This window comes from Petromyzon marinus, chromosome 72 (genome assembly GCF_048934315.1).
Source record: "Petromyzon marinus isolate PM22_M1 ecotype Great Lakes invasive population chromosome 72, UKy_Petmar_22M1.pri1.0, whole genome shotgun sequence".
NCBI classification, from domain to species: Eukaryota; Metazoa; Chordata; class Hyperoartia; order Petromyzontiformes; family Petromyzontidae; genus Petromyzon; species Petromyzon marinus.
In genome coordinates, this window is record NC_133738.1 from 7,137,220 (window position 1) to 7,243,482 (window position 106,263).

Below are 106,263 nucleotides of genomic sequence, written 5' to 3' on the forward strand. Positions count from 1 at the left end.
TCTTGCTGTGGCTGTCCCACCTGATGACAGACGCTTGTGTTGCTTCCGAAACGTCGTGATTTAATTTATTTTGTTTTATACCTACCTAACTTTACCGAAATAACCAAAGAGTATGCATCCCTGCAGTCATGAAAACTTCAGATCTAGATTTAGCTGCAGCCAGTTTTGCTTCAGACAAGCATTCTGAAAGAGCAAATATCGCGGCGCCTGGATCTGACGTACATTGAAAACGAATTTCTTTAGAACTGAATGTTGTGTTTAGGTTGTTGTCCTCATCCAGCACCTCCGATTTGCATGGTTGGCTAAGTACGGTGTGAAAGAAGTTCCACATACATACATAGAATCTGAATCAACATCTTTGTTTATACTGGAGGAATCCAATGAGTTATGAAGCTCTTTTTTCAAAGATTTCCAGAAGAAAGTTACAATTACAAAAAGTACAACCAACTGATAGGAGTGTAAAATATATGAAAGGTGTGCAAATAACTGAAACTCGATAAATACTAATTAAACAAAGTATATACTCGTATATTACTTCCTACCTATTTTTCAACACTAAATGCAAGCGTGGGCAAGAGATAGCAACACAACAACAGTTCCAGATTACACCAAGACAACACGGCAGTCCCTGGACACAACTGCACATGAATATTAAACTATCGATACGTGGGCATGGATCAACGTTCCAATCCAATTTGCAAATGAGGCTGTGTACAGCATGAATCTTCTGAATTTTGACTTTAAACTTTCGTGACTGCAGGAAATTATATTCTATGGTTATTTCGGTAATGTCACGTAGATAGAAAAATAATAATAAAATAATAATACAATAATTAACTTGATTTTCATTTTTATTTGTATTATTTTATTGTTATAATTTTACTATCTATGTGACTTTACCAAAAGAACCATAGAATATTAATCTTCTGCTTCAGTACATTTATTGAAGGAATATTTATGATGTTAAGGGAAGAAACAAGGTTGTTTCAAAACGTTGATGCTGCAACGGCAAAAGCCTTGTCACCCATTCCAGTTCTCATTGTTGGGATAGTTCACAAGCAATTAGATGTACGTCTTAGGTTTCTTTGGTTTGACAGTGGGGTTTATGATTTAGCTAATGAAAGCACAGATTTGCCAATAAGGGTTTTATGGATGAACAGGGCCAAATGTAGATTTCGTTTTGCATCAAGTCATGTGAGATTGGATTTGAAGTCGAGGTCACATTAGTGGGTGATGTATGGTAGATCCAAATCAAATCGAAGATCAGAATGATGAATGGGGTTTAGTCTGTTAAGTGTTATATTAGTAGCTGATGTATATGCAGCGTCACCATATCCACCGTACTTTGTTATTTTAAATTTGTGGACGAGATGTTACCACGATGTACCTTTTTGATAACGGTCTGAGATGTATCTCTGAAAAAATTTAATCGTACTGTCTGACAATTCTAGTTGACTTTGTCTTGTGAGTAGAATATCATGGGCAAGAGTTTCAAAAGGTTTTTGACGAGGAAACAATGCCACGTTACAGACAGGAAATGCCGTTTTGTCGTTAATTTAAGCGGCACAGCCGATGGTAGTGTACCTCGACACATCTGTCACTTCTCCTGCTCAAAGGAGACAAACTGAACCCACGATTCATCAACGCATTTTACAATAACGCTGCCATACGCTGAAACAGCAGAATGGGGAAGATAAGGAGGCGTGTCAAGAGGAAAACACTCCACATATTCAAGGGCCTCTCCATGGACATGGATAGTTAGGGGGTGGTTAGCTGATCCAGTGGCGGTTGGTGGACGACCTTGGCTTTGGTGATGTTCAAGGGAGACAAAGGCGGCCACGTGTGGTACTGCCCACCCACCCTCTCGTGTGCCGTGCCGGCCTTCATTGGTGCTACTCGCTTCCAGCACTTGCCTCAGCAAAAATATGCTAAGGCTGTACGGGGATATTTGTGAACACCTTTACAGTCCTGTCATCTCCCACAGCTCCGAGATTACGTAGCCATCGCTGCAATCATATTTAGTCAGCTGGGAAGAGTAAGACGGAGTTCATTCCCAAATCAGTGGGGTATCTCTCAATGGATCACCCTGTATTTGGGTGATTTCTCAAGGTTGTGGTTCATATGTTAAAGGTGTTAACAGGTGTTGGTGGTTTGTGGTCATTGTAGGAATTAACTCTTTGTTACAATGTCGCTTTTTATTAAATAGTATATAGACAGCTACACGAGAAGGTTATTTTGTTTTAGCCAAATGAGAGTAAGTGGGTGTGTGAGATGGTGGGTAATTGAATCAGTGAGTGGATGAGTGTAAAAGTGACACAATGTGAGTGAGATGGTGCATGAGTGAGTGAGATGGTGAGTGAGTGAATGAGTGATATGGTCGGTGAGTGAATCGATGGGTGAATGAGATGGTGGGTGAGTGAATGAGTGAGATTATTCATGAGTGAATGAATGAGTCGGTGAATGAGTGAGATATGTTGTGGTGCGTTTAGGGCGAGCTAAGCGAGGTGAGTTAGCGTGAGGTATGTTGAGATAAGATGACGTGAATTGAAATGAGGTGAATTGAGGTGAGATGAGGTGTATGAGGATAAGACGAGTTGGCATGTTAGTTGAGATGGACTTTGACCAGCGACCCCTGGCACTCACACGTCAGCACTTTTCATACCCAAAGAACAGTGCAGTACTTTATGATCACAAACACGACAATTGCACGCATTACACCATGACCACGGGACTCCGGGAGGAGACCATCGACGAATGCCGGGCAGGCGGCTCCGAGACCTCAGACTGCAGCTGTGCCAAGCCGTTCAACGTGCGGTCGGAGGTGCCGGCCAAGTACAAACACCGTCTTTTTGAGTGCACACTTCTAGAGCGCAGTTGTCAGTGCAAAACAAGACACCCCCTGCTGGGTGCTGGGAATCCTTGAGGCTGCAAACGACTTCACTGCAGATTTCCCGGGTTTATGCTGCCTCAAGGCCGTAGCCATGGAGTCAACATTGGGGGGGGGGGACCAAATCTTCCAGGGGGTCTGGGGGTCCCCCCCAGAAAAAAATCTAAATTTAAAAACGAATTTTCTGCCTAAAATATAAAAAATTGACTAACACGTAAGATGGACTTTTTATTTATGTTTACAATAATGTCTAATAGTGTATTGTATTACATTGCTCTGTTTTCTTTTTTTTTACCTTTTCCTGTTTCATTTTATGCAATGGCAGAGATTAGGGCTTAATAAAGTTCAACCATAACCACAATCATATAAACAGAAATCTATTTTATAGCAATATATTGGGGGGGGGGGGTACATTTTGAGCATATTTGAATATTGCTGCGTAGCGTCAATTAGAGCACATTTACATATCGTGTTGGCTTGTAATCATACGCAAATGTACACATGAGTTTTTAGAATCATGTAAGCTACGTAACTACGATATTCTGAATGCTTAAATATACATATTAAATCTTTAACATGCTTTTATAGACTTTTATAGCTTTAAATACTGGATTTATTTACGTCAAAAATTTTAATAGAGCATTTTTACCTATCATAACTACTTTTGATTCAGGGTCACACTAACAAACGAGTTTTGAGAATAACCTAAGCTATAGAACTATGTTGCTATAAATGTTAATATTCGCAGCTTAAATCCAAAATACGTTATTAAAATATTTACCTCATAATGCTACAGAGTTAGTTGCGTTATATTTGTGGGGGCTACCGTCGCCCGCCATCACCGAATTGTCTGGGCCGTTGCCCCCCGACTCCCCCGTTCCATTCGTCCCACTACCCCCCGGCTGTTCTGTGGGGTCCGGGCTACTGGCCTCCACTTCCTCGCCCCCCTGTACCCCCGCGGACCGCGTCGGCATGTTTCAATCGGTGAGGCCGCCTGCTCTATGCTTACGACGCGCTACGGTGTTCAGTGGCGGCGTGCCGCGGTGAGCGCGCTCGCAAAGTAAAACCCCGTCCCGCACGTGAACAAACAGGTACGGCGCGCCGTCGCGTGATTCCCTCACACACACGCTCTACGCACTTAGGCAATAACAAACACGACGCTGCTACCTGCCGAGCCCCGTGCACCAATCACACGCGAGGGAGTGGGAAGTCGGGGGTGGGAGGCCAGGCGCGTCTGCCGTGTGCGTGCTGCTGATTGGAGGGGGTCACTTTGCTCTGATTTAAAGGGCCGTTTAAACAGCCGCGCAAATACGCGCACGCCAGGCGCTTAGCTCGCTACCTCGCTATAAACAATCGCGCAGGCACGCGACCGCAACAGTCACACAGGCACGCGAGCGCTAAACACCACCGAAAACAGTCGCGTAGGCACGCGCACGCTGAACACTCCGCCTCGTGGTAAACAACCGCGCATGCACGCGAACACCAAGCACGCTCTACCCTCCTCTTCACACTCCCAAAGACCACACGACACAGTTTATCCCCCTACTAGTTATTTTATTTACCGCGAGTAACCCGTTAAACTACGCGTGATTGTGTGAGTCAGCAGGCCCTCCTAGCCTATCCTTCGGGAATCCTAGGCTCAATTTATCCTGCCTATCGCTCCACTCTCTACCCTCGATTAAATCGTTCACACTCACCTCTCCCTTACTTCCACTTACTTCCACTCTGCTGCGCTGAAAGCTGTAAAGGGTTGAGCCTGGCTGCGCTGAAGCTCGTCACACGGACGTCTCGAACGGCTGACTCTCCTGCTCCGTGGACCTCGATGATTTGAAGAACACTGGTCCTCGCTACCCTAAGCCTCCGCTTTTTATCCACCCTATTGCAACAGGCATTCCGTGGTCCTCTCGTTCGTCCACCCGTGCCCTTTGTCCAATCGGAGGCCAAGTTATTTTCGTCCCCTTCACATTCGGGTCTATAATCTTACCTATAACAAAAAGGCATTCAGATGCTTCCATACCCGTGCCGCCCTGTCCAATCGGAGGCCGAGTTATTCTCGTCCCTTTCACATTCGGATCTGTAATCTTACCTATAACAAAAGCGTTCCGCTGTTCCCACACCCCGTGCTGCCCTGTCCATTCAGATTTCGGAATGCTCCTGTCCCGTTGTTATTGGGGTCCCTAATTCTACCTATAACAAAGGCGTACCGCTGTTCCCACGCCCCATGCCGTGTGTGTGATTTCATCCGCGGTGGCTTTACCGCCCCTGCCGTAACCATGCCATTATAATATCAGGTCACGGCGCCGCGGTGCGGGCCAGCCTCAGTGGTAGGTCGCCCAGTTTCCCGGCCGCAGGAAACCATGAAGCTTGATCCCATTAGGGGCTTCTGGATAAAAACCCGTCGGCCAGGTGACCTTCCCTCCCGGCTCTACGTGGGGTATGTGTGTGTTCGTGCGGGGGTGGGGGGGGAGGGGGCGGCGAGGGCGTGCCGCATCGGCGTTGTCACCCCCCGGTGGTGGTGTCACGGAGGTGGGTACGGCCCCTGACGGAGCTGCTCCGCTGCGGCGGCACCACACATTCTTAACCACGTAACTCTCTACCTGGACAAGTTGTAACCTTACAACACTGTTCCCTACCTCATAGCACAGTAAATGTAATCAGCCCAGTGACTTTACTTCACATGCCTGTAGGCAAGAAGTAAAACTTTTACCTCAGCCCTCGTCTCACCGCCTCGCTGCTTAGCAACATCACTGCCGCCAATCTCATGTTGGTTTCCCGCCAAAATCAGGGGTCAGAGGGCAGGTGGGCGGGGCCTGAGGGAGGGGGGCGGGGGGTATCCTGCGTGGGTCAGCGTTGAGCTCTGATGACGCCACCTTTGGGTGTGGATGCAGGTGGCAGTGTCATGGACCGCCTCGCTCCTCGGAAATGCAACGTGAACGTTCGTTACGATCACAGATCGCGGACGGTCGTCAAACTTCTCTCAATGGAACAACCAAACACAGCCACGGATTATTTTCTCTTTCTCTCTCTCTCGTGCGCGTTTGTGTCAACAGGGGCCGTCCATAAATGACGTCACGCGATTTTGGACGATTTTTTACCCTTCCCCCCCCCTCGTCACGCGGCGTCACAAAGAGTCAGACCCCCCCCCTCAACTATGACGTCACAAAGCTCTGCCCCCCACCCCAAAACCATATTTCCATTTTGAAAATAAAACATGCTTCAAATCGCTTTAAACTATTGTCATTGTAGTGCGTATTTAATGTGGCGCTGCACTCTGATGTTATAGGAATGTTGTTATAAGAATTAGCGTTGTTATAACAATTCTAGATTTATTTAACGTTGCGCATTTTGATGTGACGTCACATTTCTCAAACCGCCCCCCCCGTCATCACACATCACAAATGTCTGAACCCCCCCCCAGATGCGTGACGTAATTTATGGACGGCCCCACAACGAACTTGTGTCAATAATGCAATAGCAACACGGCCGCCTCTCTCTCATGTCTCTGTTTCTAACGATGCCCTCTGCCACTCCTCGCTTCTCTGCCTTATCCCACACACGCGGCCTGCACCCCTCCGCCGGAACTGTCTCCATTCCTACCCTGCCACGTCTCTTTCCCTACCACCACTCAATTCTCGGTCATTACAATAGCATCCTGATGAGTATTTTAATAGGAGGGGCTTTTTTCCCAGCTCTGACACCACGTGACACATGTACGACATGTGAGTGTGTGTGTGAGAAGCTCGTGTAGAGCCTAATGTGCAAGGTAAGTGTGTAGGTAAAGGTGTACTGCATGTTACATATGTAGTGGAGTATGAAGGTGTGTTGTGGAAACTGCGCAATTGCATGATCACACGGACAGTGTGGGTTATCTGGGGTCAGCCTGTGGAGAAGGCGAAAACAGTGTGGGTCGTGTTAGGACAGCCAGGTGCAAAGGCTGGGATGATGAGGTAACAGTTGGGCCAATTAAGCCAGAGGATCAGCAACGGCGGTGATTGGCTGTGGCTGTTGTCAAGGGCGAGGAGGCATCGAGATGTCTGGAGAAAGGCAGGTGTTTGAGGACGCGAAGCGTGCGAGGCACGCGGGCCAATTAATTAGCGATAATTAGAATGGGGATAAATTGGGGGAGACACACAAGAGAGCGGAGAGTTGGGAGTTTGGAGACAGAGTTTCGAGACAGAGTTTGGAGACAGACTTTGGAGCAAGACGAAGTAGTTAGCAGTGGAGTGAGCGTAGCGATAGCGAAGCTTAAGCAAGACAAAGTAGTTAGCAGTGGAGTGAGCGTAGCGATAGCGGAGTTGAAGACGCTGTGTGCGGAGTGTGCGAAGTCGCTGTGTGCGAAGACGCTGTGTGCGGAGGAGCTGAGGAGAATAGCCAGCAGTGGAGAGAGTGTAGCGATAGCGGAGCTGAAGACGCTGTGTGCGGAGTGTGCGAAGTCGCTGTGTGGGAAGACGCTGTGTGCGGAGGAGCTGAGGAGAATAGCCAGCAGTGGAGAGAGCGTAGCGATAGCGGAGCTGAAGACGCTGTGTGCGGAGTTGCTGGATGGGGAGTCGCTGAGTGCGAAGCAAGTGAAGTGATAGTGGGGAGACAAAGGTGGTGAGCGAGACGAGCGGAGCACGGTGAGCGAGCCGTGGTGACCAGGATACTGTGGAGTGTGGAGGACATGTTGAATGTTGTAAATAAAGCGGTGTTCGAAGAAAGACAAGTTGTCCGCGTAAAGTCGAACACTACATATAGCACTGTATACAGTGTGTATACTGCAATTTAGAGTATGAAGACGTGTAAGTTCGCGTGTATGAGTTTAATGTGTAGTAGTACATGCATGTCAGGAGAGGTGATGGTAGCAGCAGGCTGCAAGGCCAGGCAATGCTGCATCGTAAAAGGCAATAACTACAGCAGTGAAACATAACGATACTCAATGATATGAAAATAACAGTCAACTAATAGAAGGTAAAATTATGAAACGAATTTAAATAATTTAATACATTTAAGATTGATTATAAGATAAGAGATATCGGTAGCAACAGCATAGTGTGCCAGCCAATTCCAACAGTTCAAGCAGCATGGTGACATTTGTAAACTTATTTATTCACTGGGGTACCGAGGCATGGCTAATGTGCGCCCACTTGCAAAGTGAATTAAATGTTTTTAAACCCGCTCCTGTGTCTGTGTTTCTCTCTCTCTGACTCCACAATATTTGACCACGTTATTCCCTCCTATGTAAAACTGTCATCATTACACTCCCGACCATCGCTTATTGGCAACTCGGGGCTCAGCAGACTTCGTGCAGACCCAGAATTATGCTCCCTGCAACAGTACAGAAGATGGCCCTCTCCAGGCAAGGGGCAGGCTTCCACGTGACGTCAGGCCGCATCTTCTGTGCGCTGAAAGATAAAGAGGATAAAATTATTCTGATCAATGATGTTAATGGCGTCCACACAGCAGCCTGGCTGCCAGCGGTTCCTTGCTGGGCCACAACATCGCCGGCACCGCGTGGCTTCCTCTCCGCTCTTTACGATCGGCGCTGCTCCCCTCCTGCGTCTCTTGCCTGCCCCCCACGGCCACCACGCGTACTCTTGGTGGCCCGGCTGCCAGCAGTCGCCTGCCGGGCCACGCCAGCGCCGTGCGAATTCCTCACCATCCCACGTGGCCGGATGTGAGCTGGGCTGAGACCCTCTACCTCGTCGTGGCCCGGCTGGAATTGCGCTGCTGCACTGCAGACGTTGTGGACGTCGTCGGCGGTGCGGTGGACTCGACTGCAGTGGCCCCCTTCTCCCTCCTTGCTCCAGCCCATCGCCCACCCCCTTTATCTTCTCAATACAACGATGCCTCATTACTTTTTTCAGCCACCGAAGCTTTCATGCACCCCCCAGCTACGACCAGGCCTATCAAAAGTCCTCCTTATCCATTCCTCTTTTTTTACTGTCATCAAACGTACACGACCACTTTACAATAACCCAAATCTGCATTTCATCCATAATGCTATTTTCGATTTTAGAATTGCTGTAAAACACCTTTGTAAGTATGCTATATAAATCTCATTAAGATTAGATAAGAACCGTGATTGGACCAGATAAACATTCCCCAACTATGTCGATGGAGAGGCCCTTGAATATGGGGAGTATTTCCCTCTTGACAAAACTCATCTTATCCATCCTGCTGTGTGTGAGCGTATGCGAGCGTTATTGTTATGTGCATTGATGCATCGTGGGTTAAGTTTGTCTCCTTTTTGAGCAGATGTGTAGAGTAGGAGTGAGTGACGTCATGTCACGCTTGCCCTCTGGTACGATGACGTCACGGATGGTGACGTCATGCACAGGGGCGGGACGGTGACGTCATATCCCCCTGGGGGATTTAAGCTGGAACCCGTCACGGGTTCAGGGTCGTCTGGAGAGTCCGGGAATGTGAAGGGTGGAAGTCGGGACCCAGGGTAGGGGGAAATTGGCACCAGGCTAGGGTAGGCTGTGGCTGTGCTAGGGAATCCCCAGTACCTTTCCCCTGGGGTGTGGAGTGTAGGCAGTGAGTGTGCAGTACACGCAGTCGTGCGCGAAGAGAGGTCTTTAATAAAACAACTAGCGCAAGCCCCTACACGAAGATCTGCCTCCGAGACATCATTTACGCCTCAACAGATGTACTGTAAGGAAGAAGTGATAGATGTGTCCAGGTACATTACCATCAGCTGTGCCGCTTACATTAACGACAAATAGGCGTTTCCTGGTTCTATCGTAGTAATTTATCCTCAAGATAACGTGTTACTGATCATACATTTTGCAGTGCTAAGGACAATGCTGATGATTATGGACACGGATTGAATGATATAATTTGGAAAATGATGAAATTGATTGTCTCACATGTTTTAATCCAAGTCCACACCTTAGAGACCGAGTTGCACAACCAAATCACTCGAATTCCTGTGACTTAGTCGCCTGCAGCTGCGTTGGCAAAATCTGTGCGAGTCGTTGCACAACAAAAGACGTCTCAGTCACTAAATTGTCTGCCCCCTTTTCTGGTTACCACGACTCCTCACCAGCAATTGGATTGTATCTTTATCACAATTCGGAACTGTGCAGCGCGTGATGATGCGCTACGTTGCTATGATTCGCGAAGGAGATCGATGCTTGAAAGTAGTCTCGTTACATTGTGAGCAACCTGTTGCAGACACGTCCACGTAGAAGCGATTCAGTTGCATACACCCGTGTTGCCAAGTTGCACGCAAATGATTGCTTGGGTGCCGACGTAACTTAACTTACGTCAAGTTGTATTTTTCACAGAGCACATTCGTATCGATTTGAGCAGTTGACGACGTACAGTGTGAAACAAGTTCAACATACATACGTTAATTATTGATCCCATATCCTAACCACGATGCAATACACTGTCCGTGTACAGCCCTTTTGTTAACCCACTGCGGGATGAGGACTGCTGCACGCTGTGTGGGTCGTGGGGATTATTTGACCATGTTTCAGGCTACAGAATAGTCGTGTGGTATCGGTACGGATTTGAGATATTACCTCTGTGCTTAAAGATTGGAACAGTGATGCAAAGTTGTGACGAAATTTGATTTTTTTTTCTTTTTACAGTTCAACGTCGCATATCCGACTCGCTGGGGACTGAATCATTGGTTGTTCTGTGAAAAAGTCGGATGTTATAACGTTTATAGAAACTGCCAGTTGCATTTTTAGGAACAAATATGTTACTCGGCACCAATGAAGTGCAAACTTTTCAAAGTGGGGAAATGTTTTATTGTACTTCAGAGATAAGCAGCTGTATGCTAGACTAAGAAGATGTGACTGCATGTGATAAGGTAAGATTTACAAACACCTTTAGAATGTCATCGTTGCACCCTGCACAGTTACTGCTGAACTGGATGTGGGCAGTTTTGTTAAGGCAGACATTGTAAGAATTATTATAGACCAATTTTTATTCTTTCACAATTACAACAATATTTGAAAAAAATACTTAAAGCACGAATAGACGGCGACCTGTAACTCGCAATCTCCCGCGCAATAAAGAGTCTGGTTTCCATGAGGATTACTGTGCCACCACAGCTATGATGGATGGAAATTATTTTTTCTTCAGTAACCTGCATTAAGGTCACTACTGCTGTGCACTATTCATTGCCTGGTCAAAAGCCTTTGATACTGTTGACCACGATATTCTACTCACACGAAATAGTCAACTAACTTTTTTCAGACAGGAAATAAAATGGTTTCAGAGGTACCTCTCAGACCGTTCTCTATAAGGTACATCGTGGTAACATCTCGTCCAAAAATATTAAAATAACAAATGGCGTTCCACAAGGTTGGGTGGCTACTGTGACGCTGCATACAGATCAGCTACTAATGTAACACTGAACAGACTAAACCCCATTTGACCACCAATTTGACCTCGACGTAAAATCCCATCTTACGTCACCTGATGCAAGTCGAAATCTACATTGGGCCCTGTTCATAAGTAAAATCCTTATTGGCACATCTGTGCTACATTTTGCTAAATCATAAAGCCCGCTGTCAAACCAAAGAAACCTAAGACATCCATTTAATTGCCTGTTAACTATCCCAACAACGAGATTTGAAATACGTGAGAACGACTTTGCCGTTGCAGCACCAACGTTTTGGAAAAACCTTGTTTACTTATTTAACATCATAAATCTTCCTTCAATAAAAGTCCTGAAGCAGAAGAATGTACATTGAGCAGCTGTCGGGGCCGCTGCCCCCCAACTCCTCCGTCGTGATCGAGCTACTGCTTCCCGACTGCTCTGTCGGGTGTGGGCTACCGCCCCCCAATTCCTCGCTCCCCTGTACCCCCGACTTTGCTGCTGCCCGCGTATTCATGATTCAATCAGTAGAACTGACCCCTTTACGCCTACGACGCGCTACGCGGGCTCAGGGGCGGACGTGCTGCGGTGAGCGTGCCCGTGGAGTGAAACCCGGCTCGTGCGCAAACAAAGGAATCACAGCGTGCAGGCTCGCAACTCAACGGGCGCGACGAGTGCACACGCGCGAGTAAAATTACACACCCGTGCGTAAACACAGAAACCACAGCGCGCAGGCTCGCCACACCACGCACTACCCTTTGCACTCACAGAGACAACACGACACGGTTTATACTCTACGGACGATTTATTATCCACGAATAAACAAACTAGACTGTGCATGTCTGTACGGACCAGCAGGACAGGTCTAACCTATCTCTCTACTGCCTGATACTTAATCGGCCTGTCCGCTCTCTATTTTCTCTCAGAATTTCGCCCCTTAGTCTTACCTCTCTTCCTTGTACTTACGGTCCGACCTCGCAGCGATGGAGGTCACGGAAAGATGATGCTGTAAACGGAATCTGGCTGTGCTCTGCCCCGTCTCACGGACGTGCGAGTAACAGTGAGGTGACAGCTCCTCGATCCCTCCCTCCTGTTGATCCCCAGCGAAAACGGCCCCATGCTTCCCCAAAGCGTTCCTTTTTATGCTCCCTTCAAAGCCCTCGCACCACCATCCCGTTGGCCTCTTATCCAATTCGATCACCTCCCCTCTCTGACGCTTCACCCCCCCATTGTTTAACCAAGTGCACCGACTCAATAAGCGAGCCGGTGCCTGCATCATCGCCGCCAATCCGCGGTGCATCACGGGTAGAGACGTTAATCCGTGGTGCATCACGGGTAGAGACGCTAACCCGCGGTGCACCACGGGTAGAGACGCTTAACCCGTGCTGCCCCGCTCCCCACCTGTCTGCTGGTCTGCATGTGTCCTGGGCATCTCCTCACTGCGGTTCTCAGTGAGTTCGCCGTGGTCATTTAATTTTAAGTTAAACCACGGCCCCGCAGTGCCATTTGGCTTGGGGGGGGGGCCTGCCAATTCCCTGACCCTGAGAAACCGTGGAGCACCCCCACGAGGGGGCCTCTCGGGTAAAAACTCAGGGCAGGTGTCCCCCCTCCCCACGAGGCCCCACGTGAGTGTGTGTGTGTGCTTATGTGGGGGGGGGGGGATGGCGGGGAGAGCGCTGTGACGGGAGCCGGGTGGCTTCTCGGTCGCAGCAGCACAGCAACGGCCCCAGTTTCGATGGAGCGGCTTCGCTGTTGTGGCACCACATAGCCCCCCGAGGTGCCAATCCATGTCCTGGGTTGACTGGAGCACTTCGCCTGGGTTGCTCCCACGAGGTAGCGTCGCGGGGTCCGCGGGACTCGTCCAGTCCTCGTGGCCGGCCTCGGGGGGTGGTGGCTCCGTATCCCGGAGTTCCGGCGGCGGTCTCCTCCTCCACTCCAACGGTTTTCCTCAGTCCTTGGCACCTGCGGGCTGGGGAACAAACTCAGAGGCGGTAGGGTTTAAAGGCCGTCATCCCTGTCCCCCCCGGCCCGGGTCGGGGCCCCACGTGCGAGGCTTCCGGAATTTCGGGGTACTTGAACGGTGGGGTCCCCCCCCACTGGATCTGCTCTCCATGGTTTTAGTCGGCGGACGTTGACCACCATCTCCCGGCCCTTCTCCCCTCCCTAAATCAGCACCGTCCAGGGGGAGATCTGCCGTCCCACGGTCCAGGGTTCCCTCCAGTAGGTTGTCAATTTTCCGACCTGCCCGGCCCCGACGCGAGGAGTGTGCAGCCACACATTCGAGTCCGCCCAGAAGAAGGGGGGCTCCATTCGCGGTCGGGCGCTCTGCTCTTGCTGCTGGTGTGCGGCCTCTCCTTGTGGGTAGGCTTGGCTCCGGACCCTGGCAGGGCATAGGGGAGGTGTTTGTCCCAGTCCTGTTGATTGGCGGCCGCCATGCGTTTGAGCTTCGCGGCTAGAGTCTGGTTCATTCGCTCCACCATACCATTTGCCTGGGGGTGGTATGCCATGGTTCGGTCCTTCTGGATTCCGAACTCGTAGCACAGCACCTGGGATAGCTCCGCCTCAAACTCACTACCCTGGTCAGTAATGACTCGTTCGGGGATCCCATATTTAAGCACTTAGTGTTCTACGAATGCCTGGGCGACCACCAGGTCCGTTTTATCGGGGATGGCCACCGCCACGGGGTAGCGCGTGAAATACTCCACTGCCACGAGGATATAACGGTTGCCTCGGTGGGATCGTGGGAATGGTCCCTGTAGGTCGATCCCTACGAGCTGGTTCATCCGACTGACGCGGAACGGCCTAAAGGGTACCTGGTACCGCGCCGGTTTCTGCCCACACTGCTGACAGGCCCGGCAGCCCTGCACCCAGGCAGCCACATCTTGCGCCAATTTAGGCCAGAGATACTGGCGACACAGAGTCTCCCGAGTGCGATGTTCCCCATCATGGCCCCCGAGCGGGTGGTCATGCACCAGCCGTAGCAGCTGGGGCCGCACCTGGGCGGGGACACAGATGCACCCCGGCTGTCCAGCTTCGGTTTGTTCCCTCACCACTCCATTCTCTACACACAACCGAGCATACAAACCACTCCATGGCCCCGGTAGGGTGCCTTTTTTCTCCCGCAGGGCCGCCTCCACCGCCACCAGGTATGGGTCCCGCTGCTGGGTCTGTCTCAACTGCTCGTCATCGAGGCCTGGGAATGCACAGCCGATGTCCTCTTGGATCCGTTTGGTCGGGGTTGAGCGGGCCGTCGGGCCCCAGGGTTTGGGCTCCATGACCGCCGGGTGGTCCATCGGGCCCCTGGCTCCTCCTGCCGGGGTCTCTGTGGCACATACTGCACTTTCTCTCATCGGAGGAGGGTTAGTCTCAGCGTGCTCCTGGGGGCCCGCCACCTGCCGGCAACATCCCCCCGTGAAGCACGGGCAGGCTTCCTCCGTCCTTGTCTCGGCGAACACCGCGGGCCGCCTCGACAAGGCGTCCGCGTTTGCGTGCGTCCGCCCAGCTCGGTACTCAATTAGCAGGTTGTACTCCTGCAACTCCGCCAACCATCGGGCCATCTGCCCCCGCGGTTCCTTGAACGTAAGGAGGAACTGCAGGGCATAATGGTCGGTGCGTACCCGGCATTTCCTGCCGTACAAATACGGTCAGAACTGTTTACACGCGAAGATCACGGCTTACAGTTCTTGATGGGTCACGCAATAATTCAGCTCGGCCCCACTCAGGGTCCGACTGGCGTATGCGATAACCCGCTCCGTCGCACCCTGCACCTGTGACAGCACCGTGCCCAGCCCACTGCTGCAGGCGTCGGTGTCCTAAACAAAATCAGTGGTGAAATCTGGGAAAGCCAGGGTGGGGGTGTGGGTGAGGTGGTCTTTGACGGTGGTGAAGGCCGTCTGGAAGGCCTCCATCCACTGATAGGGGTTCTTAGGGAATGTGAGTTGGGTGAGGGGGTGTAAATCTCGCTGAATCCCTTTACAAATCGACGATAATAGGTGGCGAGCCCCAAGAATGATCTGATCTCCGTCAGGTTCCTTGGCCGTGACCAATCCACTACGGCGCGTACCTTCTCTGGATCGGTGTGCACCCCTGCCTCGCTGACTCAGTGTCCGAGGAATCCCACCTTGCGCTGTGCAAGGTAACACTTACGCGGTTTGAGCTTGAGATGGGCTGCTCGCAGTCGCTGGAATACCTCCCATAGCCTGGACCAGTGCTCAGACAGAGACCTACTGAACACTATCACATCGTCCAGGTAAATTAGGCACTGTTCCCACTGCAAGCCCCGCATCATCAACTCCATCAACCGCTGGAACGTCATGGGCGCGTTAGTGAGTCTGAACGGCAGCACCCGAAACTCACACAGTCCCATCGGGGTGGTAAATGCGGTTTTTGGCCGATTCTCCTCCGCCATCTCCACCTGCCAGTACTCGGACGCCAGATCAAGGGTGGAAAAATACCGCACCCCTGCGAGGCTGTCAAAGGTGTCATCAATGCGGGGTATGGGGAAGGCGTCGCCGAAGGTAACCGCATTTAACTTTCGATAATCGACGCAAAACCGGGTCGATCCATCCTTTTTCGTCACTAGTACAACTGGGGCAGACCAGGGGCTCGCTGAGGGCTGGATTATGTTATCACGGAGCATATCCGTGACTGCTTCTTTGATCTGGGCCCGTTCAGGTGTGCCCACTCGGTATTTGGGGAGTTTGATGGGTCGGGCTGCACCGGTGTCAATTTGGTGCTTAACAAGGTCAGTCCAGCCCACCGCTGAATCGTGCTCACTGAACACGTTGGCGTACTTCTGCAATAACCCGCACAGCTGATCGGCCTCCCCCTTAGGTAAATCTGCCCAAGGCACATGTAACGCCTTGTGCAAGGGGACGACCTCGGCTCGGGGAGTCGGGCCGACTCGCCAGGCCAGGTCCTGGTTGTCCTCGGGGCGACCAGGGTCCTCCGCCCAGAGTGCAAACACCGAGTCGTTAGAGTGGCGCGCGTGCAGGGGGTGTATGGTGGCTACCGTGGCGCGTCGCCATAGCATTGCTGGGGTACTGTGTGGGTTAAATACCCGCATGAACAGTCGGCCCCCGTCTGCGTTGACCAGCGTGGCCGATCCCACAACCCCGTACCGCGCCGCCAACTCCGGGTGAGGAGTTAGCATTACCTCGCCCGATGATCGGTGTGCGGGGTCAGTGGAGGGGGTTGCCACGGGTACCAGCATCTCGGCGAGCGGGCCGATGGTGACGGCCGACACCAGGGTAGCGGCCACGGGTGTGAAGCGAGGGCGATTCAGCTCTTGTCCCAGGAAAGGAATCCGCTCCCCGCTGCTTTCCACTATGGCGCATCGCTGGCGGGGCTGTACGTTGAGTCCTAGTTTCTCCAGGAGGTCCGTACCTGTGTAGTGATTGTAGAATCACTACTGTGTACACACGCACAAGCGTGACGTCACTATGTGGGGGAGCGTCATGACCACGCGGGTCTACACACACGCATGACGTCATCCCGGCTGGAGGCGGGAATGACGTCAGGGCCGGTTCTGGGCTCCGGGAGGCCACGAGGGTGGTGTGAGGCCGTGGCACTCTCTGTGAACCCGGCTGGACACGTGACTGGACCCCAGTGGGGGTTGGGGGCCTAGGGGGCACCTCGGAGGGCACGTGGACAGCAGGGGGGCTTCGAGAGGGTTCTCGAAGAGAGGCGTGGCCGGGGTGGGGCCCGGGCACGCCGAGGCCCATATAAGCAGCCTCCTCACGAGGTTCGAGGCTGCCCGTATCAAGAACGAAGATGCATCGTGAAGACGCCAAGAAGAGTCAAGCCTCCAGTCAGCGGACCTGGCAGTAGCCACCTGGCTGGGTCACGCTAGAGTATTTGAGAAGTATGTGTTAGCTAGAGTAGGTCGGTGGTCACCATCTTATGTGCAGTGTTATATTACTTACCGTTCTAATAAATCAGCGTTGCCTCCCAAGGAGTCGTGTGTGCACCTAATTCGAACTCACTACACCTGCAATACACTCATGGCACAACACACTTGAGATGTAGAATTCCTGGGTGCACGTCTGGTATCCGAGGCAGACCTCGAGGGAGATTCTTCCCAGCAGCCCCATCCCGGCTCCACTCGCCATGTGCAGCACGCGATCCGGGGCATGCAGGCGGCCCACGTCCACCCCGAGCACGCTGCAGTGCGCGGGGGCTCACGAGTGAGGCCACCGCCCCCGTGTCCAGTAGAATCCGGGTGTGCTGCCCATTCACCTGTCCTACCAGCGATGTGGCCCCCGTGATTCCCGCCACCAGCTCCCATAGCCAGTCGCCCGTCCTCACCGCGTCCTTGGGTGTTGTGGTAGGAATCTGTGTGGGGGTCACTCGCTCACCATTACTACTATCGTCGTTTTGTGTCGGGACCACGTCGATTGCACCCCTAGATGGTCCACTCTCTAGGGGGCGTTGGCGTTTAACCCTGGCGCGTTTCTAGCGCGGGCGATCTGAGGGCAGTCTCTCACGAGATGCCCCCAATGGTCGCACAGGTAGCATGCCCAGGGGGCGGTCCCATAGGAGGCCCCCTGCCCATCCCTTCTCCCTCTTCCCATACGCAGCTGCCCAAGGTCGGACTCTAACTGGGACACCCACCCGGCCAGCCCCCCTACTGTGGAGCGTAGCTCCTCCATCTCGGACTGGATGGTTTTCATATTTTTATTCGCTTCCTCATGTACGTGGGTCACCCTGTCACCTACTTGCGTCACCTGGCCGGCTATATCCCTTATGCCCGTCTGTATCCCTGCTACCCGTCCCGGGGTTGTCTCGCGGGGTCCTGGAGGCTCCCTTGCCCGACCCTTTACCGTACTGGCGCGCTCCTCCTCCTCCCTCCTCGTCCCCCCTCCTCCCCCCTCCTTCCTCCTCCCTCCTCCTCCCTCCTCCTCCTCCCTCCTCCTCTCCCCCCCCCCGGGAACAGGCTTGCGATGGCACGCTCTCGTCCCAGCCCTCGAAGATGCGCGCGCTCACTGGCCAGCTCCTCGCACTCGAGTGCGCGCTTGACGAGGCTATTAAAGGGGAGGCTCATACCACTCACTTTAGGCTGCCACCACGCGGTGCGGGCTAAATATCGGAGGATTTTGTCAGCGGCCAGCTCGCCAATCGCCTCTGTTACGAACTCTGGGCGGGCGATCCGTGTTAGCGATCACACGTCTTCAGCGTAATCGCGAAAATCCTCGCCGGGTTGGTGGTGGCGCGCCTCTAAGGCCGTCTTGGCCTGTCTCACATTACGCATGCCAAAACAGGTGGAGTTGGTGCATCAACTCTTCCAACTGGGTTTGGGTGCTTGCGGGTAGTGCCTCGACAAAATCAGCTGTCCGCCCGTCTAGATTAATAGTGAATTGTCGTAACGCCTGCGCGTCTGTCCAACCATTGAGCTCTTTAGCCCCTATGATGTTGCGGGAAAACGCTTTCCATGAAGGGGTCCCTGAGCCTGTAAACACATATCTTATTTTCGTGTGGAGTACCGCATTTCTCTCCCGTGGGGCTGTGGGGGTTTGTACCACGTCTGACACCAAATTGTCGGGGCCGCTGCCCCCCGACTCCTCCGTCGTGATCGAGCTACTGCTCCCCGACTGCTCTGTCGGGTGCGGGCTACCGCCCCCCAATTCCTCGCTCCCCTGTACCCCCGACTTTGCTGCTGCCCGCGTATTCATGATTCAATCAGTAGAACTGACCGCTTTACGCCTACGACGCGCTACGCGGGTTCAGGGGCGGACGTGCTGCGGTGAGCGCGCCCACGGAGTGAAACCCCATCTCGTGCGCAAACAAAGGAATCACAACGTGCAGGCTCGCAACTCAACAGGCGCGATGAGCGCACACGCACGAGTAAAATTACACACCCGTGCGTAAACACAGAAACCACAGCGTGCAGGCTCGCCACACCACGCACTACCCTTCGCACTCACAGAGACAACACGACACGGTTTATACTCTATGGACGATTTATTCTCCACGAATAAACAAACTAGACTGTGCGTGTCAGTACGGACCAGCAGAACAGGTCTAACCTATCTCTCTACTGCCTGATACTTAATCGGCCTGTCCGCTCTCTATTTTCTCTCAGAATTTCGCCCCTTAGTCTTACCTCTCTTCCTTGTACTTACGGTCCGACCTCGCAGCGATGGAGGTCGCGGAAAGATGATGCTCTAAACGGAATCTGGCTGTTCTCTGTCCCGTCTCACGGACGTGCGAGTAACAGTGAGGTGACGGCTCCTCGATCCCTCCCTCCTGTTGATCGCCAGAAAAAACGGCCCCGTGCTTCCCCAAAGCATCGCTTTTTATGCTCCCTTCAAAGCCCTCGCACCACCGTCCCGTTGGCCTCTTATCCAATTCGATCACCTCCCCTCTCTGACTCTCCGCCCCCCCATTGTTTAACCAAGTGCAACGACTCAAAAAGCGAGCCGGTGCCGCATCATCGCCGCCAATCCGCGGTGCATCACGGGTAGAGCCGTTAATCCGTGGTGCATCACGGGTAGAGACGTTAATCCACGGTGCATCATGGGTAGGGACGTTAATCCGCGGTGCATCACGGGTAGAGACGCTTAACCCGTGCTGCCCCTCTCTCCACCTGTCTGCTGGTCTGCGTGTGTCCTGGGCATGTCCTCACTGCAGTTCTCAGTGAGTTCGCCATGGTCATTTAATTTTAAGTTAAGCCACGGCGCCGCAGTGCCATTTGGCCTGGGGGGGGCTGCCAATTCCCTGACCCTGAGAAACCGTGGAGCACCCCCACGAGGGGGCCTCTCGGGTAAAAACTCAGGGCAGGTGTCCCCCCTCCCCACGAGGCCCCACGTGAGTGTGTGTGTGTGCTTATGTGGGGGGGGGGGGATGGCGGGGAGAGCGCTGTGACGGGAGCCGGGTGGCTTCTCGGTCGCAGCAGCACAGCAACGGCCCCAGTTTCGATGGAGCGGCTTCGCTGTTGTGGCACCACATAGCCCCCCGAGGTGCCAATCCATGTCCTGGGTTGACTGGAGCACTTCGCCTGGGTTGCTCCCACGAGGTAGCGTCGCGGGGTCCGCGGGACTCGTCCAGTCCTCGTGGCCGGCCTCGGGGGGTGGTGGCTCCGTATCCCGGAGTTCCGGCGGCGGTCTCCTCCTCCACTCCAACGGTTTTCCTCAGTCCTTGGCACCTGCGGGCTGGGGAACAAACTCAGAGGCGGTAGGGTTTAAAGGCCGTCATCCCTGTCCCCCCCGGCCCGGGTCGGGGCCCCACGTGCGAGGCTTCCGGAATTTCGGGGTACTTGAACGGTGGGGTCCCCCCCCACTGGATCTGCTCTCCATGGTTTTAGTCGGCGGACGTTGACCACCATCTCCCGGCCCTTCTCCCCTCCCTAAATCAGCACCGTCCAGGGGGAGATCTGCCGTCCCACGGTCCAGGGTTCCCTCCAGTAGGTTGTCAATTTTCCGACCTGCCCGGCCCCGACGCGAGGAGTGTGCAGCCACACATTCGAGTCCGCCCAGAAGAAGGGGGGCTCCATTCGCGGTCGGGCGCTCTGCTCTTGCTGCTGGTGTGCGGCCTCTCCTTGTGGGTAGGCTTGGCTCCGGACCCTGGCAGGGCATAGGGGAGGTGTTTGTCCCAGTCCTGTTGATTGGCGGCCGCCATGCGTTTGAGCTTCGCGGCTAGAGTCTGGTTCATTCGCTCCACCATACCATTTGCCTGGGGGTGGTATGCCATGGTTCGGTCCTTCTGGATTCCGAACTCGTAGCACAGCACCTGGGATAGCTCCGCCTCAAACTCACTACCCTGGTCAGTAATGACTCGTTCGGGGATCCCATATTTAAGCACTTAGTGTTCTACGAATGCCTGGGCGACCACCAGGTCCGTTTTATCGGGGATGGCCACCGCCACGGGGTAGCGCGTGAAATACTCCACTGCCACGAGGATATAACGGTTGCCTCGGTGGGATCGTGGGAATGGTCCCTGTAGGTCGATCCCTACGAGCTGGTTCATCCGACTGACGCGGAACGGCCTAAAGGGTACCTGGTACCGCGCCGGTTTCTGCCCACACTGCTGACAGGCCCGGCAGCCCTGCACCCAGGCAGCCACATCTTGCGCCAATTTAGGCCAGAGATACTGGCGACACAGAGTCTCCCGAGTGCGATGTTCCCCATCATGGCCCCCGAGCGGGTGGTCATGCACCAGCCGTAGCAGCTGGGGCCGCACCTGGGCGGGGACACAGATGCACCCCGGCTGTCCAGCTTCGGTTTGTTCCCTCACCACTCCATTCTCTACACACAACCGAGCATACAAACCACTCCATGGCCCCGGTAGGGTGCCTTTTTTCTCCCGCAGGGCCGCCTCCACCGCCACCAGGTATGGGTCCCGCTGCTGGGTCTGTCTCAACTGCTCGTCATCGAGGCCTGGGAATGCACAGCCGATGTCCTCTTGGATCCGTTTGGTCGGGGTTGAGCGGGCCGTCGGGCCCCAGGGTTTGGGCTCCATGACCGCCGGGTGGTCCATCGGGCCCCTGGCTCCTCCTGCCGGGGTCTCTGTGGCACATACTGCACTTTCTCTCATCGGAGGAGGGTTAGTCTCAGCGTGCTCCTGGGGGCCCGCCACCTGCCGGCAACATCCCCCCGTGAAGCACGGGCAGGCTTCCTCCGTCCTTGTCTCGGCGAACACCGCGGGCCGCCTCGACAAGGCGTCCGCGTTTGCGTGCGTCCGCCCAGCTCGGTACTCAATTAGCAGGTTGTACTCCTGCAACTCCGCCAACCATCGGGCCATCTGCCCCCGCGGTTCCTTGAACGTAAGGAGGAACTGCAGGGCATAATGGTCGGTGCGTACCCGGCATTTCCTGCCGTACAAATACGGTCAGAACTGTTTACACGCGAAGATCACGGCTTACAGTTCTTGATGGGTCACGCAATAATTCAGCTCGGCCCCACTCAGGGTCCGACTGGCGTATGCGATAACCCGCTCCGTCGCACCCTGCACCTGTGACAGCACCGTGCCCAGCCCACTGCTGCAGGCGTCGGTGTCCTAAACAAAATCAGTGGTGAAATCTGGGAAAGCCAGGGTGGGGGTGTGGGTGAGGTGGTCTTTGACGGTGGTGAAGGCCGTCTGGAAGGCCTCCATCCACTGATAGGGGTTCTTAGGGAATGTGAGTTGGGTGAGGGGGTGTAAATCTCGCTGAATCCCTTTACAAATCGACGATAATAGGTGGCGAGCCCCAAGAATGATCTGATCTCCGTCAGGTTCCTTGGCCGTGACCAATCCACTACGGCGCGTACCTTCTCTGGATCGGTGTGCACCCCTGCCTCGCTGACTCAGTGTCCGAGGAATCCCACCTTGCGCTGTGCAAGGTAACACTTACGCGGTTTGAGCTTGAGATGGGCTGCTCGCAGTCGCTGGAATACCTCCCATAGCCTGGACCAGTGCTCAGACAGAGACCTACTGAACACTATCACATCGTCCAGGTAAATTAGGCACTGTTCCCACTGCAAGCCCCGCATCATCAACTCCATCAACCGCTGGAACGTCATGGGCGCGTTAGTGAGTCTGAACGGCAGCACCCGAAACTCACACAGTCCCATCGGGGTGGTAAATGCGGTTTTTGGCCGATTCTCCTCCGCCATCTCCACCTGCCAGTACTCGGACGCCAGATCAAGGGTGGAAAAATACCGCACCCCTGCGAGGCTGTCAAAGGTGTCATCAATGCGGGGTATGGGGAAGGCGTCGCCGAAGGTAACCGCATTTAACTTTCGATAATCGACGCAAAACCGGGTCGATCCATCCTTTTTCGTCACTAGTACAACTGGGGCAGACCAGGGGCTCGCTGAGGGCTGGATTATGTTATCACGGAGCATATCCGTGACTGCTTCTTTGATCTGGGCCCGTTCAGGTGTGCCCACTCGGTATTTGGGGAGTTTGATGGGTCGGGCTGCACCGGTGTCAATTTGGTGCTTAACAAGGTCAGTCCAGCCCACCGCTGAATCGTGCTCACTGAACACGTTGGCGTACTTCTGCAATAACCCGCACAGCTGATCGGCCTCCCCCTTAGGTAAATCTGCCCAAGGCACATGTAACGCCTTGTGCAAGGGGACGACCTCGGCTCGGGGAGTCGGGCCGACTCGCCAGGCCAGGTCCTGGTTGTCCTCGGGGCGACCAGGGTCCTCCGCCCAGAGTGCAAACACCGAGTCGTTAGAGTGGCGCGCGTGCAGGGGGTGTATGGTGGCTACCGTGGCGCGTCGCCATAGCATTGCTGGGGTACTGTGTGGGTTAAATACCCGCATGAACAGTCGGCCCCCGTCTGCGTTGACCAGCGTGGCCGATCCCACAACCCCGTACCGCGCCGCCAACTCCGGGTGAGGAGTTAGCATTACCTCGCCCGATGATCGGTGTGCGGGGTCAGTGGAGGGGGTTGCCACGGGTACCAGCATCTCGGCGAGCGGGCCGATGGTGACGGCCGACACCAGGGTAGCGGCCACGGGTGTGAAGCGAGGGCGATTCAGCTCTTGTCCCAGGAAAGGAATCCGCTCCCCGCTGCTTTCCACTATGGCGCATCGCTGGCGGGGCTGTACGTTGAGTCCTAGTTTCTCCAGGAGGTCCGTACCTGTGTAGTGATTGTAGAATCACTACTGTGTACACACGCACAAGCGTGACGTCACTATGTGGGGGAGCGTCATGACCACGCGGGTCTACACACACGCATGACGTCATCCCGGCTGGAGGCGGGAATGACGTCAGGGCCGGTTCTGGGCTCCGGGAGGCCACGAGGGTGGTGTGAGGCCGTGGCACTCTCTGTGAACCCGGCTGGACACGTGACTGGACCCCAGTGGGGGTTGGGGGCCTAGGGGGCACCTCGGAGGGCACGTGGACAGCAGGGGGGCTTCGAGAGGGTTCTCGAAGAGAGGCGTGGCCGGGGTGGGGCCCGGGCACGCCGAGGCCCATATAAGCAGCCTCCTCACGAGGTTCGAGGCTGCCCGTATCAAGAACGAAGATGCATCGTGAAGACGCCAAGAAGAGTCAAGCCTCCAGTCAGCGGACCTGGCAGTAGCCACCTGGCTGGGTCACGCTAGAGTATTTGAGAAGTATGTGTTAGCTAGAGTAGGTCGGTGGTCACCATCTTATGTGCAGTGTTATATTACTTACCGTTCTAATAAATCAGCGTTGCCTCCCAAGGAGTCGTGTGTGCACCTAATTCGAACTCACTACACCTGCAATACACTCATGGCACAACACACTTGAGATGTAGAATTCCTGGGTGCACGTCTGGTATCCGAGGCAGACCTCGAGGGAGATTCTTCCCAGCAGCCCCATCCCGGCTCCACTCGCCATGTGCAGCACGCGATCCGGGGCATGCAGGCGGCCCACGTCCACCCCGAGCACGCTGCAGTGCGCGGGGGCTCACGAGTGAGGCCACCGCCCCCGTGTCCAGTAGAATCCGGGTGTGCTGCCCATTCACCTGTCCTACCAGCGATGTGGCCCCCGTGATTCCCGCCACCAGCTCCCATAGCCAGTCGCCCGTCCTCACCGCGTCCTTGGGTGTTGTGGTAGGAATCTGTGTGGGGGTCACTCGCTCACCATTACTACTATCGTCGTTTTGTGTCGGGACCACGTCGATTGCACCCCTAGATGGTCCACTCTCTAGGGGGCGTTGGCGTTTAACCCTGGCGCGTTTCTAGCGCGGGCGATCTGAGGGCAGTCTCTCACGAGATGCCCCCAATGGTCGCACAGGTAGCATGCCCAGGGGGCGGTCCCATAGGAGGCCCCCTGCCCATCCCTTCTCCCTCTTCCCATACGCAGCTGCCCAAGGTCGGACTCTAACTGGGACACCCACCCGGCCAGCCCCCCTACTGTGGAGCGTAGCTCCTCCATCTCGGACTGGATGGTTTTCATATTTTTATTCGCTTCCTCATGTACGTGGGTCACCCTGTCACCTACTTGCGTCACCTGGCCGGCTATATCCCTTATGCCCGTCTGTATCCCTGCTACCCGTCCCGGGGTTGTCTCGCGGGGTCCTGGAGGCTCCCTTGCCCGACCCTTTACCGTACTGGCGCGCTCCTCCTCCTCCCTCCTCGTCCCCCCTCCTCCCCCCTCCTTCCTCCTCCCTCCTCCTCCCTCCTCCTCCTCCCTCCTCCTCTCCCCCCCCCCGGGAACAGGCTTGCGATGGCACGCTCTCGTCCCAGCCCTCGAAGATGCGCGCGCTCACTGGCCAGCTCCTCGCACTCGAGTGCGCGCTTGACGAGGCTATTAAAGGGGAGGCTCATACCACTCACTTTAGGCTGCCACCACGCGGTGCGGGCTAAATATCGGAGGATTTTGTCAGCGGCCAGCTCGCCAATCGCCTCTGTTACGAACTCTGGGCGGGCGATCCGTGTTAGCGATCACACGTCTTCAGCGTAATCGCGAAAATCCTCGCCGGGTTGGTGGTGGCGCGCCTCTAAGGCCGTCTTGGCCTGTCTCACATTACGCATGCCAAAACAGGTGGAGTTGGTGCATCAACTCTTCCAACTGGGTTTGGGTGCTTGCGGGTAGTGCCTCGACAAAATCAGCTGTCCGCCCGTCTAGATTAATAGTGAATTGTCGTAACGCCTGCGCGTCTGTCCAACCATTGAGCTCTTTAGCCCCTATGATGTTGCGGGAAAACGCTTTCCATGAAGGGGTCCCTGAGCCTGTAAACACATATCTTATTTTCGTGTGGAGTACCGCATTTCTCTCCCGTGGGGCTGTGGGGGTTTGTACCACGTCTGACACCAAATTGTCGGGGCCGCTGCCCCCCGACTCCTCCGTCGTGATCGAGCTACTGCTCCCCGACTGCTCTGTCGGGTGCGGGCTACCGCCCCCCAATTCCTCGCTCCCCTGTACCCCCGACTTTGCTGCTGCCCGCGTATTCATGATTCAATCAGTAGAACTGACCGCTTTACGCCTACGACGCGCTACGCGGGTTCAGGGGCGGACGTGCTGCGGTGAGCGCGCCCACGGAGTGAAACCCCATCTCGTGCGCAAACAAAGGAATCACAACGTGCAGGCTCGCAACTCAACAGGCGCGATGAGCGCACACGCACGAGTAAAATTACACACCCGTGCGTAAACACAGAAACCACAGCGTGCAGGCTCGCCACACCACGCACTACCCTTCGCACTCACAGAGACAACACGACACGGTTTATACTCTATGGACGATTTATTCTCCACGAATAAACAAACTAGACTGTGCGTGTCAGTACGGACCAGCAGAACAGGTCTAACCTATCTCTCTACTGCCTGATACTTAATCGGCCTGTCCGCTCTCTATTTTCTCTCAGAATTTCGCCCCTTAGTCTTACCTCTCTTCCTTGTACTTACGGTCCGACCTCGCAGCGATGGAGGTCGCGGAAAGATGATGCTCTAAACGGAATCTGGCTGTTCTCTGTCCCGTCTCACGGACGTGCGAGTAACAGTGAGGTGACGGCTCCTCGATCCCTCCCTCCTGTTGATCGCCAGAAAAAACGGCCCCGTGCTTCCCCAAAGCATCGCTTTTTATGCTCCCTTCAAAGCCCTCGCACCACCGTCCCGTTGGCCTCTTATCCAATTCGATCACCTCCCCTCTCTGACTCTCCGCCCCCCCATTGTTTAACCAAGTGCAACGACTCAAAAAGCGAGCCGGTGCCGCATCATCGCCGCCAATCCGCGGTGCATCACGGGTAGAGCCGTTAATCCGTGGTGCATCACGGGTAGAGACGTTAATCCACGGTGCATCATGGGTAGGGACGTTAATCCGCGGTGCATCACGGGTAGAGACGCTTAACCCGTGCTGCCCCTCTCTCCACCTGTCTGCTGGTCTGCGTGTGTCCTGGGCATGTCCTCACTGCAGTTCTCAGTGAGTTCGCCATGGTCATTTAATTTTAAGTTAAGCCACGGCGCCGCAGTGCCATTTGGCCTGGGGGGGGCTGCCAATTCCCTGACCCTGAGAAACCGTGGAGCACCCCCACGAGGGGGCCTCTCGGGTAAAAACTCAGGGCAGGTGCCCCCCCTCCCCACGAGGCCCTACGTGAGTGTGTGTGTGTGCTTATGTGGGGGGGGGGGGGGGGATGGCGGGGAGAGCGCTGTGACGGGAGCCGGGTGGCTTCTCGGTCGCAGCAGCACAGCGACGGCCCCGGTTTCGACGGAGCGGCTTTGCCGTTGTGGCACCACACAGCACTACCCATAGGTTCAGCAGCACTGCCCATAGACTCAGCACTGCCCATAGACACAATGCTGCCCAAAGACTCAACACAGCCCATAGTCTCAACACTGTTCATAGACTCTACACTGCCCCTGTACATGAAGCAGCCTCACTTCTTACCCTCTTTCTTTCTCTATAGTAAAGCCTGACCTCTTCTCCATTACCCAATCTCGTTGTCACGGATACAATATTACGTGGTTCACAGTGATGTTCAATGATGGTACAGTATGTGAAGCTGTGTTGGGATGCTGGAGAGACGAGCCTACAAGTCTGACTCGACTGATTCTGGTTCATTTGAAACTGAAATTATCTGGATGTAGCTAGGGGCTGGATGGCCAAAACCCATTGGCACCTTCCAGTATGCAAGGGGGTTGACTGTTAGAGCAGCAACAGCAAAAGAAGCAGCACCAGCGGGAGAAGCAGCACCAATAGCAGTGAGCTGAGCGAGCAAGGCAGCTAGCTCACCCTGGGGTGGAAGCAAAGACCCCAATGCCTGGTGTGAGGATCACAAGGGAGAAAGCAGGACTCAAGATCCAGCATACTATAGGCCTCCTGGACTGATGCCAAAAACCGCGGTGCTGGTTTCCCACTCCCGTGGATTGATTGTGGTACGGTTATTCAGGGATGTCCGCGGATTGTCTACAGTGGATGTGGACAGTGGTGTTGTTTTTGGTGCTGTGTGTGAAATGGTGAAACGCATAACGTCCACCACTACTGAGGCTGTGCGTGTGTCGGGCTTACGCAAAGTCATAGGCGTGAGTGGGTTTAGATAGAACCGTGTGTCTGTGTTGAATTGTGTGTTCTGGGGGTGTCGGGCCGTGTTGGTGGGCCTACACACATCTCACCCTACTGTCTGTAACCTGGCCAAAGCACAGAAGTAAAATTGCTTCACCGCTTAAAATCCTGGTCCATGGGTGTCGCTGCTTATTCCGCATTGTGGAGCCGACCGGCCTGCAAAATAGTTCACCATGGTGGAGGTAATCATGTAGTGATGCTAGAGTTGGTTACACACCGTCACACTCTTCCTCTTCCCTACCCCTACCCTTTCGTGATCTCTAAGTATCCCCTATCGCAGTCACCAATTCCTCAGCCTTTAACACGTCTTTGCCATCCATATCATTGTATTATGTAACCTTTTTATTTAACTATGTTAAGCACATTGAGAAAAGGTATTGCTATAAATATAAAACAAGTTGTTGAGATTAGCACCGCTGTTGACAGACGCAGCGAGCCTCGCCGAGGCAGCACTCGAGCCACCGCTCGACTCGTGGATGGCGACGACACTGCCCTAGAGGTCGCAATCTTCTCATAATGTATCTGTAACTTTCAGCAAAGGGAAATCTGCGTAAATTGTCCTTCAACAAGTAAAGCCTCAATGAGTCACTTTTCAAATATTGTTTTGGGATGTTCAGCCAATTCCTCTTTAAGTTAGTGTTTTTGAATGTGCGAGAAACCCAACCACAATCCTGCAGCAGCTCTTTTCATTTCAGACTGTTGAGGACACCTGCGGTGCCCATGGAGGCCACCTGCTTTGAGTGGTGAGTCCCTGGCGGTGCACCGTGCCAGGCTCATTATTCGTGGCCAATGTTTTGGACAAACTTCATGAACCCTGTGGACCTGTTTTAGACTGAACTTAAGAGTAGAACTTAGACTGGAGGGACTTTTTCAACTGCAACTCCGACGTCCTTTCTGGACTGTCTGGAAAGGACGCACCAGGATTTGTTGGTGCGCAACTGTTCTGATATTCGCGTCTTTAAGGGTCACGATTATTTGGAGCTTGATAGGTGAATTCAACTTTGTTAGAGGACAACCTACGTCATCTCTGCGTGACGGTGGGGCTCATGAGTTTGTGTAATTGGAGGGTAGGTGTTGATTGTGAGAGCAGCTGTGTGGACAACAAGAGGGAATTTTGTTAGGTCCAAGAAGAACCAACCTTCACAGAAGTGTATTGACAATGAGATGAGTTGACAGATTAGTTGAGATGAGGTAAATTGAGATGAGGTGAGCTGAGTCTTTATTTAGCTACTTCTGGCACCGAGACGTCTCTGCCTGGTCAAAAGTCAACACATTACAGGGTGCGCCTCATTATATGCAAATCAAACTAAAAGAGTTTGTACTTTAACCTACCTCACATTTACGTAGCTTGTTCCTAGTCTAGTGTCTCAGATGTCGCCAGAGACTGCCGGAGCTACAGCCATTGACTGTCTGTGCTACAGCCAGCCTGCCTGAGCTACAGCCAGAGACTGCCTGAGCTACAGCCAGCACCTATCTCTGAGTGGAGCCACAGGATCATGGCGAGTGCGGCTTCCAGCGGTAGCGAGGCTCCAGGGGAGTTGACCTGCCCCATCTGCCTGGACGCCTTCAGCTGCCCCTGCACGCTCAGCTGCGGCCACTCGTTCTGCCTCAAGTGCGTGGAGGGCGCCTGGGATGCGGCTGAGTCCTTCTCCTGCCCACAGTGCCGAGTGACCTTCCCTCAGAGGCCCCAGCTGAACAAGAGCGTGACGCTCGCCAACCTGGTGGAGCAGCGCAGTGCTGCAGAGAAAATGGCCACCATGGTCTTGTGTGACTTCTGCAACGATGGCACGACCGCTGCCTCGAAGACCTGCCTCAGGTGTGACATGTCCTACTGTGTGACTCATGTAAAGCCTCATCAGGAGAACCCGAAGTTAAGGAGCCACATTCTGGTGGATCCAGACACGAATCCTGAAGACCGCAAATGCAAGCCACACAGAAAGAGGATCAAGTTTTACTGCCGACAGGACGAGAGCTTGGTCTGCACAACCTGCATCATCGCAGGAGACCACAAGGGTCACGATGTGGCTACGCTGGAGGACGAGCACAAGACGCGGGAGGTGAGACGGTCTGCGTGTGTGAGCAGGAGCCCCTCCTGCGTGAAGTCATCATGTCCCAGTACAAACTGAACAATAATATCCAAATAAATATTATATCATTCCTTTCTCAGCTTTCCATTGTTTCTTCAAATTTTAACAACCTTGATTTATTATAAAGTATGCTGAGGTTGTCAGTGCAGAAATAATACAAAAACATGTCATTATCAATCCTGTTATCTGACAAATGTATAAATGTGCTCTTAGTATATTTTATAAAACTGAAGGACTTTAATTTTCGATTTAAAGCTGTCGTGACTGCAAGGATTCATCTTCTTTGGTTCTTTCGGTAAAGTCACGTAGAATGAGAATAAAATAATAAATTGATAAAATAAAATAGTATAATAAAATAACACAATAATATTTTATTTTATCAATTAATAATTTTATTCTCATTCTACGTGACTTTACCGAAAGAACCAAAGAAGCTGAAGGACTTTAATGCGTACAATGTTTTCTCAAAATGGCGTGGGTACACAGACTGTGGTTTGTATACAAAAAAAGTGGTTTGTGGAATAGAAGAGCATTCCCCAAAATGTAAACGAAATGCGAAACGACTGGGACTGCGTGAGCCGCAGTGCTCACCGCTTGGTAGCCTCGTGCCGGTCTGTCTCAGTTTATCGCCGCACCCTACAGCAGCCACCGGGTCCCTGGACTTGGCGTTCCAGAAATGTCGCTTGATTTTTACGGACCAAGTTATTCGTGAATGCATTTATATTTTCATTAATATTCTCTCTACCGAATTTCTCTGACGCTCAACAGTCACATAGCAGCGGTTCCTTGTGCCATGTAAAACTAAACTAAAACTTTTTTTATTTCACCAAGTGAAGCTCACTGAGCTATGTAGCTCTTTTTCACAGGCAAACGTGGCCACAAATGACAGTGCAACGAAGTGGCTTATCAGATCTAAATATATAGCAGCCAAATGCTCTAAACGCACTTTCAAAAACGTGGACAGAAAAAACTGGAGGACCGAGAGGAAGATCCATGCGACCATGGAGAGAGACATGTAAACTGCATAAACAGGCATCAGGCACGGGTTCGAACCCACATCCTCCTGTATTGCAGGCAAGGCAGATAACATCTCGCCGCTGCGGTGCCCTGTCCACCCACTACTCATATAGCCCCGCCCACGACTCGGATAACCCCGCCCACCACTCGGGTAACTCCCGCTCATTACTCGGGTAGCCCGGCCCACTTCTCCTGTAGCCCCGTCCACTGCTTAGTTAGCCCTGCATACTGCTCAAGTAGCCCCACCCACTACTCAGGTAGCCCCACTCACTCTACAGGTAGCTCTGCCCACTGCTCAGATAGCTCCACTCACTGCTCAGGCAGCCCTACCCATTACTTAGGTAGACTTGCGCAGGTTTGAGCTCCTCGTGAAATCAGTTCCCTGCAGCGCTTGCTCCCCAAGCCTCCATCGCTGCACCGGGGCTCCTGTCCCCATCACTGTGGAGGGGTCTGTGTGGAGTGGGGGTGAGAGGGGATGCTCAGAGAGTGAGTGGAGTCTCCCCTGGTGACGTCTCTCACAGAAACAAGTGGGAGAGGAGACGTGGGCGGTGGAGCAGAAGAGGAGAGAGGCGGAGGAGTCCGTTAGGCGGATGGAGGCCGCTCGCAGGGACGTGCAGGTACCGTGTCTGGGCCAGACTCGGTGACCCCATGACTCCACCCTGAGTAGGGTTTGTGATGGAGGACAACTCTATTCATTCAAGTGGACTTCCATTGGTTCTAAACACATTGTGGGACTTAAAACACAACGGTTAATGCACCTCAATAATCAGGACGAGCAACGAGGTGGTTCTCGTCTCCACTGAGAAACTCAATCAGTGGTGGAAATTCCACATTCCCATATCTTCATACAACTTACCACTTCAACGTCTGTTATCTATATTGTTCAGATGAGGTGGTACGTACCTCTTATCCAATACTCTGGTGTCAGAGTTGGCGGATCACACGTAGAATATTGTACACTCTTTTAGTGAAACCAATTAGACATTAGAGTGGCCAGGTGCCAGTATGGCAAGTGGTTTCATGATCCCCTCTTTTCATCCATACATATGTGGTTTCTCTCACATTCAAAATATTCATTTGAAGAGGAATTGGCCTAACTTAAAAATTCCTTAGGGCTCTACTTGTTCTAGGCAAATTCCAGATTTATCTTCGCTTCATGGGAAGGCAAAGCATCATCCTGATAGCCTTGCGCAATGAGAATGGCACAGACCCTAAATGTACTCCTGATGGTATTTGATTATTCCAATGCCTCATAGCCCCCGAATCGTGTTGTACTGACAATGCACAGTAGCGCTATCACAGGAAGAAGGAGGCCTCAGTGCTGCAGACTCGTATCACTGTCCGGACACCTGAATGTAATTTCACAAAGGACCAGACATTTAATGAACAGAGGTGACATTTCTTTCTCTTTGCAGGGATCCATGACAGATGAAAAGGCTTCCATCTCGGTCAGATTCGCCAGCGCGAGAGCAGCGTTGGATGCGGAGGAGAAGGCGGCGTTAGAGCAACTGGAGCAGAAAGGACGCAAGCTGCTGTTCCAGATCGAGAAGAAAATCGCTCACTACCAGCGCGAGATCAGCGAGCTCCAGGCAGCAGCTACACGCCTGCAGGCCCTAGCGCAGGAGAGGGACTCGTTCGCGTTCCTGCAGGTGAGCGATGAGTCTCCAGTGTCGCTATTGGCACAGAGCCCTCTCACCAGCAGCAGCAGCAGAGGGAGGCTACTGAATGAGAGCTCGCATCCACTGGGCTTGAGAACACAGCTCCACTCATGGACTCGCATCGCAGCTCCAGTGGCTGCCATTTGGAAGCCCAGCTCATATTTTCTCAGTTAAATTAATTCTCTCTTCCGTCCTTTAACAGATTCCCATTAAGTTTGTTTCATTGTGAATATAAATAAATGTTATTGGAATTGCACTTTTTAAATCAACCATACAACAACAATGTACACGGTATTCATGATTGCCATCAGCGATAATCTATCCACTTATTGATGAAGGCCTCCCCAACCCATTGCCACATTTCATGATGCCGCGATGCAACAATCCACCAGCGCCTGCTCACAAGCTGATTTCATCTCTGCTTCTTACTTTGTGTAACTCCACTTGGATGCGCGACCTCCATTGTTCATATTAGGAATGCTCAAATAAATTCGGTCTCATACACTTATTGATGATATCATTGTGTCTTGAACATCACTTCTACAAGATCTGCACCATGTGCATTGGTAACTCCAGAAACTACTAGTCCTACGTTCCTCTCAACACAGATCAATATCAACCGGTCTCACTCTGAAATATTTGCCCTGCAAATTCATGTTGGTCCTCATAGGGGTGGCGAAATGTTAACTACCTCGCCTGGTATACCGAAGGTCCGGGATTTAATCCCAACCCTGACATCCATATATATTTTGAGTTTACATTTCTCCCCTCTACATTTGGAAACGTACGTTTAGAGTATTGGGCTGCTATAAATTTCCACGAGATGACCCACTTCGTTGAGCTATCATTTGTGGCCAGGTCGCTTCTGAAAACGAGCTACATAGCTCCGTCGGCCTTCCCTGGAAAAATAAAAATAGTAGTTTATAGTTGACTATCAACCAGCCTCACTCTGAAATATTTGCCCCATAAGTCAGTGTTGGTGATCATGGGGTCATAAGCCAAGACTTTGGGGTTTATTTTCCACCCACGGTGTTGCAGTGGGAACTCCACTGATCACAAGGGATTGGAGGTAGAGTCACAGTAATGCATCTCTCTCTCTCTCTCTGCCATAGGGGCACCTGGAGGAGACGTGCAGGTAAAAGACGACTTTCACTCACGACTCGACAAACGACAATATGGGACTGAGTGTGGGGTGCGGGCAGTGAGACATTGGCTGTGTGGAGATGCTGTGTGTGGTAATGCTGTGTGTGATGATGGTTTGTGTGGTTATGGTCTATGTGGTGATGGTTTGTGTGGTGATGGTGTGCGTGGTGATGCTGTGTGTGGTGATGGTGTTTGATGATGGTGTCTGTGATGATGCTGTGTGTGGTGATGCTGTGTGATGGTGCTGTATGTGATGATGCTATGTTTGGTGATAGTAAAGCTGCATGTGATAATGCTGTGTGTAATGATGGTGTATGTGGTGATGATGTGTGTGTTGATGCTGTCTGATGGTGCTGTATGTGATGATGCTAAGTGTGGTGATAGTAATGCTGTGTGGTGATGCTGTAATTGTGATGTGAGTGATGACGCTTTGTGTGATGAGTGTCTATGTAATGGAGCTGTGATGATCCTGTGAGTGACGATGCTCTGCGTGAGACTGTAGCCATGTCTGTTATGCTTTCACAGGACAGGGAGGTTTACAGCAGATCCACCCTCATGTCCTAGCCAAGAGGACATTGCCTCGCTTAAAGGCACCGAGAGAATGGTGGCCAAATTCCTGTGTGAGTTATTCACCGTGAAACATGGGTGATGGGGCCATCTTCACAATAAATGATCACCGTGTGTGTGTGTGTACGAGGTCGACTCAGCTTCAAATGCTTACCTAGTTTTGTGTTTAAACATCACCACTAGGGAGACAAAGGTGGCTAGGTGTAGTGCTGGCCACCCAGCCCCTCATGTGCTGTGCCAGCTTTCAAAGGTGCTGCTTTGCCCCGACAGTCTGTTAAGGCAACACGCGGAATATTTATCTAAATTTACATCATGGAACTTGATGCGGTGTTTCAACAAATTCGCCACTAGGGAGACAAAGGTGGTCGGGCGTGGTGCTGGCCACCCACCTTCTCGTGTGCCGTGCCGGTCTTCATAGACGCTCGCTAACAGCACTTGCCCCAATGGTCTGTTGAGGCTAAACAGGGGATCTTTGTCTTTGTTCACATCTCATTCCAGGACACGACTGAACAAAACCATGATACTCAGTGTGGTGTTCTTGTGTAAGTAATCAGCATGAGTCAGGGGTAATTGTGATGTTGAGATGTAGTGTGTGCCTGTGAATGTGTATGCGTGGGGGGAGCGGTAGCATAGTGGTTACCACACTACACTACGAACCCAGTTACCTGGGTTTGATTACTCGCCATGGCTAATATCAGTTGCAGGTGATATTCTATCCAGTCCAGGGTGTCTACTGGGCAGTTTCAACCTCAAATGAGTTCCTGATGCTGGTAATGGTCAAAATGATGGTGATAGTGGTCGTAATGAGGATAGTGGTGCATTGGCCAGTCATCTCAGTCGACCCATGGCACCTGGGTCTGCCCCATGACCTCCTGCCAGTGGGTGTTCTACACTTCACGTGGCCTCAACGTGCACATAGCCTGGCACATGCGTCGTGGTGATGTCACCGCCACTTAGTGGCGAATGGCTGTTGTTGGTAATGATGCTGATGTTGGTGATGTGAGTGATGGGAACGGTCATGGCATTGGTGAATGATGGTGTTGGTTGTGGTGATAGCAGTGATGGTCGTGGTGATGGTCATAATGGTGACATTGGTGATAATATAGGTGGTGATGGTTGTGATGGTTTTGCTGATGGCGCTGCTGGAAATAGTGATGATGATTTTGGTTATGGTGATAATGGTATTGATGGTCGTGACAATGATTTTGATGGTCGTTATGATGGTTATAATGATGCTGGTTGCGTTGGTGATGATGATGAAGATGGTGATGAGTTGGGGTGATGGGGATAGTGGTGATGGTCGAGGTGATGGTAGTGATGGTGATTATTTGTGATAGTGCTAGTGGTGGTGATGATGATGGTTGTGATGTTGTTGATAGTGATGATGTTGATGTTCATAGTGTTGATGATGATGGTGGTGATGGTTATGTATATGTTGTTGTCATCGATGATATTTATGGCAAGGTTGGTTGCTGATGGTGATGTTTGTAATGCTATTGTTGATGGTGAACATGATGGTTGGTGATGGTAATGTTGATGGTGGTGATGGTGGTGTTGGTGGATGATGGTGATGACGGTGTTCTGTAGTGATGTTGTCATCGCTGTTGTCACAGACGGACGCACACCGACTCTGGACACAAACTCAGCTCATGACCAACTCCATATCTCCTCGGATCTCAGGACGATGACACGGACTCGTGCCTCCCAGGGTCGCCCCGATCACCCACACCGGTTTGATTACTGGCCACAAGCCCTGTGCTGTGAGAGCTTCTCGTCAAGCCACCACTACTGGGAGATGGACGTGGGGGATGTGCGGTGGTGGCGGGTTGGAGTCGCGTACGGGACGATCCCGCGGAAAGGGGGTGGTGTTGCACAGCTGCTGGGAGGGAGCGACGTGTCTTGGTGTTTAGAGAAATGTGACGACAACTTCTCAGTGTTTCATGATGGAGTGAAGACTGCACTGTCGGTGAAAGGGGGCCCTACCCCCCACAGAATCGGGCTTCACCTGCACTGGGAGGGGGGGCTCCTGGCGTTTTACCGCGCTGACTCCATGGAGGTGATCCACGAGGTTCGGCAGAGATTCTTGCAGCCTCTCTACCCTGGGATGTGTGTGTGGTGTTTGAATGAACCATTGAAGATCGTGGATCTGAGTCTTGCATCCTGAGGATGGGGAGAGACAGAAACCCAAGAAACAGAGGAGAGGGGGGATGTTGAGATGGTGAAGTGAGGGTGAGGGGAAATTGGAGGGGAAGGTGGCGGGTGAGCGTGGAGGGTGATGGTGAGGGTGAAGGGTGAGGAGAGGGTTAGGAGAGGAGAGGATGGGAAGGAGTGGGTATATTGTTGGGGATGCTGACCCCCGGCTCCTCACTCGTGTGAGAGCTGCCGCTCCCCGACACCTCATCTGGGGGAGGGCTGCTGCTCTCCGACCCCTCTCCTCGCGCCGCGGCCCCTCGAGTCTGCGACCCCACCCCCTCCATATCCTCCCTGTGTGGCATAACTCGGGGCTGGCGCTCGGCCACCTGGAATTAATCCCTCGCCTTGCTCCTCGGCGCAATTAATCCCTCGCCTCCCCGCGTCCACTCCTACAAACGTTATTAGGAGACTCCCCGCACGTTGTTGCTCACACTCGCGCACATGCAGCCACTCAAATCCGGCGTCGCCGCTTTCACGGCGCCGCGCACCAATCGTATGCGCGGAACGGGGGGGTCAGGGGTCAAAGGGCAGTGACGTGACTCGCGCATGCGTTTCCACTGCAAGAATGTAATAGAGATGATTTAAAGGGCGGTGGGGAGAGTATTCGGGATTGGTTTTAGAACGAGTATTGCTGCACACTGGGGAATTAAAGAAATGCTTCAATTGCCCTCCGGCTCCTCTGCGCAATGATGAATACTGGCGACAGGATTCGCGCGCAAACTCGACACAACGGCGGATGAACGTTGGCCAGATTCGCACGACGAAACCCGGGTACAACGACGGAGGAACGTCAGCCGAATTTGCACACAATGGTCGCCCCGATATAGTTTTTCGCGCGACAATCTCCGTGTTACGACGAGCGGACTCACGCCATCATGCGCTCTCCCCACACTCGCAGAAACCACACGAGACTGTTATTGATCACTAACGGTTTATTCTCAGCGTGTCTGAGGCTAAATATTACGTAGGCCGGAGCCAATATTAGTTAGACTGGGTTGCTCGCTGACTGGAGGAGAACTGGCTTAACCGTTTCTCTTTCCCTCCCTCATTACCTCCCTCTTAAATTATTTCTGGCCAAGTTCTGTTACCCTCCCAGCAAATCGAATGCCTCTCCGTGCCCCCCATCATCGCCCCTAATACGCGCAGCCAATCAGGCGGTTACCCGTAGCTTAATCCCCTCACTTCAAAGGCCCAGGGTGGCATTGTACTGTGCAGCCAATCGGGCTATTACCCGTGCCCCCCATAGAGAGCCACTGCGTCTACTGCTGCTCCTCACCCTTTGACTACGCGCTCGTGCAGGAATTTCCCTCCTACTTGCGCATTGCCGTTGCTTTGCCATTTTAGCTCTAGCCCACTCGATAGGTGTTTTTGGCTCTCCCTACTGCCCTATTCCCCTGCGTTCAGTGTGTGCTCATCGCGGTTGCTCAGTCAGCTCGACGTGGCCATACAATTTTAAGTTAATCCACGGGGCCACAATGCAATTCGGCCTGGGGGGGTAGGCCAATCTCCTGGCACTGGGAAACCGTGGGACATCCCCACGAGGGGGCCCTCGGGTGAAAACCCAGGGAGCCAGGTGACTCCCCCACGAGGCCCTATGTGGAGGTACGTGTGTGTGTTCGTGTGGGGGGTTGCGAGGGGATAGCAGCTCCGGCAGAGTTGCTCTGTTGCTGCGGCACCACAGCTGCCCTGAGCCAACTATCATGTACTCTGTCTTGCCCAGGTTTAGCTGCATACGGTTTTGCTACATTCAAACAGCGACTTCAAACAAGCATTCTGAAATAACAGATATAGCAGCGTCCGGATATGACGTACGTTAAAACATATTTATTTAAAACTGATTTTTGTGTTTGGTTTCTTGTCCTCACCCCGCACCTCCGATTAGCACGGTTGGTTATGTACGGTGCGAAAGAAGTTCAACATACATACATATAATCTGAATCAGCATCTTTATTTATACTGCAGGAATCCAATGAGTTATGAAGCACTTTTTCAAAGATTTACAGTAGGGGCGGGTCAGAAAGTTCCAATAACAAACAGTCCAGACAACTGATCAGGGTGTAAAATATAGGAAAGGTGTGCAAATCACTGAAACTAGATCAATACTAATTAAACAAAGTATATAACTACTATTTGCAATCGTATATTACTTTATACCGATTTTTCAACACTAAATGCAAGCGTGGCCAAGGCAGCAACACAACAACAGTTCCAGATCACACCAAGACAACATGGCATTCCCTGGATACAACTGTACATGAATATTGATTTTCTGCCTTAGGGCAGGAGAGGGGGTGTGTGTACACAGGCATTTCCTGTTTGTGATGCTGAGTTTGGTCACGTGACCAGGAAGTTACGATTTGACAGCCTCTCAGCCACGAGGCAGGGGCCAGCCATTACACAGAGTTCAAAATGGTGGCACAAATAGCGTCTCCGTGAAGACAACTGTAACTGTTCATTGTGGGACTTTAAGAAGCATTGTCTGTAAGTCCGTTTATGTTCTTATAATATTGTAAATGCTGTTAGAATGTTAGAATTACCGTTGTAATGCTGTAAATGCCTTTAGAATGCTGTTAAATTGTTATAATAAATATGAGGCCTAGTTAACAACGAAGCCTGCAACTTGCCTTGTAAATGTTACTTCTAATTGAATAAGTCGATTCAGACTCGTACCCATGTAACCTTATTGCGATCTTGAGAGCACGGATGACGAAATATCTCATCCACAGTCAGTGTTATGTGCAGTGCTGTACATTTGGGGTGCATCATGGTGATCACACAATGTGCCCTTAACACACTAGCTTATTCTCTTGTATAGCTATTCAGTACTAATGTAGGTGCCTGGTCCATCCAGGATCTATTGATGAGTTTCATGTTATCTAAGACAATGTTATGATGCTGTAGTGTTCATTCATTGTATTGCTATTTCCAAATATTAACAGATGCCGTATTTGTGAAGTGTTTTTCCATCAGTTTTACCTCGTTCAATTCATTAAATACGTTTGGAGTCGGATGTTCACCCTGGCTCTGAAGGTTTATTGGATGCGAGGTTATCTACTCGGGTAGCGGTGCAACGCAGCGCACAGCAAGGCCGAGACAGTAAAAAGACACTCTTCTTGGTGCTCCCAGCCAGCTCCTCACACGTGGAGCTCTCAATCAACCAGCTCCTCAGGCTTGGAGCTCTCAAGCAGCCAGCTCCTCACACGTGGAGCTCTCAAGCAGCCAGCTTCTCAGGCTTGGAGCTCTCAAGCAGCCAGCTCAGCAACGAGTCTACATTAAATTTGTGTTGCAAGCATCGCAGCATGGAAAGCCACAGTTCAGCAGGGAGAGATGCTGAAGCAGGTGATGTAAGTAATCCAGGACCTCCCATCCTGCCTCAAAAGGACAAAGGGAGTCCAAGGCCCCAAAGAGAGGTCAGGCTGACACAGCGGGCCTTGGAAAGCTATGATGCTTAGAAGCAGGACCTTGATGCCAGGATACAAAGGGCATGGGACCGGGTTTAAGCAGACATCTGAAGCTCAAAACGCCCGAGACACAGTGGTCTCAATTCAGCGGGTCATACAGCGAGTGAAGGTGAGCAGCTCAAGCTACAAGCTGCTGGCAAATAAATACATCTCCCTCCTGAAGAAGGTGAAAACAGACGAGGGCATCGAGGGAGTGCGCATGCAAGAGCACTTCGTTGAACTGCTCGATGATAATGTGAAGGCAGTGATTCAATACGCAATGGACCATGTGGAGGGCTTAACAGAGACACGATCTCAGCACTCTGTCTCATCCAAGTCCACCACAAGATCTAAAGGCTCAGCATACTCACAGATATCATCTACCAGTATGGCAGCAGCTCAGGCACGTGCGGCAGCAGCTCAGGTACATGCAGCAGCAGAAGCAGCAAACGCCCGTATCCCCTACATGGCTGAAGAGGAAGCCATGCTAATTGAAAAGGCCCGTATACAAGAAGAAGCAAGTATAGCAACAGTTGCCGCTCTTCGTAAGAAAGCAGAGCTTGAAGAGCAAGAGAGTACATTAGTGTCTACTGCCGCACATAAGAAAATTGAGCTGGATGCTAAGCTAAGTACCCTACAACTCAAAATAGAAGCGGCTGCTGCAAGGGCCCAAGCAGAGGTGCTCGAAGCAGCAGCCAATCTGGATAATGAAGATAATTGGAGTGAGTTTGGCACTCAGATACCTGTCAAGGACCATGATCAACTTACCAGAAATAATATTTTGGACTGATCTGAACAATTCACCAATGCTCCTCCACCAAATGATACTGAACAAAGGGTGGTCGTTGAGGCATTGCCATCTCCATACTGAGTGAACATGAATGCTGTCTACGGGAATGGTGGAAATGCATATCCTGCCCTGGCAGTTAGTCGCCGACTCAGCATCGCACACGTGGGGTTAGACATGGATGCACCAAGTCAGACCCACATTCCAGACAGTCACATTGAGGGATCAAACCAACGAGATCGAAACCTTTTAGGCCCACAATCCAACGCAAGCGCGAATGACGGCATGCAAGGCAATACAGCCAATAATGGCACCTCACAAGCACCAGTATGGACACACCCTGGATCAGCAGGCTTAGGGGACTTTGCTAGGTACCTGGCTCACCAGGAACTAATCAACACAGGACTCGTTCAGTTTGATGACCACTCTGAGAACTATCGAGCCTGGAGATCTACCTTCAGGAATGCAATCCGAAATGCAGACATCTCTGCAAGTGAAGAACTCGACCTGTTGGTGAAATGGTTAGGAAACGATTCTGCAGAGTATGCAAAGAGGATCCGGTCGGCAAACAGACGACCCTGTCTCAAGCCTGCATGCAGTGTGGGAGAGGCTCGAGGAGTGCGATGGTAGCCCGGAAACCATTGAGAAGGCTCTCTTCAAGAAGTTGCAGAACTTTCCAAAAATCTCTGGTCGAGACAATAAAAGGTTTCGAGAGCTTGGAGATCTTTTGATGGAGCTTGAATCAGCCCAGGCTGACCCCCACTTACCAGGACTAATTTTCTTGAATACCTACCATGGCGTGAACCCCATCGTAGAGAAATTGCCATTTGACGTGCAAATGGCAATTTCAGTAGGTTCAAGATACAAGTCAGAGCATCGAGTTGCATTCCCCGCCATTCTCTTTTTTCTCAAAGTTTATCCGCAACCTGGCAAGGACCAGAAATGACCCGAGTTTCATGTTTGACACCACGGGGATTTCCAGTCCAGATCTCCCAAAAATGGAAAGAGCAACGGCGAAATGAGGAACAGCGAGAGTGCCAATTTCTGTACACAAGACTGAGGTCTCTCCTACGATATTCGCAAACTCTGTCTTGGCAACCATCACAAAGAAGAAGATAGAGGATCCACGAAAGCAATGCCCATTGCATGATGTACCTCACTCCCTCCAGAAATGCCGTGAGTTCAGGAGGAAACCGTTGGAAGAGCGGAAGAACATGCTGAAATAATTTGGAGTGTGCTTCAAATGCTGTGCTTCTACAAACTACCTTGCAAGGAATTGCAAGGCAGATGTCAAGTGTGAGGAATGTGGCAGCGACAAACACGCAACTGCTCTGCATGCATTTTACTCCAAACCCAGTGGCACTAAGGCTTCTGATCCCGAAGCAGAGCACGGCGGGGAGCAAGGCGAGACCGCCGCACTCACTTCGTCAATCACAACCAAATGCACAGAAGTCTGGAGAAGGCTTCAAAGGAAAATCTTGCTCAAAGATACGCCTCTTCCGAGTGTATCCCAAAGGACATCCTGAAAGGGCAGTAAGGATGTACGCCATAATGGACGACCAGAGCAACAAGTCTTTGGCAAGATCAGAGTTCTTTGATCAGCTAAGCGTATGTGGGAATTCCTTTCCATACACACTCAGAACATGCTCAGGACTGATGGAGACAGCGGGTAGAAGAGCGAGCTGCCTCATGGTGGAAACCATGGATAGCACCATGAAGCTAGCCCTTCCTATGGTGATAGAGTGCAATGAGATACCGGACGACAGGAGTGAGATTCCCATGCCCGAAGTCGCACGTCACCACCCACACCTGAAACCCATATCAGAGTTCATCCCGCCATTGGATCACGCGGCACAGATTTTACTTCTGCTTGGCAGGGACATGCTGAGAGTCCACAAGGTTCGCGATCAACGCAATGGACCTCACGACGCTCCCTATGCCCAGAGACTCGACCTAGGATGGGTCATCGTCGGTGATGTCTGTCTCGATGGAACACACAAAGCAACCCTCATTAGCACATTCAGAACAAGTGTGCTCACGATTGGACGCACGTCGCTCTTCAAATCGTGCCCCAACCACTTCACGCTGAAAGAGAAATTCGAAGAGAGAAGTCAAGGCTGTACCATGCAGACTTACGAAGAGACCTCCATGCTGAAAGATGATGTTGGACATACGGTGTTCGTGACAAGGAAGGACGACGACAAACCTGCTCCATCGCTAGAGGATAAAGAATTCTTGAAAATAATGGACAGAGTTCTTCCAAGATGAGTCAAACAGTTGGGTTGCCCCTCTGCCATTTCATAATCCCAGATGCCGGCTACCCAACAATAGAGAGCAAGCCCTCTCACGGCTCAACTCATTGCGCCATACCTTGGACAAGAAAGCAGAGATGAAGAAGCATTTTGTGTCCTTCATGAAAAACATATTTGACAGTGGAGTGGTCACGCTGAAGCAGCCCCTCCTCTAGAAAAAGGACAGGAATGCTGGTACTTACCAAACTTTGGCGTGTATCACCCAAAGAAGCTGGATCAGATCAGATTGGTGTTCAATTCCAGTACTCAATTTAAGGGTATTTCCTTGAACAACGTAATGCTCACCGGACCGGACTTGACCAACAGTCTCCTAGGGTTACTCACCTGTTTCAGAAACGAGTCAATCGCCGTAACAGCCGACATTCAACAAATGTTCCACTGCTTCATTGTCCGAGAAGACAACAGAAATTACCTCAGATTTCTGTGGAACCGCAAAACAACGTCGATGATTGAATTGTTGAATACAGAATGAAGGTGCATGTCTTCGGCAACAGCCCATCCCCAGCGGTAGCCACCTATGGTCTTAGGAGGACCTCGCAAGCAGGAGAACGGATATTTGGGGAAGACGCCAAGAGATTTGTAGAGCGAGATTTCTACGTTGACTTAAGTCAATGCCCACGGCCTCAGAAGCCATCGATCTGCTCCAAAGGACGCAAGGAATGTTAGCAACTGCTAACCTGAGACTTCATAAGATAGCATCCAGCAGCGCAGAAGTGAAAAAAGCGTTTCCTTCAGACGATCGTTCAAAAGAGTTGAAAGACTTGGACCTTAATGTCGACACACCACCAATCAAACGCACCCTTGGACTGAGTTGGGACCTGAAAGCAGACACATTCACATTCCGAGTATCAATTGGAGAGAAACCTTACATGCGACGTGGCATCTTGTCGATGGTAAACAGCCTGTACGATCCACTAGGATTTGTAGCGCCGGTCACCATTCAAGGCCGTTGGATACTCAGAGACCTTTGTGCTGATACACAAGACTGAGATAGCCCATTGCCGGAGGAATTGCAACAAGAATGGGAAACTTGGAGAAATTCCTTACAGGCACTTGAGCAGCTGCAGATTCCACATTCCTACATGCCCACATCCTTTTCCGTAACCCAACGGAAGGAGTTACATGTGTTTGCAGATGCTTCTATGATGGCCGTAGCAGCCGTAGCTTACCTAAAAACCACAAGCACAGAACGGATCCAGCATGTTGGGTTCATATTGCTCCAACGGTTGTGGTTTATATGTTAAAGGTGGTTACAGGTGTTAGTGGTTTGTGGTCATTGTAGGAATGAACTCTTTGTTACAATGTCGTTATTTATTAAATGGTATATGGGCAGCTACACGAGGAGGTTATTTTGTTTTAGCCAAATGAGAGTGAGTAAGTGGGTGTGTGAGATGGTAATTGAATCAGTGAGTGTATGAGTGTAAAGTGACCATGTGAGATGGTGCATGAGTTAGTGAGATGGTGAGTGAGTTAATGAGTGATATGGTACCCCAGTCGCCTCCCTCTGCTGTGAGAGCTGTAAAAATGGGCAGCCACTGCTGGAACGTCTGCTCCGTTCCCGGCCGCCGATGTTCCCGTACAGCACCGTTGTACAGTGCAATGGCGGCTCCCTCTGTAGGTCGCAGAACTTCTGGCGCGGAGATTGCTGGTTAGCTTCGGCTGCGCCCGTCGCTTGGGGATGACATGGCGAGCAGTGGTTGGACTCCGCCTCACACGTGGTGCGCCTGGCCCCCGCCACTCCCGGAGCTTGTTGCAGAAATGGCGGAAATTTTAAGTTGCGGCGTGGTGTCGGGAACAGCCCTCCGCTCTCCCGCGACCGCTCCTCCCGCCCGAGTAATCTCTTCCAGTATGGAGGCAGCGGCGAGCAGCAATTCAGCGAGGCAGGAGTAAGCATCCTGGAGCCCATCCCCCGACTGTGGCGGTGCGTCTGGCGGCTGCGGCGGCTGTTGAAGCACTGGCATCGCCCAGGACTCAGTCTCCGAATCCAGCGGACCCGCGTCTACAGAGTCGTCAAGTTGGCCTGGTTCGTGCGCATGAACTGTCATCCTCGTATCCATCTCGTGCAGGTAAAACCACTCCTGACCCCAGCTGTAGTGGCCTTTATGACGACGGAGTCTGTTGTCTTGAGGCAACACGTATTTATTACAAATTCTTCAACAGTAGCGACCTTGACACTTGAAGAGGTAACGGTCTCTTCACCCGTTCTATATAGAGGGAAGTGTTCCCCGAGTTAATGCCCCACGTTAACTCCCTACCTCCCTCTATTCTAGTCCTCCTCGCCGGAGGCTACCTGACCTGGCCCAGCTTTGGCGCAGGTCTCGACCACCAGCCACACGACTCTGGCCCTTAGAAGGACATCGGCTCTCGCGGCTCTGGGGTCGGACATTTACTTGCTCTGTCCGGCCCTGTAAAGGGCAGCGAGTCAGAGGAGTTCCAGGGTCTGGCTAGTCAGTCTTCTCTCTTCACTGGCTCTTCATCTTGGCTTGGTTGAACTGCCCTCTCTGGGTCCCACCTTTTATACAATTTCTCACCGAGGGGCGGGTTTCTGTGGGATCCTAACAACCCCCCAGTCCACTCACCTCAGGAGGCCCTGGACCCACATCACACACAACTGCCCACAACAGGTTTGTACCACTTCCCAGAGGAGCGGGGTCCTGTGGGATCCTACAGACCCCACAGCCCCCTCCCCTCAGGAAGCCTGATCCGAGATGACACACTCACCCGCACCGGTAAGTATTGTAAGTCGCCCGGTTTTGTGTGTGCGTGCTCCAACACCACCACCTCATTTATACATGGCCGGCACCTCCGACCGCACGTTGGACGGCTTGGGGCAGCTGCAGTCTGAGGTCTCAGAGCCGCCTGCCCGGCAGTCGTCCATGGTCTCTTCCCGGAGTCCCATGGTCATGGTGTAATGCATGCATTTGTCGTATTTGTGATCTTAAAATACTGCACTATTCTTTGGTTCTTTTGGTATGAAAAGTGCTGACGTGTGAGCGTCAGGGGCGGCTGGTCAAAGTCCATCTCAACTAACATGTCAACTCATCTCATCCTCATACACCTCATCTCACCTCAATTCACCTCATCTCAATTCACGTCATCTTATCTCAACATACCTCATGCTAACTCACCTCACCTCATTCACCGACTCATTCATTCACTCGTGCATCATCTCACTCATTCACTCACCCACCATCCTACTCACCCACCATCTCACACACCCATCGATTCACTCACCGACCATATCACTCATTCACTCACTCACCATCTCACTCACTCATGAACCATCTCAGAATTGTGTCACTTTTTCACTCATCCACTCACTGATTCAATTACCCACCATCTCACACACCCACTTACAGACTCTCATTTGGCTAAAACAAAATAACCTCGTGTAGCTGCCCATATACCATTTAATAAAAAAGCGACATTGTAACAAAGCGTTCATTCCTACAATGACCACAAACCACCAACACCTGTAACCACCTTTAACATATAAACCACAACCTTGAGAAATCACCCAAATACAGGGCGATCCATTGAGAGATACCCCACTGATTTGCGAATGAACTCTGTCTTACTCTTCCCAGCTGACTAAATATGATTGCATTGATGGCTACGTAATCTTGGAGCTGTGGGAGATAAGACTGTAGAGGTATTCACAAATATCCCCGTACACCCTTAGCAGACTTCTGCTGAGGCAAATGCTGGAAACGAGTAGCACCTATGAAGGCCGGCATGGCACACAAGGAGTGGGGGTGGGTGGGCAGTACCACGCGTGGTCACCTTTGTCTCCCTTGAACATCACCAAAGCCAAGGTCGTCCACCAACCGCCACTGGATCAGCAAACCACCCCCCGACTATCCATGTCCATGGAGAGTGTTGTATATGCAGGTTATGAAAATTTGATGAAAATAATGAAAATTAAATGAAGTTTGAAATTTGCATAATGTATCCAAAATTATGTTAATTTGTGTAATTATGTATATAAATTATGCTAATTCGAGAGATAATCGTATTAATTTATGCGAGCGGGTGTGGTTATGATAATGCAGGTCGTTATGATAATCGGGCCCAGCCTCACTGACGAGGATTGGGTTATCAATCGGGATGAGACAATTAATCGTATGAAGTTATGCAGGTGTGAGCGTGAATGAGGGAGTCAACTCGGCTCCGTATTATCAATAAGGATACGATTATTCTCGCTTTAGCATGCACTGAATGTATCATGTGTGTTAGAGTACTTATGATAGGTCCCCCAAGATTCAGATCTCAATCGCAGAACAATTCTTATGCAGAATCACGGAAAGAATCACACACAACCCTTCTACTTGAATCAATTTTATTTTCTAGTTAAACTTTATTTTTTGGATAATATGAGAACTCTCAATCTCGGAATTTCATCACAGCATTAACACGGTAACCATCACAATTGCGTTGTTTCACTTCGATAACGGCATCTGTGGTTAATTCCCGACGCGTAACGCAATTAATCGGTTGTTGAGAGAGAGATTAAAACACGCAGAACTATTCTACCCAAACCTTAACTCTATCATATGCAGTTTCGTATACTTGAATTGTTACACAACACGGCACTCGGTCATTGATCATACGCGACCCTTAATGCAAATTCTTGTCACGTTAACAGTAGGACGATTGATTATTTTGCAACGCTGTTCATGTTAAAATACACGCAAACCATTATTATTCCTAAAGGCACATATGTGTTCACAGATTCGTCATGTTCATTCATGGATACGTCAGCAAGCTTATGCAATTAAAAACGAACGACTCAAACACTCCCAAGTGACCGTATCCACGATTCAATGGCCGCAATGTTTTCCTTTGGGATTCTTATCTTGGACCAATCTTTTAATTAATTGTGGCCAGATCCCTGACAGGGAAACCGGTTGAACACGCTATTCACCCCCGTGAGCGGCGCTCCGTGGAGAGGTGCCAAGAATGAATCCGTATTGATGGATCAGTTGGTAACTTATGCGATTATAAGTACAGCCCCAACAAAAAATTTTAACGAGGAAAATTATGAACACTCTTATAAACGATGGACTGTTCACTCGGTCGTTGCGATGCTCTCACAGTCACGGATGGTTTACTGACTTGAGGTTTTAGGCTTTTGTTAATGACCCGTGTGTGTGTTGAGTGATATGAATTGTTGAGTAGTCAGTGTTCGGAATTGATTCTTTGCGTCAAGCAGACGTCTGGTTTGTCGTGTAGTGGGGGGCAGTGTATCATAGATATTAGGTGATTCTCCTTTCAGTAGTTGGTTCGGACTCGGCTGACATCGGTTGACGAGTTGACCAGTTGATACGTTGTTGTGGTTGCGATGACCGTCAGTAGATGGCGCTACAAGCTCGCCCGCTCGCAGCGGCGTGGTTGTTGGTGAAGTTGCTTGCCGTGGGCGCCCCCTCCGTCGGTAGATGATGCTCGCAGTACATCTGCGACCAGCTGGCACGCTGGTGCGCCGTCGGCGGCGCGGTTGTAGATTCCAGGCTCACGATTCGCTCGTAGTTGTGCTGGCCACGAACAGCGGGCAGCATGTCGCCAATTGGCGACACTCGCCAATGTGGCGAGTTTGTAGAGGCTTCTTCTGCGTCGGTGGTGGCTGGTCTTCTGTTGAGATGAGTTGCTGGTCTTCTGGTGAGATGAGTCTTCTTCTGTTGAGCTGGCCCCGCGGGCTGATGAGTTGAATTCAATGCTGAAATGCTGTCTTTTTATGCCAAAATCTCTCCTCGTAGCTCCTCCTCACCAGGCGGAGCTACCTTTGATCTGGTTGTGTGTCAGTGGTGAGGGTTCGTGTGTCAGTGTGTATGTTTGTGTGTGTGTCATTTACGACATGGTTCTGTTCGGGTCTTCCTCAAACCATAAACCATCAAGGGAAACAGACGCTTCAATTCATCTCGAAGGCGTCTGTCTACGCTATCCATCCGGAGGGAGGGGCGGGTTTCCCCCCCCCCCCCCCTTTTTGTACAAGTTTCCGACGCACAAAGAAATGGTTAAGATTTTTAAAGTTTAACATTTCTCATCACAGTTGGTATCGTACCATTCGCATATATGATTCTGTTTGTGATTCAGGGTATTTGATTTTATTTCCAAGTGAAGATGCTCTTTCGAGCGTATGCATATTTTTATCACGTGCTGCGGGGAGAGACAACGGTGGCCGGGGTCTTTATATCTCTCTATACCTTGAGTTAACATCGCTCAAATATCTATGATCCACCCCGTTATCTTGGCTCTTATTCAGTTTTATTAATTTTCGTCATTCTGTGTCTTATCATCATATAGATGTATTGCGATTTTCTTTAACTTAAAGTTTGCTCGCCTGGCTTTGCTGGCGTGGTTGTGGGGTGGGGCCATTATTAAGCCCTGCGTCGGGTGTTCAAATGGCCCTTGCGATAATAATCTCCTTGCTCTGGCGTGAAATTCCTTTCTCGCGCTCTGCGGGAGAGACAAAGGCGGACGGGAGTACCTCTCTCTCTGGCTGCTTTCGGTTTAATGTTTCTCAAATACCATTTGGTCTTATGTTCACCAAGGCTCGTGATTTGTAACTCTGTCCTCCCGACACACCTCTCAGGTTACCGAGATTCGCATTGTTATGATGGAGTTATAAGGAAAAATAATTTTTATCCTGAGTTTAAGAGGTCCGTTTCTTGATTGTCTGTGAGATATCCCTTGGTTCTGTAAGGTTCTATAATTGAATATCGTTTAAGGTGAACACGTTATTATTAATGTTATATGTGATTTGTGTATTGCAATTTTCTTGAACTTAAAACCTGCTCGCCTGGTTGCCGCCAGTGGTTGTGGGGTGGGACCATTATTAAGCCCTGCGTCGGGTGTGCAGATGGCCCTTGCGATAAGGTGTAATTCCTGGTTCTCCGCGCTGCGAGAGAGACAAAAACGGTCGGGATCTTTTGGAATATTGTTTAATTTGTTTCGTAAGTTTGCCCGTTCGCATCATTCCTTCTCGAAAACCTTTGACGTAACTCGGTATTTCTGTCCCCAAGCTTGTGATTTAACCGTAAAAGTATTAAAGGTGAAAATCATTTGATATCGAATTAATAATTGGGTAATGATTCACTGATGTATCTGGTGGCCTGGTCTTAATTGGAGTGAGCGTGAGGACTGCTAATTTTATCTTTTTCTTGTTGCCTTTTAAATTTAGAGTTGTTTCAATAGCAAATAAGAGGGAAATGTGTTTAACTCGTTGGCGTCGATGTGTCTACCCGCCTGGCGGATCTGACCTCTGAGAGACCCTTCCTAAGGGGCACATCAAACACTTGTTCATCTGGAGATCCTCGCACATAGTTGTTAACATCCTCCCCTCGAGGATGTTTTTTATTTCTTTATTTATTCATGGCTTTGTTTATGATCGACATCTGGTTTCCTGTGTGCCTGGCTTACGTGTTTTATTAATCATTTTTGTCACAAATTAATTTTTTGTTACATGTATATATCGGTAAATATTCTTATGGATATTAATTGTGGAAAAAGGGCCGTATACAACATTCCGCCCTTTTAAAAATGATCAGTGGTCAATTGGCCACGGGTTATTTTTAAAATAAAAGAAAAATGCCTTTTCCATCATGAACCATCGATTGTCCTCAAGTTTCGGCTGATATTTCCTTACAACACGCGCGTATGTGTCATATCTTAGCATGATTATATTTGAATTAATAAGGGAAGTACTTTTGATTTATTTTATGTTTTGTAATAAGAAAAAGGAAATTGTCCTACTGACTACATGTTATAGGGGAAGTTGTTACTTTTTTTTGGGGGGGGGGGATTGTCAGGCCTTGACTCTACCTTTGTTCCTGGGCTCGAATGGTATGTGGCTTGTACCTGCGATTAGTCTTTTAAGTTGGGCATTCATTTTGGCCATATGGTATGCTAGGGTTAGGATAGCCGTAGCTAGTATGATCATTCCTGTTGCTCCTGTTATCCTCAGTCCCATCTGTTGATTCCGCTGATATCCGGCCTCTTCGGTTGCCCAAGTGAGATCTGTTATGTTGATCTCTGACTCGCTGATGGCTAATTTCACCGTATGAAATTCCTTGCTGTTCAACAGGTTAGACAGAGTGCTGCTTATTTCGAACTTGTGGCTTCGGAATGTGTTTACTATTTCTACCTCTGCTTGATGTAGGCTTTTGTCTAAATTATATAATACCTTGTCCCCTATGTCTACGAATGTTCCTCTTGGTACTGTGACCAGTGCGACGTGGCTTGGAATCAGCACTTTCATGGTTACGGAGTGTTGATCTGTGGAAACGATTGCCGTATCTAGAGGGGTGCTTATTAACCACTGAGCATCGGCTATCATGGCCACTGTTTCGGTTCTTTCTTTGGGTTTAATTAGCTTGAACTTGCAAGTCTCCCTGGAGCTTAGGGTTGACAGACCGCACATTATTTCTGCTGTATTGATTAGGAATGGTTCCCCTGGGCAGAGCCAATGAACCGCTTTCATTATTTGGCACATGTTTAGGTCAGGCACTAGGTGGTGGTAGGCCACCACTAAGGGGGTTTCCATCTTGGAGTAAATGTCATTATTCCACGTACCCACGTTCAATACTGCCCGCAATCGAAATACATTTCCGGGTTTGACCAGTGGTAAATTTAGCAAAAATGCCAGCTGTCTGGTTTAGGGGTTCACATGTATGGGTGTGGCTGTACCCATGTTAAAGGCAATTTGTACTTGTGTTGGACTGATCGTTTCTGGGGATGCTCCTTGCAGCACATTTTTATTTATCAGTGTTGGAATTACCAGATATGAAGGGATTTGTCCTTGGATAAGATCACTGATGCTGCTGCTGGTGCTACGCAACAAGTCTTGGATCAACCATTGAATTGGCTGTCGAGTATTCTCTTCTTCGTATAGATCTCGGATTGCGAAGCCCAATTCTTGGATTGTTAAGTTAATTATGGCGGAATGCAGGTTAACGAGAACCACGGTGTCTCTGAGGGTAGATCCCATTTCGATCAGATTCTTTTGTTGGTGTTGGATTTGCTGACGGATTTGACGCATATCGAGCTGTAAATTATCGATGCCTTGTGTGAGGTGTACAATCTTCACGGCGTTGGATATGGATACTCCTAGTGTGATTAAGGAGCTAAAGCCGGATAGTATTCCGAAGGCCCCTCCCATGCCGATCGATCTCTTGGAGCGTATTGTGTTGACAGTGGTGGGGGGAAGTATCATAGTTTTTTGTAATTGCTTCAGGATCGTTCCGACATTCAGCTCACTGTATCTTAGGAAGTCATGGTACCAGTTTCGGGTTGCTCTGGTAGTTGAGGGTGGTATCTTTCCGAAGTGTTTCTCTACTACCACGGCAGGTTCCAAGGAAACATAGACTTGTTGGGTTACTATTTTCGTTTCGGTCACTAGGAAGCCGGAAGAGTCTCTCAGCATCACCCCGGATTCTGGTCCTGGCTTGAGTAGGTCTTGGCTGCCCTCTAGCTTGGCAATGCAAGTTAGCAGGAGCGTGAGCAGGAGGGCTGCCATTTCCTGGAAAATATTTTATACATTATCTTAGTGTGACATGCCCAATTTAGTTTAGTCTCCCCCCCCCCTTTTTCCTTTATTCCTTCTCTTGTTCCTCCAGCACAGAGTATGGTTTGATTTGATTGATGTGTACCCACTTGTACTGCTGCTATCTTCCTGTCTTTGTGATTTTTAGCTGATATACGACTGGGGACATTTTGTCAACAATCTCGTGTGGTCCTGTCCAGGAAGGGAGGAATTTCCTGCACTTCTGCTTTCTTTTCTCGTAATTGAGGTACAATACCTGGTCTCCTAGCTGGTATTCTGCGTGGCTGGCTTTTTGGTCATAGTATGCTTTGCTCCCCTGAGCCTCTGCTTGCAACTGGTCTCTGACCATAGCGAATGTGCTCTGTAGGTGACTGTTCAGTCCAATTAGGTATTCAGTGGGCGTCATTGCCGTCGGGGTCTCGTCCTCCGTTGGGACATACAGTAGGTGCACTGGGAGGGTCATTAGTCTCCCTGTCATGATCTCGAATAGTGTCCTGCCTGTAGCTCGGTTTGGTGTGGCCCGCATGGCCATCAAGACTAGGGGTAGTTTTGTATCCCAGTCGCGTCCCGTGGTGGACACATTTCTTTAGGAGGCTCACGATGGTCATGTTGGCTCTTTCCACCTGTCCTGAGGATTGTGGATGGTATGCGACATGTAGTTGTCTTTTTACTCCCAACATCTTCCACACTTCTGTGATGACTTTGGCTGTCAAGTGGCTTCCTTTGTCTGAATTGATTGTTGACGGTAGGCCCCACCTACTGAATATTTGGTTGATCAGTAGGATGGCTGTCATTTCCGCGATGTTGTTGGGTGCTGGTAAACACTCTATCCATTTGGAGAATGCACAGGTCACAGTCAGCATGTACTTATTTCCTTTGGTTGATCGGTTGACAGGTCCTATCCAGTCGATTTGTAGGTTGGACCAAGGAGAGTCTGTTCTCCTCTTCTGTAGGGGTGCCCTATGCTGTGAGGTCGTTGGCTGGTACTTGCAACACACGAGGCAGTTGGACACATGTTTGTGTATGTCTTCACCCATTTTAGGCCAGTAGGCCACCTGCTGCAACATCTGTCCTGTGTTCATCTCGCATCGGTGGCCGTTGCGTGGTTCATCGTGGGCGTGTTGTAACATTATTTCTCGATATTGTGAGGGGACTACCCATCTAGTTTTACCGTCTCGTTCGTATATACCAGTAGCCCTTTTCGCATTGAGAACCTTTTGATTTGGTTATGCATGATCTCGAGCTCTTTGTTGTCGTTCAAGTTGTCGGTAGTGATTGGTTTTCCTGCTGGATCCTGGATATGATCAGCTTGTGTCTTTAGTGTTTTGTCCTCTTGTTGCATTCTGATTAGGTCTTCGGAAGGCTGTGTACTGTTCAATTGGGATCTGGCTCCAGCTTCTGCCGGGTTCTTCCCGCTTCTGGTGATCAGTCTTATCACGGTGGGGTCTTGGTTCGTCGACTCTTGTTGTCCGTCTCTTTCGGTTTGGCTTTCTAGCTTCCACGGTGTGCCTTCCAGGCTTCCCCCTTTTGCTAGGGCGTCTGCCTGGTCATTCCCAGTTTTCTCTTGGCCAGGTATCTTGGAGTGCCTTTTGACCTTCTTCCAAAATATCTTCATATCTTTGTTCTGAACCATCGTGTCTATGGCCTCGAACAGTTTTTGATGGTGAATTGGTTTATTTCTATGGTTCTTCATACCGTTTTTTTCCCATATTGGTAAGTGGTGCAGGAAGCTGTGCTGTACGTAGTTGTAATCAGTGCACACCACCATGGTCTGTATTTGGTTATTGGATGCCATTTGGACGGCGATGTGTACCCCGGCCAATTCTGCATACTGGTTGGACTTTGGTCCCAGTTGAAACCCCTCTTGAATCCCTGTGAGTGGGCCAGTTTCCCAAACGATTCCTGATCCGGCGTGGAGTTTGTTCTCCTTCATTTTGGAGCATCCATCGATGTACACCATTGGTAGGTCGGCACATGTTTCCTTTTTGAAGGGCAGGTGCCTGTTGTCCTCCGGAGGTACCTTTGCGGCACATGCTTTTACGCTGTTTAGGGTGCAATCATGTAAGTCAGCAAGTCCTTGGGCCATTGGACTTTTCTTGTTTTTTGCGTATTTTACTGTGATTGGTAGGCCTTGGAGTGTCAGTGCCCAATTGTCTATTCGGCTGCTGGTTACGCGGCCCTCTCAAATCTTCTTACTGTTGAGGTACGCCAAGGATTCATGATTCGTTTCAAGGATGATTTTCTCTCCGTTCAACAAGTTTCGAAAATGTTGTATAGCTCAGATGTTTCCGAATATTGCCTTCTCACACTTGGAGAAGTTTGTCTCTACACCCCGGAGGGCTTTGCTGGCGTAGGCAATAATTCGTTTCCATGCTTCCTGTATGGTACAGTACCGAGCTGATACTATGATCTGAGTATGCGGTCTCTAGGTCGTATTCTTTTCCTTTCTGTAGGTACGCTAGGCAGGATGCCCCTGTGATCTGTCGTTTTAATTCCTCCACTGCGGATTCCTGTTCTTGTCCCCATTCCCATGGTTCATCTATTTGTAGTAGTTTGACTAAGGGTCGAGCGATCCCTGCATAGTTGTCCACGAACTGTCGAAGGTAGTTGCAGATCCATAAGAAGCTCCGAAGGGTCGTGACTGTGGTGGGCGGTTTGAGCGCGAGGAGGGCTTCAAGTCTTTTCGTTTGGGGTAACATTCCCTCAGTGCCGATCTGGAACCCGAGGTAGTCCACCCTTTTGCGTGCCCACTGTCCCTTGTGTATTGATATCTTTGCACCTGCTTCCTTTAACTGCTCGAGGGTATGCTGGAGGCTCTCGAGGTCTTCTTCCCATGAGGAGTCCTTGACCAGTATGTCATCGACATAGACGATGGTACCTCGCTCTTTTGCGTCGCCCATTGCCTTGTGTAGGAATATGTTGAAGTCCGCAGGTGAGTTTCAGTATCCAAATGGGCATCGGTTCCAAGTATACTGTATCCCGTTGAATGTGAAGGCTAACTTGTATTGATCTGCTTCTTTCATGGGCATGGTCCAAAAACCATTTGATAGGTCCATTGTGGTGAGTATTTTTGCACCTTTTATTTGGTTGAGATTTTGGTCGATTTCTGCCATTGGCCATCGAGATAGGGGAACCGTTTTGTTGAGTTGCCTATAGTCGATGGTGAGTCGCCACTTGCCCATGGGTTTTAGTACAGGCCAAATCAGTGAGTTGTAGGTTGAGTTGCATTTCCGAATTATATTCTTCTTGAGTAGGTTTTCCAAGGTTTCTTGGATTGATTCGTAGGCGGCCAGTGGAATCTTGTATTGTTTCACGTATACTGCTGGTGCTCCCTCCAGTGTGGGGATAGATACCACATGTAGGTCGGTTTTGCCGCAATCATAGGAGTCTTCTGGGAACAGGAAGTGGTATTTCTGGAGCAGTTGTCGGAGCTTGTTTCGTTGAGTGTCATTCTCAAGGGCGTCTGCTGCTTCGATTTGTTCAATTTGTTCTTCTATTGTGGGGACTCTTTTTCCTTGGTCTGGGTCTAAGGCTTCTGTGATTCCTGGTTGCTCAGTTTGTTGTTTCCTTTGCGTTATTATCGGTTGAATTGCCTTTGCTTCACTGAAGGGGAATATGCTCTTGGTCTTGTGTTGTCCTTCAAAAGTCCCCTGTTCACCTGTTTGGCCACTAGTGGGCGGTATATACCCCACGAGGGGACAGTCCTTGGGAACTACTGGTCGTAGGTCGGCTTCCTCAAGGTCCTTTCCCAGTCTATTTGTCAGTAGTTGAGTGGTCCATATTTCTGCTGGGTGCTTGGTTTCGTTCTTGGTTGTCTGTGATAGGTCGTTGAGTTCTTGTGTGATCACTTGAATTCCCGTAGTGTCTTTTACGACTTCTTCCTCTTCTGGAACCTTATGCTGCTCCGGCATTGAGTGTGCCCATATTTGTCGGGATTCAAGGTTCATAATGGGTTTAAGGCGATTCAGTAGTTCGATCCCTATGATCAGCTCTTTTCCTGGGTTCTGTACGAGATATAGTGGATGGCTCATGTTGATTTCGTTGAACGTGAGCTTCATCATGACCTTGTCCAATGGTCGCATGTGGGTCCCTTCGCATCCTGAGTAGGTAAGTTTACTTGGCATCATCTGTAGTGTTTCATTCTTCCTCTGGAGGGCAATCTGGAGTTCGTCAAATAGGTCTCTGGATATCATGAATATTTCTGCTCCAGTATCACAAAGGCCCTGGCTGGTCAGTGTGTCTTGCAGTATTACTTCCATGTGGACTCGTCCGACCGGTCCTGCGGGAATTAATTCTCCCAGATGGTACCCTTTGCCCTCTGGTATCACTTCGGTAACTGCTTTGGTGTTTCTTGAGTTTCCTATGTTTACTTGGGCTACCTTTGCGTTGGATGTGTCCTCTTTCTGTGTGTGTTCTGTTGGTATTCTTGTCTTTGGTGTTTGTATCGGAGTCTTCATCTCTCTTGGTGTTCTCTTTCCATCCGAATGTGGTGGGCATATCGACTCCTGTTGCCTGACTGTGGTCGATGCTCTATTGCTAGTGGAGGCGGCAGTGGGAGACGATATGGTGATTGGTTCGGTGGGCGTCGGCCTCCGCGGGGTAGGTATGATACATCACTCGCTCTCCCTCCTCCATAGTTCCAGGATCCGCCTCCTTCTGTATTCCATGGCTGTGTTGTCCGTGGATGCCAAGTTCCTCTTGCCTCGCTCCTTTCCCCACGTGGAGTGTTAATCAGCGTGCTGTTGATGGGTGTTGATTCTAGTGGATTTGGCGCCCTCTCCTGGGGGGTTTCATGTCCGTCCCACGTGGTGCTGTAATTGTTTCCTGGACATTCGCTTCCCTCCAGATCAAGGCGTTCTTTATCTTTGGTGACGATGTGTGTTTTGGCTATGTTCGTGGTCCTTCGGCCGTTCACCCAGGCCGTGTGAGCCTTGCTTTCGATCTGGTGCAGGGAGGCAGTCTCGGGGTCTAGCATCATTCCTACTATTCTCATTATTTCAGGTCTTAGTGACTGGAAGAACATTACTTTTAATAATTTCCCTTCTTCTTGGGCATTATCCACGTCACCTGCGTAATATGCTCTCTTGAGGCATAGGAGGTAATCTCGTGGGTCTTCGTCTGCACGCTGAGTCATCATTTTTGCCGCGTTCAATCCTTCAGATAGTGTGGAGAGTGACATCCTTCAGATAGTGTGGAGAGTTCTAAACAAACACAAGATCCAGGTCCGGTTCAATACAGTTCACAAAATTTGTGATCTGATCCCATCCGTGAAGGATGTCATTCCTGACTTACAGTACCCCGGGGTTTACAAATTGAGTTGTACCTGCGGTGATTGCTATATCGGGGAGACAAAGCGACATGTCTCTGACCGAATTCGCGAGCACAAATCAGATTTGAAACATGGCAGAACGAATTATTCTGCCGTAGCTGATCATTGTTACAACGCTGTGGGTGATCACGATATAATTTTCTCCGATACCAAGGTTCTTTGCAAACCCACGGGTTTTTATTAGAGATTTGTTCACGAGGCAATTCAGATCTACAAACACAGACACAATTTCAACCGAGAAGATGGTTTCAAATTAAGCAACCATTGGAAAGATGTTCTAAATCGAACCAAACATTAAACTAATTTTCAATGGTACAGTATATTTTTCAAGTAGTGGTACTTAAAACTTTCGCAGCTCTTAAAAATTCCCTTTTCACACCATCAATAGGTAAACTCCCCCTCCCCCCCGTGCCAACCGGCATGTTCACCCGCATGTACACCACCTCTACACCGTTCATCATGCTAAGTCGGCCAATCAAATGCTAATTTGTTTATGCTAATTCCTTTGTCAAGGCACCTTGTTTCCTCGCACACAGCTTAAAGGTCGCGGTCTGAGCGTGGCTCTGTTTCACTCCAGCGCTGTCATCGAGACAGCCTGATCCCTTCACCTGATAAAGGCCGCTTGTGTTGTGGCCGAAACGTCGTGATTTTTGTTTTATTTTTTACCTACGTGACTTTACCGAATAGAACCAAAGAGTATGGATCCTTGCAGTCACGAAAGCTTTAAATCTAGAAGTGTGGAGTATTCCCCAAATCTTTTAACTACTGCTTGGCTTAATTGCTTGAAATCGCTCTTGACCCTATTTGGCAGGGAGGTTACCCATGGTCTGGCGGATTCATGCAAGCTCCTTGATAATAAACATGCTTTTTCTGCTGATTTGCCCAGACTCCGGATCTTAGCCTCTTGTCCTACTGTAGCTATGTGAGTGTGTATATCCCTGTTCTTGTTGTGTGGATCGAAGTAGGGAATTCTCACGAGCGCTTAGTCCATTAGTTTGAGGGTTTTACTGTTAAAAGTGTGTTGTTCGTCATCGGTGGTGTCTGTTCCTGAGGAGTGCTCACTCGAGCTGTCCCTGTCTTCCCTATCACTGCTGTCATGTTTCCCTTGTCTGTGTCGTGGTCTCCCTCTGTCCGAGGATTTGCATCTGTCTCGTGACTTGTGTCCTTTGTTTTTCTTATGTGGGCCTTGTGATTCGTGCTTGTGGGTTGGTGTGCGTGATCTCCTTGAGCTGTGTCTATGTGGTGAGTGTTTTTGTTCTTGACCTTCATGCCGTTTACCACGTGCGTGATGTCTGCTAGGTGATGTGCTGTATTTACGTTGGTCTCGTGCTTTGTGACTGTCAGGATTCCTGTGTCTGTCATCTGTGGTGCGGGTTGTTTTGCATTGGTGAGTTTTATGTGTCGCGCGTCTTTCTGGGGAGCTGTCCCTGGTACCCGTGTCATGTTGGTCATGTTTGCGTGAGGTGCGCTTCTCTGGTGAGCTGTCTGTGTCTGATTGGTCATATTTGTGTGATGTACGTCTCTCTGGCGAGCGGTCCCTGCTGTAGGTTCCACGTCGGTCGTGCTAGTGTGAAATGTGTCTTCCTAGTGAGCTGTCTCTGTCATCTGCATCATATCGGTCATATTTGCATAACGTGCGTCTTTCTGGCGAACTATGTACCGCTCGTTCCGCCCTGGCTCCGCCCCTTTTGGTGCTATTGCCAGGATACTGCGTATCCTGGCAATTTTGCCTTGGGTTTTTGTCTCTCTCTAACCTCGAGGTCGTCAGCCCCATGTTTTCCTGTTTCCATCCATATTTCTCCTTCCTTTCTCTCGAATTGCGAGGGAGTTTCTTTGTCAAAATTGATTTGATTGGTACGCATGGCTCGGAGTGTGGTAAAATGTTACTCCCGTATGTGTTATGTGTATCAACGTCTGGGGGTTTCGCTGGTGCAGCTAGCGCCGATTCTTTCTCTCCCACGAGGGCGCGCAGATGTTCTACTTCCCCCATCAGGGACAGTTTCTTCTCTCTTTCCCTTTCAAAATTTTCCGCATTCCATGCCCTTTCTCTGTCTGTCTGTGTGAGGAAATATGAGGCTAACCTTGCTATTTCCGCAATTTTTACATCACGTTCGGCTTTGTTACATTTTATGACGTCCTTAAGAAGTTTCCTCCGATGTTCCTTAATGTCCTCGATATGTGTCCCCTTCCATATGTCCCTCTGCTCTGTCTGCTCTTTAGCAGTTCGGCCAGTACGTTTTAACACAATTTCACGATATTGTTTTTCCATAGATTCCATCTCCTCCGGGGAGGTACCCTCTGTGTCAGTGGTATGCATTGGGGTGTCAACCTCCGAATGTTGCAGATCCTGTGCTATTTATCTTACGTAGTGTAGTTAATAGACTTAAGAGTGTATCTTAATTCTTACATCTCATGTGCGGTGTGAGTTACTCTGGAATTCCCCTTCAGAGCACGTATAAAAACAATTGCATCACAGGATGTATCAGTTCAGCTCGAGCAGATAATCTTAATCCAACTGTCTTTGTTATACTCTGCTTGCTCTGGAATTTCCTTCAGAGTGCGTTTTTTGTTTGTTTTACACCCATTACAGTCACAGGGCAATGCTATTTCACAATACCTTGGTTAATACAACAGTGATTCGTTCCTTAATTCAAGCATAGACTGTCTGCGAGAGATCCCGGACGACGCCCACAATTATGTTGTATATGTAGGTTATGAAAATTTGATGAAACTAATGAAAATTAAATGACGTTTGGAATTTGCAAAATTTATCCGAAATTATGTTAATTTGTGTAATTATGCATATAAATTATGCTAATTCGAGAGATAATCGTATTAATTTATGCGAGCGGGTGTGGTTATGATAATGCAGGTCGTTATGATAATCGGGCCCAGCCTCGCTGACGAGGGTTGGGTTATCAATCGGGATGAGACAATCGTATGCAGTTATGCAGGTGTTGTGAGCGTGAATGAGGGAGTCAACTCGGCTCCGTATTATCAATAAGGATACGATTATTCTCGCTTTAGCATGCACTGAATGTATCATGTGTGTTAGAGTACTTATAGGTCCCCCAAGATTCAGATCTCAATCGCAGAACAATTCTTATGCAGAATCACGGAAAGAATCACACACACCCCTTCTACTTGAATCAATTTTATTTTCTAGCTAAACTTAAATTTTTGGATAATATGAGAACTCTCAATCTCGGAATTTCAACACAGCATTAACACGGTAACCATCACGATTGCGTTGTTTCACTTCGATAACGGCACCTGTGGTTAATTCCCGACGCGTAACGCAATTAATCGGTTGTTGAGAGAGATTAAAACATGCAGAACTATTCTAACAAAACCTTAACTCTATCATATGCAAATTCGTATACTTGAATTGTTACACAACACGGCACTCGGTCATTGATCATACGCGACCCTTAATGCAAATTCTTGTCACGTTGTTAACAGTAGGACAATTGATTATTTTGCAACGCTGTTCATATGAAAGACACTCAAACCATTATTATTCCTAAAGGCACATATGCGTTCACAGATTCGTCATGTTCATTCATGGATACCTCAGCAAGATTATGCAATTAAAAACAAACGACTCAAACACTCCCAAGTATCCACGATTCAATGGCCGCAATGTTTTCCTTTGGAATTCTTATCTTGGACCAATCTTTTAATTAATTGTGGCCAGATCCCTGACAGGGAAACCGGTTGAACACGCTATTCACCCCCGTGAGCGGCGCTCCGTGGTGAGGTGCCAAGAATGAATCCGTATTGATGGCTCAGTTGGTAAATTATGTGATTAAAAGTACAGCCCCAACAAAATATTAACGAGGAAAATTACGAACACTCTTATAAACGATGGATTGTTCACTCGGTCGTTGCGGTGCTTCCTTCTCGAAAACCTTTGACGTGACTCGGTATTTCTGTCCCCAAGCTTGTGATTTAACCGTAAAAGTATTAAAGGTGAAAATCATTTGATATCGAATTAATAATTGGGTAATGATTCACTGATGTATCTGGTGGCCTGGTCTGAATTGGAGTGAGCGTGAGGACCGCTAATTTTATCTTTTTCTTGTTGTTGCCTTTTAAATTTTAACCGTTGTTTCAATAGCAAATAAGACGGAAATGTGTTTAACTCATTGGCGCCGATGTGTCTACCCGCCTGGCGGATCTGACCTGAGAGACCCTTCCTAAGGGGCACATAAAACACTTGTTCATCTGGAGATCTTCGCAGATAGCTGTTAGCATCCTCGCCTCGAGGACGTTTATAATTTCTTACGTGTTTTATTAATAAATTTTTGTCACAAAAGAAAAAAATACATGTATATATCGGTAAATATTCTTATTTACAGATATATACATATATACAACAAGAGGCCCTTGAATATGTGAAGTGTTTCCCTCTTGACACGCCTCCTGAGCTTCCAAATTCTGCTGTGTGAGCATATTCAAGGGTTAGTGTTAAATGCGTTCATGAATCGTGGGTTAAGTTTGTCTCCTTTGAGCAGGAGACGTGACAGATGTGTCGAGGTAGACCACCATCGGCTGTGCCGCTTAAATTAACAACAAATTGGCATTTGCTGTCTGTAACGTGGCATTGTATCATTGTCAAAAGCCTTTTGAAACTCTTGCCCATGATATTCTACTCATAAGACACAGTCAACTAGAATTGTCAGACAGTATGATAAATGATTTCAGAGATACATCTCAGACTGTTATCAAAAGGGTACATCTTGGTAACATCTCGTCCGCAATTTTTTTAATAAGGTACGGTGGCTACGGTGACGCTGCATATACATCAGCTACTAATCTAACACTTAAAAGACTAAACGCCATTCATCATTCTGATCTTCGATTTGTATTGGACTAGCTGTACTACCCGGCTTCGCCTGGGACTTGGATTCACCACGCCCGGCTGCCTTTGTCCCCCCAGTGGCGATATTCACACACCACACCAGTTACTCGTTTGAGGCTGAGTCGACCTAGGGGAGGCCCAAGACCGGTTCAAATAATCGTCACCGGTGGAGGCCGTGAGCGGGAATCGAACTCGGGTCGCCGGGTTCATAGCGTAGCGCGCTAACCGCTAAACTACAATGAGTTACACTTCCACATGCGCGGGTCACATGACAGATTTGATGTCACAGCTCACTTGCCGTGCAAAAAATATATGCATTATTGAGCTCCCCCCCCCCCCAAAAAGTGTATTTTTTATAAATTTTGCATGGTGTACAAGTTTGGAAAGTACCCACATGGCAAATTTCAAGTTTGTTGCATGTCGGAAAAAAACGCTAAACATTTTGAACAGACACGCATAATCACAACTTTGCCTTTTATATAAATGTAGTGGAGTAGGAAGGTGCGTAGCACAAATAGAGTTATTACATGATCACACAGACAGTACGGGTTATCTTGGGTCAGTCTGTAGTGAAGGCGAATACAGTGCAGGTTATGTTGGGGCAATTAAGCTGGGGTAGCCGTGGACGGCTGTGATTGGTTGGTGCTGTTGCCGGGGCTGGAGAGGCGTCTGGAAGTCTGGCGAGAAACAGGTGCGACGGTCACGCGGAGTGCCGTTGGGACGCGGGTTAATTAATTGGGGGTGTAATGAGAGCGAGTATAAGAGCGGGAGTTGGAGTCAACAGAGGGGAGTTGAGTTGAAGGGAGTTGAGCTTGGAGATGGGTTGAAGTTGGGGAGCTTGGAGTGAACAGGAGTTGGAGTTAAGAGTTGAAGGGTGGAGTTGCTAAGTGCAAAGATGCTGTGTGCGAATGTGCGAAGTCGCTGTGTGCGAAGTCGTTGTGTGCAAAGACGCTGTGTGCGAAGACGCTGTGTGCGAAGATGCTGTGTGTGAAGAAGAGAATAGCCAGCAGTGGAGAGAGCGTAGAGAATAGCAAGCAGTGGAGAGAGTGTAGTGAGGAGGAAGCAAAGTAATCGTGGGGAGTGGAGAGACAGGTGGCCAGCGAGTCGAGTGAAGCACGGCGAGAGAGCCGTGGCGCCCAGGATACTGTGGAATGTGTAGGACATGCTGAGAGTTGTAAATAAAGTGGTGTTCGAAGAAAGACAGAAGTTGTCCAAGTGAAATCGAACACTACATATATATGGAGATGTAACCATGCAGCATCCACTGTGACCTCGACTTAAAATCCAATTTCATATCACTTGATGCAAAACGAAATCTACATTGGGCCCTGTTCATCCATAAAACCATTATTGTCACCAAGGTACAGACCGTATGGAACTTTGATCGTTATTGTTGCCAAGGTATAGACTGTATATGCTGCGTGTACTGTATTACCTCATTCGGCAATTCGTGGGATTGTGTATAGTTGTTTTGCTCTCAACTCGGTTGGTACAGCTGTGTGCTGCAATGCGAGTATCTGACATAATGGGTCCTGATGCGGGATGTGAAGCGTATTGTGGTGACCGTTGGGTATTTGAGATCATCGCAGATTGTGCGTGCCTGTTCGACATTGGCGATGGTGACATGCCATTGATTTGGTATTGTGCTGGCTGTCAAATCTCTTGGGGTGCAGATCCTGACCAGGATGGCCCAGTAAGTGTTGAGTGTCTATAACGAGAGTGTGTTCCCGTCATGCTATGAATGATGGTTTGACCTGACGGCCCGGAGGTTGAGGCCCTCCGTGGTGCGTCTGAAGCTATACGATGGAGCTATAGGCTCGCCCTGGCGGCCCAGAGTTCGAGACACTCCGTGTTGTCTTGGTGTGATCTGGGACTGTTGTGTTGCTGCCTTGCCCACGCTTGCATTTAGTGTTGAAAATTCGATAGGAAGTAATATACGATTGTAAATTGTAGTTATATACTTTGTTTAATTAGTATTGATCTAGCTTCAGTGATTTGCAAACCTTTCCTATATTTTATCCTCTGTTCGGTTGTCTGGACTGTTATTGTAACTTTCTGACCCGCCCCTACTGGACATCTTTGAAAAAGAGCTTCATAACTCATTGCATTCCACCTCCAGTGTAAAGATACTGATTCAGATTCTATGTATGTATGTTGAACTTCTTTCGCATCGTACATAGCCAACCATGCTAATCGGAGGTGCTGTATGAGGACAACAACCTAAACACAACAATATGTTCTAAAGAAATTCGTTTTCATTGTACGTCAGATCCAGGCGCTGCGATCTCTACTCTTTCAGAATGCTTGTCTGAAGCAAAACTGTCTGTAGCTAAACTTGGACAAGACAGAGTACATGATAGTTGGCTCAGAGCAGCGTCTGCGAGCGTGGCAGGGCCACATCGATCCTCCACTAATGATGTTTACACACAACACCAGGTAATAATTTGAGGCTGATTCGACCTCATGCACACACACACACGGTGATCATTTATTGTGAAGAGTGCCCCAACACCCATGTTGCACACTGAAGAACTCACGCAGGAGTTTGACTGCAGTTGTCTGCAGGACTTTAAGCGAGGCAATGTCCTCTTGGCTGGGAGCTGAGGGTGGAGCTGCTGTAACCCTCCCTGTCCTGTGAAAGTAGAACAGACATGGCCACTGTCTCACATAGAGCATCGCCACTCACAGGATCATCACAGCTCCATTACATAGACACTCATCACAGCATCATCACACGTGGGATCATCACAGCTCCATCATATCGAGACTCATCACGCAAAGCATCATCACTCACATTACAATTACAGCATCAACACATGGCATTACTATCATGACACATTGCACATAACACACAGCACCATCACACGCAGCATCCCCATACACAGCCAATGTCTCACTGTCCGCACCCCACACTCAGTCCTATGTTGTCGTGTGTCGAGTCGTGAGTGATAGTCGTCTTTTACCTGCACGTCTCCTCCAGGTACCCCTGTGGGAGAGAGAGAGATGTGTTACTGTGACTACCTCCATTGCCTTGTGATCAGTGGAGTTCCCACTGCAACACAATGGGTGAAATATGAACCCCAAAGTATTGGGTTATGACCCTATGATCACCAACACTGACTTACGGGGCAAATATTTCAGAGTGAGACCAGTTTATAGTCAACTATAAAGGCCGACGGAGTGATAGAGCTATTTTTGAGAAGCAACCTGGCCACAAATGATAGCTCAACGAAATGGTTCATCACGTGGAAATTTATAGCAGCCCAATACTCTAAACACACGTTTTCAAATGTGGAGTGAAAAACTGGAGGACCCAGAGAAATATCCATGCAACCATGGAAAGAGACATTAAAACTCCAAATATATAAGGATGTCAGGGTTGGGTTCAAATCCCCAACGTCCGGTATACCAGGCGAGGTAGTTAACATCTCGCCACCCCCAACACTGAGTTGCAGGACAAATATTTCAGAGTGAGACCGGTTGATATTGATCTGTGTTGAGAGTCTGGTGTTACCAATGCACATGGTGCAGGTCTTGTAGAAGTGATGTTCAAGACACAATGATATAATTAATAAGTGTATGACACCGTATTTATTTTAGCATCCCTGATATGAACAATGAAGGTCGCGCATCCAAGTGGAGGTTCACAAAGTAAGAAGCAGAGATGACATCGGCTCGTGAGCAGGCGCTTGTGGATTGTTGCATCGCGGCATCATGAGATATGGCAATGGCTTGGGGAAGCCTTCCTCAATAAGTGGATAGATTATGGCTGATGATAATCATGAATACCGTGTACATTTTTGTTGTATGGTTGATTTAAAAAGTGAAATTCCAATAACATTTAGTTTAAATTCACAATGAAACAAACTTAATGGGAATCGGTTAAAGGACGGGAGAGAGAATTCATTTAACTGAGAAAATATGAGCTGGCCTTCCAAATGGCAGCTACTGGAGCTGCGATGCGAGTCCATGAGTGGAGCTGTGTTCTCAAGCCCAGTGGATGCGAGCTCTCATTCTGGAGCCTTCCCTCTGCTGCTGCTGATGAGAGGAGTCTGTGCCAAAAGTGACACTGGAGACTCATCGCTCACCTGCAGGAACGCGAGCGAGTCCCTCTCCTGTGCTAGGGCCTGCAGGCGAGTGGCTGCTGCCTGGAGCTCGCTGATCTCGTGCTGGTAGTGAGCGATTTTCTTCTCAATCTGGGACAGCAGCTCGCGCCCTTTTTGCTCTGCTTGCTCTAAAGCCGCCTTCTCCGCATCCAACGCTGCTCTCGTGCGGGCGAATCTGATTGAGATTGAGGCCTTTTCATCTGTCATGGATCCCTGCAAAGAGAAAGAAATGCCACCTCTGTTCATTGAATGTCTGGTCCTTTGTGAAATGACATTCAGGTCGGTGTGACCCGAGTCCAACTCTGTAGGTATCCAGACAGTGATACGAGTCTGCAGCACTGAGGCATCCTTCTTCCTCTGATAGCGCTGCTGTGCATTTTCAGTACAACATGATTCGGGGGCTGTGAGGCATTGAAATCATCAAATACCATCCGGAGTACATTTAGGGTCTGTGCCATTCTCATTGCACACGGCTATCTGGACGATGCTCTGTTTGCCTTCACATGAAGCGACGATAAATCTGGAATTTGCCTTCAACAAGTAGAGCCCTAAGGAATTGGGAAGTTAGGCCAATTCCTCTTAAAATGAATGTTTTGAATGTGAGAGAAAACCACATGTATGGATGAAGAGAGGGGATCATGAAATCACTTGCCAAACTGGCACCTGGCCACTCTAACACCTGATTGGTTTCACTAAAATGGTTTACAACATTTCGATTTAAAGCTTTCGTGACTGCAGGGATTCATATTCTTGGTTCTTTCGGTAAAGTCACGTAGAAGGGAAATAATAAAATAATACAAAAATAAAACAATAAAATTATCACGACGTTTCAGCCACAACACAAGCAGCCGTCCTCAGGTGAAGAACAGAGCTGTCTGAAAGACAGCGTCCTAATGAACACCGCTAAGCTTGGCAGCGTATTTTTACATGCTGGGTGGGAGGAGCAGAGGGCCTTTACAAAGGAGTTTACATATCAACAGAGGAATTTAGCATATTGACGCTAAAGAACTGCAACTACCCTACTACCATACAATAAACCGATGTGAAAAAAATAAACATAAACTACATCAATATAATCAATATACTCAATATACTCTCCAATAAGCTGAGTTTACATATCAACAGAAGAATTGAGCATATTGACGCTAAGGAATTGCAACTACCCTACTACCATACATCAATATACTCAATATACTCTCCAATAAGCTGAGCTACTAACAAAAAGTCATTATACATTACACTTCTATGTCGCAAAAATATAATATGCCTCCAAATAAACTTTTTTCTCTACTATACACTGCCATAGACAAATCCCAACATTGAATTGTACACTGCGTTACTATACACTACCCTATACCTTAGACTATACATTGTAATATTACACTATGTATTATTCTGCAAACCCTACTGTAAACCAGACTGCTGTATATTCACTATACAATTACGATACTATATATTACCCCATTCATTATATTAAACATCACACTCATACTATTTATTATTATACAATCTGCTATACACCATACCATTGACCATCGCGTGAAAGGTACTAAGAGGAAGCAAAGAAATATGTAATGGGAGAGTGGTAGCAGGAGACTTGCAGCGGAGCAAAGACTCCGATCCGTGAGGAGAATACTAAATATTTCTAGTCAATGCCAGCGAATGGACTGCGGTCTGAAATTCACCGTAAACGTGAACACAATCAATCAAGTCCCGAAATGGTTTATCACGTCCTTCCAATAATTGCTGAGCCAGAATCTATCTTCTCGGTTGAAATTGTCTCTGTGTTTGTATATGTGGATGGCCTCATGAACGAATCTCTCATGGTAGTCAGATGGCTTGCAAAGAACCTCTGTCTTGGAGAAGTCAATGTCATGTGAGCCCACTGAGTTATAACAATGGTCTGCCACGTATTTCTTTGCTTCCTCTTAGTACCTTCCACGCGACGGTCAATGGTATGGTGTATAGCAGATTATATAAAAATGAATAGTATAAGAGTGTAATGTTTAATATAATGCATGGGGTAATATATAGTATCGTAATTGTATAGTGAATATACAGCAGTGTGGTTTACAGTAGGGTTTGCAGAATAATACATAGTGTAATATTACAATGTATAGTCTAAGGTATAGGGTAGTGTATAGTAACGCAGTGTATAATTCAATGTTGGGATTTGTCTATGGCAGTGTATAGTACGGTGTATAGTCGTGTGATGTAGAAAAAAAAAGTTTATTTGGATGCATATATTTTTGCGACATAGAAGTGTAATGTATAATGACTTTTTGTTAGTAGCTCAGCTTATTGGAGAGTATATTGAGTATATTGATGTATGGTAGTAGGGTAGTTGCAATTCTTTAGCGTCAATATGCTCAATTCTTCTGTTCATATGTAAACTCAGCTTATTTGAGAGTATTTTGAGTATATTGATTATGTTGACGTAGTTTATGTTTATTTTTCGGTTTATTGTATGGTAGTAGGGTAGTTGCAGTTCTTTAGCATCAATATGCTAAATTCCTCTGTTGATATGTAAACTCCTTTGTAAAGGCCCTCTGCTCCTCCCACCCAGCATGTAAAAATACGCTGCCAAGCTTAGCGGTGTTCATTAGGACGCTGTCTTTCAGACAGCTCTGTTCTTCACCTGAGGACGGCCGCTTGTGTTGTGGCTGAAACGTCGTGATAATTTTATTATGTTTTATTTTTATTATTTTATTATTTCCCTTCTACGTGACTTTACCGAAAGAACCAAGAATATGGTGTACAACATTCTGTGTGTGTTTGATACGAGGTACGTACCACCTCATCTGACCAATATAGATAACAGACGTTGAAGTAGTAAGTTGTATGGATTCTAGATTTGAAGCTTTCGTGACTGCAAGGATCCATACTCTTTGGTTCTATTCGGTAAAGTCACGTAGGTAATAATAAAATAACAAAAAATCACGACGTTTCAGCCACAACACAAGTGGCCTTCATCAGGTGAAGGGACCGTGATGTCATGAGGACAGCGTTGGACTGAAAACAGCCAAGCCCAGGTCGCGTCCTTTAAGCTGTGTGGGAGGAAGCAAAACGCTTGACAAAGGAATTAGCATAAAAATGAGCACGATGTACGTAGGAGGTGCATGGGCCATGATGGACCAGGAGCGTGTGGGGACCATGACGGACCAGCAGCGGGGGGGGGGGGGGCGGAGTAGAGTGAGTGAGTGGAGTGAGTGAGTGGAGTGAGTGGAGTGAGTGAGTGGAGTGAGTGAGTGGAGTGAGTGGAGTGAGTGAGTGGAGTGAGTGAGTGGAGTGAGTGAGTGGGTGGAGTTAGTGAGTGGAGTGAGTGAGTGGAGTGAGTGGAGTGAGTGAGTGAGTGGAGTGAGTGAGTGGAGTGAGTGAGTGGAGTGAGTGAGTGAGTGGAGTGAGTGGAGTGAGTGAGTGGAGTGAGTAGAGTGAGTGAGTAGAGTGAGTGAGTAGAGTGAGTGAGTGGAGTGAGTGAGTAGAGTGAGTAGAGTGGGTGGAGTGAGTGGAGTGAGTGGAGTGAGTGGAGTGGAGTGAGTGGAGTGAGTGAGTGGAGTGAGTGGAGTGAGTGAGTGAGTGGAGTGAGTAGAGTGAGTGGGTGGAGTGAGTGAGTGAGTGGAGTGAGTGGAGTGAGTGGAGTGAGTGAGTGAGTGGAGTGAGTAGAGTGAGTGAGTAGAGTGAGTGGAGTGAGTGAGTGAGTAGAGTGAGTGGGTGGAGTGAGTGAGTGAGTGGAGTGAGTGAGTGGAGAGAAATAAGCAGCTGTGAAAGTTTGGGATAGCACTACTTGAATAAAAATTACTGTACCATTGAAAATTAGTTAAATTTTTGGTTTGATTTAGAACATCTTTCCAATGATTGCTTAATTTGAAACCATCCTCTCGGTTGAAATTGTGTCCGTGTTTGTAAATCTGAATTGCCTCGTGGACAAATCTCTGATAAAAACCCGTGGGTTTGCAGAGAACCTTGTTATCGGAGAAAACTATATCGTGATCACCCACAGCGTTGTAACAGTGGTCAGCTACGGCAGAATAATTCGTTCTGCTGTGTTTCAAATCTGATTTGTGCTCGCGAATTCGGTTAGAGACATGTCGCTTAGTCTCCCCGATATAGCAATCACCACAAGTGCAGCTCAATTTGTAAACCCCGGGGTACTGTAAGTCAGGAACGACATCCTTCACGGATGGGATCAGGTCACGGATTTTGTGAACTGTATTGAACTGGACCAGGATCTTGTGTTTGTTTAGAATTTTGGAGATCTTTTTAGTAACGCCTGCTATATATGGTAGTGTGATGGTTTTGACCGGAGTATCAAGTGGTTGTTTCTGTATGGAGGGAGAAACAGCTTGGCGGATGGTACGGTCAGAGTATCCGTTTCTCTTGAGGGCCAGGTGTACATGTTTTAATTCACTGGTCAGGTGGTGTTGGTCCAAAATGCAATGTGCCCTGTGGTATAATGTTTTGATGAGATAATTCTTTTGAGCTGAGTGGTGGTGGGAATCAGGTTTCAAGTAGGAATCTGTGTGGGTGGGTTTCCTGTAGACAGAATGCACCAGTGAGCCATCAGGTCTCCTCTCAAACAGAACATCCAAGAATGGTAGCTTGCCATCTTTCTCCACTTCCATGGTGAATTTGATGGCGGGATGTCTAGAATTGATGTGGTGTAGGAAAAGGTTCAAAGCTGGGAGGCCATGTGGCCAAATGACGAAAGTATCATCCTCATATCTCTTCCACAGGGAAGGTCTGAGGGTGGAAGTCTGGATGGCGTCTGATTCAAATTTCTCCATGAAAACATTGGCTATCACTAGTGATAAGGGAGAACCCATGGGGGTACCCTCATTTTGTTTGTAGAAGGTGCCATTCCAAGTAAAGTAGGTATTGGTGAGGCAGTGTCTAATCAGCGCAGGTGTATCGGGGTCTAGTCCATGTTGTACCAAATTTTCAATTTCAATGGTATCAGGTACCGGGACCTTGGTGAACAGGGAGACCACATCGAAGCTGACAAGGATATCGTCAGGGGACAGTACAACGTCTTTGACCATAGAGACCAAATGAGCTGAGTTAAGTACTGCTGAGGAGGTCTTGCCAGTGAAAGGTAGCAAGGTATCTGACAGAAAACGTGCTAGCTTATAGGTAGGGGAGTTGATCGTGGATACGATGGGTCGTAGTGAAGGAGTCGGGGGGGGGGGGCGACGGAGCAAGGGGGGGGCGACGGAGCCGGGGGGGGGGGGGGGGGGCGACGGAGCCGGGGGGGGCGACGGCGCAAGCAGAGGGAGCCGACACTGACCCACTCACACATCATGCACTGACTCACTCACACCATGCACTGACTCACTCACACATCATACACTGACTCACACATCATGCACTGACTCACTCACACCATGCACTAACTCACTCACACATCATACACTGACTCACTCACACATCATACACTGACTCACCCACACATCATACACTGACTCACTCACACATCATACACTGACTCACTCACACATCATGCACTGACTCACTCACACATCATACACTGGCTCACTCACACATCATACACTGACTCACTCACACCATGCACTGACTCACTCACACATCATACACTGACTCACTCACACATCATACACTGACTCACTCACACATCATACACTGACTCACTCACACATCATACACTGACTCAATCACACCATGCACTGACTCACTCACACATCATACACTGACTCACTCACACATCATACACTGACTTACTCACACATCATGCACTGACTCACTGACACATCATACACTGACTCACTCACACCATGCACTGACTCACTCACACATCATACACTGACTCACACATCATACACTGACTCACTCACACATCATGCACTGACTCACTCACACATCATACACTGACTCACTCACACATCATACACTGACTCACTCACACATCATACACTGACTCACTCACACATCATGCACTGACTCACTCACACATCATACACTGACTCACTCACACATCATACACTGACTCACTCACACATCATACACTTACACACACATCATACACTGACTCACTCATCATGCGCTTACTCACTCACACATCATACACTCGCACATCCACTGACCCATTCACTCATCATACACAGGTTCACTCATCGTGTGCTGGCTCACTCGCACATCATACACTGACTCACTCATCATGCACTGACTCACTCACACATCATACACTCACACTGCCGCTGACTCGCTCACACATCATACACTGGGAGTGTCGTGCTGCCAGCTATGGCTGCAGTTTTTTGTCGTCCGTGTTATGTATGTCGTTTATTGTTAAATTTAAAATCACAGTTCCTATGATTACTGTTGTTACATTGTTTTCTTAGCTTTATTTTGGTGATTCGAAAACATATGGTTAATCCAAATTGTCTTATGGTTGTTGTTGGCTTGCACCACATTGATTTTTGCACACAGCGTTTTAAGACGTTTTTTTGTGTGGAATATTTGCTGGTTTATTCCAGAATGTTTCTGTTACGCGTTGTCGCTTTAAGATGTTCTGTGTTCAAATTTTGTTTGTTGCGGTTGCATCCGACTTAAGAGCCGCATGGCTCACAGGGCTATACCTAATAAATGAAACTTGAAACTACTCACATGGGAATGTAAACTTTTCTATCAGTTTCACATCCAAACTCACGTCAAATTAGTCAACGTCGCTGTACGTGAATTGCTTTTCATAGACTGTAGGTTAAAGTCACTTGTATAAAGAGTAATACTCAAGACAATAACACGTGCTGTGTTTTTTTTTACCTTTGATTTTTTTAAAACATTTTCTTTCAGGATAGCATAATGACACTTGCATCCAGAGGTGGAGCCAGGATTTTTAGGAAGGGTGGGCAACCCCTCCAGCAATGAAAAATGATAGAGGAGTTAGTAAGGACTTGTCCCCGGGCGCTTCTGCAGCCATCGATCAAGGGTCAAATTCGAACCGTGTGTGATCAACATTGCGCTCGCTGAAGGTGTTTGCCTTCAGGAAAGTCGTGTACTGTATACGCAACTACGCACAATTCTAAGTCACTTATAACTGCTTTGCCGTTACTTATTGACAATTATGGACTCAGACTATTGTCCTATCATCTCATAGGGTTCCTGGCACGTAATAATATGCTAGACAGTGGCAGTGGGGGTCGCAAAATGCTGATTTATTACTAATAAACCCCAATGATCCGATCGAAATTAGGGATTTAGATCGAATCGAAATTAGGGATTTCGATCAGATCATTGGGGGGGCACGTGCCACCCCCCCCCCCCCACTGGCTCCACCACTTCTTGCATCCCACTCATTTGTACGCGATGCATGCCCAGGGGTGATTGGTGGATTGGGAGGAAGAAGGGGAGGGATGGTTGTGACGTCAGCAGCACGCAGGAATCCGACTCAACGCTGTGGGGTGTGGTGGTGACGTCATCCCCCAGATGCGCCCCGTGACGTCACAACTTGCCCGCCAACCCGCCAGGATGCCAGCCAGGCAGGCAGCTAGAAATCCAGTCAGCAAAACATTTTCGTACAGTAATGGTTATAATCACATTGCAGGATCGAACAGACGGTCACCGTATTGTATGGCGCTGTTAGAGATGCTGCTTCTGCGGCCGTCTGGAACGCTTTTCCTTACGTTATTATGAAGCGACTGAAGCTCTTCACTTTTAAATCATATAAATATTTCAACTAACTTCTTTAGAACAGCTATTTGTGTTTAGTTTGTCCTTCCCCCGTACCTCCGATTAGCACGGTTGGCTACATACGTGGCAAAATAATTTCAACATACATACAGTACATACAGGCAGGCAGCCAGGAATCCAGTCGGCAAAACTGATAAATACATACACACAGTGGGATTATAGTCACATTGTAGGATCGTGGGTGCACACTGTTGATATAGATTACACACAGCCGTCTACTGTCGGCAATACTATCTAGCTAGTACAGTTGGTAGGCTGTCTAGCTAGCGGCGCCCAGTGATGATGAAGACAGCGGCAACGATTGTGACGAACAGCAGCACGGCGATGGGATCCGCTTTCAGCAACAGCCCCGAGCTCCCGCTCAGGGGCTCCCTCTTATGCTCCTGGCGTGGCCTTGCTCAGCCCTGGCCACGCCCCCCTTCTGGAACCTACTAGCAGGTTCCCAGGGCTTCCAGATGGACCCCTCCCTGAGCTTTCCCTTGGTTGTCTTTCTCCCCATATATACTGTTGCCTGCTGACGTGTACTAACATACGCTGTCAGTACCACTTTTCGTCACTCTACAAATTACTCTACAAATGTGATTTACAAAAATGTGCGGGTTAATAAATATTGCGATTAATAAAAATAATGTATATGATTATAAGGAGTGGTTACGGATTAAAGTTATCACAAGTTATTTTAATTATTATTTGCAATCACGTTGTCTCAGGCTATGTATTATCAATCGTAATAATATAAATGATTTTTGCTTCATCAATTGTGTAATTGCCAGGTCTCAGAATTTAGATCTCACCACAGGATACAGGTCTCGTTATTGAAAAAATGATTCATGAGTTAGGAAAGAAGTATTTGGACCATGCTTGATCTAAGCAACTTTAATATCAACTTTCTCTAGTATCCAAAAACACTAATCAGAATAGCAACAACAGTACCCATGCAAATATACGTACTCATAAATCCATACTAAATTATTATAAAGGAAACAAGATTATGCAAGAAAAGAAAACACCCAGGCTCACACCTCACAATACAGTATTCATGGTTATAGTATGTAGTGTCGAGTGACTTGATTCACTTATTTCATTTCATTTATTTGGTGTAGAGCCCTGTGAGCCATTCGGCTCTTGAATCGGGTGCAACCGCAACAAACAAAAAACAAAAACATGAACAAGAAAACATGTTAAAGTGACTATGTGACTGTGCAAACAGAAAATCCAGGAAAAGCAGCAAAATATTCATGAAATAGCACCATACACCAACGCTGTGTGCAAAAATCCCAGTGGGATGCAAGTCAAACAACAACCACAAGACAACTTTGATTAAGGCCATCAGTCTAACTCCATACTACAACAAACAAACATGGCCAAACCAAAAAACTTTTCGAAATCACCAAAAAATAAAGCCATAATTGCAATGTAACAGTGATCAGTGATCACTTGTGGTCCACGTACTAGGTTAGTGAGCGAGTCAGTGTTCGTCTTCTCTTTCTACCCGAAAATACCTGCAGCCCCACAAAGGTGTGTTGATCAATAGGCTTGGTCCACTGCCGGAGTGTGCTGCGACCTCGCTGCTCGTTGCCCGCTGCCCACTCAGGGGCTGCGTGTGTGATGCTTAGCTTCGTTGTCTAGGGGTGTATTCCCAATCATGCTAATACAATGATTCTCGCTTTCACTTTTATTTATTACGCTATGTAACACAATTTTTGTTCCTGGGTAGTAAGTGTTATTTCGTAATTGCTTATGCCTAAAAAGTATAGAAAATTGCTTTTATTCCCCACAAACTTTGCTTTTGTGACCAGGACAGTGATATTTTGAAATTTACCTTTTTTCCAGAACATTCCAGATAGATTCAGTGCTGAGTAAACTTGGAGTAACTTCTAGAACATCCTATAACTTTCCAGTAATATAAATAGTAGTATAAATACAAAGGCCTTAAGTCCACCAGTTCAGTTTAGTTCCAGCTGCCTAAGTGGATACATATCTGCATTTTTCTGAGATGGCATCAAGAGGCTGCAAGCATCCGGCAGATGCATTTTGCTATGTCTGCGGCCAATGTATCAAGACAAGAGCGAAAAAGTACTCTGTGGAAACATCTTCAAAGATGTGTGAGACCTACAAGGCATTCTAGATTTGACGTTTTCGTGAATGCAGGGATCCATACTCTTTGGTTCTTTTGGTAAAGTCAAGTCAAGTGACTTTACCAAAAAAAACAGAGAGTACCTACAAGGCATATTTCGGCATGCCTGTCGGGGATCAAGACAAACCCTGGGCACCTCATTTCACCTGCGAGCAATGCAAAAAAACTCTGGAAGGTAAGATGGACAATTGTTGCTTGGAATTTTACGTCATGAAATTTGTTAACATTTTTAAAATTGTAAAAGTTTTTAATTTTAAAATGGTTAACAATTTTCAATTCCAGAACAAAAAAAATGCTAAAGTGTTATGATTCTCGATTAAACACTTTCTGATTATGATCTGTGTAATTATGTCCGGTCTCAGGATTGAGATCTCGCCGCAATATACAGTTCTTATAATTAAGATAATTACGCGTGAACTTAGGTATGAACCACTCAGATTCTTCCGTGTTAAGAAACTTAATATCTAAAAACACTCTAATATGGGAACACACTTGTCATCAGAATTACCACAACAGTACTCATGCAAATATCACTCATTGATCCGTACAAATAAAAATATAGATGATCAAGTCTTATGGTAACGTTAAACAGGGCAATATAATAATAGGCTAAACTCTCATGGTAACGCGACTATACACAACGATAGGAAAGTCCTTAAAAATGGTAATATTCATACGGAAATATGTTAAAGAAATGTGTGCCCAATGGCAAAAAGGCATCAACGACATAAATTGGTAAGATTATGCAATTAAAATACATCTCAAAACAATAGTATTCATGCGAGTGTATAAGTTTGAAAAGTAGATACTAATCAAATGCCTAGTAGGACATCAATGATTTCATTGCCAAGATGATTAAAAGAAAACGACGAAAATATTTCTAACGACCGTATTCATGCAACTTAAGGGACAGAACAATGCGACTCCACGACCAGTTAATACTTAAACACCACCTTGGAATGGCAACTCTATGCGAAACAAAACACCGCGGAACCTTATTCGTACCGATATGCGCAATGTGTGTGTGTGTGTTAGATGGCAGTCACCACGAGGTCCAATACTTATAGCGGGTAGTATGGTTTGAGATTGTCCATGTACGATCTCTATACACACACGGATCCTGTTACCAGCTGTGGCTCTGAGGTCCAGAGAGCAGCGAGCAGCTTGTGTAGCGTGTTTCCTTGTACCGAAAATACTTCAGGTTCCCAGTAGGGGGAGGTGGGTCGGCGGGTGCGTGTTGACATACGGCACGCCCGTCGGGTTCAATCCACAGCTGGAGTGGCTGTCGAGTCGGCAAGCTGACAGCTCACACTGGCTGCGGCGCCCATGCTGGCAGGGGTCGATGGGTCAGGCTAAGTTTAATACGTACACTTTCGCGACCAATATCCATAAGAGGTTTTATTTTTAGTTAGATCGCGTAATTTGTGATAATGGTGAGGCGCTTGTGGTACACGATCCTAAACAGCATGGCACCTTCCACTTAGCCAGGTGGAAACGAGACTATTCACCGGACCTCTGTTGTCTCCCACAATGATGCACAAATCGACAGGGCATTGAATGCCAAAACCAAATAAAATAACACGAGCATTGAAACAGAATGCACATGCATAATGTGCGTTTGCTCATTAATCTCCCCCCCCCCCCCCCCCCACTTTGCTTAAGAGCGCAGAAGTGTGGTCACCACGTATATGCCTCTATATAAGGAACGAAACAGGTTGACTTCTCCACAAATCTGGCTGTTGCCTGATGAAGCTAGTTGTAATTATTGGCAGAACATTGTACTCAAGATTGTAAATGTTGTGGCTTGGTCTCCACCACACCGGTGTACTGTACTCGTGACGAATTGGCATGTCCTGTTTACGTGACATCCCTTACTAGTTGGCTGTGTCGATCGAACCCAAAAAAACGCTATTATGGAGTGTTTGTGTTGTATGCTGCGCATTCGTGCTGAGCCTTTGTGCTGGTTGTCGTGTCTTGTACTGCATTTCTTGCTGAATCTTTGTAATATCTGCGGCTGCGCATTGGGTATATCCAGGTTGGTGTGTGGGTGCACCGCTGGGGAATGAACCCATTGGTCGAGGCGGACATAGGTTTTAGAAGAGGCACGATTGCCAGTCCACTCAAGAAAGAAGGGGGGGACCCCATCAGCGGGGGGCCAGGCAACGATAAGGTGCGTGTTTACCGGGCAAGAGATACCATCGTGGAGTGGGAAATATGCAGCTACATCCTCGTTGTCTACCACAAGTACCCAGTCATGTTAGCCAAATCGTCATGATCCCGGCCGACATGTGACTATAGTCGCACCAGTTACACCCAGGTTTCAGTATCCAGGTTTGAGCATCCTGCAATATACATTGGAGAATTTAACAGCCACCATACAGTGGAGACATGCCGTGTCTGGTGATAATGGTGAGGCGCTTGTGGTACACGATCCTAAACAGCATGGCACCTTCCACTTAGCCAGGTGGAAACGAGACTATTCACCAGACCTCTGTTGGGTCAGTGAAGCTCATGGCCATCACATGCCAGCGTCATTCACTGTTCTTAAGACCTCCACCATCTCACGACAGGCTGCTTGAAGCGTGGCCCTCCACTCCGGCGGTATCACCTTGAAAATGGCAAGGGCCTCGTCATTCAAGGCTGTCGGCAAGGCCTTTAGTGCCTCATTCTCAGACTAGTCCAAGGCTTGATACTCAGCCTAAAACCGTCGAAGGCCCCCCAATTTGCCGCCCGCCTCCGCAACCTCCTTCACTGGCCCCAGCCGTCAAGGTCAGTCGGCCGCTCTCTGTTGGTGCCGAACCTTTCTCCGGTGATGGTGTCTCAGCCGCCACCACTGCTCCAGACGCCTCTTGCTCCCCCGTCTCTGCCGCTGTTGATCAGACAGCTCCGGCCGCTGGCTCTCCCATAGCCATCACCGTCGCTCCCACCCTCTCCCGTCTCCCAGCGAGCTGCAGTACGAGCTGGGAGACTGCGTCGGTCAGGCGGTCGATCTGTCTCTCCAGCCGCTCCCAGCTCCTGATCACCAGAAGCATCTGAGTGAGCAGGCTCTCAGGCCGCTACAGCTGCTGGAGCTGTCGCTCTGCCAGCGCCATCATCACCTCTCCCGTATACATGAGGTTGGTCTTCGGGTCCTCCTCTCTAAGGATGTTCTGAAGAATGACCTCGTCGTCGGTGGGTTTCTTCATCGGCTTGGGCGCAACATTATTGACCCCGCTTCTGACACCAGTTGTAAGAACACTGACACACGTCAGTGTCCTTACAACAGCACCAACACTAGGCCCTGCACTTGCTTGACTCTTGAAGATCCTACTCTCTCCGAATGTTCCATCTCCTTTTATCCCTTTCCGAGCCCCTTTGCTCGAAAATTCTCTCACTGCAGTCCCTTTAAGCCAATCCCTGTCCTTCTCCCTCAAATGGTTCTCATCCATCACTCAATGCTCAACCTTCACTTCCCGCCTTTTTCAGTTTGAACCTCTCCTCCAATCTCTTAAAACCCTTGCCTCCCGACCAATCACTATGGAGGCCTCTCTGCACTAATAGGAGGCCTTGGCCTACTTACTGGTGATTTTGTTGGCTGCACGTTTGCTTCGGGTGAGTGGTCTACAATTTCGGTCATGACAAATGTAACTGGTGTTTTGACTGTGGGAAGTCGCGTGAAATAGCATTGCCCAAATACATAAATACCACCATGGAAGTCCTTTTCCCGGAACATATGCGAGGGAGATTAATGGCTGGACAGACATGCAATTGGACAGGCTGGCAGCCGATTTTGTGGAGGCACTACACGCAACCGTCCAAGTGCATTGCGGTTAGGCAACGCTTTGTCCCGTGTGACGTGGAAGAGGTGGAAGCAGCATTGAATGCTTGCCGTTGCCAGTTCCGGCGATGACCTCCGATGAGGATGTGCACTCGCTAACGCAGAGCGCGCCCCCAGGGTACGACGCCAAGGTAATTTATGATCTGGCTGCCAGTACTTGACCAGCACGGCATAGTGGCAGCCAGATGCGAACTACCCACAGCCCCCATTTAACACCCTGGTCGAGCGAGCGCGCGGGTGCGAGAGATTCTGTCATGAGCGCATGAAGGTCCAAGGGACAGGATGGGAGTAGGCCATCGCAAGCATCTTTCTCGAGGAGGAGGAGGAAGCGGAGGAGCCCTCCTGGGCCGTAAGAAGGGAGCGAAGGGAGCCCCATAGATGGGTGTCAGGTTTGCAGACCAGGATAGGAGAATTTTGGGCGGAGGTCGCGGGCGGTATGACCCGATTACACGGGACTGTGACCAATTCCAGTCCGAGGTGAGAGGACTACACCTCAAGGTGGGGGGTGGTAACCGGGCGAGTGTCTCAATTGCACACAGAGCTCGAATGGATGCACATTTCGAGGGGAAAGTGGAATGAGCAAGGAGTTCCATATGAAGCTACCACGCCTGGGTACAGGGCTGCCACGCATGCCAGCAGAGTGGCCAGAGACCATCGCAGTGCCAGATACCCCTTAGACTGTTCTGGTAAGATATACAATAGTTTTATTTTTATATGTAAGTGAATTGTTTACCTTTCCTATTCTTTGTGTAGTAACATAAATGGAGCCACTGTGGTGTGTTGCGCCAGCTACTGTCAAAAGAGTGTAACTGTACGCCTTGAGCCTCTGTCTGGCACCAGAGTAGGTATGGCATGCAAGCGGGCCCTAGGGGGCATAGTCCTGGTGACGGTCTGAGAGAGGGCAAGTGAGGACGTGACAGTCTGGGTGAACCCGGGAGGGCACGTGACCGGGACAGGGTAGCGAGGGGGCCCAGAAGGGGGCTCGAGGGACACGTGATGCTTGTCGAGAATCTTCTGGTAAGAGCAAGAAGGGGGCGTGGCCAAAGGCGTAGTGAGGCCACGCTCAGGAGCATCAAAGTTCTAGTGTCTCCATGAAGAACACTACATTTGGCATCAGAAGTGAAAGCTAATAGCTAGGTGATATCCCTAGTGTAGTGTGATGTTCACACAAAGAAAGCAACTTACCAAGGCGTCTTCGGATGAATAAGATGATGTAGAAGTAGTTCCACAGACAGCCCCGGGGGTGGCAGCCCCAGAGGGAGAGCACGAAGTGGCTCTGCCGCCAGAGCAGCGGGGAGAAGCCATCCTTGCTGCGCCGTCGTCGTCGGAGTGCCGATCATGCAGCAACCGCCTTGGGAACTTACTGTCCGCTGTGGTGGCGTTGATCACCGAGCTGCAGCTGGAGGAGCAGATGGGAGAGGTCGGCGTGTCGGGGCTGCAGGGAGACAACGCCGCCACGGCAGTTTCCCACGTGTGGGAAGCCGCGGAGAGGCAGCTCGTGCACGCGGCCGCCATTGTGTGTGACAGGCGGGACGCGGCTCCCGCCAAAATTGACCTCACGCCAAAATCGTGATCAGAGGTTCCGACGCGCACAAAACGACTTCCCTTTGTAAAAATAATTTACTGCTGCGGGTGGTGTCTGGGCGGTGTTTCGCCAGCGCTTTACTGCCACCTGCAACCTGGCTGGATGGTCGGAGGGGGAGGTGCTGCGGGCGTTTCCCACCACCCTGGACGTTGAAGCCTTGGCGGCATTCTACGTAATTTCACCGGATGACAGGAGGACGCTGCCACAAGCTCTCGCTCAGATGACGGCGGTCTTCAATCCACCGTCCGACATGCGACACAAGTTCGCTGTGCGAGGGTGGGGGGAGTCCGAGACGCCTCTCGCCTTCTGCAGCGTGCTCATGTCACTGGCGCAGGCGGCATATCCCAAGATGGACCAGGAGGGGCTTGACTCCTTGGTCCTGGAATGCATGTTGGTGCTGGTGCAGGAACACATCCTCATCCTGCCTGCCACAGACGTTGAAGACTTGTCATCTTTAGAAGATTGCGCGGTGCCTCCAAGTGCACTTTAATTTGAAGCGGCGTGCGAAGGTGGTTGCGTGCGCCGGACCCTCCGAGGTGGTCCGAGCAACCAAAGACACGAAGTCTCCACAAGCCTGCGCTTCGATCGACAGCAACATGTGTAGGAAGGATGTGGCAGGTCGACGGGAAGGACGAGACCAGCTGAAGAGGACCTTCCTTCGCCCAAGGACTGACCCCATAGTCTGCTTCCGGAGCGGCCTGCTGGGTTACATCATCAAGGGATGCCATGCCAAACAAGAGGGACTCCCTGTGGCGCCACCATCCTCTACCCGGACGCCCTCCGCTCTGCTGGGTCCTCAGGCAAGTCACGACACGCCACACACACGGCCCTTGCATTCACCTCAGGCATCGGGTTTGGATTTGTGTTCGGGGGCGCGTGTCGATGATTCATGTCAGGTTGCGGAGCATGAGAGTCGGGGTTTAGTGGGCGACGGGTGGCCGTGGCATCCTGGTCAGTGGTCGGCGTTGGGCCATTGTATTTTCGCCAAGGCAGCGGGATCGTCAGCCATTGTTGGTACCGTGCAGGGTGTAGAGGTCCACATACTTCTTGACACCGGGACATTTGCTGCCATCATCTCGGAAATTATTTTCAATAAGAACGTGTGTTTTTCGCGCCATCGAAAGTCCGTGTTTTGCCGTATTTGGGGATTATTGGGCATGTATCGGATACCGTCTGCATTGGCGACATCCAGATGACAGGACCAGTGATGTGCCCTGTCTATTGGGAACCGAATTTTTGGGGAGGATGCCCCTCAAGATCCTTGTGGATCAGGGGTGCATAGAGTTACCATCAGGCCGCCGAATGGCGTTTTTGTCTTCCCTGACACGGTTGCGCACAGTGAACACCACGGTCCAAGCATTAGCGCTACAGTCTGTAAAAATCCCCCCCGGGGCGCAAATGCGGCTGCGGAAACAGCTTAATCGGACAGTTCCCGAGGAGGGAATCCTCTTAACACCTTCTAATAAGGCGGTTCAGGGACTTACATTAGTGGAAGCTCAAAGAGTGGTCTGAAATGACCAACAACCTTTTATTCAAGTTCTAAATGTTGGTTTGGTCATCACTGTAGGACAGGCGGGTACTGTTTTGGGGAGTTGATACTCAGCTTGTCAGAGTCGCGGCTGCCGTGGTGCAGGGGGAGAGTTGTGATGACTCATGGTTTAATACACTGCTCAGCGAGCTCTGACTTGTCTGAGGCACAGAGGGCCAAGTTGCGTGCACTTATTAGGGAATTTTCGGATATTTCAGCATATTGATACGGATAGTGCCGCCCCCATTCACCAAAACCCATACAGATTAAGTGCCAAGGAAAAGGACCATGTGCGACAGGCGGTCGACAAGATGTTAGCCGCTGACATTATTTTCCCATCGAACAGTCCTTGGGGGGCTCCCATTGCCCTTGTTATAAAGCAGGACAGGAGTTTAATAATTTGCATCGACTTCCGCAAACTCAATAAGGTGTCCGTGGCAGATGCGTACCCGATTCCCTTGACGCCCTATCGGGGGCGCAGTTATTCTCCACCCTTGACTTATTGTCTGGATTCTGGAAATTGCCCTTAGATGACAGCTCAAAACTAAAGACTGCTTTTCGTACTTCCCAAGGGTTGTTTGAATTCAACTGCCTGCCGATGGGGCTCCATTCCAGTCCAGCCACATTCCAGAGACTCATGGAGTTGGTGTTGGCAGGACTTCAATGGGACTCATGTCTAATTTATTTGGATGATGTCATTGTATTTGGGCGCACGTTTGAGGCACAGCTCCTGCTGCAGCTCCATAGCCCCACTTTCTGCCCCGCCCCCTCTCTCCCCCCTCTTCTCTCTACCCCCCCCCACCGCCAATACCTATATAACCACGTGTCACAGCAGCTCTCTCGCCTACTTCAGCAGTTTTCTTACTGTAGTTGTCTCACCTGATGACGATTGCTCGTGTTGCGATGGAAACGTCATGCTCTATTATCTTTTTCTATCTACGTGACCGAAAGAACCAAAAAGTATAGTGTGTTTGTTGTTGTAACGTTCTGTGCCCCGACTGCATATCTGTGATAAAAGAGCTTTATAGCTCATCAGATTCTGCCAGTATAAATACATATTCTGATTTATGTTACCTCCCGCTCTGCCCCACGAGATTTTATATTCGTCTTTTAGCTTCACTTTTTTTACTTAAATTGATAAAATACTTGATTAAACATTAGGTTTGTTTTTGTTTTCAAGTAGTTCTCGAGTTGTGAGACACCTGTGGAGTTACTCACGCTGAACTAAGTCACGGGGCCGCGGCTCAGCCCAGTGTGGTACAGAGTCAGTTCCCCCGTGTAGCCCACACAGACTGTTAGGGGGCAAGTACTGTTAGTGAGCAGCAGCACCACGCCCGTCCGGTCGCCTGTCTCCCTAGTGCCGCTTTCTACTATATACACCGCACCAGATAATAATTTGAGGCTGAGTCGACCTCGGGGAGGCCCAGGACTGGTTCAGATAATCGTTACTCTCACTGGTGTTGGTGATGGTGGCCGTCAGTGGCAAAAAGAAACTCGGGTCTCTGCTCGGTCGTAGCACAGCCCGCCGCGCTAACCACTGCGCCACCGCTCCCCACCTCACAGTACTGTACACACAGGCAGCTGCTAAAGAAGAGCATTCGCCGAGGCTTCCGAAAAGAATGCACTTCCTGCTGGACAAAAAAAGAGCCAGAACCTGCTCTGACAGTACAACCAGTCAGACAGCCCCACAGGTTGGACAGACCCTGCTAGTCTTTAGACTCAACCAGACACCAGCGGTGGATTGAGTGCATTGAAAGCCTGGACTTCATGCACTCCAGCCACCGTGCCTGGCCCTACTACGATGCTTGGGTGCTGATAATCCTACAGAATATAAGAAGGCAAGAGTTTTAGCCAACCCTATATATAGCCATATTAAAGGACCGCTCGACAAAATATTCAAGTGAGTGAAGAAAGGCAAGGCTGCCGCCAGAGATGGTAACCCCCAGAATTCCTCAATCACTTAGGCCCCAGGCAACTCCAATGGCTGGTAATACTGTACACAAAATCCATGAAAACCAGATGCATCCCAAAAGCATGGTGGGAGGCGATGGTCATTGCCATATCCAAACCGGGCAAGCCAACCAAAGACCCAAAGCTATAGGCTAATATCACATGACGTATAAACTCCTGGAACACATCTTCCAGAGAATCAGCTCCCTCATCGATTCAGTGATCCCTGAAGAATAAGCGGGATTCCAGCCTGGACGCAGCTTGCGTGACCAAGTTTTGGCCCTTGCGGCGCACATTGAGGCCGGATACCAGATTCCATGCAAGACCAGCGCAGCCTTTGTGAACTTGTCATTGGCCTACGACACAGTCTGGATTAAGGACTTGATGTTGAAGCTCGCAAGGATAATTTCCTGCCTAAAAACAATATACCTGATATGGACAATGCTGAGCAATAGCCGACTGCGTGTCTATATATATGTGACAAATCCAGCTCACCCTGGTTCCTCAACAATGGATTGCCACAAGGTTCAGTACTCGCGCAAACTCTCTTCAAAGTCTATACGAGCAACATGCCACCCACGGGGTCACACACATTTATATATGCGGATGACCTTGCCCTAGCAACGCAAGCAGCCACCTTCAATGATATCGATTCCACTCTGAACCTAAAGACCTAAACGCCATGGGGGAATATTTCAGGAAATGGAAGCTCAAGCCAAATCCCCACAAAACAGCCACTGCATTTCCTCCTAATAACAGGAGCACGAAGGACACTCTGAAGGTGACCTGCGGCAACACTACGCGACACCATTCCCAGCTTTCTCAGAGTGAAGCTGGACCGTAAGCTAACCTTCCATGACCACCTGAAAAAGGTGGCGGCCAAGACCAGAACAAGGTTCATCCTGGTCCAGAAAACTGGCAAGCACAAGCTGGGGAGAATCAGCACCCAGTGATATGGACATAAACGATGGTCCTTGTGTAATCTGTAGCTAAGGACTGTGCACCAGTATTGACTAGTAGTCAGACTCGACTTGTTGATGTCGACCTGAACCGTGCAATGTGGTGTATCACTGGAACCCCTCAAGTCGACCCCAAAACCCTGTCTGCCTGTGCTGTCACCACATCTCTCCACCACCTATCCGCCACAACGCTGCAACCCTCTGGGAAGTCCTGCAAAACGATGAAAACAGTCGCCTCCCCATTCATCAGAACCTAAGTAACGTCCCTTGTCATCACTTGAAGTTACTGTTATCGAGTAGCACCAATGAAGGCCGGGGGGATCTTTGTGTATTTTGTATGTTTCAGTAGAGGTGAGGCTGAAGTGCGTACACATGTCTGTGTGTGCGAACGTATCTAGATAAAAGTGTGCAAGGGGCTGGTAATCCCCTCCACCTAATACTATGATGCCTTCTGAGCAAAAATCCGACTTGTCCCCTCGGTAGGATTCACGACAGGAGAGGGACAGGGCAGACTGGCGACATTAACAAAATAATGAAGGGGACGTGGGAGTGTGGTTTAGAGGTGTGGAAAGCCATGAGTCCCAAGCTATTGTGGGCTTGCCTCCCCATTAACGGAAGGCAAGGAATGGTGGTGGTGTATTACACCCCCACCGAAAATGAACATCGGTGGAGGGATACAGACGACGCAGATGAGTCGGATACCTTCTATAACCTCCTGTCCCAGGTTAAAGTTGCCCCTGTTGGGTGACTTCAATGCCTGAGTGAGTCATGAAACAGACACCTGGGCCGGAGTGATTTGAAGGCATGGGCCGGATCAGCTCAATAATAATGGTACAATGCTTTTAGTAAGAGTATGGATTCCTGCAGTCACGAAAGCTTCAAATCAAGATTGATGCTTCTAGACTTCTCTGCAGTCCGTGACCTTGTATTCACCAACATGCTGTTCCCACATCAACGCATCCAGTCGACACCATGGATGGCATGCCAGGTGCAAGCAAGAACGTAATAGTGATGAAACAGCAGATGCGGGCCGATGTCCTTGACACCAGGACCTACCGTAGGGCTTCACCTGTTCACTGGCCATTGTATCAGAATCAGAAGTGCATTATCCGAATAAATTATCAATTGAAGTATAAAGCTCTTTTTCATGGGTGACTCGCCCAGGAGATAAAATGAAACCAAATGATCTTACAAAACAATTACGTACATTCACAACTTACTTTTGTTGTTATGGTAAAAGGGGTGGAGCCATTTTCTTTCCAGAGTTTTGGACGGCGAGGGCGGTGTGAGTTGCAGTATAGCCGTGTTTTGTGGGGTTTTTTCTCGTTTTTCATTAGTATGGCCATCTTTGACTGCACAAGTTAGTAGGTTGCAGAATAAAGACGACACCAGTGGCTTGCCATCGGTAAGATCGACCGGCTATTATCCTACTGCGATGGTAGGCGTCCACCTATGAACCCATTCACACCCACAATGGTCCTGTCTCAGCTTGCTAATTAAAGTTGCGAGCGAGTATTTTATCATCGTTTGGAGCTGCTAGAACTGGCATCGTCCCTTCCTCCTGATGCCGAGGAGATAATGGGTGAGGTTCAGAACGTGTGGCTCATGCAGCTGCAATGGCTGCATTGGGCTATGCAGTTCAGACCTATTCCAGAGATCCCTGGCTAGTGGAGGAGCTGTTTTCTGGCAAGCTGAAAGAAAGCAACACGCCCAGTCCCACACGTCCAAAAGGGACAACCGCCATTTGCCACTAATTGATGGTGACTTTACCACGGTGCTTGTGCCATGCTAGATTCACTTTGAGGCTGTCACGTGAAATGTTGAAGGCTCATGCTGATGGCAGGAGGTAAAGGAACAGACCCTGCATGTGCCATGGGTTGATTTACTTAGATAACTGGCAGGTGCACGACCTGTGCTTCCCACTGTGCCAGACTAGGTGCAGGAGGTCACGGGACAGACCCTGCAGGTGCCATGGGTTGACCGACTGTGATGAGTGGCCGATGCACCACCTGTGCCCCTCTACCGTGCCAGGCTAGGTGCAGCAGGTGTCAAGAATTTTCTCAGTGAAAGACCCTGAGATGACATGTGGCGAGGTCACTAACATCATCTGTAAATGTTATGGAGCTATACACTCCCAGCAAAAATTATCATAAAAAAGCCCGGAGATAAGGCATGGTTTGAAGAGATGTGCGGGAGAGCTACAAAGGAAGACACGACGCCTCTTCTGCCAGCTGAAGAAAACCAACACTGCCGTCAACAAGCTGAATTTTTCCCAAGCAAGACACTCCTACAACCAGGCTGAGAAGCAGGCTGGAATTAACTACAACATCAAACGCATGAAGGAGCTTACTGATAGGACCTTAACCAGTAAGAAATGGTGGAGGCTCGTCAACTGCCTGTCTGGAAGATCTGCAAACTCTGACATCCCTGTCATTGTGCACAACGATGTTGCCCATATCACAGCCTGGGATAAAGCAGAAGTTTTCTGAGACTTTTGCAAAGAAACGCCATCTCCAAGATGCAAAATATCCAGCACCATATATCCAGCCAAGCACTACCTGCTCAATTGAGAGCATCACCTTCAAATCCAAAGACATCAACAGGCTCCTAAAGCGACTCAAGCCCAACAAAGCCACTGGCCCAGATCTAATCCCCACCAAAGTTCTCAAGGAATGCAGTAGTGGACTTGCAAGCCCCCCTGTGTCGCCTCTTCAACTGTTGCTTCTCAAGTGGAGTATTCCCAAAGCAATGGAAGCTGATCTCAGTAACCCCAATACACAAGGACTCCAAAGCTGACCCATCAAAGCATCACCCAATATCCCTGCTCAGCATCATTAGCAAGGTGATGGAGGCAGCAGTGAACAACCAACGTCACAGGTACATGCTCAATAGCAACCTGATCTCCTGCAAGATATTTGGATTCAGACCAGGTCACAACACAGCGGGCCTTCTAAACATCCTCTCTCAAAGGTGGAAAACCTCACTCGACAAGGGGGAAGAAGTTCGTTTCATAACTCTGGGCATAAAAGGAGCCTTTGACAAAGTGTGGCACAATGGCCTATTGTGCCAAACTCTGCTCCAAGGGGGCATCTTGACAGCTTCTGACATGGCTGCAGAGCTACCTCTCCAACAGACCCATCAGAGTTGTATTATCCCGCCAGGCCTCAGCACCTCCCATTAATGCCTCTATACCACAAGGATCAATTCTCGGTCCACTTCTCTTCTCCATCTTCATTGACGACCTGGTTGATGCGTGGGAGAACCAGCTGTACCCTCTAAGCTGACGACTCAACCCTCTATGCTCCAATAAAATCACCTGCTGAAAGCAATGCAGTGGCAGCGAGCCTGAACGGGGATCTTCATCAAATGAACATCTGGTCATATAAATAAAAGAACGCCTTCGAACCATCAAAGTGCCAGACCACGACACTATCTCAGAAGAGAATTCCATCCAAGCCGGATCTGCATTTGGTGACTGTCAGCTAGGATCAACCAACAAGCTCCAGTCTCCTTGGTGTTATCATTGATGGCAAACTGAAATGGGCAAAAACATCTCACCAACATCTCCATCAGAGCAGGACAGAAACTGTGGGTGTATTGAGAAAGGTGGCCAACAAACTTGGCACAGAAGGCCGAGCCACAGCCTAAAAAGCTCAAGTCCGCAGTGTCATGGAGTACGCCTCTTTATGCTGGATGAACACCCCATCAACTCACCTCAACCTTCTCGACAACATTCAGAGGAAGGCGCTGAAAATAAGTGGTATTTATGAAGCCACCGGCAGCACCACAACTCACCATCTGCAGCCTGCATCGCGGTCGACAAGTTTTTTCTGTCCAAGTCTTGGACAAAATGCACACCAACCACTGCCCCCCAGACCTTCAGGCCATGCTTCCACCCCCATATGAAAAATGCCGTGCCACCCGATTAAGCAGAACCCTGCCAAGCCACGCCCTTACCCCCCCCCCCGCCCCTCAGTTGCCAGAACATTCTCCCTGGACAGAAGCTCCCTTCACTCTGCTGTACGGATATGTGACCTGCCTCCCTGAGCACATTGTCGGTGAAATCACCGATTCTGGTCTCCAGGCCTTCAAATGCCGAGCACATGGACATCTCCTATCTTCACCGCACGCCCTGTAGGAGTGAGTCTTTGAGCTGCAGTGAACCAATGATTATGCCGAATAGATGTGCTAATATCTGATATGGTTCTTGTTCACAATTGCACAGAATATTTAAAAAAATGGGCCATGGGTTGACTGAGATGACTGGCCGATGAACCACGTGTGCCCCCCTATTATGCCAGGCGAGGTGCAAGAGGTCGCGGGAAATACCCTGCAGGCGCCATGGATTGATTGATATGACTGGCCGATGAACCACCTGTGCCCCCCCTACTGTGCCAGGCTAGATGCAGGTCACAGGACAGACTCTGAAGGCGCCATCGGTTGACAGACTGAGATGGCTGGCCGATGCACCAACGTGTGCCCCCCCCTCCCCCCGATCCCTTTAACTGTGCCAACTTGCTGTGTTTAGCCTCAATCTGGGGCCTGACATTCACGCTCGCCAGCCACCCATTTTATCCTGGACATTCTCGCCACAAATTCTGCCACCAGACAACGCGTTCTCACCCCCAACACTTTCACTGGCCACTCACTCTCAACACACGCACACTCACCACCTACTCTCGCTCAAGAGAGTGAAACCCACTGAGTGAGGGAGACGAGGGCCGGATTAAAGTTCTTGTAGGCCGTAGGCACTTCTGTATCATAGGCTTTCAGTGGTAACATTTGGCACTGCTGCCCCATGTCACTGCTACCGCCACTGTCACTTCGCTTGCTTCATGCGGTGCTTCATCCAGCCGCTGGACAAATGTCACTCCTAATACGGTTCATGATTTAGTCTGTGCCCTCATTCGATGTGAGCGCGCTGTGTGCCGCAGATCAGCAAATTTAATTTGAAATTATTGAGAAAAAATAGAAGGTAAGCTTAAAAATACAAGCGAAAGATTTACTGTGATTATCATATTGGATGACGTACCTTTAAAAGGATGCCGTTAATTTTCAATGATAACAAATTAAATGTTCTGACAGGACTACAACATGGCAAGCACCATATTGCTTTAGTTTCGTTTAAGCCTAAAGATACAACAGCTATTTGAGGTGTAATATGCCTCACCAGTGAACGACTTGTTAATACTGTAAAGAAATTGCAATGAGCAGCCAATAATGATTAAAGTGGCAAAAAATAGATTGTGCAAAAAACACCATTTGGAGATGTTTATTTTTGCTAACTTTGCAATAAACATTTTCGAAAAGTAAATCACCGGTGTTGATGTCTCTCACCTAATGAAAAAAACTATTGACATGACTGCCTTTTCGTATAACCACTGTTGCCTATCCTTGCTATATATAAAAGTGTATTCAAGAAGATATCTTGGTTAAATGTTTTCATTATACAAACAAAAAACATGGCGGATTTTTTTTTCGTAGGCCCTAGGCACAGTGCCTGCTCCTGTGGCTTATTGGATAATACGGTCCTGGTGGGTAAATGAGTAGCTGGGTGAGTGAGGAGGCCCGAGGCAGTGCCTACTAGTGTCGCCTCTTGGATAATACGGCCCTGGTGGGTAAATGAGTCAGTGGCTGCGTGAGTGAGTAGGCCCCAGGCAGTGCCTACTAGTGTCGCCTCTTGGATAATACGGCCCTAATGGGTGAATGAGTGGCTGGGTGAGTGAGTAGGCCCGAGGCAGTTCCTACTGTGGCCTATTGGATAATACGGCAAAGGAGGTCTCAATGTAAGTGCTTACCCCGAGCTCTCAATACTCTGATGGTGCGCTGTTTGTGATTTGTATGCCTTTTTGGCGTCTTCTGGTCCAACACCAGTGGAGACTGGGCTCTAATAAAAGCCGTCTCGGGTGTGGACCAATCAAATTCAAGGACAGTGTCAATATTATTATCAGAGTTGTCTTTTTTGTTTGCATTTTGACTACTTGTGTTGTGGTTATTGCAAACATGATCCTTTGTATAAAGGTGTCAGTTTTTGTGCCAGATAAAAGGGTAAAAACCTATTACTGTATGATTTATATTGTTAATGGTACATTTAAAAATAAAATATACATTGTACTCACCAGTGCATGGTGCGACCTGATATTGTGAACTTGGCAGCTCTGGGAGACAGGGTGGGAGCGATAGTTTGCGCCTGGTGGTTGAGTCCAATCTCTGACTAGACACCCCCATCTCCCCGTGTGTGAGTGGTGCAGTCCGATCTTTGGCTTAAATTCCCCTACCCGTCTGCCCGTGTAGTGCAGTCCAATTTGTGACTTGACTTCCCCCTCTCCCCTTCTGAGTGGTGCAGTCGAATCTGTGATTTGATTCCCTCCTCTCCCCGTGTGAGTGCTGCAGACCAATCTGTGACTTGACTCCCTCCTCTCCCCGTGTGAATGGTATAACCCAATCATTGCCTTGACTACCCCCCCCCTCTCCCAGTGTGAGTGTTGTAGTCCAATCTGACTTGACTCCCTCCTCTCCCAGTGTTAATGGTATAACCCAATCATTGCCTTGACTACCCCCCCCCTCTCCCAGTGTGAGTGGTGCAGTCCAATCTGTGACTCACTTCCCCCTCTCCCCGTATTTGAATGGTACAATCCAATAATTTACTTGACTCCCCCCCTCCCCCGTGTTCGAGGAAAGTATTCATTGGACAACTCGAGTACAATAGCACTCGCTCATTGGCTGAGGACGGAGAGAGTAAAAGGGCACGAGTTTAACAAGTAGGAGGCTTTCGCGACCAATATCCATTAGAGGTTTTTTTGGTTAGATCGCGTAAATATATAAATGTGTCGTTAAAACCTGCCGCCACCCGGCACAGCCAACTAGTAAGAGTTGTCACGTAAACAGAACGTGGCCAATTCGTTGGATAGCCAAGCCACAACATTTACAATCTGAGTACGACATTTCTCCAGTAATTCCAAATTAGCTTCATTATGTGACAGCCAGATTTGTGGAGAAGTCCACCTGTTTCATTCCTTATATAGAGGCGTAGATGTGATGACCAACCTTCTGCGCTCTTGCGTAACGTGGAGTTGGGGGGGATTAACGAGGCAATGTACATCAAGCATTGTGAGCCCTTTCAAGTGTCTAAAGAACTTATTTTGGCAAGGTGACTTCTATAAACAAAAGGAAGGACAGCAATGGGCTCTCCTTTGTCTCGTGTGATAGCGAATTTGCACATGGAAGATTTTGAAACAAAAGCAATAGCTTCAAGCACACTAAAACCATCTGCTTGGTTTAGATATGTGGATGACACATTGGTGGTCTGGCCACACGGCAAAGATACACTAAACGCATTTCTAAATAATCTCAACTCGCAAAACCCATCCAACCAGTTCACCTTTGTACCAGTTATTAAAAGAACAGATAAATATTAAAGTCTCCCAAATACACTGTCAGCAGTAGCAAAACACGCGTGCCAACAAGGACACTCAATTGATTTTGATAATGTTGAAGTTATGTGCAAAACTAGCGACTACTAGTCAAGACTAATTAGAGAAACTATCGAAATTGAAATAAAAATAACTTTAAGCGTTCAGATAGCTACCGCCTTAGTGCTGCGTGGAAGCGAATCATCAAATAATACATTATTTAAATGCATGCCTATAAAGGGCAGCATACTTCAATAGGGATTACCATTGGTACGGCTATTTTAATACACACAACAGACAGGATGGACAAGTTCAAAGGGCTCGCATAATGCACATGCATAATGTAAGTTGCCTCAGTAATCACCCCCCACCCTCACTTTGCGCAAGAGTGCAGAAGCGTGGTCACCACATCAACGCTTCTATATAAGGAACGAAACAGGTGGACTTCTCCACAGATCTGGCTGTCGCCTGATGAAGCTAGTTGTAATTACTGGCGAAACGTCGTACTCAGTTTGTAAATGTTGTGGCTTGGCTCTTCAACACACCGGTGTGATGTACTAGTGAAGAACTGCCATGTTCTGTTGACGTGACAACCCTTACTAGTTGGCTGTGTCGGGGTGTCGGGTGGTGCCGAGTTTTAATGACACATTTATATATTTATGCAATCAAATCCAAAAAAACCTCTATTATAAAAGGGCGCGATACTACATTATTTCGATGAGATCATACACCCCACTAACTCAAGTACGGATTTTCACCCTCGTATTAATTTTGTTAGATATACTGTACTGTATAAAAAAATATTTTTTTACGTAACAAAAAATAGCCCGAGAACAAACATCTCAATAATAAACCAGCGCTGTACGGGGTAGCGCTCAAAGGGGTATACTACCCACTACACACTACACTATACTATACACACACTATACACTAAACTATACACACCACACCATATTATTTGGTTCTTTCGATAAAGTCACGTAGATATAAACAAATTAAATCCAATCACGTTTCGGGCGCAACACAAGCGTCCGTCATCAGGCGGGACAATCAGCAATAAACTAAGGCGGGCAAAAGAGCTGCTTGTAACAAGGGGGCTATATAGTTGAGAGGGGGGGGAGGAGCCAGGGAGGGGGGTTGGAGAGGGTGGGGGTGTTGGGTATGGAAGGTGGTGTTCCGCAAGCACGGACAGTAAGACAGAATGCCGGGGCTGAGAAGTGAGCGGGGCTAGGAGCAGGAAGGCTAAAGAACACTGGAGATGCGGATATGAACACAAACTAGAAAGCAGTTAAGGTGGTACCTGGTTAATAACATCCTACCAATGATTGCTCAATTTGTATCCATTTTCTAGGTTTAAGTTATGTCTGTTTATTTAACTGGATGGCTTCATGAACAAACCTTTGATCGTAGCCCGAAGGTTTGCAGAGCACCTTGGTCTCAGAGAAAACAATATCACGAGAGCCCACAGCGTTATAGCAATGGTCAGCCACTGCCGAGGTATTGGTTCTGCCGTGTTTCAGATCTGCCTTGTGCTTGCGAACCCAGTCCGAGGCATGACGTTTCGTTTCCCCAATGTAACAATCACCACAGGTGCAACTTAGTTTGTAGACTCCAGGATATTGCATGTCAGGAACGACATCCTTCACAGATGGGATTAGATCACGGATTTTGTGTCCTGTACTGAATCAGACCTGGATCTTGTGTTTAAGATTTTGGAAATCTTTTTGGTAACGCCTGCTATGTATGGTAACATGATGGTTTTGGTCGCTGTCTCAGGGGGTTGTTTCTCCATCGTTGGAGAAACAGCTTTGCGGATAATGCGGTCCGAATATCCATTCATCTTAAGGGCCTGGTGTACGTGTTCCAGTTCACTGGCTAGGTGGTGTTGGTCGGAGAGGCAGTGGGCCCTATGGTGTAGTGTTTTTAATGAGGGAATTCTTCTGTGCCGGATGGTGGTGGGAATCAGGTTTCAGATAGGAATCTGTGGGTGGCTATCCTGTAGACAGTGTCCCAGAGAGCCACCAGGTCTCTTTTCAAACAAAACATCCAGGAACGGAAGCGTACCATCCTTCTCCACTTCCATGGTGAATTTGATGGATGGGTGTATGGAATTAATGTGGTTGAGAAATTGGTCCAGTGCTGGACGGCCATGTGGCCAAATTACTAAAGTGTCATCCACATATCTCTTCCACAAGGAAGGACGTAGGGTGGATGTCTTGATGGCATCTGTTTCAAATTTATCCATGAAAACATTCGCTATCACTGGTGATAAGGGGGATCCCATGGGGGTACCTTCATTGTTTGTAGAAAGTGCCATTCCAGGTAAAGTTTTGGTAAGGCAGTGCCTAGCCAGAATAGGAACATCAGGGTTCAGTCCGTGTTGGACTAAATAATTAATTATTGCTAACGTGTCAGGCACAGGAACCTTGGTGCACAGAGAAACCACATCAAAGCTGACGAGCAAATCATCTGGGGACAGTGAAATGCCCTTGATTAGAGAGACCAAGTGAGCTGAGTTATGTACTGCTGAGGGAGTCTTGCCAGCGAATGGAAGCAAGGTATCAGACAGAAAACGGGCCAGTTTGTAGGTCGGTGAGTTGATAGTGGAGACGATGGGCCGAAGTGGAGTACCATCTTCATGGATCTTGGGAAGACCATAGAATCTGGGTGGTCTAGTAGCAGGTTTTAGGAAGAGCCGTTTGACTGGTTCGATTAGAGAAGTCGAACAGCTAAAATTATTGTTTTTTGTCGTCAGGCTGTTCGTAGGATCTGTTGATTTTGGTGTAACTGCCATCATTAAGATCCTGGATTTTGTTGTATGTGGTTTTATCCATGACCGTAGCATTGCCCTTGTCAGCCGAGAGGATGGCTATGTCATCCCTCTTTTGCAAATTTGCGAGTTCAGAGCGCTCGTCTTTGCTGATGTTACTAATGGGTTTCTTAGCATTTTTAAGGTTGGTGGCAATTTCAGCTCTAGCAACGTCTTTTGGGATGTGTCCCAAGCCTTTGAGGGCTACGTTGACCTGGGCGATTATATCATCCACTGGGATATGCTTAGGGGTGACTGCGAAATTCAACCCTTTAGCTAGTACCGATTTCAGGCTGTCAGTAATTGGGATGTTACTCTGATTGCTGACAATCTTTTTAACATCTAACTTTTTAGCTTGTGGATCTGGCTTCTTTTTTGACAGGAGGTTGAATTTAGCGATCAAGTTAACTTTACATTTGGTTGACATTGAATTAGCAGAGACTGTCATGTTGTCAACAGGGTCTCAATATGAAGTGGACATTTTTTCTGTTAATATTAGGTATGATTGTATAAGAGTCTTGTCTAAATAATCAAGTTCAAACCGGAGCAATCTTCTCCCTGAGATTAGTGATAGTCTGGCTTTAAAGCAAAATACTTTAGCGTTAGAAGTGACAGCAGCAGAAGTGAGTGTAAATGCGATAGGTATTACCTTGTTGTCGCGGCATCTCTTGAGGAAGGTTAGTGACTCGATTAGTTTAGCCTTCTTGTCCCGTTGTCTGTTAAGAACTCTAACAGAAGTGTGGAAACCCTCCCCGTAGAGGCGATTCATTATAGATTTGAAGTTTTCGTGACCGAGGGATCCATACTCAAACTCTACTATACACTACACACTACTATACACACCACACTATACACACTCCACTATACTATATACTACACACTATACTATACACACTAGACTATACACTACACGCTACACACGACACTATACACTATACGGCCCTGGGAGGGAAATAGAACGGATTTTGTTTTGGCGAGATCGAAGAGTTTCTCTCTAACCACGCCACCACCACCACCAAAACAACCACAACGACCACCGGCGCAGGATTTATACTGCATAAACTTGTTACAATTGTGTGGGAGTACAGGCGAGTAACAAGGGAACGACGTCACTTATGGCGGTTATAGCGTTGACGCGACGCGGCATGCACACGCAACTTCTTAGACGGCAAAAAAACGACGACGAATATATAAAAAAACAAACACAGAATCCACTTTAAAAAAACAACACCACACACACGCACACACGAGAAACACTCCGGCGCGTACAAAACAAACGAACGTGAAATTATAATTATAAAGACGACACCACCACCACACCGCACGTGCGTGGGCTCGGTAAAAAAAAACGGGAGCACAGAGATCCCCCCCCTCCCGCAGCCACCGCCACGTCCTGATTTGAGAATGAGAGACGCACACAGCACGTCACACGTCAACAACAACAAAAAATATATAAAGTGTGACAGCCAAAATAACGTAGCCAGAGATGGTATTCCCCAGAATTCCTCAATCACTTAGGCCCCAGACAACTCCAATGGCTGGTAATACTGTACACAAAATCCATGAACACCAGATGCATCCCAAAAGCATGGTGGGAGGCGATGGTCATTGCCATATCCAAACCGGGCAAGCCAACCAAAGACCCAAAGCTATAGGCTAATATCACATGACGTATAAACTCCTGGAACACATCTTCCAGAGAATCAGCTCCCTCATCGAGTCAGTGATCCCTGAAGAATAAGCGGGATTCCAGCCTGGACGCAGCTGCTGTGACCAAGTTTTGGCCCTTGCGACGCACATTGAGGCCGGATACCAGATTCAATGCAAGACCAGCGCAGCCTTTGTGAACTTGTCATTGGCCTACGACACAGTCTGGATTAAGGACTTGATGTTGAAGCTCGCAAGGATAATTTCCTGCCTAAAAACAATATACCTGATATGGACAATGCTGAGCAATAGCCGACTGCGTGTCTATATATATGTGACAAATCCAGCTCACCCTGGTTCCTCAACAATGGAATGCCACAAGGTTCAGTACTCGCGCAAACTCTCTTCAAAGTCTATACGAGCAACATGCCACCCACGGGGTCACACACATTTATATATGCGGATGACCTTGCCCTAGCAACGCAAGCAGCCACCTTCAATGATATCGATTCCACTCTGAACCTAAAGACCTAAACGCCATGGGGGAATATTTCAGGAAATGGAAGCTCAAGCCAAATCCCCACTAAACAGCCACTGCATTTCATCCTAATAACAGGAGCACCAAGGACACTCTGAAGGTGACCTGCGGCAACACTACGCGACACCATTCCCAGCTTTCTCAGAGTGAAGATGGACCGTAAGCTAACCTTCCATGAGCACCTGAAAAAGGTGGCGGCCAAGACCAGGACAAGGTTCATCCTGGTCCAGAAAACTGGCAAGCGCAAGCACAAGCTGGGGAGAATCAGCACCCAGTGATATGGACATAAACGATGGTCCTTGTGTAATCTGTAGCTAAGGACTGTGCACCAGTATTGACTAGTAGTCAGACTCGACTTGTTGATGTCGACCTGAACCGTGCAATGTGGTGTATCAATGGAACCCCTCAAGTCGACCCCAAAACCCTGTCTGCCTGTGCTGTCACCACATCTCTCCACCACCTATCCGCCACAACGCTGCAACCCTCTGAGAAGTCCTGCAAAACGATGAAAACAGTCGCCTCCCCATTCATCAGAACCTAAGTAACGTCCCTTGTCATCACTTGAAGTTACTGTTATCGAGTAGCACCAATGAAGGCAGGGGGGATCTTTGTGTATTTTGTATGTTTCAGTAGAGGTGAGGCTGAAGTGCGTACACGTGTCTGTGTGTGCGAACGTATCTAGATAAAAGTGTGCAAGGGGCTGGTAATCCCCTCCACCTAATACTATGATGCCTTCTGAGCAAAAATCCGACTTGCCCCCTCGGTAGGATTCACGACAGGAGAGGGACAGGGCAGACTGGCGACATTAACAAAATAATGAAGGGGACGTGGGAGTATGGTTTAGAGGTGTGGAAAGCCATGAGTCCCAAGCTATTGTGGGCTTGCCTCCCCATTAACGGAAGGCAAGGAATGGTGGTGGTGTATTACACCCCCACCGAAAATGAACATCGGTGGAGGGATACAGACGACGCAGATGAGTCGGATACCTTCTATAACCTCCTGTCCCAGGTTAAAGTTGCCCCTGTTGGGTGACTTCAATGCCTGAGTGAGTCATGAAACAGACACCTGGGCCGGAGTGATTTGAAGGCATGGGCCGGATCAGCTCAATAATAATGGTACAATGCTTTTAGTAAGAGTATGGATTCCTGCAGTCACGAAAGCTTCAAATCAAGATTGATGCTTCTAGACTTCTCTGCAGTCCGTGACCTTGTATTCACCAACATGCTGTTCCCACATCAACGCATCCAGTCGACACCATGGATGGCATGCCAGGTGCAAGCAAGAACGTAATAGTGATGAAACAGCGGATGCGGGCCGATGTCCTTGACACCAGGACCTACCGTAGGGCTTGACCTGTTCACTGGCCATTGTATCAGAATCAGAAGTGCATTATCCGAATAAATTATCAATTGAAGTATAAAGCTCTTTTTCATGGGTGACTCGCCCAGGAGATAAAATGAAACCAAATGATCTTACAAAACAATTATGTACATTCACAACTTACTTTTGTTGTTATGGTAAAAGGGGTGGAGCCATTTTCTTTCCAGAGTTTTCGACGGCGAGGGCGTTGTGAGTTGCAGTATAGCCGTGTTTTGTGGGGTTTTTTCTCGTTTTTCATTAGTATGGCCATCTTTGACTGCACAAGTTAGTAGGGTGCAGAATAAAGGCGACACCAGTGGCTTGCCATCTGTAAGATCGACGGGCTATTATCCTATTGCGATGGTAGGCGTCCACCTATGAACCCATTCAAACCCACAATGGTCCTGTCTCAGCTTGCTAATTAAAGTTGCGAGCGAGTATTTCATCATCGTTTGGAGCTGCTAGAACTGGCATCGTCCCTTCCTCCTGATGCCGAGGAGATAATGGGTGAGGTTCAGAACGTGTGGCTCATGCAGCTGCAATGGCTGCATTGGGCTATGCAGTTCAGACCTATTCCAGAGATCCCTGGCTAGTGGAGGAGCTGTTTTCTGGCAAGCTGAAAGAAAGCAACAGGCCCAGTCCTACACGTCCAAAAGGGACAACCGCCATTTGCCACTAATTGATGGTGACTTTACCACGGTGCTTGTGCCATGCTAGATACACTTTGAGGCTGTCACGTGAAATGTTGAAGGCTCATGCTGATGGCAGGAGGTAAAGGAACAGACCATGCATGTGCCATGGGTTGATTTACTTAGATAACTGGCAGGTGCACGACCTGTGCTTCGCACTGTGCCAGACTAGGTGCAGGAGGTCACGGGACAGACCCTGCAGGTGCCATGGGTTGACTGACTGTGATGAGTGGCCGATGCACCACCTTTGCCCCTCTACCGTGCCAGGCTAGGTGCAGCAGGTGTCAAGAATTTTCTCAGTGAAAGACCCTGAGATGACATCGCGAGGTCACTGACATCATCTGTAAATGTTATGGAGCTATACACTCCCAGCAAAAATTATCATCAAAAAGCCCGGAGATAAGGCATGGTTTGACGAGATGTGCGGGAGAGCTACAAAGGAAGACACGACGCCTCTTCTGCCAGCTGAAGAAAACCAACACTGCCGTCAACAAGCTGAATTTTTCCCAAGCAAGACACTCCTACAACCAGGCTGAGAAGCAGGCTGGAATTAACTACAACATCAAACGCATGAAGGAGCTTACTGATAGGACCTTAACCAGTAAGAAATGGTGGAGGCTCATCAACTGCCTGTCTGGAAGATCTGCAAACTCTGACATCCCTGTCATTGTGCACAACGATGTTGCCCATATCACAGCCTGGGATAAAGCAGAAGTTTTCTGAGACTTTTGTAAAGAAACGCCATCTCCAAGATGCAAAAGATCCAGCACCATACATCGAGCCAAGCACTACCTGCTCAATTGAGAACATCACCTTCAAACCCAAAGACATCAACAGGCTCCTAAAGCGACTCAAGCCCAACAAAGCCACTGGCCCAGATCTAATCCCCACCAAAGTTCTCAAGGAATGCAGTAGTGGACTTGCAAGCCCCCCTGTGTCGCCTCTTCCACTGTTGCTTCTCAAGTGGAGTATTCCCAAAGCAATGGAAGCTGATCTCAGTAACCCCAATACACAAGGACTCCAAAGCTGACCCATCAAAGCATCACCCAATATCCCTGCTCAGCATCATTAGCAAGGTGATGGAGGGAGCAGTGAACAACCAACGTCACAGGTACATGCTCAATAGCAACCTGATCTCCTGCAAGATATTTGGATTCAGACCAGGTCACAACACAGCGGGCCTTCTAAACATCCTCTCTCAAAGGTGGAAAACCTCACTCGACAAGGGGGAAGAAGTTCGTTTCATAGCTCTGGGCATAAAAGAAGCCTTTGACAAAGTGTGGCACAATGGCCTATTGTGCCAAACTCCGCTCCAAGGGGGCATCTTGACAGCTTCTGACATGGCTGCAGAGCTACCTCTCCAACAGACCCATCAGAGTTGTATTATCCCGCCAGGCCTCAGCACCTCCCATTAATGCCTCTTTACCACAAGGATCAATTCTCGGTCCACTTCTCTTCTCCATCTTCATTGACGACCTGGTTGATGCGTGGGAGAACCAGCTGTACCCTCTAAGCTGACGACTCAACCCTCTATGCTCCAATAAAATCACCTGCTGAAAGCAATGCAGTGGCAGCGAGCCTGAACGGGGATCTTCATCAAATGAACATCTGGTCATATAAATAAAAGAATGCCTTCGAACCATCAAAGTGCCAGACCACGACACTATCTCGGAAGAGAATTCCATCCAAGCCGGATCTGCATTTGGTGACTGTCAGCTAGGATCAACCAACAAGCTCCAGTCTCCTTGGTGTTATCATTGACGGCAAACTGAAATGGGCAAAAACATCTCACCAACATCTCCATCAGAGCAGGACAGAAACTGTGGGTGTATTGAGAAAGGTGGCCAACAAACTTGGCACAGAAGGCCGAGCCACAGCCTAAAAAGCTCAAGTCCGCAGTGTCATGGAGTACGCCTCTTTATGCTGGATGAACACCCCATCAACTCACCTCAACCTTCTCGACAACATTCAGAGGAAGGCGCTGAAAATAAGTGGTATTTATGAAGCCACCGCCAGCACCACAACTCACCATCCGCAGCCTGCATCGCGGTCGACAAGTTTTTTCTGTCCAAGTCTTGGACAAAATGCACACCAACCACTGCCCCCCAGACCTTCAGGCCATGCTTCCACCCCCATATGAAAAATGCCGTGCCACCTGATTAAGCAGAACCCTGCCAAGCCACGCCCTTACCCCCCCCCCCCCGCGCCTCAGTTGCCAGAACATTCTCCCTGGACAGAAGCTCCCTTCACTCTGCTGTACGGATATGTGACCTGCCTCCCTGAGCACATTGTCGGTGAAATCACCGATTCTGGTCTCCAGGCCTTCAAATGCCGAGCACATGGACATCTCCTATCTTCACCGCACGCCCTGTAGGAGTGAGTCTTTGAGCCTCAGTGAACCAATGATTATGCCGAATAGATGTGCTAATATCTGATATGGTTCTTGTTCACAATTGCACAGAATATTTTAAAAAATGGGCCATGGGTTGACTGAGATGACTGGCCGATGAACCACGTGTGCTCCCCTATTATGCCAGGCGAGGTGCAAGAGGTCGCGAGAAAGACCCTGCAGGCGCCATGGATTGATTGATATGACTGGCCGATGAACCACCTGTGCCCCCCCTACTGTGCCAGGCTAGATGCAGGAGGTCACAGGACAGACTCTGAAGGCGCCATCGGTTGATAGACTGAGATGGCTGGTCGATGCACCACCGTGTGCCCCACCCCTCCCCCCGATCCCTTTAACTGTGCCAACTTGCTGTGTTTAGCCTCAATCTGGGGCCTGAAATTCACGCTCGCCAGCTACCCATTTTATCCTGGACATTCTCGCCACAAATTCTGCCACCAGACAACGCGTTCTCACCGGCCACTCACTCTCAACACACGCACACTCACCACCTACTCTCGCTCAAGAGAGTGAAACCCACTGAGTGAGGGAGACGAGGGCCGGATTAAAGTTCTTGTAGGCCGTAGGCACTTCTGTATCATAGGCTTTCAGTGGTAACATTTGGCACTGCTGCCCCATGTCACTGCTACCGCCACTGTCACTTCGCTTGCTTCATGCGGTGCTTCATCCAGCCGCTGGACAAATGTCACTCCTAATACGGTTCATGATTTAGTCTGTGCCCTCATTCGATGTGAGCGCGCTGTGTGCCGCAGATCAGCAGATTTAATTTGAAATTATTGAGAAAAAATAGAAGGTAAGCTTAAAAATACAAGCGAAAGATTTACTGTGGTTATCATATTGGATGACGTACCTTTAAAAGGATGCCGTTAATTTTCAATGATAACAAATTAAATGTTCTGACAGGACTACGACATGGCAAGCACCATATTGCTTTAGTTTCGTTTAAGCCTAAAGATACAACAGCTATTTGAGGTGTAATATGCCTCACCAGTGAACGACTTGTTAATACTGTAAAGAAATTGCAATGAGCAGCCAATAATGATTAAAGTGGCAAAAAATAGATTGTGCAAAAAACACCATTTGGAGATGTTTATTTTTGCTAACTTTGCAATAAAAAATTTCGAAAAGTAAATCACCGGTGTTGATGTCTCTCACCTAATGAAAAAAAACTATTGACATGACTCTGCCTTTTCGTATAACCACTGTTGCCTATCCTTGCTATATATAAAAGTGTATTCAAGAAGATATATTGGTTAAATGTTTTCATTATACAAACAAAAAACATGGCGGATTTTTTTTCGTAGGCCCTAGGCACAGTGCCTGCTCCTGTGGCTTATTGGATAATACGGACCTGGTGGGTAAATGAATGAGTGGCTGGGTGAGTGAGTAGGCCCCAGGCAGTGCCTACTAGTGTCGCCTCTTGGATAATACGGCCCAAGTGGGTGAATGAGTGGCTGGGTGAGTGAGTAGGCCCGAGGCAGTTCCTACTGTGGCCTATTGGATAATACGGCTATCTGCTACACACTACACTATACAGGCATACCCCGTTTGGCGTGGGGGAAGCGTGCCTAGAAACAAGAGCGCGAGGCGAGTCATTACAGCATTGGCCCTATGGAGATGTGTTCGCAACATCGCAATTAATTAGCTGGAAAATGAATACAGATGATGAACATGATTTATACTTTTGATTTAAAGCTTTCGTGACTGCAGGGATTCATATTCTTGTTTCTTTCAGTAAAGTCACGTAGAAGGGAAACAATAAAATAATAAAAAATATATTTTGCTTACCTTCTACTTGACTTTACCGAAAGAACCAAGAATATGATTTATACTATTGCAAACACGATCCCTTGTATAAACGTGTCAGTTTTTTGTGCCAGATAAAAGGGTAAAAACCTATTACTATATCTTGTTACTGGCAAAGGAGGTCTCATGTAAGTGCTTACCCCGAGCTCTCAATACTCTGATGGTGCGCTGTTTGTGATTTGTATGCCTTTTTGGCGTCTTCTGGTCCAACACCAGTGGAGACTGGGCTCTAATAAAAGCCGTCTCGGGTGTGGACCAATCAAATTCAAGGACAGTGTCAATATTATTATCAGAGTTGTCTTTTTTGTTTGCATTTTGACTACTTGTGTTGTGGTTATTGCAAACATGATCCTTTGTATAAAGGTGTCAGTTTTTGTGCCAGATAAAAGGGTAAACACCTATTACTGTATCATTTATATTGTTAATGGTACATTTAAAAATAAAATATACATTGTACTCACCAGTGCATGGTGCGACCTGATATTGTGAACTTGGCAGCTCTGGGAGACAGGGTGGGAGCGAGAGTTTGCGCCTGGTGGTTGAGTCCAATCTCTGACTAGACACCCCCATCTCCCCGTGTGCGAGTGGTGCAGTCCGATCTTTGGCTTAAATTCCCCTACCCGTCTGCCCGTGTAGTGCAGTCCAATTTGTGACTTGACTTCCCCCTCTCCCCTTCTGAGTGGTGCAGTCGAATCTGTGATTTGATTCCCTCCTCTCCCC

At 48.9% G+C, this 106,263-nt stretch overlaps 1 protein-coding gene and 1 long non-coding RNA gene across 4 annotated transcripts; one reads left to right on the plus strand and one right to left on the minus strand.

Annotated features, from left to right (window-relative positions):
• Positions 1-8,607: 8,607 nt before the first annotated feature.
• LOC116957312 (E3 ubiquitin/ISG15 ligase TRIM25-like) lies at positions 8,608-39,836 on the plus strand. 3 transcript variants are annotated; one of them, XM_076055732.1, is made up of 9 exons: positions 8,608-9,548; positions 10,465-10,688; positions 28,851-30,212; positions 31,781-31,876; positions 32,675-32,908; positions 34,030-34,052; positions 34,586-34,680; positions 35,126-35,169; positions 36,241-36,307. In XM_076055732.1, coding segments are annotated over exons 3-8 (1,011 nt in total). In that variant the 5' UTR covers positions 8,608-9,548; positions 10,465-10,688; positions 28,851-29,651; the 3' UTR covers positions 35,128-35,169; positions 36,241-36,307. The 3 variants fall into 3 exon arrangements, with proteins under 3 accessions (XP_075911847.1, XP_075911845.1, XP_075911846.1); XM_076055730.1 differs by lacking the exon at positions 35,126-35,169 and having other exon boundaries at positions 36,241-39,836; XM_076055731.1 differs by lacking the exon at positions 35,126-35,169 and having other exon boundaries at positions 8,608-10,688; positions 36,241-39,836.
• Positions 39,837-58,381: 18,545 nt separating this feature from the next.
• Positions 58,382-102,378, minus strand: LOC116957320 (uncharacterized). Its single transcript, XR_012930582.1, has 4 exons — positions 92,996-102,378; positions 67,179-67,409; positions 66,054-66,076; positions 58,382-65,722 (listed from the first exon to the last, which is right to left on the minus strand). It is a non-coding gene; the product is annotated as an uncharacterized LOC116957320 (long non-coding RNA).
• Positions 102,379-106,263: the final 3,885 nt, after the last annotated feature.

Coding starts and splice junctions, on each gene's coding strand:
- LOC116957312 (XM_076055731.1), top strand. CDS start 29,652: ATGGCGAGTGCGGCTTCCAGCGGTAGCGAGGCTCCAGGGGAGTTGACC. Junction 30,213..31,780: donor ACGAGCACAAGACGCGGGAG/GTGAGACGGTCT, acceptor CGTCTCTCACAG/AAACAAGTGGGAGAGGAGAC. Junction 32,909..34,029: donor ACTCGTTCGCGTTCCTGCAG/GTGAGCGATGAG, acceptor TCTCTGCCATAG/GGGCACCTGGAGGAGACGTG.